General features: G+C 45.2%; 1 protein-coding gene across 3 annotated transcripts; it reads left to right on the top strand.

The window, feature by feature from the left end:
- The first annotated feature begins 16,316 nt into the window (after positions 1 to 16,316).
- On the top strand, positions 16,317 to 108,661 carry MSN (moesin). 3 transcript variants are annotated; one of them, XM_035113213.3, is made up of 13 exons: positions 16,317 to 16,420; positions 58,452 to 58,535; positions 88,934 to 89,029; positions 90,127 to 90,401; positions 92,393 to 92,476; positions 92,907 to 93,053; positions 94,789 to 94,885; positions 97,039 to 97,202; positions 99,201 to 99,331; positions 99,443 to 99,603; positions 102,072 to 102,164; positions 103,237 to 103,470; positions 105,116 to 108,661. In XM_035113213.3, the coding sequence occupies exons 1-13, from the start codon at positions 16,409 to 16,411 to the stop codon at positions 105,278 to 105,280; spliced, it is 1,743 nt and encodes a 580-aa protein (XP_034969104.1). In that variant the 5' UTR covers positions 16,317 to 16,408; the 3' UTR covers positions 105,281 to 108,661. The 3 variants fall into 3 exon arrangements, with proteins under 3 accessions (XP_034969104.1, XP_088520822.1, XP_088520823.1); XM_088664697.1 differs by lacking the exon at positions 16,317 to 16,420 and adding an exon at positions 17,637 to 18,046; XM_088664696.1 differs by having other exon boundaries at positions 99,201 to 99,603.
- Positions 108,662 to 109,103: the final 442 nt, after the last annotated feature.

Genomic DNA, 109,103 nt, shown 5'->3' with positions numbered 1-109,103 from the left:
AAAGGCGATTTGAACAAGAAAGTCTTCTCCTGCCAGTGGAAGGACAGCAAGGAGGGAGCCACTCTGGCTTCTCTAGCGAGGGAGTTCCAAAGTCTGGGAGCAGCCATTAAGAAGCTCCTCTAACGTAGCCCCAGCAAGCATGCCTGTGAGGGAGGCGGAACTGAGAGCAGGACCTCCCGAAAGAGCTCAAAACCAAGACAGGTTCATAGGAGGAAATACAGTGGAACCTTGGTTTATGAACACCTCGGTTTACGAATTTTTGGTTTACGAACGCTGCGGACCCATCTGGAACAGATTAATTCACTTTCCATTACTTTCAATGGGAAAGTTCACTTCAATTTATGAACGCTTCAGTTTATGAACAGACTTCCGGAACCAAATGTGTTCATAAACCGAGGTACCACTGTACGGCTTTCGGACAGCTTGCATCTGAGCCGTGTAAACTACAGCCTAAAATAACCCTGTTGGCCCCTTCAATAAGCCAATTTGGTCCACCATTCTATTCTCACAGTGGCCAACATGATCCCTATGAGTAGCCTGCAAGCAGGACCCAGGTGCAACAGCCCTCTTCCCAATTGCAAATTCCTGAGGGCAGACAATTCATGATGAAAACAAGGCTTGCAATTGGCACCAATCAGCTGATTCATGCCAACTGCAAAGCCTGCTAGGACCTGCTGTTCTATTGCCCAAGTCTGTTCTCTAGAATAGATCACTGATGTGCTCAGATGCCTGATTGTCCACTGGGCACTTTGCAGGGTGAGCCTGGAAGGGGCAGCTTGAAGGGTTTGACATCCCCATGTGGTTGCAATGATTCCCTCGAGTAACTTACATATTCCTTGGTCTTCAGGAGGTCGGAAAGATCTTGTAGCACTTTAATTTAGACTTGCTTCTTCCTACCCTTCTTTCCCACGACAACAGCAGTCAGTTTACGCTTTAGTTGGTCCTCACAGAATCCTTTGGGTGCACTGCCAGCGGTATGTGACACTGTAGAAAATGTTGAGATGCTGAGGGGAGAAAGGAATAGGGGGGGCTTTTAGGTTTTGTGTAAGCAACAGCTTCTCTCCTCTGTAAGAAAGGTTTGAAATGTCACATGACCTTTGCTGTTTTTATTTTATTACCTTCGCCTCATTGCATAGAACAGAGAAAACAACCAAAAACAGAAACACAAAGGAATATAAATAAAGAAAAATGGGAGCATATTGGTACCCACAAATTAATAATTCTGTCCTAAGACAAGCAAGCAAAACTACAAGGGTGGGGGAGTAAATTCCCAGTTGAAGTCGAAACAAAATAAAAAAATTCCTTCCAGCAGCACCTTAAAGACCAACTAAGTTTTTTATTTTGGTATGAGCTTTCTTGTGCATGCACACTTCTTCAGATACACTGAAATAGAAGTCCCCAGACGCTTATATGTAGAGAAAGGGTGGGTGGTCTGGGGACTTCTATTTCAGTGTATCTGAAGAAGTGTGCATGCACACGAAAGCTCATACCAAAATAAAAAACTTTGTTGGTTTTTAAGGTGCTGCTGGAAGGAATTTTTTTATTTTGTTTCGACTACGTCAGACCAACACGGCTACCTACCTGTAACTAGTTTTTGAAAGCAGATATCTTGCCAGAACCTGCAGCCACTTCTCCTTACTTCCTTGGTGGTAAGGTGGTGGGACGCCCACAGTGGCACTGGGGAGGTAAGGAGAAGTGGCCGTGGCTTCTGGTGAAATGTCGCGAGAGCCCTGCAAGATCTCACTGAAACCTAGAACCCATTGCCGCTTCTCCTCGCATTTATGGCGGAGGTGGGAGGGGGCGGTTACAGGGTGCCCATGGGATTCTGCCTCCTGAGGCAACTGCCCTCAATCCACCTCAAGGGTGGTCAGCCCTGCAGACAGCAGCCATCAAAGGACATGCCTTTGTAGTCAGCCAACACCATATAAGGAGTCAAGCCCATCTCTGGAATGTCCCACTTCACAAATTGAAGGTGGTGACTCACATGACTGAACATACCTACAAACAGAAATTTCCTCTGCACAGAAAACTGGTGTGTCTCTGGGAAAGCAATTCCCATTTTCCTACACTCTAGTTTTTAATATGCATGTTTAATGTGTGTGTCTGTGTAAAAGCACGTAAAAAAGCTTAAAGAGTTAACAAAAAACACACAATTAAAGTAAAAGGCTAGGTATGATTTTAAACATAGAATAAAATAAAAGCCTTTACTGTCATGGGTGTGATGAATCTTAAAATGGAGTAATATACAGTACTACTGTACATTACTGAATCAAATCCATTGATAAGCAGAGGGAGGAGACAGACTGCATTCTTCCATGTTGACATACACAGTAAGATCAAACCAGACCTCTGCAAATCTATCCTTTTTACGTTGTCCCCTGGAAAAGCCTAGATTGTTTTTCAGCTTTTCTAATAAAGCATGTTTCCAATATCTCCTTTTCTTTTGTAAAGGGAGAATCCCTCACCCCAAAAAGCTTCACCTGCCATCTGATGCAATGTCATTCAGAAAGAGGGTAGCCAGTTGGTCTGCTTGAACCAGTCAGGCTGCCTATCTTGCCACTTCAAATCACTCCATACATCAAAACAAATGGAAGACCCCCCCCTCATGTTATCATCCAGGGCTGTGGTTATCATTTTCTGTGTAGGGAATTGAAAACAAGGCATAAATCACATGCGCCAGGGAATCCTCAGCCCATGTTAAGAGAAAGAAGCAGTGGTGCATTTAGGAGAAATACCGGAAAGAGCTTCCTTTTCACTAGATCACGTGTAGCAGTCCTTGTGCTGGTTTCGCATTTCCTGTCTGCTTTGCACATAATTATGCCACAGAAGCAGACACTACTTAACTGGGCCTGAACATTAACCCACTTGTTTCAATGCCACCAAACACACCCTTTTCATTTGCAGATTGGTCACGCCTGCACAAGGCGAGTGTTTTGGGCCCTGCATATTCTGGCAAAAGAACCACCTTCATTGCTTCCCTGCTTTTGCACTGCAGTGCCCAAACTTTCCATGATCACACCCACAAGCAAATGTGTATACATGACAACCAGCAAAGAGGTCACTTCTGAACTCTCTGGATGTGAGAAAGGCAGATTTGGCATCACTGAGTTCTGTGTGGAAGGTGTTATTTCAAGTGTCTGAACCTGCTTTTTGTGGGATAACTAGACTTATATAAGGAATGTGCTAAAGTCTAATTAATGCATGACAGGGTTAAAACCAGAGAGGAAGGTGTCCTGCCAGGCTTTGTTCACCTTGAGAGGAAGGAGCTCAGCTACCGGTAGGTAATCAAGCCTTTGTTCTCTCCCCAGTCTACTAGATGAACTCAGCATGTGAAGAGAAGCCACATGGTTCACACAAGCCTAATTGTGTTCCTATACCAATAATCTAGGAATTTTCACTACCTATTGGCTAAGCCAAGTTTACTTTCTTTGTAACTTTTCTGCTTACATAAACTTCGGGATGCGCATGCAGCAAACCTGGAAGTATTTTACCGGGTTTCGCCAAGCAGTCCTCAGATTACAGAAACCACGGGATCCGACTGGATCTCCAGAATGGATCCCATCTGCAACCGGAGGTACCACTGATCCCAAACTTGGATCTTGGCATCCAGGAATTCTCTGTTTATAGCTATTTTTCATTGCACCAACACTTTTTCCTTCTCACTGCAAGCAAGCACTTAGAGGGGAAAGTATACCTTTGGGTGCTTTGTCCCCCCCCCCCACTTCCCCATCCTCTGTTTGGCTGCGGTCAGGGAACATCAACAGAGCAGAGTACAGTAATCACAGCCGATTATCCTCTGTTTGTTGACTCTCATTCAGTTCCAGCACCCTTCTGTTTGCTCTAGATTATGGCATAATCAAGAATGAATGATAATGTGGTAAAAGGACAATGCCCTGCCCTGGAGCACTCAGAAAAGCAATAAGAAACCCAGATATCTGCCAAGAATCCCAAAGGAGCCTGTTTGAGCTGCATATACGGTAGCAGTGTGACACTTATTTGTTTCATACCTTCATACAAAGTATTTTGCCAGCTTCATCAGGTTCACTAACTATGGCTGTTCCTTTTCTAAGTCCTTAAAGATTTATAGACAGAAGCTCTGAGATTTACAACAGCAAGCTCCTTTAATACCCTTCAGTACAGCTCATCAGGCCATGGAGATTTAAATTCATTTAAAGTAACTAGGTGTTCCCTTACCACTTCTTTTCCTATCTTGGGCTGCATCTCCCTCCTGGCATTGTATATTCTGTTATCACCGAGTTGGGCACTGCTTTCCTTTTGGGTGAAGACAGGGGTGAAGTATTATGCTTGTCTACAACAGTAATAAAGTGTTGCTGTTGGGGTAAAGTAGGTGTGGAGTAGTTCTGCCTTCTTTCTGTCATGCAGTGCTTTTTTTCTAGAAAAAGAGGTGTTGGACTCACCATGAACCTCAGGTGCCAGAACTGAATTATAGAAGAAAAGCCCTGTTCCCACCCAATAGCATTTCTCCATCTTCTCCACACAGAGGACATACCGTACTACTTGCTTGTTCTTCCTCTTGCTTTGAATATAGCCAAAGAAACCTTTATTATTTTTAACTGCCCTGTAAGCATGAGCTCCTTCTGAGCTTTGGCCCTGCAACTGTGGGAACTTGCATACTGTATATTCTTCCTTCATGATTTCCCCTTTCTTCCATTTCTTATACATGCCCTTCTTAAATCTTAGTTCATCTGTAAGCTTCTTATGACTTATGCAGCCCCACTAGTTTCTTTAGATGCCTCCCATCTAAAGCGGGCAGACTTGGGTAAATTGCTGCCCTCGCCCGTAAAATGGGAACAAATACTTGTTGGGAACGGGGCGCTTGACTGGCTTGAAACATGCTCCAGACTTACACCTATAGGACTGCTCTGCTTTACCACTTCTTCCCTGCACTCTTGGGTCTATTTTGAAGAGGAATGAATTAAATATGACAAAAGCACTCTGCACCATTAATGGTTTATTAGAAATGATAGATCATAATAAAAGGCGGAACTTCCTATCCCCCCTTTAGTTCACCCTGGGTTATTTCCAATCCTCTTTCTTGACTAAAGAAAATTAGTGCTGGCAGTAATCCATTTATCAAAAAATTCATGATGGAAATGATTGAAATCTGCCAGTTAGTTCCATTATGCAATTGGAAGTGATTGGTGCTGAGCCTCTAGGATGGCGTCTTAATCAGTAACTTTAGCTTGGCTGAATGAACATGGAAATAACTGTTGAGATTTGCAGATGCTTGAGGCTTGGACTTCATTTAAAAAAAAGAAAGTTCTCCAAAAGTCTTTCTGCCTATGGCTGAAAGTAGTTGGCCACTCCCGAGTTATTTTTAACTGTTCTAAAAATAGAAGCTGAAGTCTCCGTTGAAATGAACAAATTTTTGCAGGAAATGATGATGTGTGTCTGTAGGTAACAGTTAGTGACAGCAATATCAATTCACTGCAAATTTAACCACTTTGGAACAAAGTCTACTTTAATTTTAATTTTATTGTCTTTGGACCTTAAAATCCAGACTGGTTCAATAGCTGTGCTGAATCTCAGTGCAATCGCCTACAACACTTGTGCTACAGTTAGCCTGTTCCTATCGTTAGAAAGGTTTCCCTAATGATTGACCTAAACCTGGAAACAGAAAATAAACATAAACATACTTTAAAATAACATAAAGGACTCAGGTAGTGCCAATAGAGTGTTTGAACTGGATAGAGAAGATTCAAATCCCTGCCAAGACATAAAGTTCACTGGTTGATCTTGGGACAGACATTATCTTATTCTGCCCAACCTACATCACAGGGGTTGATGTGAGGATAATTTGGCAGGGCAGAGAACCATTGCATGTCTTACTGAATTCCTTGGAGTGAAGGTGGGGTAGGAATGGAATGAAGGGTCCATGTGAAGATTGGTTGTAACATTGCCTTAGGGTTGTTCCCGCTTTCCAGTGCCATAGCTACTGGGGGAGGGGGCTAGCTGGTTTTTTTGCCCCAGGTGAAACTTCCAGTGGTGCCATTGAGGCTCCCAGCCTCTCTCTCTCTCTCTCTCTCTCTCTCTCTCTCTCTCTCTCTCTCTCTCTCTCTCTCTCTCTCTCTGCAAATGTGTGTGTGCATGCACACCAAACTGGGTCTTTGACCCAGGTGAAATAAAGCATAGTTTCACCCCTGTTCCTTTCTTTTCCAACCCAGTTACTGTGCCTTTTAGTAGTTGAATGCCAGCCAGAAGAACATCAGGTGATGCTTCTTTCCCCAACAGGAGAAAATTAATTCCTGCCTGTTCAAGGAGCAGGAGCAAGGTTCCATTCTCCTCACTCCTGTACTCAAGTGTTTGTTTGTTTGTTTAGCTTCAGCTGCAACATGAGAAAGCATTTCCAATGCTTACAGGTTCTACAACTAAGCTACCAAACTTTTTATGGTTAAAGGTGAGTTGGTGTCGTCCAGTCATCTCTGGAGGGGCCCCTAATGGAATATATATTAATCTATTTTCAAAGACCTATGCCTTTAAAGGCCAATTGTTTGGGTTCCCAGGCAGTGTTATTTAATCTGTATTGCTTGCTTCAGAGATGTCACTCAGAGGGGGCCTCAGCAGACCAACAGCATTCCTGGTAAAAAGAAGCCCAGGTTTTTATTTTGCAGTTTGCAGGTAACTTGGTAGGACCTAGCCGACAGGCTCCTTTGGAACCTGCCCAAATAAATGCTTGATATCACAGGGGCTGTGCAGTAAGAGGAACTCACCACCCAGCAGAGCTGGGCTCACGGGAGTTCCTTCTTTGTGCATCAAGAGCTGGAGAGGGTGGAGCAGAACTGGGAAGTTTTGCTGCCAGAAATGCCTAGGTTTTCAGCTGTGACCCAAAGGGCACAAGCAGAGAATAGGATGTAAGAGACTGGTTCAAACACAAAGTTATTATGCTGTAAATTTTAATCTGGTGCATGAAAGCATTATCCCCAGTTGGTGAATGGGTGCAGAGGCAGGGGGGAATGTGGAGGGCAGAGGGAAGTGGAGTACAACAAATAGAGGCCATGGCAATTCTGTTTAATCTGTATATGAGGTTGAACATACATAAATGGAAATAAATATAAATACATTCAGGAATGTCAAGAAGATTTCCTGGGACCAGTACACTGTAAGTGAATTGGATCTCCTGCATTCCCGGTTCATGCAATCTATTGGCACGAGCTGCTGCTTATCTCTATACTATATTTGCACTAGTCTGTCATCACACTGTTTTCCTTGGCTATTTCCCAAGGTTCTAAGGCAGAGGTGGGGGAAGAATGAGGACTGGTGAGCTAGAAAAAGAAGGGAACTAATGTCTGTGGTAAATGACTTGAAGGGGTTAATGGGAATGTTGGGGAGACAACTGGGTGCCTGAGGTAAGCAGTTAGTTAGACAAACACGTGAGTTTTGTAGGCTTGGCAACAGAGTGAGCACATCTGGGCTGTCAAACTCCACTCCCCATTTTATCATATCCCAACTCTCCAAGCTAAACAAGGCAAACAAACCCATGGAGATAGGAAGTCAATAGCAGGCATCCCCAAACTGCGGCCCTCCAGATGTTTTGGGCTACAACTCCCATGATCCCTAGCTAACAGGACCAGTGGTCAGGGATGATGGGAATTGTAGTCCAAAACATCTGGAAGGCCGAAGTTTGGGGATGCCTGGTGATGACTTGTTACCTCAAGAGAGAGTGGAGTGCACCTCCAGGGGTGAAGTCAAACCACTAGAGAATCACAGCACCTGCTGTGGCTGCAGATAACTTATAACTGCAGCCCCCCCCCCAATTGTTATTGCTGAGTTAGCAGCACCAAAGTAACCTCTCTGGGGTGTAAGCCTGGGCAGTGTGTTTGTAGGTCCTGGGCATGGATATAGCCAGGGGGCAGGGCAGAGGGGGCAGCTGTTATCATACCAAATCAAGTAAAACAATAGAAATACTTAAATGACTAATCACGTTGGTTCTGCCCCCCTAACAAAAGTCCTCCCCCCCCAAGAAAAGATCCTGGCTACGCCCGTGGTCCTTGGCTGTCCAGATAATGAGACCCACCCCCCTCCCAGCCTCACTGATGTGGTCCAAAGGAAATGAAAGTAACACACTTGGCACCAGCTTGGCTGCAGGAGTTGTCAGAAATAGATGCACAAGACTCCACTCAACAGTCTTAGGGACTCCACTCCAGATTTGTTTAGGGCTTACTCCTTAGCTTTTTTTCCTCCTGAAGATATCCCTCAAGGCAGTAGGTATGGATATTTCCGAAAGGTTTATTCCTGAGATCATTATCATGAATGAGTGTAGCCACAAGGTAGTGGAGGTTTAGGATCACAGTTTTCTTTCTCCTAGATGGTCTACCTCGCCAGGTTGACAAGCCCAATCTGCCCTTCAGTTCCCTCTACAGCATGTGCAGCAACCACCATCTTGATCATTGGACCCACTCTTGGTCTTGTCCGCTCAATCCGTCAGAGCCTGTCTTTGCATACAGCGGATGTCCTTAATGCATCAAGGGTTTGAGACCTACTGGCTTACCCTCACCTGGTTTAGCCAGCCAGTCAACACCATTTCCTGGGGCGTGGCCAGTGTCACATGCTGAAAGCTTATAGGAGCCACAGGTGAGAGCTGAGTGCAGATTGGGGACCAAAAGTGGGCAAATTGCTCCTGAAAGATAACAACATTTCACCCACCAGACAGCGGCGTAGCTAGCCACCTGGCTGTCCGGGGCAGCAAACCTGAAGGCACCCCACGGGGGGGGGGGTGTCCATTGCACGCATGCATCACAATGCATGCATCATGACACACGATGCACGTGTCGCAATGCGCGACGCATGCATGTGCAGCTTGTGCTCTGGACGTGTCCCTCGATCCTATCATCTCCTGCAAGCCCTGGGCGAGAAGCATCAGGGCTTCTCCTCGATGGTGGTGGCCACGTCACGCGGCAGCAGTGGCCATCGGAGGTGGTCAGCCCCGCCCAGCCTGCCGCCCAGGGCGCCACACCCCGCCCCCATTACTACGCCACTGCCACCAGAGGTACTACCCTTCCCCTAATGCCCCATACACCTCATAATTGGGTGATGACCTGGGTGGTGAATATTACAGTATATCTGCTGAACAGAAGTCATGAAATGTGATCCTGACTCATTGGCCTCCTGTGTGTGAGTTGCAACATTTTCTTCTCTTTGTATTGATCAATGCATTCCAAACATTATAGTTCGATAAGAAAATAATAATGACCTATACAAACCTGTTCACACCCCCAAGACAGACTTACAGTATTTCACATGCAACTTTAAACAATGACCTTTTTAATCAGAAGATTTAAGCAGAAAACACATATTTGTCCTCCTTTTTCCTGTTCTTTCTAAGAATGTGCTTAAACATCTCCTTGGGGTTCTGGATCCCAAGAAGGCATCTAAGTGCATTCAATGGAATTTGTAAAAAAAAAAAATATCCCCCTTCAGATCTCTGCTCATGGTGCGACCACATTTGAAACACTGTGTTCAGTTCTGTTCACCTCACCTCAAAAAAGGATTTTGTACAGTTGGAAAAGGTTGAGAAAAGGGCAGCCAAACTGATCAAGTGGGTGGAACAACTCTCCTAGGAAGAAAGATTGCAGCATTTTGGACTAAAGGTGAGTAAGAGGCGACATGATAGGAGTTTACAGAATGATGCGTCTCATGGAGAAAAGTTTTTCTACCCTTCTCATAACACTAGAACTTGTGACATTCATTGAAGCTGAATGTTGGGAGATTCAGGACAGATAAATGAAAGCACTTCTTCACACAGCACATAGTTAAGCTACAGAACTCGGCCCCACAGGAGGCAGTGACAGCCCGCAATCCAGATGGTTTTAAAAGAGGATCAGATAAATTCACAGAGGATGATGCTATCCATGGCTACTAGCCATTATGGCTATGCTCTAGCCTCAATAGTTGGAGGCATCAATGTTTCTGGATGCCAGTTGTTGAAACCACAGGAAGAGAGTGTGGGCTCTTTTGCTCAGGTGCTGCTTGCAGGACTCCCCAAATGAGCATCTGGGCATCCTCAAATGGGCACTGTGAGAACAGGATGCTGGACTAGATGGGCCCCCTTTGGCCTGAGCCAACAGACTCTTTTTAGGTTTTCAAAATGGGAGTGTAAGGAATGCAGCAAGTGCATGCAAGGAGGTTAGAAGTGGGGCTAGCATATTATCTGAATAGGACTTGATTCTCTATGTGGCCAGGCTTCCTATAGAGTATGTTTTTGTAACACACATACACAAAATAAACTCGTTAACAGAATGTCACTTCAAAACCAAAGAAGACTCTGGTGCATTGGGATTATGAAATAAAAACTCAAGTATATAAAGTCATGCCAAGAATGCAGCTACCTTGGTGATTGATGCTTGGCAAACTCTGCCTCAGGAATTCTAGCACTCAATAGAGAGCTGGCCTAGTTGAGGAGTTGCTGAGTTAATGAGGCAACGCTAAACATAATGTTGCAGTTTTGGGGCAGGTCAGTGTGCAGGATGTGTTCTGAGTTACTTCCGATTCTTGGTGTCCTGTACCCAGCAAGGGTTAAAATCTGACGGAAGATTCTGTTGCTGAACTAGACAATTGTAAAATAATGCCACTTAAGTACGTACTTTCATTCGTATAACCAAAGAAGTTGCTATGGACAAATTCTTCTTCCTCCTCCTCTTCTTCTTTTTGTTTAATCTTTATTAGTTTTAAAAACAGACATAAACATAAACATAGAAGATCATTTACAGTGGAAACAAGAAAAAAATAAGGAAAAGAATGAAGGAAAAACAATAGAAATGAAATTAAGGAAGAAAGAAAAAGGTTATATTCAAAAAGAAAAAGAAACTCCATCTTCTCAAATAACAGTTAAATAAAAATTATGGATAAAAAAACTTCCAATCATTCTCATTATACTGTTTATGCTATCATTATTTTATTGCATAGCTTTCTATTATATCTTATTATTTTCATATAATAATAAATAATCTGTTACATTTTTTCTTACAGGTATCATTCAAGTTTTGCTAGTAAGATATTATTTGTACAATATAGTTTTAAATATCCCTTAAATATTCTCCATTCTTCATATACTTTCTGATTAGAAACTCCTCTAACTCTTCCCGTCAGTTTTGCTCTGGACAAATTCATGGAGAAGGAGAGGGCTATTGATGGCTGCTAGCCAGGATGACCGTACTGTACTCTGCCCCCACAGTTGGAGGCAGCAATGCTTCTGAATACAAGTTGCTAGAAACCACAGGGTGGGGGAGTGCTCTTGAAAGGTCCTGCTTTGGGGCTGTTCTCACAGTGGCCGAGCAGGTGCCCCTTTTGGGAAACCTGCAAGCAGGACCCCAATAACAAGCGCACTTCCCCCTCCTTTGGCTTTCAGCAACAGGTATTCAGAAACATAACTGCCTCTAAACATGTACCGTATTGCACATTGAATAGTAGTATGCAATGCCATTACCTGCAATGCAATCATGGTGTGGGGGGGAACAGGCTGTTAGATTGGCTATTGCACACACAAGTAGTTCATCCAGTAATCAGCCTGGATGGGGCTGATGAGAAGCTGCATGCTTCCAGGTTCCTTGCAGCGACATTAGAAGCCTCAAAAGAGAGTCTTCCATGACAGGAAGCAGAGGCAGGTATAAGACTTGTTCCATCTGCTTAAAGGAGGATAAGGAAATTGAAATGGAGGGGTAGGGTTGCATCACCTCCTGCCCCCATCCGATAGGAAGACAGGGAAGGGAACAGTTAGAATCATAGAACTGCAGAGTTGGAAGGGACACCCCCACCCCACCCGGGATCATCTAGTCCAGTTCCCTGCAATGCAAGTTGCCCTAAACCTCTGTGACACCAGGGTATTGTTGCATTGGATACAATGTAGAACATAGTCCCCTGGTTTTGGCAAAGAGGATACAGTTAGGAGTTAGCGCATGAAAACAGGGAGATAGTTCCCACAGGAAGGCTACGAGTCTGCTTTGAATGAACCTTGCATACAGGAACGAGTAAAACTGCTCCAGAGATACTTGATTATCCCCAAGGGATAGCTCACTTGGTAGAGCATGAGACTCTTAAAATCAGGATTGTGCCCCACAAAGAGCAAAATATTCCTGCATTGCAATTCGATGATTCTATAAAAGTGATTCTTGTCTAAAGTGAGCTTAAGAGAAGTGGCTCCCCCAAGGGGGGTTTGGAAGCATTTGTCTTCTTTCCTTCCCTTTGTCTCAGTTTGCTTTCCAGAAAGCTGAGGTGACTCGCTTAAAAATGTAGAATTTCTGAAGGTGTTCAAGCCATGAGAGAAACACTGGGAGGTTGTATTCCCCCCCCCCCCAAAAAATAAACAAATGGAAATATTGTGGGGGAAAGAAATACATGTAATACTGTAACTTGATTTTCTTATCAATTTTAAACTTCACTATTTTAAGAACATGAAATGCATAAGCTTTATCTTAGCACGTGACATTGTACTGTTCGCAATATTTATTAAATTTGAAATTAGGAATCATTGGCAGCACAGTCCTATAAGAGCCAGTACAGTGGTTAGAGTGTCAAACTAGAACCTGGGAGAGACTAGGATTTGAACCCCAACTCAGCCATGAAGCTCACTGAGTTGCTACCCCCCAGCCTGATGTACCTCTCAGGGTTATTGTGGGGACTAAATGAGGGTGGTAGAACTGTGTATGCTACATTGAATGTAAAAAGTGACACTTTGGGGGGGGGGAGTGGAAAACAAATGCAATAAATAAGTAACATGTCTGCTCAGCAGTTAAGTCCCATCAACTTCAATGAGAAATACCTATAAGACCACAGCCTTGCTGCAAGCAGACTATCCGGGAGCAATGGTCCTGCTGGCGGGCGACCTTAATGCTAGGTTAGGGCCGGATGACCCCAGTTTGGAAATTAAATACAGGTACAAAATCGGCTACCTAGCTGTCTCCGACCCAGAAACCTACCAACCTCCAAGGCAGTCAAAGGATCAACACTCAAACCACAGCCTTGGTTTCAGGCAAACAATAACTTCAAATATTCATTTGCAGCACCATAAGGTACCAAACATACCCTGGTTTTTGTCACTTGGGAAAATGGGGGTGGCAGTGGAACTGAGCTTTTTATTACTGCTTCTACTATTGTTATTATTATTTTAGAAAGGACACATATTTCAATAACATACAAGAAGAAAGACACTACAATACAAATGAATAAATTTGGGGGGGGATTGTTATGTTCACAACCCCAAAAAAGAATAACTGTTATTCGTATTGGGGGGTAGTAAACCCTCTCCCCAATTTAATTATTTTGTTACATATAACAATACAAATGTCTGAGAGATACAGAAGCACGCAAGCAAGAAAGCAAGAAGAAGAAAAGAATTATGCCAAGTATAGAGAGATACAAATAATACTAAGAATAATAATGAGATCATGATTCCATGAAATAGCAATGGAGCAGTCAGTCCTGGTGTACAGTCAAATCCAAATAAAAGGATACTTTGCAGGAACCTTCCAGTCACAAGTGAGCTCCCCCCCCCACCGCCCCTTTTAAATAGGTCTTCTCCATCAGCCTAGTCAGTTTGCACACTGCTTTTCCATAGGAAACCATGTTCTCCAAAGAGATAAATATCTAGGAAGAAGAGAGGAAGCAACACACACGCATGTGCGCACACACAAAAAAACCCTTCCCAGCAACTGCATAAGGCAACAGTGATATATGATAAATGGGAGGCGTAACATCTAGTTGTTTGGGGTGGAAATTCAGGACGTGAAGGGAAATGAGATGTCAGCATAGTGGGCTCACCCAGCACCATGAGCAAAAAAGGCCCCAAATGTAGGTGGGGCCTGATGCATGGGCGAAGTCATACACACATGACCAACTAAATAGGTCCCCCACCCTGCACCCCAGTAAGATTATTTAAGTTTTCGATTGACTGTATTACTGAAATGAGGTTCAGACTTCAGGAACCTGAAGAGTGGAGTCTAATATATTTGTTAGTGTTTAGTTTTTGTATTTGCTAGTTGTTTGTTTCTTTCTCCATCCCACGACCTCCACCCAGGGTGCACATGGGGAACACACTGACTGTCCCACCAATACTATGGGAGTCTCCCTCCCTACCGTCCTGCCCTAGATAATGTGTGTGTGCTCTGTGCTTCCCAATGGCATCTGGATGCCTGCTGGGGGTAAAGAATAACTGGGGGGAAATGAAATAATTTTTTCTTCTTCTTCCAGTAGCACCTTAGAGACCAACTAAGTTTGTCATTGGTTATTGGTATGAGCTTTTGTGTGCATGCACACTTCTTCAGATACACTGAAACAGAAGTCACCAGATCCCCACATATAGTGAGAGGGTGGGGGAGGGGGTGCCCCTCCCCACCCTCTCACTGTGTGTGGGGATCTGGTGACTTCTGTTTCAGTGTACAGTCATACCTCGGTTTAAGTACGCTTCGGTTTGAGTACTTTCAGTTTAAGTACTCCGCGGACCTGTCTGGAACGGATTAATCCACTTTCCATTTCTTTCAATGGGAAAGTTCGCTTCAGGTTAAGTATGCTTCAGGTTAAGTACGGACTTCCAGAACCAATTACACTCATACTTCGGGTTAAGTAAGCTTCAGGTTGAGTACTCCGCAGACCCGTCTGGAACGGATTAATCCACTTTCCATTACTTTCAAAGGGAAAGTTCGCTTCAGGTTAAGTACGCTTCAGGTTAAGTACAGACTTCCGGAACCAATTGTGTACTTAAACTGAGGTACCACTGTACTGTATCTGAAGAAGTGTGCATGCACATGAAAGCTCATACCAATGACAAACTTAGTTGGTCTGTAAGGTGCTACTGGAAGATTTTTTTTTTTTAAAAAAATTGTTTCGACTACACCAGACCAACATGGCTACCAACCTGTAAATAGAACTGGGGGGAAATGGGCCCTCGGTCTGATCCAACAGCCTGGCAATTATATATATATATATATATATATATATATATATATATATATATCCTAAAAAACTTTTCCATTTAAGTCATTGTGTGCATATATGTAACTGAAAAGCTAAAAAAGAAAACCCACCAGAAATGTAATAGTGGAAAGTATGCTAATTGTATAGATATATCATCCCCAGTATATCACTGCGCATGTGAAACCCACGCCTCAGGAAAAGAATGAAGTGGTGTTATAAACGAGCCATTTGTGTGTGGTTGATTGTGCCAGTAGATTACAGTGGTCCCCAAACTTTTTTCAGGTCCCTTGGTTTCATAAACGCAGCCCTCCCCACCCTGTGCCCCTACAATACCCGATAAAAAGCATTATTCAGAATAGTAGTTTGGATTACCCTCTAAGGAAGATAATAACACAATAAAAATTAAAAAACAGTAACAATTCATTAAACATTTATTCACAATCCAATCAAAAGTATTTAATTAATTCAGCAAAACGGTTTAGCTTGATCCAGTGATACTTGCTCTTCTAAGTCTGATGGTCATTTACACCTCCAGTATCCTCCCCTAAGTAATCCCACTGCCCCCCAGGGGGTGGTACCACTCACTTTGGGAACCATAGCTCGAGTCTAGGGGGAGACTACAGAAAGACAAGGGAAGCCGCCATTTCAAATCACAACTCAGCCATGAAGCACACTGCGCCAGCCTAACTTCCCCCTCAGGGGTGTTGGGAAGACAAATGGGAAAGGGGAGGGAAATGTTTATGTCACTCTGGTAGGAAAGGGGGGATATGAACTTAATACATGCTGTTCCATTCTTTGCAAAGAGCAAGGCATTTTCTTCAGTTTGAAGAAAAAGATGGAAGAAATATAAGGTAGTTTTCATAGAATGCTGTAAAAGTGAGAAACAGAATAATAAATTGTAGAGTTGGAAGGAACCTCAAGGGTCATCTAGTCCAACCCCCTGTAATGCAGGAATAGTGAAAGAATGTGTGTGTGTTGATATACCGTAGTAACAGGAAGCTGTCTGATCCCCTTTCGACGCCATCTAGGCCGGTGGCTATTAGCTCATCTTGTGGCAGGGAGTTCCAGAAGGGAACGAATTCTTTCCCGAAAGCGCTTAGGCGCTCGAGCGATAGCAAAGTGGGATAGAAAAATCCCCTCTCCGCCCTCCCGCTCCCCATCGCTCTTCCTTCTCCCGGGGGTGGGGTGGGGGTTGTTCTGCGGAAGGGGTGGGCGAAGAAGCCCCCGAGGGGACCCAATCCTCAGCTGCCAGCTTGCGGCCGGAGTCAGGACGCCAGGCTCGGGAGGGGCGGGGGCTCGGGAGCGACTGCCCCAAAGAAAGGCGGCGCACGCTCCGCGGGCCCACAGAGGTTGGCGGGCGGGGAGAACTGCCCAGTCAGTCGAGTCCGTTAGCAGAGGAAGCGCCCAGCAGCAGCAGCAGCAAGCAGCAGCGACAGCCGCCCTGCCCAGAGACTGAATCCCGCCGAGCCAGCCCGAAGGCACCATGCCCAAAACGGTACGGAGAGCCTGCCGGGAGAGGCTTGCGCCCTCCGCGGGGTGAATGGGAGGCTCCGCGCATTGCACTTCTCCCTCAACCCCGCTCTCGAACTGGGAGTCGACCCCTTTCGCTTCCCGCCGGAGGAGGGCTTCCCTTGCGCGCGTAAAGCCCCCTCTCCGCCTCACTCAGAAACGCTTTCCTACGCGCCACTGAGGCTTCTTTGCTTCACGTTCTCCGGGCCGCGGGGTGGAGTGGGGTGTGGGGAGGCGGCCGACAGTTCGAGCCCGGCTGACGGCGACGGGGCGGGGGATGACGGCAGCTCCCGGCCCTGCCACTTCCCTAGTCTCCCGGTTGGCGGCGGGTCTCTCCCGTCTCCTCCTTTCTCCGGGGCCCGCTGACCCGCCTAAGGCATTTGGGTCCTTCCCTCTCTCGCTCTCTCGCCTCTTCCTCGTGAATGGGCCACATTCATGGCAGGAAGGAGGAGGGAGGGTCTTTGTGAAGCGGGAGGACACGCGCCCCTGCCGGGAGCTTGGCTGACTGAGGGGGCGCGCGGGCGGCTCTCCAAAGCCAGTGAGCCTTCTCCAAGGGGCGTCAGTCGGGGCGCGCCTCTAGCCGCACGAGGAAGTCGTGTCCTCCCCCCTCCCTGGCAGGCCTACCCAGCCCACTCTTCTCGCACCCCCCTCATTCAGATGCGCGCCGGCCCACGCCCCGCTTCGGGCCTCGGGTTGGTATTTGTTGCTCTGCGCTTCTCAAGAGCCACTGAAAGTTCGGCGGTTGGGTCTTGTTTGTCACTTCCATCTCCCTCTCCCATGTGGCCGGAGATGTGTGGCCGTTTTTCCTCGGAGATCTCCTCTTAGCAGAAAGTGAGGCAAAATTCCCAGGAAACCCTCTTTGAGTAGAGAAGCTGGATGTGAATTCAGCTTTTGAGCAGGTCATGAACTGAACCACTTCACAACTTTCCACTCCTGTTTATTATTGAAATTTATTTGCTACCACCTATATGTGGCAGTCTGATTGATTCAGAATGCTACCGTAGATGCCTGGTTATGTGTTCTGTGAAACCCAAGGACTCTGAATGTACATTGCAACACACTGATGATGCCTTTGGGGTTATTTCGAACATTTTGTCACCCGCTCTGAGCCGTTGTTTCTGCAATGGGAGGGGGGGTATAAATATTTTCTGTAGTTATATATGCTTGTTTCATTTGGCGGGGGTTGGACAGGGCAGCATCCGTGAGCGGAAGGACAGGTTTGGTCACCCTGCAAAAGTACAGTGCTCCCATTTGCTCTGTAGGGATAGCTGGCGGAGCCAGGGGAGGTAACAATAAACGGTCCCCCCTCCCCCCAAAAAACAATTTGCAAAAGTCAAAGTGACCAGTCTCTGAGAGGACTAACTTGACCAGGAACTTTAGTTAGGACTGCAAACTTTTAAGCAGCAGAAAGTTTTTTTGATCAAAGGTATATAATATTACCGGGGGCATGCATCCTTATGAATACATGTTTTTCTGGGGGCTGGATGCAAAAGAAGATGGGGACTCCTTTCCTTTGTGTAAAGGGGGATGAGCATTCATTACAAGCTGCTCCTTCCCGGTGTGCTCTCATCTTTACAACCATCAAGGTTACAACTCTTCTCTTTTGATTCAGGTATTCAATGCAGAATTCCTGCTTTTATTTATCTCCTTACCTTACCTAAGGCTGCAATCCTTTGTATGCTTGCAGGGAAATGTGCCCCACTGAACTCAGAGGGTCTTTCTTGTGCGTATATGTACATAAGACACCACTCTGCAGTTTTCTGTGAAAATTACCCATGCTTAAGTCTCAACTAAATCAATGGAGCTGATGTTGCAATAGGTCTCACTCATTTCAGGGTAACTTAAGCATGCCTCACTTTCAAGGCTTGCACTACCCACTTATAATCTTGCATGAGGCTAATTTGCAAGGAGTTGTTCTCTTAGGGGCTATTGGGGGGGTGTTGGTATGCACAGCATTGCTGCAAGCTGTGGGTAATTGGCCTGGAAAGACCCTCCTCTGCCTCAGACCCGGAAGAGCCACTGCCACTGAGTCGTGAACAATACTGAGCTAAATGGACCAATGGCTTGACTCAGTTTGAGGCAGCTTCCTGTGTTCCGTTTTGCACTTACAAAGTGGTGTGTGTGTGTGTTCAGAAGTAATGAAGCTCCTGCTGCTTGCACTCAGTGGAGGCGGCTGGATAAATTAATGCAGTCGTGCAACTTTCCTTTGGCAATCGCCAGCAAGTAGTCATGCCCTCTGGTTGCTTTGCATCTTAGAAAGAATTGCATGAGAGTTTTAATCTCTTCCACTAAACACAAAAAACCCACAGGAAGATCCCACGCCCAGGATGTCTCTGCCTATGCCCTGGTCCTTCAATGGCACCAGCTCTCCAGGCAGAGGGCCATTCATATCTCACTGCAGGAAGCATAAAGCAATCTCTTTCTGCTTGGGCTTTCCCTGCTATAGTGAAACCCATCTACCGGTATGGGTAGGACAACCATTTTACTATTGGAGGGGATTTTGAGCATTGATAAGCATATACTCCTGAATGTGTTTCTCAATGACGTATCAGAAATTCTGTAACTATGAAAACTACATCAGCTGTCATAGATTTATAACAGTATAACCAGTTTAACAGACTTTGTGGCTAAAGTTAGGAACCACAAGAAGCTGCCTCATACTGAGTCCACATTGGTCCATCTTGTTCAGTACTGTCTACACTGACTGACAGCAAGGGCTCCCATCAGGAAGCAGATGCCAGGAGGGATTGAACATGAGACCTTCTGCATGCAAGGCAGATTCTCCACCACTGATCTCTGTTCTCTATGGGTCTTCCAGCTTTCTTGCAATTCATAGTTGGTTTCTCTCTTTGAGTTGCTACAGAGCCTTGTCTCAGCTTGACTCAAAAGTATTTCTTGGCTAAGGGAGGCTCTGTTGCCTTAAATGCTGAGCTTCTCAAGCCCATACTTGACTTCCTACTGAAAAAAGGAGGTTGTCTGTGGGGGAAGGCCCTCTTAATGTAAAAAAGGTGAGAGACTTTTGCAGGAAACACTTTTGCTTGCTGCTATTTAGTTTCCAATTAGAAAACTTCTGGAGCTAACAAAAAGTTAGAAATCCTAAAACAGTTTTTTTTAAAAAAGAGAGAGAGAGAGAGAGAGAGAGAGAAAGCATGCAGCATAGGGGAGAGTAAGATTTTTTATTTTTTTAGAAGGAAAATGTTCTATGCATATTTCTTTAAAGTACTGTAATGAATGAATTGTGAATCTGGCGCACCTGACTGTTGGGGAAGACCTGTTCGATTCTTTGATCTGCTGTTCCCTTGATTATACAATAGGTTCTTTAAAGGGGCTGATATTTGATACTTTCCATTTCTTTGATGGCATATAACCTTTGGAATGAGATTGGCTATACAGCTACTGTATTCTTTCCCCTTCCTTAAGTTAAAACATTTTGACATGCGAAAACCCACCCCAAAGAGAGAGAGAGAGAGAGAGAGAGAGAGAGAGAGAGAGAGAGAGAGAAAGCAGCTTCGTTCTTCCAACCCTTTTTCTACATGCTTTCTGAGCAATGAGTAATTTTTAGAACTTGCATCAGTCAGTAACTAGGAACACACACTGTAGGAATCATTGCTAAGACATCCAGTGGTTCAGATGAATGTTGTAAGGAGGTGTCACTTCCTGCCCCTCCACGCCCTGTCGCAACTCCTCTTCTTCCTTAGCCTTGGTGCTCCAGCTTAGGGGCAGCTTTGCAGCTCAGTTTTGTGTACAGTATTTGCAGATAATGAGTGTTAAGTAGCTGCATATGGAAGTTCCGAGGTGGAATCAGAAGCTAAATGCTCATGAATGTGGACATGCAGATTTGATTAAATATTTAGCCTTCTGGAATGAGTTAATGACCAGCTAGCCAGATTCCTCCTTTGGTGAGGATGTCTTAAGATTATACTTGAGATCATGTTTAGATAACAAATATGTGAGGTTACCTACTATGTATCTGGTAAACATCTGTATGCTATAATTGTTTGAGTAGGCTGTGGGATATGTTCTGGAAAAAGTCCTGGAAGCCTAGACTTAAGAATTGATGCTGGAATCTGGGACACAGAAATGCTTTTCTAGGCTTGCTGTTACATGTACAGTGGAACCTCGGTTTATGAACACCTCGGTTTATGAATTTTCAGTTCACGAACGGCGTGGACCCATCTGGAACGGATTAATTCACTTTCCATTACTGTACTTTAAATGGGAAAGTTCGCTTCAGTTTATGAACGCTTCAGTTTATGAACAGACTTCCGGAACCAATTACACCCATGCTTCATGTTAAGTTCGCTTCAGGTTGAGTACTCCGCGGACCCGTCTGGAACGGATTAATCCACTTTCCATTACTTTAAATGGGAAAGTTCGCTTCAGTTTTAGAACGCTTCAGTTTATGAACAGACTTCTGGAACCAATTGTGTTCATAAACCGAGGTACCACTGTAATGACTATGTGCTTATTGCATGGACTTTGGCTGGGGTGTTTGCAGCCTGCTGTTTCACTAGAATAACTATGATATAGATCTATTACAGTCGTACTTTGGATCCCGAATGCCTTGGTACTTGGACATTTTGACTCCTGAATTCCGCAAACCCAGAAGTGAGGGTTCCAGTTTGCGAAAGTTCTTTGGAACTCGAACGTCCGACAGGGTTTCCACAGCTTCCGATTGGCTGCAGGAGCTTCCTGCAGGCAATCAGAAGCTGTGCTTTGGTTTCCGAATGTTTTGGAAGTCAAACGGAATTCCGGAACGGATTCCGTTCGACTTCCAAGGTATGACTGTACATGTAAGGCAGTGCTGAGGGTTCAATTTTGCTTAAGAATGCAATAACACATTGCAAGTTCACCTACTCTAACATTATTTACAAATATCCTAGCAACTAACAGGCACTTTGGCTATCAGTGGCTATTAGTCATGATGGCTGTGTTCTGCCTCTATAGTCAGAGGCAGTGATGCTTCTGAATACGAGTTGACACAAACTCCAGGAGGGGAGAGTGCTTGGGTCCTGTTTGCCAGTTTCCCCTCTGGGTTAGCCACTGAGAGAACAGGACACTGAACTAGATGGGCCATTGGTTAGATCCAGCAGGCTCTCCTTATGTTCTTATGTGGTCCACCAAATACTATTTTGTCTACCCATTGTTTACATTGTTGATTTAAGCTGAACATGTTTGCTTTACAAGATGCCTTGGGTATGTGTGTGCATTGGTTTCAATAATAATAATAATAATAATAATAATAATAATAATAATAATACTGTAATTGGTTTATAATAATAATACTGTACTTGGTTTCAGTAATAATGATAATAATAATAATAATAATAATAATAATAATAATAATTTATTACTTATATCCCGTCCATTTGGCTGGGTTTCCCTAGCCACTCTGGGTGGCTTCCAACAGGAGATTAAAAATACATTAAAACATCAGTCATTAAAAACTTCCCTAAACAGGGCTGCCTTCAGCTGTCTTCTAAATGTCAGATAGTTGTTTATCTCTTTAACATCTGATGGGAGAGCATTCCACAGGGTGGGCGCCACTACCGAGAAGGCCCTCTGCAGCTTTGCTTCTTGTAGTGAGGGAACCGCCAGAAGGCCCTCGGCACTGGACCTCAGTGTCTGGGCAGAACGATGGGGGTGGAGATGCTTCTTCAGGTATACTGGGCCGAGGCCGTTTAGGGCTTTAAAGGTCAGCACCAACACTTTGAATTGTGCTCGGAACCACTTTAGCCTGCTTCAGACCCCAATCCAGTGCATTCAGTTTGCCTGACATGAGTGGCTGATGAGGGTTTCAGCGGAGGTGTGTGTGTGTGTGTGTGGCTTACTCAATGAAAGCATCACAATTGTGCAGATATGAAATCAGCTTCTGTGATGTTGATTCCTGGATGGCCTACTCAAACACAAAGTTGCAGATGTAGAATTGCATATTCTCATAAATTGTGATGTGTACCAGCCCTCCTAATTTCTAGAACAGCATTTCTCAAATTTTCTTTCACAGCCTCCCCAGTGCTCCCCTACTCCCTAGCCATGCTATATCCCAGGGATCGGCAAGGTTTCCAGCTGAGGGCTGGATTATTCCCATGGACAATAGTCTGTGGGCCAGACATACGCAGCACGATGCCAGAAATCGCGTCTGCGCATGCCCAGAAGCCAAAAATCGCTTCTGTGCATGCTCGGAAGCTGAAAATTGCGCCTGTGCAGAAGCGATTTTGGGTGTCTGGGCAGGTGCAGACTCTATTTCTGGTATCTGCATGTGTGCAGATGCCATTTCCGGCACCACTTGGCGAGTCACTGCGCCATGCTGGTTTAACACAGCACGTGGGGGACTTGCTAAGTGGGCCCCCGTGGGCCAGATCTGTCCCATGTACCAGAGATTGCCGATGCCTGCTATAGCCTTCTGGTTGGAGCAATGCCAGCACCAGCAGTGCCCCATATAGCAGGTCACCTGGCATTCCTGAAAATTTGACCAGCTTTGACTTTAAGAACAAAAGAACATAAGGGTCTTCTGGATCAGACCAATGGCCCATCTGATCCAGCATCCTGTTCTCACAGTGGCCAACCAGATGCTGTAAGGCCACAAGCATGATCCAAGCAAAAAAAGAGCTCTCCCCTCCTATGCTTTCCAGCAACTGGTATTCAGAAATGCTAGTGGCTCTCAACTGTGGAAGTAAGAGTTTAGTCATCACAGCTGGTAGCCATCAATAGCCCTCTCCCCCTCTTAATGCCTCTTTTAAAGCCATCTAGCTTGGTGGCCGTGGCACTGTGGTCTAAAGCACTGAGCCTCTTGGGCTTGTCAATCGGAAGGTTGGTGGCTGGAATCCGCACAATGAGGTGAGCTCCCATTGCTCTGTCCCAGCTTCTGCCAACCTAGCAGTTCAAAAGCACACCAGTGCAAGTAGATAAATAAGTACTGCTCTGGCGGGAAGGTAAACTGTCTCCATGCGCTCTGGCACTTGTCACAGCGTCCCATTTTGCCAGAAGCAGTTTAGTCATGCTGGCCACATGATCCAGAAAGCTGTCTGGACAAACGTCTGCTTGGCTTGAAAAGCGAAATGAGCACTACAACTCCATAGTTGCCTTTGACTGGACTTAACTGTCATGGAGTCCTTTACCTTTTACCTTTTTTTTTCTTAACCTGTGTGAGTGAGTTCCCTAGTTTAATTATGTGGTGTGTGTGTAAGTCCTTCAGAGCAGCAATTTTTTAGGAGAAAAGTTTGTGTGGCTTATAAATTCTTCAGCAGAAAAAAAATTCATATTTGATAGAATGGCTAGTTTTAGTACTGTAATTACTTTAACTATGTCATGTATTATTTTGTTTTTATGTATCTTGTTTTGTAATGACTTCAGCTAAACAAAAAAGCAATACTGTAAAGTTTTTTTTTGCTTGGTAAAGGTGGCTGGAAGACAATACAAGTGGGAGGAAAGGGAGTTCTCCTTCCTCTAAGGATTAGAGCAGTGTTTAATGAACCAAAGGGAGATAAAAGGTTCATTTTTAGAATAATGGAATGGGAGATAAAGAGACTCAAAGCTGTTATAGCAGGGAGAAGTAGCACCTGCAGCAAAGAAGAATGAAAGGGATGTGGATATATGTTTTAATCTGTTTATTGTTGATTTTGTGTTTTAAAATGTTTAGAGAGGTGTTTTATGGCTGTCTTTAACTGATAATTTTATTGTTTTATTCTATTTGTTAACACTTTGAGCAGTGTATAAACTGTATGAAATAGAACAGGTGCTTAGTGGGGGAATGGGGTAAAATATGTGAAAGGAGGGAGGGAGGGAGAAATGACAAGAGATGAGTGCTGTCAGTGGCATGTGTGTGTGTGTGTGTGTGTGTGTGTGTGTGTGTAAAAATATAAATTAAAGTGTCTTTTCTGCTCTCTCTTAAAAAACCTACAAGTACAGGAATCAGGCCAAAGGTCGCTTTACTGCTCCTTCCTCCAGTGGTAGCAAGTCAGGAGCTTCTGGGAAGCTGGCAAGCAGGGGTATGTAGCAGTGGCTCATGGTGGGGAGACAGGAACAGTGGTGTCCTCCCAGGACAGGGAGTGGCGACGGAGTGGTGAGGCTGGGGGAGCTCCATGTTGGTGGCACTGGCCCTGAAGGTACATGTGCAGCCCCAGCCCCAGACCTCATCACCACTTCCTTCATGAGCCACCACTGAAGGTGGGGAAGGAATATCCTTCAATGAATGAGAAGTCTCAGGCCTGCTTCCCCCTGCCTGTATGTAATATGCATGATGTGGACTGAAAGAAAGATTAAAGCTTTGGTGTGACACAGGTGTGACACTTTTCAATGAAGCCCATTGAAATAAAAGTATCTGTGCTGGTTAAACCACAGAGCCTAGGGCTTGCCGATCAGAAAGTCAGAGGTTCGAATCCCCGCGACAGGGTGAGCTCCCATTGCTCAGTCCCTGCTCCTGCCAACCTAACAGTTCGAAAGCACGTCAAAGTGCAAGTAGATAAATAGGTACCGCTCCGGCAGGAAGGTAAACGGCATTTCCGTGTGCTGCTCTGCTTCGCCAGAAGCGGCTTTGTCATGCTGGCCACATGACCTGGAAGCTGCACGCTGGGTCTCTTGGCCAATAATGCAAGATGAGCGTCACAACCCCAGAGTCGGTCACGACTGGACCTAATGGTCAGGAGTCCCTATACCTTTATCTGTGCTGGATTGTGGCCTTCCTCAGCTTGGTCCTCTTCAGAGGTTTTGGACTACAGCTCCCATCAATTCCAGCCAGCATGGCTTCTAGAAAGCCTTCTGCACAATGGGCTTTTAGGGTCTCCTTATGTACCTCTGTAAAATTGCCATGGGTGTTTTAAATTTAAACTTTTTACAAAATCTCATAATGCTGAGCAACACTTTCCAGAAAGAAACTGCACCTTTAATGGTGACTTTCTAGTAATATGATTATGGATAATGTTGTTCTATTGCTGTAAAACACCCAGAAGTGTCTGGTTTTTTTTTAAAAAAAACCAAGCAGCATTTAAATTTTATTAAATTAATAAGTGACTGATTATAGGTGACCTATGGAGACAGTGATCATTTTTCTGATACAAGAGATCAAGGCTTTTCTGCAGCTGTTGGGGGTGGGGCTGTTTACTGTACTTGGGATTTTCATCTTCCTGAGCTCTCCCCCCCTCAGACACAAGACAAGTTAAACTACCGTATTGGCCTGAATATAAGCCGCACCTTTAAAATGGGGGGGGGGTCAATACCCAAATATAAGCTTCTCCCTTAAAATTCCGCAGGCACTCACACCTGTTCCATTTTACCGTATGTCTGTTTCAGCAGCAATATCGTAAAAACCAGTTTTATTAAGGTCGCGAATATAAGCCGCACTTTAACTTTTCATGGTCGGAATTTGGAAAAAATGTGAGGCTTATATTCAGGCCAATACAGTATTCATGATGTTAGCAACATCTATGAACTTGTGGTTGGGATTCTTCCTTGTTAAAAAGTAGCACTCTGTGGGGTGGGGTGAGTAGGGGCTGATTACGGTAAGATTAAGATTGCGGAATGGGGAGGTGGGTTTTTCAGCAGGAAAATTGTGCATGTGAGGCTTTTCACCACCACTGACTGCATTCCATGGTCTGAATCCTTCCTTCTCTGCCTCCCCTCTACCAAAAAAACATACCTGCTGATTTTGGTTTTGGTTTTAAAGAAGGAGAAAGATGGATGGAATGAAGGGAAAAAGAAAGGAGGATGTTCCCAATCATAGGATTCAGAGACACATGAGCTTTCTACTGGGGTGGTGGCATTGTATAGGTAAAGGTACCCCTGACCGTTAGGTCTAGTCGCGGATGACTCTGAGGTTGTGGCGCTCATCTCGCTTTACTGGTCGAGGGAGCTGGCGTACAGCTTCCGGGTCACATGGCCAGCATGACTAATCCGCTTCTGGGGAACCAGAGAGCGTGCGGAAACGCCGTTTACCTTCCCGCTGTAGCGGTACCTATTTATCTACTTGCACTTTGACGTGCTTTTGAACTGCTAGGTTGGCAGGAGCTGGGACTGAGCAACGGGAGCTCACCCCGTCGCGGGGTTTTCGAACCGCCGACCTTCTGATCGGCAAGCCCTAGGCTCTGTGGTTTAGACCACAGTGCCACCCGTGTCCCCAGGTGGCATTGTAGTGTTATGAAATTAATGCAGTTCCAGCTAGCACACCCACAAGCTTTCAAACCGCCTGAGGGAGGCTTTCTTCATGAACCAGGTGAAGCAGCCAAGACCTGCTAAGCTCAGTGGACTAATTGTAAGTTTTGCATAGTTCCATCTCCTGCCAAAATGACACCTCAAAACATGAGATTTCATCAAGCATCTCCTAAACAAATGGAATAACTTTGTTGCCCACAGGTAGTGAGATCCCATCACTGATGGCATTGTTTTCACAGGGACATTGCAAATGGTTCCTTTCATATGCAAGCACAGCTCCATGGCCAGGGTCACCACACGCACATCTTAAGGAAGGTAAAAGGGAGAAATTGTTATTCCAGACAGGTTCTGGTGCTGTGGATTTGGATGTGGCTAAATCCAAGAGGGAAACCTAGTATTCCCTTCCATAGTTTGTGCTGATAATATATATATATATATATATATATATATATATATATATATATATATATATATGAATTTATATCCCACCTTTTTCTCCAAGTAGCTCAAGGCAGTGTATGTGGCTCTCATCTCCCTCCTCAGTTAATCCCCACAACAACCCTGTGAGGTTGGTTAGGCTGAGAAGCAGTGACTAGTCTAAAGTCACACCTGCTGGGCTTCATGGTTGAGTGGGGATTCGAACCCTGGACTCACCCACGTCCTACTCCAACACACTAACCACTGCAGCATACTGCCTCTGTGCTGTGACTTCGTGCTTCTTACACACACCATGTACATGTGGATAAAGTTAGTTATGAGTTTGAGGCTATGTGAGAGAGTGCAGACTTTATATGCCTGCATCTCAGCACCTGCAGTGTGTGCTTCCGTTGGCAGGAAATGCACGCTTTTCTGTCTCGAATGAAATCTAAACCCTAAGATTAAATCTTAGTCAATTGGTTTAACTGGGCACATAAGTGAACACAATAGTTCTCAAGTGAGCAGCCTCCTGCCTTTGTCTTTAGGCCATGCATACTTGTAGGGAGTGGCATTGCCTCCTGTGTGTGCAAGGGAGGCAAAGTCAAAATGCGCCTCCCCCCTTTAAAGGGATGCTTGCCACCTGCTCTTTCTTTCGTAAGTTTTGCAATAAAAAGTGACATATTTATCCGATTGCTCTGTTAAACACTGTGACTCCAGTAGCTCCTCAGATATGTTTGTGCAACCCTCCGTCTGAACTGCTTGTTGGAAGGGTCCCTTGCCACCATTCCTAAGGAGCCCCCTTGCTGGCTGTCCCTTCCCTGTAGGGGACTTTGCTTCTACACAGTGGGAGGCATACATTTTGGGGAGCCTTAAAGCTTAAACTGTTATAGGGGGCCCTTTGCAACCAGCAACAATAACCACTATTATCTTCTCGTGGGGTTGTTCCATGACAGATCACCACATATTTTTTTTCAACTACTACATCTCAGATTTCGATTAAAAATGCCAGTCACTGGTGTGAATCCCCCCCCCCCATGCCTTACAGTTTTTTAGTTATAGGGGGTGGTGAAAATTAGAGAAATGTTATATACGTGCATGATGGATTATAGAATGATGAAATAAAACATAGAAAAGACCACAGTCAATAAAACTGTTTATTTTAGACACCTATGAGAATACATACCACATGAAGCACATTTTACAAAATACATTCCTCCCCCCCCTCCGTTTTTCTAGCAACATATTCATGTACAGTTTTGTCATATGAGAGCTTCCTTGCAATGTCATTTTCTAGAGACAATACAGTATACATAAAGAATTCAAGTGTCCATCATGGTAGACTGAAATGTGTTCTGCTTCACAGTTTGTGATATGCATTGTCAAGTACAGCTTAGACACAGTAGTAAAATTGGGGAACATTTCAATTAGGTGTGGCTCACAAAAAAGCTGAAGAACCTCCTCTGCACATTGCATTTTTGATGGCCTGTTCTGGGGTGTTCTGTGGTGCGAATATTCTTTGAACTGATAACTCGTTTACTAATTTGCAGTCAATATAACCTTTGCAATATGGTATCATAAGCTTAATACTGTTCTCATCAATTTCAGAATCATTCCTGCCATCAGGTTACCGTAATCCTTTTGAATAACTGGCTTATCAAACAGTCATAGAATTTATATAGAACTTTTATCCTAAAATTGTCAGCTCCTCTGAAAGAATCAATACAACTTGTTCTATTTGAAAATTTCCTTGTAACAATGTGTTTGGGAAGCATCAGAACTTGGAAGTGATGGCTTCACACAAACCTTTTGCTTCTGATACTTAATGTGCAATCCTAACAACTGAACTTTCTCTGAGTTCTTTAACAGATGAAAGTAAATATGATAGCAGACAATAACCTTCAAATGCATCAAAACCAGGATTTTGTAATTTCTTACTTGTTTGGTGAAATGCTTCAGCACTTCTTCTCAAATGCCTCTCCTGGTATGCCCCGCGGAGGACCTTAAGATCCACAAACAACAATATTCTGGAGATCCCGAGCCATAAGGTGGCTAGATTGGCCTCTACTAGGGCCAAGGCCTTTTCAGTATTGGCCCCAACTTGGTGGAACGCTCTTTCACAGGAGACCAGGGCCCTGCGGGATTTGTCATCTTTCCGCAAGGCCTGCAAGACAGAGCTGTTCCTCCTGGCCTTTGGGTTGGAATTAGTCTGACCCCTGTGTTTTCCTCCCTCATGGCTTGGATTTCTGGATTACTTAAAATGAGGCTGCATTTTAAATTTTAATACTGTATTTTAATCTGTATTTTAATTAATTGCTTTTTATGTTTTATTGTAATTTTATTGGTGTGAGCCGCCCTGAGCCCGGTTTTGACTGGGGAGGGCGGGGTATAAATAAAAATTTATTATTATTATTATTAAAATAGCATATTCCAGTTTTGCCAGCTTATGGTATAAATTATTTGCATCTTGTTTACATTCAGGCTTCTCATCTGAGTCTTCAAAAATATGTTTGAGAGTTTGTAAAATGCCTGTACAGTATATCCATTTTTAATTGCCTGGACTGCTTCATAGTATGCAGACCATCTAGTTACAATTAAACTCTTTACAGAAAAATGTAGATTGCCCCATGTGTTAAAATCCTCCATCTTCATGAAAATCCCAAAAAGAAAACAAACAGCTCCCGCAAAATGCCAAAATAGTCACCAGCTTCAGGTACAGTAGACACTGCCTTCTTTTCAACAAGGTTAAGTGAATGGGCCATTGAACCAAGATATGAACAAGCCTTTTGCCCTGTGAGTGCAGCCCCTTTGCCCATCTGTTTTCATGAGCCAGTCAACAAGACAGCATGTTCCCATTAACTGTGGTTTTCCTGTGTTGTCCAAACTGAGAAACTGTGGTTAATAGCTTGAGAAGGAAGGGTGGGTTGTGAGAACCACCCAAAAAGTAAGCAAGCAAGCAAGCAAGCAAGCAAGCAAGCAAGCAAGCAAGCAAGCAAGCAAGCAAGCAAGCAAGCAAGCTTTAGTATAGTTCCATGGTTTGGCTGAAATGGGGACGTATCATAAATGGAAGAGTTCTTGGTTTGTTGGCTGGCTAACGAAAAGGGCTGGGCATGTGGCATGAGGGCAATAGGCTAGTTCTCTTGCCATTGCCCACTTTGCCACTGGCAGGAAGACTTACACTTTGAAGGGAGGACCAGCTGAGGGGGCTAGACAACTCCATCCCAGCTTGCTTCCTGCCATCTCGACTGCAGGATGTTGCTGCTATGTGTGGTGAGACATTTGGGCGGGAATCACTGTTGTTTTTTAAAAAGGAAACACTGTGTATCTCCCCCTTTTTATTTAGTTCCCACCTTGGCTTAGCCAAGAGATTCTCACCCAAGTGCTCCACTTCTGCCCCTCAACGCTGACCATCTAACTACATGCCCATTTACTGGTGTGATTGCTTTATGAGGATTGCAAATGTCTAGTCTGGTGGTAGGAGGCTGAGCTGTGAGCAAGAGATTTCTCAGTTCAAATTTATCTCTTGTCTTCTCTGCCATTAGTCAGGGGCGAAGCTTCATGCTCCACCACCGGGGGCGGAGAGGAGGTGCGCCCCCCCAGGGATGTGGCACGCGTACTGAGGGCAGGGTGGGGTGTGCGTTTTGGGAGTGAGCAGCCGTGATGGCACCCCTAGGATTGCGCCGCCCGGGGCCCCCCGCCCCTATCTTCCTATGCCCCTGCCATTAGTGTTACTGGCTGGAAAATAGTTCAGTTTCTAAAAATGATTTTTGTATTTGTGTATTTGTACCATTTGAAGGGACCCAGGTGGCGCTGTGGGTTAAACCACTGAGCCTAGGGCTTGCTGATCAGAAGGTCAGCGGTTCGAATCCCTGTGACGGGGTGAGCTCCCGTTGCTTGGTCCCAGCTCCTGCCAACCTAGCAGTTCGAAAGCACATCAAAATGCAAGTAGATAAATAGGAACCGCTACAGCAGGAATGTAAACGCCGTTTCCATGTGCTGCTCTGGTTTGCCAGAAGCAGCTTTGTCATGCTGGCCACATGACCTGGAAGCTATACGCCGGCTCCCTCGGCCAATAATGCGAGATGAGCGCGCAACCCCAGAGTCTGTCACGACTGGACCTAATGGTATTTGTACCATTAATGAATGCTGTTGAGTTCTCATGTTTCAAAATTCTTAAATAGCCCAGTAAAAGTTGATTTGCTCTTCAGAGCAAGCAATAAATAACAGAAAGAAATGGTGAGACACCAATACGGATCAAGACATCCTTATTTCTCAAACTGGCATGGGTGGTGGGTATTGAGAATCTAAGTCTGAAGCATAGGAAATAAAAGCACACCACATGACATAAAAATGTTTTGGCTCCTCCACACACACTCCCCCCCGAACAACACAGTTTATGTGCATTTTTTCCACAGTAGCCAAAATCCATAAGTTCTTATACCACACATCCAAATGCAGAATTTAAAGGTTTTCCATTTCTGGGCTATTGAAATCCTGGCTACAGCCAACATCCATGTCAAAAGTTCTTTAGTGAGACAAGCTTTCAAGTTGTCCACCCACATATTCAGTAATGACAATGGGGGAGGGGAGCCTGAACAGGTGATTTAATTACTTTAGTTACAGGTAGGTAGCCGTGTTGGTCTGAGTCGAAGCAAAATAGAAAAATTCCTTCAGTAGCACCTTAAAGACCAACTAAGTTTTTATTTTAGTATGAGCTTTCGTGTGCATGCACACTTCTTTAGATTAGGGTTGTATTCAGCCCTCATAAACAACATTCAGGCAGAAAAGTAAGCAAGCAAGCTAGCAAGTAAGCATTTCCCTGAAATGGCAGGGAAAATCCTTATGTATGGCAGCCCATCTCAGTGGTGTAGATTTTGGCAAATTTCTTTCTTTCTTTCTTTCTTTCTTTCTTTCTTTCTTTCTTTCTTTCTTCTTTCTTCTTTCTTCTTTCTTCTTTCTTCTTTCTTCTTTCTTCTTTCTTCTTTCTTTTTGAGATTTCGCTCAACAACTTTTCTGTCTGGATTTTTACTTTTTGAAATATGGGAACCCTACTTAAAGAGTACATGCTTTCATCTTTACCTCTCCCATCCTTTTATAAATGTTCCATTTCATCTTCCTTTTGTGTTTGTGTTGGGGTGGGGTGGGGTTCTTTGGGAGGTTTTGTGTGTGGAAATATAGGGCACTGGATGCTTCTGATTCAGAAATTTATGGGAAAACCACATTATTGCCCTAAAATGAACTCCCTCTTAAAGGCAAGTTGCTTTATCTCCGTCCCCTTAGCCTCCTATCTGGTATATGGGGGGTAATGCTGGCCAACCTTACAAGGTAGTGTTTGAGTGTGGGAAGCAAGACACCCTCTGCAAGTGATTTGCAAGTACCTAGCTTTTCGATACTGCTAGCATGGGAGACTGTCTGGGGCTGGTGATGAATCTTCTTCCTATGCACAGAGTCACCTACAAAGAGAAAAGGGCTGACTTCATGTGCTAAGTTGAGCATATGTGGGTGAACATGTAGCTTCTATTTCCAAAATGTTTATTTATTAATCTTTAACCCACTCTCCAGCTGGAAAGGCTCCTATAACAGCTTAGATACAATCAAATTAATAACAAGAGAGCCCCTGCTTGCAGGTCTGCAAGTTGTGCCACCACATGAAAGGAAAAAGGAACTGGGGGGGGAGGGGGGAACGTAGCTCAGACACAAAATCTTAAAAGTTAAATGGTAGTTCTCAGGCATCAGTTATCGAAACAGTTTCGGGAGTAAGTGGAGCTCACTGGAGCAGAACTGGTGGAATGGGTCTGCTTCCCATCTCTGTCATACTAGCAAGGCCAATCCTCTCTCAAAGGCAATATTTATTATACTCATCTATTTGTTGCATTTATATCCCAGTTTTACTCCGTGGAGCTCAATGTGGCATGCATGGTTCTCCCTCTCCCCATTTACTCCCCACAACATCCCTGTGAGGTAGGTTGGGCTTAGAGGCAGTGATGGGCCCAAGGTCACCCAGAGAGCTTCATGGTCAGGTGGGGATTTGATCCCTGGTCTCTCCCAGATCCTAGTCCGACACTCGAACCACTACACCACACTGACTCCCACACTGTCAACAGCTTTAAACTCATCATCTTCTCCAAGTTGAGCACTCCCACATATTAAGTGAGGGAACCTGCCCCACCGCACCCCACAGCTGTAAACCAGGTTGCTCTCCCTATTGGTTAATGTGGAACCAGGATACTGCACAAGTGATAATAATAGACTAGAGCTAGCGTGACTATTTGGGCTGTGACAATACAGTATATTGTTGCTTAAGAATCTATGACTGTGGATGGCAGAGCATAGCCATTGAGAGCCCTCTCCTCCATGAATTTGTCTAATCCTCTTTTAAAGCTATCTAGGTTGGTGGTTCTCACTGCTTCTTGTGGGAGTGAGTTCCATAGTTTAACTATGCACTGCTGTTGCAGCAGCCTTATCTTTATCCCGCTTCTCATGGCAGTTTTGGAAACCTAGGTAGGCAGTCCCTCTCCTGCCCAGTCATGCTCAATTGCTGCTGCCTTTCATTTGAATCTTGTCAGGTCCCACCTGGAAACGGAACTCTCTCACACAGAGGAATGCAATTAGGCCTGGTAAGGAGGGAAGCTTTTGCAGGAGCCCCCGCCATAGCTGGTCGGCCCCACCCTCTTGGCAGGAAATGAGGCAGAAGCTTTGAGGGGAAGTCCTGAGCTTCAGACGTGTCCCGTGAAACTGCACTGCTGTTTAGCTTGCAGTGGGCCTTTCTCTCCCCGTGTGTGTGCCTGGCAGGAAGGAGCAGCTCTTCAGCCAAAATTGTGTGCGCCCTTCAAAGTGCTCTGTCAGTTGGTTTGGACCTCAAGGTTTTTCTTCTCCTTTACTTTTATTTTTTGAACCCAACCCATTTGTGGCCTGAGCATCCCTTCCCCATGCTACAAATACATGGGCAGCTAGGAGACTCCCTCTGGCCAGTCTCCAGAACTCAGAGGAAACTGGTGACTAAACGCTTCCTCTGAATGACGTCGCCTCCTGGACCTTTCCCTGACTTTGTGCAAAAAAGGCCTTATTTGGCTGATTTGCTCTTTGCACAAGCCCTCCCTGCATATGCACAATAAAGTTCCTGTTATCGGGCATTGAATCATCACCCTTAAGGTCAGGGCACCAAGGCCTGCTTAGGAGAAGAAACTCTTTGAGATTCTCAAGACTTTGCTGCCCACTGCCAAGAACAGCAGGACTTCTGAATACATAAAAGAGCCCTGCTGTATCAGACTGAAGGCCCATCTAGTTGAGCATCCTGCTTCATTCATTGGCTAGTCAGGTATATGCAGAAAAGCATAGAGTCTCCCATAGTATCATTACAGAGAAGCTGGTTACAGGTAGGTAGCCGTGTTGGTCTGGGTCGAAGTAAAATAAAAAAAATCCTTCAGTAGCACCTTAAAGACCAACTAAGTTTTTATTTTGGTATGAGCTTTCGTATGCATGCACACTTCTTCAGATACACTGAAATAGGAGAAGCTGGTGTTAATGTGGGCTGGATGAGAGGTAACTGTTAGGTGGATTTGTAGCTGGTTGACCGACCGAACCCAAAGGATTCTCACTAATGGTTCCTCATCATCCTGGAAAAAAAGGACAAGTGGAATGCTGCAGGCTTATCTTTTGGGCCCATTGTCCAATGTCTTTATAAATGACTTGGAATAAGAAATTGAGGGGATGCCCATCCAATTTGCAGACGACAGCAAACCAGGAGGGGTAGCTGCAGAAGACAGAATCAGGATTCACTATGACCACGACAGATTTGAGAATTGGGCCCAAACTAACAAAATTAATTTCAATAGGGACAAATGTAAAGTTCTGCACTTAGGTTGTAAGAACCAGCTGCACAAATATAAGATGGGGGACACATGGCTTGCCAGCAGCACATGTGAAAAGGATCTAGGGGTCTTAGTAGCTCATAAGCTAGGGTGAAACAAAATAAAATAAAAATCCTTCCAGTAGCACCTTAGAGACCAACTAAGTTTGTCATTGGCTTTTGTGTGCAAACTTAATTGGTCTCTAAGGTGCTACTGGAAGGAATTTTTTTTTTCTGACTACATTAGACCAACACGGCTACCTACCTGTAACTAAAGCTAAGGTGAGTCAGGCATGTGATGCAGCAGCAAAAAAGGCCATAGCTGCCAAGTCTCCTGTTTTTCCCGGGAAACCCCCATTTTTAAAGCCGTTTCCCGCTGTCATCCCGAATGGCGAAATATCCCATAATTCCTCCGGATTTCTTCTGGTGCTGCTCTGCCCATGTCTGGGCACTGGAAATCGGGCAGCGCCAGCACCAGAAGTTGCTTCTACGCATGTCTGGACATGCGTAGAAGCGACTTCCGGTGCTGGCGCTGCTGATCCTGTATTTTTCTAACTGGGACTTGGCAGCTATGAAAAAGGCTAATACTGCTGCATCAACAGAAGTCTAGTGTCCTGATCAAGGAAAGTCATAGTTCTGCTGTATTCTGCCTTGGTCAGACCACACCTGGAGTTTTGTGCCCAGTTCTGAGCACTTCAATTTACGGTAAGAAGGATATTGACAAGCTGGAACGTGTGTAGGGGACTGACCAAGATTATCAAGGTTCTGGAAACCAAGCCTTATGATGAACGGTTGAGGCAGTTGGGTATGTTTAATGTGAAAAAGGGGAAACGGAGGAGAGGTTCCTGTATTGCAGTGGGGTTGGCTAGATGACCCTTAGGGTATCTTTCAACTCCACAATTCTATGAGTCTGTGGTTTTGTACTATTCTGAGCCATTGCTTGTCCTTATCATTACACCTATATTCTACTGTTGCTTTTGTTTCTGTCCTGTTAAGATATTGTCTGTTAAATTATTCTGTTTACCCTACAAATTTGGTAGTTGAAAGAATATAATCCTACTGAGAAATGACTAATCTGGGCAGGGGTCCCCAAACTAAGGGCCGGGGGCCAGATGTGGCCCATGTGAGCCAATTGTGTGGTCCCCAACGACCCCCGCTGCCGACCACTCTTATCGGCTCGCTCTTATCAGCACAGTGTGGTTGCCCATCTCCGGGGCGGCACAGCGCCAAAAATAGCTTGTGCGCATACGCGGGCCGGTGGGCGGGGGAACGCGCTCACATACGCACGTGCACAAGCTATTTCTGGTGCCACGCCGACCCGGAAGTGCACCAAAAACGATGTCTGCACATGCGCAGAAGCCATTTCCAGTGCCGTGCCGCACCAGAAAAAGCGAGTGTGCATGTGTATGGGAGCGTGTTTCCCCACCCTCCGGGCTGCTGCGCGATCAGCACCGGAGGAACCGGCCCGAAGCCAGGTAAGTTTGGGGATCCCTGAATCTGGGTATCTTTGCTTGTTTCCTGAGCTTGGCAGATTGTTTTGTGTGTATGGAACCCCTTCTTTTTACAGGACATGTAAATTAAATTTTGCCAGTGGCCAGATTACTTGTGCTGATCTTTGCATAAGGTATTAACAAGGGCCCTGGAAATAAGGACTTGTACCAGGGTCAAAAAAAGTTCTTAATGGGGAATCTCAAATTATGCCAACTTTTACTCGTGCCATAATCTATGGAAATAAACCATGTGAAGAGTTCATATCGGCACACACACCTTTGCAGTTATATCAGGTAGATCATACCTTCTTAATTTGAGTTTCAAACAAAATGTTCTAACCTGAAATCTAAACTGTCTAAGATGGCAGTATTTCTGTTTTCATGAAGCAAAAGATTTTGAAAATAACCCTTCTGAAGAGAACATATGTGTAATGTCAGGGAGCTAGCAAGGTCTCTGACCTGTGAACTGCTTTTAGTTTCCTCAAGGCTGCAGTCTGTCCTGTTATTCCCCCAATAAAGAGCCAGGCATTACAGCAAAGGTGGAAAACTTGCCTCAGTCAGTGGTAGAAGACCTCTTAAATTCTGTAAATATAATGCACCAGTCTCTGCAAATGGTTTAATGTAAGTGTATGACTTGTAAAGTAACATCCTTGATGGCTGCAGTCTCTGTATTGAATGAGGTTTAGCATTGCTGCTGTCCTTTACAGGACCTGCAGCTCCTGTTTTTTTTGTATGTGTGTGTTTCAAATTCCACAAACTGCCTTGTTGTGCAATAGATGCAGGTACTTAAAACCCTGTGGAAAAGCCTTCGTTGGTGGAGCACCCAGAGGTCCATAATTCTTCCAGACTGGCCAGTGGCTCTACAGGGTTTCATGTAGGCACCCCCCCCCCCCTGTTGTACCTGGAGATGCCATTGGCGATTGAACCTGGGACTTTCTGCATGCAAGGCAGGTGATCTACCAATGAGCCACAGCCTTTCTGCAATACCATGGCTCCATGGGAAGCTGAAATGGAAGCATAGCATAGAAGAGGTGTTTTCTAGCACGGGGGCTTGGCTGGCTGTAGTCATATGTGCTGATGCTCTGTGCCAGCTGCTGCTTGCCACAATGGAAATGTGACTTGCAAGTGTACCATGTTCAGCATCAATCACTTGGGCAAATCATTGCAAAGGAAACCACTGCAGTTGTTAACTGGAGGAAAGAGTGGATGGAGATTGATGTGTGCACGTGGTAGTTGCAGAAGCAGAAGATAATTTGGGGGTACGGGATAGGTACTGCAAACTCTCTTTTAATGGTGGGTGGGAATTGTAGTTTGTGTAAAGACTCCAGTCTTCTTAGGTGGAAAGCCAGAGTGACATGACTTAGAAGAGACCTTTTCTGGAGGTGCTGTACCCTGCACTTGTTGGGCAGTTAACTGCAACTACTGTGGATTTTCTATTCTCTACCTCCAATGAACGCTAATTCCTCCTGCATTGCATAGGAAGGTGTACAGCAGGCATCCCCAAACTACGGCCCTTCAGATGTTTTGGCCTACAACTCGCATGATCCCTCGCTAACAGGACTAGTGGTCAGGGATGATGGGAATTGTAGTTTGGGGATGCCTGGTGTAGACTCTTTTGGAGAAGCCTGTCCTCTACTGTACAGTAGTTCTCCTCTCACTGAGGAGCACCATATAAACTTCCAGAGTTCCTGAAAGCATTGTTCAGAAAGAGACAGAGAGAGACAAGAGAGACAGAATACTGAACTCTTTAACACATGAGCTAGAGCAGAGGTCAATCAACTTTTTCAGCCATGGGCTGGCCCACTGTCCCTCAGACCTTGTGGGGGGGCCGGACTATATTTTGAAAAAAATAATGAACGAATTCCTATGCCTCACAAATAGCCCAGAGATGCATTTTAAATAAAAGCACACATTCTACTCATGTAAAAACACCAGGCAGGCCCCACAAATAACCCAGAGATGCATTTTATATAAAAGGACATATTCTATTCATGTAAAAACACACTGATTCCCAGGCTGTCCGCAGGCTGGATTTAGAAGGCGATTGGGCTTGATCCGGCCCCCGGGCCTTAGGTTGCCTACCCCTGAGCTAGAGGAATAGAACACTTGTTGGGCAGACACACTCTCATTCGAGGCATTTGTCCCAACCGATAGTCTGAAGGTGGGTACAGTATCACCAGATGTAGCGAAATGCATATAACAATGTAAGCAAAAACACCACAAATGTAACACTGGCACACCCAAGCTATCTAGGTCTGCTAGCCAGGATGGCTATGCTCTGCCTCCAAAGTCAGAGGCAGCGATGCTTCTGAATACCAGTTGCAGAGAATCACAGGAGAGGAGAGGGTTCTTGTGCTCAGGTCCTACTTTGCATGGTTTCCCACTGTGGCCTCTGATTTGTCACACTGAGCAAGAGAATGCTGGACTTGGTTATTTGTGGGGCATAGGAGTCTTGGTAGACCACAAACTTGACATGAGTCAACAGTGTGATGCAGCAGCTAAAAAAGCCAATGCAATTCTGGGCTGCATCAATAGGAGTATAGCGTCTAGATCAAGGGAAGTAATAGTACCACTATATTCTGCTCTGGTCAGACCTCACCTGGAGTACCATGTCCAGTTCTGGGCACCAGAGTTCAAGAAGGATACTGACAAGCTGGAAAGTGTCCAGAGGAGGGCAACCAAAATGGTCAAAGGCCTGGAAACGATGCCTTATGAGGAACGGCTTAGGGAGCTGGGTATGTTTAGCCAGGAGAAGAGAAGGTTAAGAGGTGATATGATAGCCATGTTCAAAAATATAAAAGGATGTCATATAGAGGAGGGAGAAAGGTTGTTTTCTGCTGCTCCAGAGAAGCGGACATGGAGCAAAAGATTCAAACTACAAGAAAGAAGATTCCACCTAAACATTAGGAAGAACTTCCTGACAGTAAGAGCTGTTCGGCAGTGGAATTTACTGCCCAGGAGTGTGGTGGAGTCTCCTTCTTTGGAGGTCTTTAGGCGGAGGCTTGACAGGCATATGTCAAGAATGCTTTGATGGTGTTTACTGCTTGGCAGGGGTTGCACTGGATGGCCCTTGTGGTCTCTTCCAACTCTATGATTCTATGACTAGATGGGCCATTGGCTTGATCCAGCAAGGCTCTTCTTATGTCCTTACAAATAAACCAGTGGTTAAGATACTGTAGGAGATGGCTGAAATACGAGGGGCTGACATGCAGACTATTTCTGCAGCACTTGGAAACCACCTGGGGATGGTATAGTAAGGCCTGTGCTGCTGTTTTCTCCTGTGCTCCATAGACCAGGGGCAGAAGCAGCAGCCTTCCCTCCCCCCACCAATATTTTGGATTACAAACATTCCTGACCTTTGCTCACACTTGCTTGGGTGCCAGGGATTCTTTAGCTGTGATCCCTGCATTGCAGGGGGTTGGACTAGATGATCCTTTGGGGGGTTCCAACTCTACAATTCTATGATAGGAGCTGGGGACAAACACACATCTGGAGGGCAGCACATTGGCTACTCCCGGAGTGAAGCAACACATCCTCAAAATGAGGTATTTCTCCAGTGGTGCTGTACATCTTTTGTGTCCATCGTTTGGTTTCTGGCTCCCATTCATCTCCCATTCAGCAGTTGACCCAGTTCTAATACTGACTGTAATTACCCTTGGGGAGGCTCTCCCTGAAGGGAAAAGTTGCTGAGCCTCATGCAAGTTAACGCAGAATGCTGATGGTCAGATAAAATAATGTGTGCATGGGATCACCGTCTGGTGCATGGTACTTAATGCTCCCCCCCCCAAAAAACCTAGCTCCTTAAGTGGTGTGTTGCAGGTACTTCCCCAACCCGGTGCCCTCCAGTTTGGGGATGCCTGGTCTAGATATGCTGTAGAGATGAATCACCATCCAATCTCAGCTCCACTTACTCAAACTGCAGCCCATTTACCTTTCTTGGTGTAATAGTGGGGCATTAAGACTCAGCTGCTCCCTGCCTGCATCTTTCCTCTATCTACCCTGGGATTCCAGTTCTTGCTGCAGAGAACCCCTGGGAGCTGACTATTATACCCAACAAGGATGCAGGCCAAGAAACATCATGGCAAGGGGCTGGACTAGATGACCCTTGGGGTCCCTTCTCATATTACGATACTATGTTTCTGTGATCAGGCTTTTTGCTGCTATTATTTTCTCACCCAGAAGCAGCACCACTTCTGCTTCCGCTTCCTCTGGCATTGCTGTGCCCTCCTTCCCTCTCTTTCTGCTGTTTGCAGAGAGGATGCCATCTGCTGGCAGCTGACTTTTATGGGGCAGGTGGATCGGATGAAAGAGAATCTGGGGCCGCTCATTGCCCACCGGGAAGGGGGGAGTGGAGTTGCATGGCAGGTGGACCTATAGAACCCCAAAGCTGACCCTGTTTCAATGCACACACACACACACACAAAAATGAAGCACAGAGAAGGTACAACTCTCAGACATTTATGGTGTAGGGGGTCCTGTGAAGGTGTTAATTTTATTTATTAATTAAAATGGACATACCATTTGATTGTGTAAAGAAAAGATACGCCCCCACAAATACCCGGTAATAACCTCAGAGTGGTTTACTGAAAGAATAAAACAATGAAATTATCAGTAAAAGCAGTTAAAAACAACTGTATAAAACAGCAAAACAAAAACAAAAGATCAACGATAAGCTAAAAGCCAGATCTCAACATTCTGTATATTTTGATTGGCTTGCCTAAACATAAATAATTTTAGCAGGCATTGAAAAGAGTACTGTGAAGGCACTTGTCTGGTGTCAATAGGCAGGGAGTTCCGAAGTGTGGGTGCTGCCACACTGAAATATCTGTTTCGTAAGAAGGTGAAGGATCAGGCATATAACTTCTGGAGTTTCTGCTTGCAAGGTAGCAGAGAACTGCAGAGACCCAGCAAAAAAGATTAATCCAGATGTTCTCTTAATAAAATAAAAAACACCCTTGGAGGCTGCAGAACAGATTTAAGAGCCAGATTAAGTGGGTGACATCCTGCATAAGCCTTGCAAGTGCTCTTGAAAATTGGTGTGAGACACCCTCTGCATTTCTTTTTTTACCAAGTGTGTGTGTGGTCTCAGTGGAAGTGGTTTTCTAACAAAGCTGAACTTTGCTGAAAATGCAAACAGTAATCTGCCCCTTCAAACAGTCCTGATCTCTACAGCTTCTGTTGGTGCAAGTGACATTCTCTCCCTCCTCTTGTGAGCACTTGGAAAACCAGGTTCAAGTTTCCTAGTCTTCTTTTTCACCTGTGACCAGATGACGGGTTGAAGCAGAGCCTTGTAAATCATGTGTAAGCTTTTGTTTGCTGTGGACTTTACAAAAATACTGAGCTAATAAATCTCTCAAAGCCCCTGCTCTGCAGGATTAAGTTTCTAGAATTGGGTAAGGCTGCAACTGTGCAGTTATGTGACTTTGTGTTTCTGTAAATGCAGCTGAGAGGGGAAAGTGCCTCTCCTCCAAATTTCATATTTCTAAAAAGAACACTGAATAATATTATCCATTTCAAGTTGATGAATTAATCCAACCCAACCCCCTTACCCTGCACTTGATAGAAATATTTATTTGCACTTTCCCCTGCAATCCAGTTTGGTGCCTTCATGTCCCATGGGCAGCTGGTATTCTGGATCCATACCATGATCCCAAACAGTTTGCTGTGTAGTCCACAGGAACTGGGTGGTTTTTTTAAACATTGGTTTATTTCACAAAATAGTATACACTACTTGATTGTAAAAAAACAACAACAACCACACACACCCTCAAAGCAGTTTGAAAAAAAAAGATAAAACAATAATATTATCAAAAAGCAGAATCAGAAACAATAATTTAAGGTTTTCAAAAAGTTAAGGTAGTAATAAACTAAAAACAGACTAAAACTTTCATCCGATTTCTGAATATTTGGGTAGACTTGTCTAAAAAAAAAGTTTTTAGCAGGTGCCGAAAAGAGTGCAGTGAATATGGCTGCCCATCTTCAAAAGGCAGGGAGTTCCCAAGTGTAGTTGCTGTCTGTTGTTGTGAAATACCGGTAGTAAATTACCCCTTGACTCAAGTCTGTTAGGGTTTTGTGTGGTTTTGTTGTTGTTGTTTGTTGTTTGTTTGTTGTTGTTGTTGTTGTTGTTGTTGTTGTTGTTGTAAGCACTTTTAAACATTCTTCAGCTGAACCAAGGCTGTCAGGGTGGTTCAAAGATAAATTAGAAAGTATAGCAATCTGTGCCGTCCTCAGGCTTTCAGTCTAAAAGATAGGATACAAAAGGAAAATGGGAGTGGTGCGGAGAAGGGGAGAAAAGCAAACAGGCACCAATTCTCTGATCACCACCTTTTGTGCTTCTTTTGGAGGTGGGACACAGAGAAGGGCCTCCCCGACACCCATTGCCTTTCATAGCTTCTAATTAAAATCTAGGGTGAAAAGTCCTCAGTCTACTGCTGGGCTGTACCCTTAGTACTGGGGTGCCCAAACTTGTTTCAAAGAGGGCCAGATTTGATGAAGTGAACATGTGTGAGGGCCGACCAAAGTTGTTGAGCCAAGGGGCCGGATTAGGCCCCCAAAACGGACTTTGGACATGCGTGCCTTAGTAGGACCAATCAATATGTCACAAAATAGTGAGTCACCTTCTGAGTCCCCTGAAGACTTGGTGAGGCTGACTCTTAAGCAAATCAGCAGAAAGAGGGCAAGATCACAGGGAGATCATTGGCTTGATCTTCAAGATTAAGATCAGCATTTGGACTTGCCCTGAAAATGGAGATTACAGATTTATATTGGATTTGCCTCTGCTAGGTACTGCAAGCCTCAGGGTACACCGATGATTCTTGGGGAGCAGTTGGCCCTCATACTGGAAACAAAGACCAGTGGTTACTCAGAAACCAATATATCCATATTGTGTGCATGGGGGGGGGGGGGTTGGAGCCAAAATTTACAGCCTCCCAAAACATTTGCTTTTTAAGTTCCTCCATTGGCCACCCACCTAGCTTGGTAGAAAACAAATCCATTTGACACAACCACCATATTTTACCACATTCTCCCTCCCACCAGCTGAATCCCTTCCAGGCTAATGTTGATACCATATTTGCATGGAAATGCTCAAATAGCAAGCAGACAACAGAGCTGACTTTGACTTGATAAGCACTTGACTTTATTTTTAACTTTCCCTTTTTGGTCAGACTTCTGTGATGCAAGTCTGGAAAACAGGCATGTAGAATTTGGCACAAGGACCCCCTTTTTAAAGGAACCTTTGGCCACTGCCAGGAGGAGAACAGCCCACTCTTCCACCTTCCAAGTGGATTCATTGTCTTTTTGTTTTCATAGTGATTACTTAGGCAGCCTGCTTAGTATTTGGCTGGAGTTTTCCAACATATAACGTGGCTCTAGTCTTCCTCAAGAAAGCTCTCTTTGCAATGGGGTCTAGAACAGGGATCCCCAAACTAAGGCCCGGGGGCCGGATGCGGCCCAATCGCCTTCTAAATCTGGCCCGCAGACGGTCCGGGAATCAGCATGTTTTTACATGAGTAGAATGTGTCCTTGTGTCCTTTTATTTAAAATGCATCTCTGGGTTATTTGTGGGGCATAGGAATTCGTTCATATTTTTTTCCAACATATAGTCCGGCCCCCCACAAAGTCTGAGGGACAGTGGACCGGCCCCCTGCTGAAAAAGTTTGCTGACCCCTGGTCTAGAACACTAGGTCGATAGAGTGGAACGGACTCCCTCAGAAGGTGAAGAACTCTTTTTCATTGGAGGTTTTTAAGCAGATGTTGGATGACCACCTGTCAGGGATTATTTAGCTGTGATTCCTACATAGCTGGGGGTGGCTTAGATGACCCTCTGGGGACTCTTCCAAATCTACATTTCTATGATTCTATGACATGTCTCACTTTGTCTTTATGTCTCTACACTCAATATGTCAAGGGAGAAATTTACTCTTCTCTCAAATATGAACTGCACCATTTATAATTTCTCCTCACTCATGTGTTAGAAATGGCATCAGAGTTGGGGTTTGGTGGGGGGGGGGTATCACTCTTTTGCTTAATTTCTATCCTGTCCTCAACAAGGCCTTTAGGTGGGTACCAGTTTAAGAAGAACACAAATAATGCAAGATCCAGTTGCATCACCTGAAGATTCTGGCAGTCAGTAAGGGTAACCCTGCATAGTTGGCTTTCATAGAATCCTAAAATGGTAGAGTTGCAAGGTACCCCAAAATCATCTAGTCCAACCCCCTGTAATGCAGGAATAAAAACTTTGGTTGTGCAAAGTTGCTTTGCACTAGGGTCTGTACAGGCTAAAAGTTGGTTATGCAAAACACACCTGAGCTGTGGAATTCTCAACAACACAATGACTTTGGTTGTGTGCTTAGGTAGACCTCAAAAAGGACTGGGCAAATTCTCCTGCCATGTATTAACCAAGAGTGGCTCAGCAAAACCTTTTGTAGTCAGGGGCAGCATATATCTTAAGTGCCAGATGTAAGGCTAAATGAAAGGGTTATGGTCTTAATCAGGCATCCCCAAACTGCGGCCCTCCAGAGGTTTTGGCCTACAACTCCCATGATCCCTAGATAACAGGACCAGTGGTCAGGGATGATGGGGATTGTAGTCCAAAACATCTGGAGGGCCGAAGTTTGGGGATGCCTGGTCTAAGTTTTCAAGCGCATCCAGCTATATGTTGCTAGGAATTATCTGATCCAGAAAGTTGATGTTTAACAGTTATTGTAAAACATATAGCTGGTCTTGTTCAGAGAAAAAGCAACATAGGTGTGTCTTTTAACACCTAAGCATTTTAAAGTAGTTATTGGCCCTCTGCCTGAGGCTTTTCGAATAGCTTTCTGTGACCTGAAACCCTCAGACTTCTGAGAATCTCTGAACTGTGAAGGTGTGGAGCTTTGCTGCCAGCTCAGTTTCCTCTCTTTGCTCTGGAACTGGATTCACGGCAGGTACACCACTAGGTGATTTGCACATGAAGGGTGTGAACTGACATGAGGCCAGTCTTTTTTTCTCATGGTGTTACCATCACTTGATTGCTGCACATATGAACCTGGACTACCGTAGCTTGCGAAGTAATCTCACTGGTTCTGGGGCTGGGTGCATATGGTGGCAGATCAACTTTTGAGAGCCAGTGGTTCTAGAGTGTCAGACTGTGACTTGGGAGAGCAGGGTTCATACAGTCATACCTTGGTTTAAGAACGCCTCGGTTTGAGTATTTTCAGTTTAAGTACTTCCAGAACCAATTGTGTTTGTAAACCGAGGTACCACTGTATCCCCACATGGCCATGATGAAGGTCACCTTTCCATTACTTTCAATGGGAAATTTCGCTTCAGGATAAGTAAGCTTCAGGTTAAATACAGACTTCCGGAAACAATTACACTCATACCTCGGGTTAAGTACGCTTCAGGTTGAGGACCCGCCTGGAACGGATTAATGGGAAAGTTCACTTCAGGTTAAGTACGCTTCAGGTTAAGTACAGACTTTCAGAACCAATTGTGTTTGTAAACCGAGGTACCACTGTATCCCCACATGGCCATGATGAAGGTCACCTTGGGCCTAAAGTACCTAAACTACCTCACACTTATTTTGGGCCTGTCAGCCTAAACTACTTCACATGGTTGTTGTGAGGATTACAGGAGGAAGGGGGAAACCATGTATTCCACCTTGAGCTCCTTGGAGAAGAAGGTAGGGTATACAAAGAATATTTAAATAAGGTTGCATCCAGTGGTTTGAGTATTAGAATTAGGACTTGGGAGATCAGGGTTCAAATTCCCACCTGGCCATAAAGCTAACTGGGTGCCCTTGGGACAGTCACTGCCTCTCAGCCTATCCTACCTCACTGGGAAGTTGTGGGGATTAAATGAGGAGGGGGAAGAGAACTGTGCATGCCAGCTTGGAGGAAAACGTGGGATATTAATGCAAAAGAAGGAGGGGGGGGAGAGAACCACAGCTCGAAATCCTGCTTTGAGTAGAGTTAAAATAAAGAAGTAATAAGAAGCATGCCTTGCTCTGAAATTGGCCCCACCCCTAAACTTGCCTTTTATTTTTCCAGAGTAACATAGCTTACTCTGTCCCTTTTCCAGCATTGCTCATAGGAAACATTTAGGGCGTGTTCAGTAATCGCAGTAGGCAAAAGATGACTTCACTAAACTCCTGAAAGGTTAGATTTCTTAGACGCCCAGAATAGGCTGCTGTGCGGACATCTGCATGAGACCATTATGGGGCAGGAAGGCTGTATTATAAAACCAACTGAACGCTCAGAAGAGAACTCTTCTTCTCCTGAATGCCCCAAGGAGCTGTGAGCCACAGGTTTGCACACGGCAATCACCTTTGACTGCCTGTGCATGGCTAATGCAAGAAGTGCTGGGTAGTACTGGGAAGTCTGAAGTAGCCAAGGCTGGGTGCAGATAATTCCAGTGCAGTATTGAACCCTGTGCCACAGCATACCACTCTTTTCCAGGATGTACTTCCCATGCATTAAATGTCCCAAAATACAACATGGGGAATGTAGGAAGTATGTGATTTCAGGAGTGGTGTGGCAGAGCACTTTCTAGAAAACACAGCATCCTCCCCAGAGGGAAAGGGCAGCAGTTCCTTGTCTGCAGAGCTGTGGAGCTATGCACTCACACATGAGTCCCTCTTGCTGCTTTTTTCCCCCATGAGGATTTGGAACTTAAACATTAGAATGCTCTTGGAAACAGATTTCCCTGATCTAACCATTTCTGGCTAAAGATATATTTGGAATAGGTAGACCTCATAGTCTGGGCAGGCCTAGTGAGTAACAGTTCGTTGTTTCCGAGCAGTTTGCTTGCTGGGCAGTTACTCAACAAGAAGCAATGAGCAAGTCCAAGTTTTTGGCATGCCCCACCCAGGTTTCTGCTTTTAAAAAAATATGTGGTATTTTAAGCCTTACCCTATGAGCGATTTCACGACTGCATCTTTTTAAAAGTCAGCTTCTTTTTTATTTCCAGTTCATTTGCTTATTACATTTATATTCCACCTTTCTTCAAGGAACTCAAGGTGGTGTACATAGTTCTCCCCCTCTGCATTTTAACTATGCAACAACCTTGTGAGGTAGGCCTTCAGGTGCAAGCTCACCCGCAAGCTTCATGGCTGATCGGGGATTTGAACCCTGGTTTGTCAGGTCCCAGTCCAACATTTTAACCACAACACTACAGTGAAAGTGACCTGTTTGGTTATTTATTCATTTTTTTTCCAAAAAGAAAACTACAGTTACATGCTTCACCCTTCATCCCAGGACAGTTTGGGAACATAAGCACATAGGAAGGTCCCTTAAAGTGAATCACACCCCATTGGTCCAGCTACCTCAGCATTGTCCAGCAGTGGCTGTCTGGGGTTTCGGACAAGGACTCTCTCCCAGCCGAATCTGGAGATGCTGTTGGGAATTGAACCTGGGATATTCTGCATGCAAGGCAGATGCTCTACCTCTGAGATGTGGCCCTTTATGGCAAAGTTCAGTTCCCTGTAGCAGCTTTTCCCAACCAGGTGTTACAGCTGTGTTCTGTTATATTATGTTGGAAGTCACAATAAACGCAATACAATTAAAACATGCTCTTTATTTTGCTTTCAGTTTTTTAATGACCACCTCTTCAGCCAGAAGTTAGCTCACACTCCAGATGTAAATTTCAACTGGCAGACATATAACCCCTTCAGTTGTTATTTTTAGCAATCTTGAAGGTAATTGGAGAAAGGGAAGCTCTGCCGACCTTTGCCCTAAGGGCTAGCCTTGATGGCTGTTATGTGGTTTTGGGGCAAGATGAAAATTCTTCCTCTCCAAGTCACTCACCCCTATCAGGGTTCCACAAAACCTCTTGTCTCCCGACATGAAAAAGAGCTTGTTCAGAGCATCAGACGTTAATTCCTTGTTCACTCTATTTATCCAGAGTGAATTCAATAACCCAAGATTTACTGCTTGACTATCATTAATCCTCTCTGTCAATGAACTGTTGACAGAAGATGTTCAGCCCACCATCTTCTCCCCTGGAAGTCCCTCAAGCGGCCTTCAATTGGACGCCTTCCAGATTGATTGTACTACAACTTCAATCAGCTCCAACCAGTATGGTTTCCCAGAGTGGCTGGGGCAACCCAGTCAGGTGGACGGCATATAAGTAATTAAATCACTATTCTTATTCTTATTTGGAGGGTGGGCAAGAGTGTTGCTTCTGTGCTTGGGTTCTGCTTGCTCATTTCCCACAGGAATCTGGTTGGCCACTGTGATAACAGGATGCTGAACTACATGGGCCATTTGCCTGGTCCTGTAGGCTCATCTTAAGTTCTTATGTTCTACCATTTCTGTTTATTCTTGCACTTTATTTAAAACAAAAACAATGGGACAGTGAAAGCTTCTCTTTTATACAAAGGCAAAGAGTGGCAATTCTAAAAATGCATAAGTCTTGTGCTGGTGGATGAGGAAATGGAGATGATAGTGTTCGTATTGGGTTCCTTACTATTGCATCTTCTATAGATACCATTTTCACAGTTCGGATTCAGCTGTGCTATGGAACCACACATATAAACCGAATGTAGTGGAGGTGGTTTGGAATCAAGACCAGCCATGTCCTGTCTTTACTCTTTGAATTCGGAATTTATGCCACTTCGGGGCCAAGAACAGAGTATCCCAGGGGGGAGTCGCTTGTCAGTCTAAACCGCTGTTTTGTTTTGATTTTCTCTGAGCTAACCAAAATGTCACCATGACCAAATTGGCTTTTTGCAAACCATTCTTCTAAATGCCTGTTGTTGGTTTTTTTTTTTTAAAAAAAAATTAAATAAATAAATCCAAGCCCAAAGCATCTGTTATCTCTTGAAACAGCGACAGGAAAGCGAGGGGAGGGTGCTTGAAGGTTCTATTTGCGAGAAAGGAAATGGCAAAAATAGAGGAATTGGATCCTTGCACAAGTTCATGAATAAGTGTTTCAAAAAGCAGTGCCATAAATATATGAACTTGAGTGTCACTAGAGCACGCCCTTCGCTGGAACAGCTTTGCTGCGACTTCCTAGCCCTCATCACCAGAGCCTGCTTCCTAACACAAAGCAAAAACAATTATGATTGATATTTCCATGATCCAGACCCCGGTACTCAAATGTGCATCTTGAGATGCTTAGTGAACCTGGCTTGAGGTTTCTCAAGGTTGCGCATGTGCGCGTGTGTAAAGAGGGTATCTAGCTTTGGCTGGTGGGGGCCAAACTTATTTTGCAAGAGGGCCGCTATGGGGCATCTTCCTGTACACATGGTTGTCTCTTGTAAGTCACAGAGTATAATAGCCTTCCAGCCTACTGAAACAGGAAACAGAGGAAACACAGCATAGACAGCAAGTCAGACCTGGGCCACAGGAGGGAGACCCTCTTCTGCTGCTTCATATTGCTTGCTCGTATCTTAAGCATTACCGTATATTCCGGCATATAAGGCGACTGGGCGTATAAGACGACCCCCCAACTTTTCCAGTTAAAATATAGTGTTTGGGATATACTCGCCGTATAAGAAATACGACCCGGCGTATAAGACGACCCCCGACTTTTGAGAAGATTTTCCTGGGTTAAAAAGTAATCTTATACATAGGAATATACAGTACTTGGGAGGCTTTTAGCCACAGTAAAAGCAGAGGACACTGGGATGCTAAATTATGGTGTCAGGCGCAAATCTAATACCTGTGTGGTACCAGTGGTGGAGTTGTCTGGGGTCACAAGAGGGCAAAGAGCCATTAACTATTTCTGCAGCTGGGTCCCCTGTCTCCAGTGTCCTAGAGCCACCCAATCAGCAGGGATGGAGAGCTTTTTAGCCTCTCAGAAGCCTTCTCATGCTTTGTGCTGACCGGAGCCAATCAGAGTGAAAGGAGGTGAGTCAAACACAGAGGATGGGCTCCTAGGATACCTCTGGAGAAGGTGTGTGGAAGTTCACAGAGGAGGGGATGTTCTGTATGTTCCAAAGCTAAGCACTGAGGAACACTGAAAATGCAAGGCACTTCCATTTCAAGAGAATGGTGTGTGTTCTGTTGCATACAGTGGAACTTCAAGAAAAACACAGCCCTTAAAGAAGGCACTGCAGAAATTTGACAAATCATTTTCCATGTACATGCACAGAAAAGAGTAGACCTAGCTGAAAAGCAACACGTGGATATCTGCAATGGGCATTGCAGTGCATCCCAAATTACTATCAATATCTAACCATAAGATCTCCAGTAGTTTTTGGACTACAATTCCCATCATCCATGACCACTGGTCCTGCTAGCTAGGAATGATGGGAGTTGTAGTTCAAAAACAGCTGGAGACCCAAGTTTGGGAAGAGGAAGATTTTTAGTTGATTCCAGAAATGGACAATGTTGGAAAACCACACAGAAAGGGTGCTTTGTCTCTGTTAGTGGATCAGACAACCAAGAGAGTTTTCAAGGAGCTCTTTACAGCTTCTAAGTAAAAGTTTGAAAGCATCTCTGGCATGAACGCCCTTGAAAGCTCTCTACATCCTGAAGTGGCCTCTTATGTCCTTACCCTAGGATGTTCCGTTCTACTATAAAATCCTATTGCAATATTGGGATTATTTCCTTTTTTCAGGGCAAAGTGTCAGTCCTGTGGAGGAATTCTGGGACCGCCAAATAGAGTGGTCAGCTTCCACACTTCAGAATCATGGAACCGTGGACTTGGAAGAGGCCAAAGAGGCTCATCTAGTCCAACTCTTTTATTCCAAAGCTGCCTTATTCAGTGTCTTAATGGAAACTCCAGACACTTTGCTTGTGGAGCATTTAAAATATGCTCATAAGTTCAGTCCTACACATGTCTACTTGGAAGTAAAAACCCTACTTGGTTCAGTAGGATTCACTGCCAGGTAACTATATATAGGCTTGCAAATGAAATGTGGTTTGCAGCTGTTTACGGTAGTCAAGCCAAATTATTGGCAGCAATAGGCAGGAATGACTGAAAAAGGCTTGTGGGAAGGAAGTTTTAGATAGCCATGTAGGCAGCTGTGAAGCGCACCATTTAACATTTCTGCTTCCACCAACATTTCATGCTTTGCAACTGCTTCTGTGTTCCTGATGTTGGTGTGTAAAAACAAACAAACAAGTTCGCCAATCTTGACCTTTTTCTGAGTGAGGAGAGGCTTCTAGACAGGGGCCAACCAGATGCATCAAAGGGAAACCCGCAATCAGGAGCTGAGCACGAGAACCAGTTTCCCCTCCTGCGGTTTCCAGCAACTGGCAGTGGCAGCAGTGCGTGGCCCTCTCTGATAGCCCTCTCTGCCACTTCTACTGTAGGAACAGAGCTGGGGGACAGGGGACGGGACCATGGGCGTCATATCATGAGCTCGACTTCTTGGGATCTTTCCCAAGGCAGCCAAGTGGAGGGTTAAGCCTGTTCTCTGCTGGTTGCAATAGGGTTCTGCTCCGAATCTTGGGAGCACCTTCTAGCCGGTGTCCTGTTTCCTGATTAGCTTAGGGATCTGAAAAGCCCCCCTTTACAGGAGGTTTGATTTAATTAAACTGTAATCCCTTCAGCAATTGCAAGCACTTTCATATGACCCAGGGTTCCCCCGCCCTCTCTCTGTTGGCACATAAAGTACCAAAGGAGAGTTGCGGAGAAGGGCTGGCGATTGGAAAAGTGGGCAAATGCCTGTAAGTATTCCTGGAGCTCCCATTCTGGGTGGGGAGGGCATACCTCTCCTGCTCCTAGGAAGCCTGTGGGAGATCAGGCTGAAAGGTCTTGGGGAGCTGGGGGTGAAATCCTGTTGTTGCTCCATATATCGGATGGTGTGCAAGAAAATAATCCTGAAGGCTGCACCAGGTCACTGAGGGACTCTACAAAGTTCTGCTGGCTTGATGGATAACAGACTTTTCCCATGGAGGGGAGGCTTCTACCTAGCAGAATTTTGGTGTCCCTATAGCTTGTGTTCTATAGCAGGTGATCACACACTCATGTAGTTATTTGAAATTTGCTCTCCAGGTGTTGGATGTTAAGTTTTGCTGTAGTAGATAGCACTACTTTACATACGTACATACATACATACATACATACATACATACATACAGTGGTACCTCGGGTTACAAACGCTTCAGGTTACAAACACTTCAGGTTACAAACTCCGCTAACCCAGAAATAGAACCTCAGGTTAAGAACTTTGCTTCAGGATGAGAACAGAAATTGTGCTCTGGTGGTGCGGCGGCAGCAGGAGGCCCCATTAGCTAAAGTGGTGCTTCAAGTTAAGAAAAGAACAGACCTCCTGAACGAATTAAATTCTTAATTAATTAAGTACGTACTAAATTCTTAATTAAGTACGTACAGTACCACTGTACGTACATATATACATACGTACATACATACATACATACATACATACCGGTACATACATAGTGGGTATTCCCATACAACGGCCTGAATCAGTGGCAGGGGTGGTGTTGATTCAACCATTGGATCTAGTTTTTTGTTTCCAGTGACAGCCAGTTAAAAGTTCTCTTCTGAGAAGCTAGTGAGCAAAACAACAGTATAGACTCCTCCTCCCAGGTAGCTACAGCTAGAAGCATACTTTCTATGAGCTTGGAGGTCCTATCATGGCTAAATAGTTATTTACAGACTTTGTAGACTGAAGAGTCATCCAGACTTCCTTTTGCACCGGTGGCTTCCCAGGCACAGATGCATGACTTAAAGCTCAATGTCAAATGAGTGGGCTTTTTTTTTTTTTGTCCTCGAGAAAACCAGTGTTTTACCACTGAAGTGGAGCAAACAACAATCCATGGAAAATACAACTGCCAAAGAAAGAAAAAGCACACTCTGGAATGGAGGTTTTTAAAGCTTGGACCTGTGCCTAGAAATGTGGCACAAAAGGAAGTCTGGATGACCCCTTGGTCTTTGTTGCTTGAAGCCCCAGGAGGGGAGAGAGCTCTTGTGCTCAGATCTTGTTTGCTGGTTTCCTACAGGCATTTGTTTGGCCCCTGTGAGAAGAGAAGCCAAAGTCATGGGCCCTTGGCCTGATCCAGCAGGGCTTTTCTTACTTTCATATGATTTATTAATCTAAGCTGCATGCCGCCTTGAGCTCCTTGGAGGAAGAGGTGGGACATAAATTCAATAAACAAGACCCAGACTTGGCCATACACAGATCTGAACTGTCCATTGCAAAAGCATTTCTAGAACTATACCCCTCACCCTCTCCCACCCCCACCTTGCCCCACAGGAGGCATGAATGGCGGGGCAGCAGCTCACCAGTGGGCAACAAGAAGAATCTAGACTCCTTGCTCTTTGTTGTAACTGATGTCATAAGCCAGCAAGACAGTGTTCTTTGTTCCCACTCCTCAGGGTGTGTGTTCAGAGTTGTTTTGGCAGGCAAATAGTTGTTTGTTCCTCTCCCTGCCTCCAGAGTTGACAGCACTTTGAAAGAGAGATCGTTTTGCCCCTCTTGTCCCCGTCCCCCCGCCGCCGCCCGCTTCTGGTCAACAGATTTCTGCACACTTTGCATTGTTAGAAAAACCTCTTGAAAATATTTTGTCACCAATCTTGGAGAACCAGTGCCGCTACCTTCCCAATTTTCGTGGCTGGAACAGCTTAAAACATGTACTCCATCCTCTGCAGAATGACTGCACAGCGGTTTCAGTGCTTAGCTGTGAATTGTTGGTGTAGTGGTTAGAATGTCAGAATAGGGCCTGGGAGAGCCAGGGTTCAAATCCCCATTTGGTTATGAAGCTCATTGGGTGACTTGGGGCCAGTCACTCGCTCTTGGCCTAACCTACTTCACAGGGTTGCTGTGAGGATTAAATGAGGAGGGGGAGAACCATAGCTGTCAAGTTCTCCTTTTTTAAAGGGAAATTCCCTTATGCTGAATAGGCTTCCTCACGAGAAAAGGGAAAACTTGACAGCTATGGGGAGAACCATGTATGACACCTTGAGTTCCTTGGAGAAAAAGGGTGGGATGCAAATAAATGACATCAGGTAACAATACTCCTTCATAGCCATCTTTCTGTGTTAAAGTAAACTACAAAAGTGTTAAAACTACCAAAATAAAATGCCTGTTTCTTCCCTTTGAATATCTGTTGGTTCAGGCTCTTTTAGGCTTGCTTGTAACTTTTTTCTTTCTTTTTTTAAAGTTTCTTCTATTTTGAGGATAGTTCAGAAAATGGGAGAGAAATGTTTGCCTTTAAAAATTCAAATGTTAAAGCTTCTAGCCAGAGGCTTCCTATCCTATGGGAGACGATATGAAATGGTGAATGAACAATCAAACACATATACCAGGGTGCCAAAACTTTTTTCAGATTTGATGAAGAAGTGAACATGCGTGAGGGCCAGCCAAAGTTGTTGAGTTTTTTAAGGATTGAAATTGTGTTTTTTTAAAAAATATTTTTTATTAAAGGTTTCTTGAATTACAAAGGTGTGTGCAGTGTCTCTCATATTTTAACATGCATCATTTTTGCTTGTTGAGCTTTGCTTTTTTTTTTACAATTCTACCCCAAATTTATTGAGTCTTGATTGAATGCAGGGAGCATGCCCTGAAACTTTCAAAGGAACAGAGGTTCTGATTGCAGGTTCTGTTTCCATGGTGGTGCTTCTTGTTTGCACTGTGGATGGCCCAGCAGAACTCCTTAAGTGGGGTGGGGATTATAGAGAGGTAGCACAGATGTTTGGGAAGTTTGACAGTCCCACTCATTTGCAATCTCTAAACCGGGTGTGGCTAAGCTGTGCCCCCCCCCCAGTGTCGGCCATTAGCTCCCATCAGTCCCAGCCAGCAGAGCCAGTGGTCAGGGATGATGGGACTGGGAGTTGCAGTCCAGCAACAACTGGAAGGCCTGCACTAAAATTATTGTTGATTGCATTTGATGCGGCTTGTTGTTTTTACAGTGTGTTCTGGAATTTGCAGCAAGCATTAAAATACTTTGAATGCTGTCATTATAACTTTGTAAGGTAGGTCCCTATTGTGAAGGTCTGGATTGCTCAAAGCCACTTGATGGGTTTCTAGGAAAGTCTGTGATGCTCCTTAAGATATGTTGCAAATTCTTGCGGCAGGCTTGCAAAGTATCCCTTGCCAAAACAGTTGTGTCTTGCAATACTTTGAGCTGATTCTTAAATACTCTAAACCCCGGGATGCTTCTGTAGTGACACTGGGTTTTTTTATCTTAATATCTGCAGACACACATCAAGCATAAGCACATGAAACAATGGTTTGTTTTAACCATGTTTTGTTCAGTAAACCATGAGCCACCTAGCAGATAAGCAAACAATCCATGTCTTGTTTCTTAAAAGCTTACCTTGTTTCCCAGCAGCTCTTACCTCAAGCTTCTGTAGCTTGATGGGGGGGGTCAGATAGACCATAGTTGTGTAAGGCTGTTGGGTTTGGACATAATGCCAAACCATAGTTAGAACAAACCATAGTTCACAAGACAAAAAATATTTTCACCTCATATTGTGGTGTGTTGGTAGAAGGCCAAGCATGACTAATCTGTTGAGCTGGGCTTGCATGTTCAATCAAACCATAGGCTAAACCAACCGTGGTTTGTTAGTGTTGTGTATGAGGCAGGCTGTGTGCAAACATTTCTGCAGCATAGAATCATAGAATTGTAGAGTTGGAAGGGACCCCAAGGGTCATCTAGTTCATCCCCCATGTCAACTAAAGTATCCATGACAGATGGCCTTAAAAACCTCCAAGGAATGAGAGTCCACCACCTCTTGTAGGAATCTGTTCCACTGTCAAACAGCTTTTACTGCCGGAATGTTATTCCTGATGTTAGGTCAGAATCTCCATTCTTGTAATTTGAATCGATTGGTTCGGGTTCTACCCTCCAGAGCAGGAGAAAACAAGCTTGCTCCATCTTCCATATGATGACTTTTAGATATTTGAAGGTGTCTATTGTATCTCTTTTCAATCTCCTCTTTTCCAGGCTAAACATACCAAATCTACATGTCCATGTAATCGCTGGCAAATAAGCTGCTACCTAATTCAGAAAGGAAGCATCTCCAATTCAGGGGGTTTTTTTTGGCACATCTCTTTACCTTTGCTATGTGGTGATTGATCTCTGGCACAGCAGCCCATGACTGCTCCATCATTATCTAACAAGATTCTTGCTGCTTCTGGTGGGGCTGTAAGGTCTCTTTTACTGCCAAAGACTTGCAATGAGTGGAGAGTGAGCTCAACTGCAGAGGGGCAAGGCCTGTTTCTGCAAAGATGTTGGTGGGTCAAAGGCACCCAGGTGGTAAAGGAGTCTGGCTTTTGTTAAAAGTGCATGGATGTCTGTGCAGAGGAGCCTGGACAGGTGCCAAAGGCAGCTGAAGCTCCTTTTCTCAGGCTATGTCGATATTCAGACAAGAACTTAATGCCAACACAATCTTTTGTGTTGCTTGCCTGTGTGGGTGAAGAGTGGATAAGCAATCAATCTCATTCTGCTGAAAGCTCTTTGCTTCAACTCCTTCCAAGTATGTTGTGAGCTCATGTAACAGAGTTTGCTCAACTTGAATGACACAGGGCACTCTGCAAACAGAGTTCTCTCGGTGTTGATCTAAGGGAGGCATTTATATATTTCATGTGCTACTGTGGGTGTCGCAAAAGAGTCAGTGTTGAGAACCTCTTGGCTTTGACATTCTCATGGGTTCTTCAAGTAGCCTAGTTTAAGACAATGTTTCAGGCAGGAGGATAACTCTGACCTTGCCAGTTGGCTGACAAAAATGATAAAAACATCAAATAAGAGCTGGTTTGCAGAGAACCTCGGGATTGAAAGCCCTGTCTAAATTATACAGTTTATAGAAGTCTTCTAAAAATGAGTGGGCATGTCTCCTGTCAAACTTGTATTGGCAAGGCGTCCCACAGGGTGAGAACTGTCTATGTTAGTGTAGTCCACTGGTCTACAACTGGTGGGTTGGGACCCTCTAGAGCAGGCATCCCCAAACTTCGGCCCTCCAGATGTTTTGGACTACAATTCCCATCATCCCTGACACTGGTCCTCTTAGCTAGGGATCATGGGAGTTGTAGGCCAAAACATCTGGAGGGCCGCAGTTTGGGGATGCCTGCTCTAGAGGGTCATGGCCTGGTCCAAGATGGGTCACAACAGGAGAACTATCACCATGCACCTCTATGCACCTCTATGGGGAAAGCTTAAGAAATGGGCCTCCCCATGCATGTTTGGTGTAAAAGTGCACCCTGAGTCTGAAAAGGTTGGGGGCTGCTGGTGTTAGTGTACACTAGATCACTGAAAAACAACCTTGAGTTCATTCCCTTTAGAAAGAATAATGTTTCTGTCTTTGGGCACAAAGCACATTTTGCGTGAAGGCTCCACAAATGTAGGTTGCAAATAGTATTAACTTTGGTGTAGTCCTCTGTATTAATGTAACACTCCTACTGCTGACCTCTTTACAAATCCAACCATAGCTGCCGAGCCAACTTATTAATTGAGTGCCTGTGAAGAAACTGGCTAGTATAAAACAAACTTGCATGGGCAGGTGAAACTGAAAAGTCATTCCAGTATCTCACTGGACAGTAAGGCAAAAGGTAAAGAATCCCTGGACAGTTAAAGGCGACTATGGGGTGCAGCGCTTGTCTCGCTTTCAGGCCGAGGGAACTGGCGTTTGTCCACAGACAGCTTTCCTGCTCATGTGGCCAGCATGACTAAACCGCTTCTGGTACAACGGGACACTGTGACGGAAGCCAGCACATGGAAACGCCCGTTTACCTTCCCGCTGCAGTCAGTTATTCAGTAAAGGCTGTTTCAACTTTTAAGTGGGGAGGCAGAAAAAGGTCCCCCTTTCCTTCCACTCTGCAGTTTTAATCTGAAATCTTAGGCGCAGTACTGTTCCCAGAACTCAGAAACGGCATGCACTGATGAAATTCCTTGTCACAAAATGCGCCTAGAACAATGGGAGTTTTGAACATGTACTTTCATTGTAAGCCACTTTGATATGTTTTATGAAATAGCAGCCTATAAATATTTTATAGCAATCAATCAATTTTGGCTAATGCTGCTGGATGGGTGAATGGATTTTCTGTTATTTCTTTTTATTACATTTTCCATACATACGTTACAACATACATACATTTTCCTTACATACAGCAACCAACATCGGAAAGGAACATGCAACACCAAACATACATTACAACTAAAAATACATATGGATTTTCATGTGGCATCTGGATTCTAATTCTACCCTCCTATTTTATATTCCAGATTACAGTCCGAGTTACCACCATGGATGCTGAGCTGGAGTTTGCCATCCAGCCCAACACTACAGGAAAGCAGTTGTTCGACCAGGTAAGAAGACCAGCCATGTACGGACTGTATCATCTGAAGCATTTTTGTCTGTGTGGAATTGGATATCATCAAGCAATAAATAACAATGTGTGGAGCAGCCTTTGTTGTTAAGACCAGTAGGTGCAGCTAGCCACAGCAACCAAATATGCAAGGTAAATGAAAGATAGTAAAGGATAAAAGAAAGGACTCATTCACACAGCACATAGTCTACCTATGGAACTTGCTCCCCCAGGAGGCAGTGACGGCCTTAAACTTGGATAGCTTTAAAAGAGTATTGGACAGGTTCATGGAGGAAGAGAGGACTATGCCATGTTCCCTGTAGATGTTGTTGCGCTATAACTCCCATAATCGTAGGAAATGACTCTCCTGTCTGAAGCTGATGGGAGTTATTGTCCTAAACATCCGGAGGGCACCAGTTGGCAAAAGGCTGAGTTAGAGCCAACAAAGCTTTCTACCTTGGTGACAAACTCTCCTATCTGTTCTTAGATGTCTGTCCTGATGATTTCCTATAGATTGCATTAGAATGGGGTGTGACTTGCAATAAAGCCTTAAGTCTCCCCAGGGCTTATATTTCCTTCCATTAGACATTCTGGCATTGTGAGGAAATAGATTCATTGTGGTTAACCTACTCATAAAGCACTTACTACTCATAAAGGGACGCGGGTAGCGCTGTGGGTTAAACCACAGAGCCTAGGGCTTGCCGATCAGAAGGTCGGCGGTTCGCATCCTCGTGATGGGGTGAGCTCCCATTGCTTGGTCCCAGCTCCTGCCAATCTAGCAGTTCGAAAGCACGTCAAAGTGCAAGTAGATAAATAGGTACCACTCTGGTAGGAAGGTAAACAGCGTTTCCGTGTGCTGCTCTGGTTCACCAGAAGCGGCTTTGTCATGCTGGCCACATGATCCGGAAGCTGTACACCAGCTCCCTCGGCCAGTTAAGCGAGATGAGCGCCGCAACCCCAGAGTCGTCCGCGACTGGACCTAATCGCCACCTAATGGTTACCTTTAAAGCACTTTTATTATTTGGGGCTCATAGCGGTTTTAATTCTTGTACCCCAAGCCACACTCTCAAATGCTCATCCATTACAGTGCATTAATGCTCTATGTATGGTGTAATATTATTCCACCACGACTGCATCTGGTTTCTTCATATACAGTGGTGCCTCGCAAGACGAATTTAATTTGTTCTGCGAGTCAATTCGTTTTGCGAAAAATTCGTCTTGCGAATCACGGTTTCCCATATGCATTGAATGCATTGAAATTTCTTTTTTTGCCCATAGGAACATATTAATTAAATTTCAATGCATTCTTATAGGAAACCACGATTCACAAGATGAATTTTTTGCAAAATGAATTCGTCTTGCGAGTCACCATCAGATCGCAAGACGCATTCGTCTTGCGAAAAATTCGTCTTGCAGGGCATTTGTCTTGCGAGGTACCACTGTACTGACTCATGAAGCTGAATGTGCTACGAAATAAAAAGCAGAACAGTGTGTTGTTAGAGTGCGTGCCAACCTAGATGCGACTGTGGGTGGTGGGGTATGTTATTTATTTTACGTGCTGCTGCCTGTCATTGTACCTTAGCTTCCATGGGTCATGTAGTGGGAAGCAGTTGCAACAAAGTCCAATGATTGTCTTTTGGTCCACCCTTTTTTCCTATGGAGGTTTTGGCTGCTACCAGGTGAAAGTGTTTTCCTTTACTCTGGCTGTCTTTCACCGACCAAAAAACAGTGGATCTCAGGCTTTTGGGGGGCCGCTCCCCCTTGGTTCCATAAACTCACCCCCAGTGCCCCCTACCCTATAAAAAGCTTATTCAGAATAGCCGTTTGCATGACCCACTACGAATGATAATAAAATAACAAAATTCAAAACAGTAACGATTAATTGCACATTTGTTCAGAATCCAATTAAAATTTAGTTTTTAGTTTAGTTAATTCAACGAAGCCGATGAACTTGATCCAGTCGATATCAGCTCTTCAAAACCTGATAGTCTGGCTGGAGCCACCCAGTCAGATGGGCAGCGTATAAATAATAAATTATTATTTATTTATTTTACACCCCCACTGCCCCCTTCTGGCTGCCCCCTTGCCTCTTAGTGTCCCTCTAGGTAATCCTACTGCCCATGAGAGGGCACCAATTCCCTTCCACTTCTCTCTTATCAAAAGGGAGCCTGTATTGAAGGAGGCCCATCCTCTGCTTCCTCACATGCTCGACTTCCTTCCATAAACACACTCTCCCCCACCCCCCATTCACATGTGTGGGTCATCAAGTGATCAGCATTCATGAGCGTAACTTTCCCAAGTACTGTATATGGTTTGACTTGCCAAGTGTCAGGATATAAATATTCTAAGGTGTCCCAACTGAACAGAATTAACAAGTTCAAAAGAAGTCCACACAACAAATAACGAAAATTTAACACAATGTTTAACACAGAAGTGTTAAACAACACCAAAATTAGCAACAAAACATCAGATGGAACTCAAAACATGTCAAATGGACCCTGGCGAAGAGGATTGTTTTGACTTTTGTGCTAAGCAGGTTGGGGCTGACAAAATGGCCATAACTTCCTGGTCATGGAGGTGAAGGGGAGGGCAAGCCAGTCTTCCCGATTTGGGGGACTCCAAAGGTCTAGCCTGTAGAGCTGATGAAGGCATGGCTGTTCTGGGTCGGACTGATGGGAGTTGTATCCCAAAACCTTTAGGTTGGGGGAGGTGGTCCAAAAAGGAAGGATAGCACAGAACTATTGCTTTCCACAACCTTGCGTGTTCCTTCTCACTCCATCACCTGAACAACATCTTCATGAGAAAGTATGTACAGTATGGGGTCTTCCTGAATAAAAATGTTTGTCCTTGGTTTCTTTTCTTCCCATTCTTTTATGTCCTGTTTACAGACAGCTGTGGCAGTATGGCCTCCTCCCTAATATTTCCTCCTTGCATCTGTCAAAACAGAGTGTTGCTTTCACATAGAGGATTTCTACAATATAACCTGACTGTTTTGTTAGTATCCATTATAGCCTGCTGCAGCAAAAAAACAACAACCCAAAATCCTTACCGCTTTCCTCTCAAAGCAGGCACAAAACCCTTTCATGCAAAATGCATGCATTTCTTTTATGCTCTAGCCCAGCAGCAACCAAACCCTTTCGGGCCACTGCTCCCATGGTTCAATGCACTCACCCCCAGGGTTCCCTGCCCTACCCTACCTTATAAAAAGCCTGATTCAGAATTGTTGTTTGCACAACCCACTAAGGAAGATAGTAACACCATGAAAATTAAACAGTAAGAATTAAAAATCTTGTTAAAACTAGTTTAATTAATCCAACAAAACTGACAAACTTGATCCACTGATTCCAGCTTTTAAAAGTCTGATAGCCATTTACACTACCAGTGACCCCCTGCTGCCCTCTTGCCTCTTAACGCCCCCCCCAGTAAACCCACTACCCTCTAGGGGTCAGTACCACTCACTTTCAGTACCGCTGTGATAGATAGCACTCTAGATAGTGAAAGTTAAGTTGCAAACATGTTTTAATAGTTGTTGTATCAACAAATTTAGTATGGCCACTTGTTGAGGAAATAATGGATTGATTTTAACTCGGTTGCTTAAATGGCCCTTTTTATCTTTGGTGATCTAAATCATGATTTAAATTGCATTGGTTTTATATTCGTACACCTTGTCTACTGGGGATGAGATATACTAGTGTTTTGCAAGAAATAAGTTGGTTAACATCTTAAGGCTGACATGAGCACAAAGATACAGCCACAGCATGATCCACGCATGCTGTGACTGTGTGTATATGTGGATGTAGGTGTGGGTGTTTGTAATCTCTTGTCCCATTTTTGCTTCAGATTTCATTGCATCCTTCATTAGGAAAGAATTGAAAATAAGATTGCCATCTAGTCTAGCATCCTGCTCTCAAAGTGGCCAACCATCTAGAGCGTCTTCCTCACCTGTTGTTTCCAGCAACTGGTATTTCAGCAACTGGCATTGCTGCCTCCAACTGCGGAGGCAGAGCATAGCCATTCTGGCTAGTAGCCATCAATAGCCCTCTTCTCCATGAACTTGTCTCATCCTCTGTTAATGGCATCTAGGTTGGTGGTCATCACTGCCTCCTGTGGAAGTGAGTTCCACAGTTGAACTATGCACTGCGTGAGGAAGTCTTTTATCAGTCCTGAATCATCCAACCTTCGGCTTCACTGGATGTCCACGATTTCTAGTGTCACAAGGCCACATGATTTAGCTGGAAAAGGAAATAATGAGGGAGTTCTACTGTCCTAGAAATATCAGAGGCCAGGGATGCTCAAAAGTCAGTCTCACTGCTTTCCAACAACATTCAGCGCTATGTCAGAGATAAACTTCAAGCAGTTACCAGAGTCTTGAGGACATGAAGCACACATGTCTCTTGATGATAATAACAGGTTGTATAATGTGTCCTGACTGTTCACAGTGCTCCATACACAGTGTCAGCTGCTCCTAACTACTATCATGTACAAGTCAACCCCACATTGTGGACAGTGCAGGGACTGAACTCTGCTTAGCCACATTAAATTTAAGTCTATATTACCAGTGATTTGAGCAGGGCATTCCTTTAGCACTGCATCATGCATAGGGGTTCTAGGCACCCAGGGCTGACCTGAAGCTCTTGTTTTGCCTTGGCAGCGGGAGGGCTTGGATCACCACATGAGCAGGATCATAGAATCGTAGAACTGTAGAGTTTGAAGATAAACCAAGGGTCATCTAGTCCAACCCCCTGCAATGCAGGAATCTGTTGCCCAATGTGGGGCTCGAACCCATGACCCTGAGATTAAGAGCCTTATGCTCTACAGGCTGTACTACCCGCCCCCCCATCTCCCTAATTTAAAGAGTACCTTAAATTATTATTATTATTATTATTATTATTATTATTATTATTATTATTATTATTATTTTAAGACTATGTGTGCATCTTGCAAGCTTCAGATCAGGAGCAGCTGGCTTCAAATTTTTGCATAGACCCTGGGGGGGGGGTTGTCATGCCCTCCTCCCCTCTCCCAGTTGATCTCCATCTTCAGGGCTCAGTCGCAGGAGGAAGCTCAGAGGAAGAATCAATAGGGCCCAACCCTTTTACATCACCAGGGATCACCCCATGTCTCAGGTTTGGGCCAGGAAATCTCAGAGTCTGGGATGCGCCTGACCTGGCATCCCTACTCATGTAGCCACTACTGTATAGGTCTTGCGCAAAAGGGAGTTCACAATAGATTCTGCAGGGCAAACGCCCCAGGAGTCTTGGAGGCATTAGAGTTGGTGGGCTGACGATGTCTTATTTTTGGCTTCTGAGGTTGTCTTTCTGTAGGAAGGCTTATGAATCCAGGAAGTTGCTGCTACGCCAATGCCTTGATAAAAAATCTAATCTGCCTTTTTTTAAAAAAAAGAATCATTGCCCTGGAACTCGGCAACTGTCTCTGGACAATTGCAACGGGAGGAAGTTGATTTGCAAAGGAAATAACCCATTCAGCTCTGGCCACAATGAGAAATAAAACCGATTGTTCCATACTTTATTTTTGCTGCCTGACTGAATGTTCTGGCTTGTCCAGCCTGCCCTGTGGTAGAAGAAAAATAAAAACAGCTTGGCTAAGAGACCCTTCTCTCTCTCTCTCTCTCTCTCTCTCTCTCTCTCTCTCTCTCTCTCTCTCTCTCTCTCTCACAGAGCATTGTTGGAGCCTTGTTTTCGGTTCTGCAACTTTGCAAATGACGCAGTTGCATTGGGCTGTTAGCATAACGGAGGACTGGTGGCTGCCAGGCAATATAACTTTCTCTGCCCCCCCCCGTTTTGTATCAGGCTTAAGATGCTACTTAAGCCACTACCATGCCTGCCACTTCATACCCTAAATAATGGGGGTGGTGAAAGATGATGATGATCATTAATTTTTTTGCCCACACTTCATCAGCAGGGTTTACAACAATTAATTAAAAAACAACAACAGATTGCAATCACAGGAATAGGCAGGGTGGGCCTTGAAAACAACCACATCCCAGGTATCAAAAGTCAGAGTAAAGAGGTGTGCCTTAAGCATTTGCCAGAAGCTATATAGTCCCATCACCTCCTGGCAAATAGAAGGGGAAGAAATGGAGGCAGTGAGAGATTTCACCATCTTGGGCTCCTTGATCACTGCAGATGGTGACAGCAGTCACGAAATTAAAAGACGCCTGCTTCTTGGGAGAAAAGCAATGACAAACCTAGACAGCATCTTAAAAAGCAGAGACATCACCTTGCCGACAAAGGTCCGTATAGTTAAAGCTATGGTTTTCCCAGTAGTGATGTATGGAAGTGAGAGCTGGACCATCAAGAAGGCTGATCGCCGAAGAATTGATGCTTTTGAATTATGGTGCTGGAGGAGACTCTTGAGAGTCCCATGGACTGCAAGAAGATCAAACCTATCCATTCTTAAGGAAATCAGCCCTGAGTGCTCACTGGAAGGACAGATCGTGAAGCTGAGGCTCCAATACTTTGGCCACCTCATGAGAAGAGAAGAATCCTTGGAAAAGACCTTGATGTTGGGAAAGATGGAGGGCACTAGGAGAAGAGGACGACAGAGGACGAGATGGTTGGACAGTGTTCTCGAAGCTACGAACATGAGTTTGACCAAAAGGCGGGAGGCAGTGCAAGACAGGAGTGCCTGGCGTGCTATGGTCCATGGGGTCACGAAGAGTCGGACACGACTAAACGACTAAACAACAACAACAACAACATATAGTGAAAGTGTCAGATGCATCTCTGTGAGGAGGGAGTTCCACAACTTAGGGGCTGCCACAGAGAAGGCCCTTTCCTGGGCTGCTGCCACCTCAAAAGGACCAACAGGGTTCCCTTCTGTCTTAACACCCAGAGGGTCTGTAGGAAAGGCAGCAGTGTTTCAGATATTTGGGACCTGATTCAGTTAAGGCTTTGGACCCAGAGTTGGACTGGCAGTCAATGCACCTGCTTTAAATAGCAACTTTAGTTGCTGCCAGTATCCTGGCTGCTGCTTTGGGGGCCAGCTGATGGCCATTCTGCAAATCAGTAACTGTGCTTAAAATTTATTGGCCCTGATTCTCTTGTAAGTGCTTTCAATTCAATTCAATTTTATTCGACCAGCAGTCAGAAATAAACATTTATCCATACAAAATTTAAAGCATCAAGACCAGGGGTCTCCAAACTAAGGCCCGTGGGCTGGATGCGGCCCAGTCGCCTTCTCAATGCGGCCCGCGGACAGTCTGGGAATCAGCATGTTTTTACATGAGTAGAATGCGTCCTTTTATTTAAAATGCATCTCTGGGTTATTTGTGGGGCATAGGAATTCGTTCATATTTTTTTAAAAAAATACAGTCCAGCCCGGCACAAGGTCTGAGGGACAGCGGTCTGGCCCCCTGCTGAAAAAGTTTGCTGACCCCTGATCTAGACATTTAACATCTAAACATCTAAAAAACTTAAAACTGAAACCGACAATAAATTAGGCTATACATTTAGACCCATGTCGGCGCTGTCAATTTTAACCTTACGACGCTTAAGGGCCAAAAAAAAAAAAAGAAATTTGGCCACCAAGGAGGCTGTTGTTCCAGTAACATTATTCAGTAAAAACAAAACCTTTCTTTCTCTGGCTACAGGGCTAAGTTGGCATAGGAGTGGGTCTATACGTTTTTGTCTAAGGTCTGCATTAAAAGGGCAGGTCAAAAGAATATGTTCAGTTGACTCAACCACTCCCAGGGGACAATGACAAGTTCTCTGGTCATATGGGACTCTCCTGTACCTTCCCAACAAGACTGCCAATTCGAGGACATTTAATCTGGCAGCTGTGAGAAGTCTACAGTATAAGGGGCTGGTGTAATCTGATTCCCCAAGAACATCCCTGGTTTCACCAGGGCTATGTCCTCTTGTCTAGCAATGTCACTCAATCTTTGCGAGATCACAGCTCTGGCTTGGCTATATGTCATAAATTCCAGATAGAGGTGTGACAATCCGCAGACCTGCACTTCCTTTATGATCTCCTTTTCCCACAATGATTGGAAATCATCTCTCAATATCAAGGGTGCCATGCCCACCGGGTTAAAGCATAGCTTGAGCCATGGCCAGAGTATTGCCTTCAAGGCCACATACCTTGCCAGCTACCTCTAGTCTAGTCCAGCTACCTCTAGTCTCATGACCGCACCCGCTATGGAGGGAGGGATGCTAAGGATGGCTCTGAGAAATCATGATTGAATAGATTCCAATCTAAGAAAATCCCTACGGGCACCCAGAGAAATACCCACCAACAGTAGAGGAAGGACTTTCGTTTGAAACAGTCTCAAGGCAACTTTCACTGATTGAGCCTGATTCTTAGCATATAGAGGTCTAATCATCATGGCTGCTTTAGATGTGTTTGCAGTTACATAATCTCTATGAGCCAGAAAGGACCTATTTGATCGAATTACTTGTCCCAGATATTTGAAACAGTTAACCTGCTCCAATGTAGTACCATTCATCGACCATGAGGGCTTTTTAAATGCCTAAATAATAGTTGTAGTTGGCTTGTAATTTTGAAATGTTGATGCTGTATGGTGGGTTTGTTTCTGTTCCACACTGATAAGGCCTTAGGGAAGCGATAAGTAAACAATAGTGTTTCAAAGCAAATGACTTATCAAGAGTTAACAAGAGTGTTTCAAAGCAAACGACTTATTTTGAGGCCTGAAATACAGTGGAACCTTACGAACGCTTCAGGTAATGAGCTCCGCTAACCCGGAAGTAGGTGCTCCTGGTAGCGAACTTTGCCCCAGGATGTGAGCGGAAGTTGTGGCGTGGCGGCAGCGGGATGCCCCACTAGCGAAAGTGCGCCTCAGGTTAAGAATGGTTTCGGGTTAAGAACAGACCTCCGGAACGAATTAAGTTTGTAACCAGAGGTACCACTGTATATACTCAGTTTATACATCTATGTGCACTGTGTGTGTATGTGAATGAAACCCTAGAATTGCATTAAAAAAATAAAATAGGCCATGTTATTCTAATGAAGAGAATTTAAGGCAGTTTGTTTCAAATGGCTTTTGAATTGCAGCTGCTTATAGTGGTACCTGTTTACAAACGATCCAGTCCTGTTTACAAACGATCCAGTTTACGAACTCTGCAAAACCAGAAGTAAAGTTAGTGAACTTTACCTTGGTCTAAGAACAGAATCCGAAAGGTGGAAGGGCACTGGCAGCGGATGGCCTCATTAGGGAAAGCGTGCCTCAGTTTAAGAAAGGATTCAGTTTAGGAACGGACTTCCGGAACAGATTAAGTTCGTAAACCGAGGTACCACTGTATATATCTTCTCTCTTCAAACATAACTACAGGACGACCAACTTCTGTGTTCTTGAAGGGCTGCAATATTTTCCCAGTGCAGGGGCCAGAATCATGTGTTTTATATGGCTATCTTTATAGAGAAAAGGTAGGCCTCTGATTGTGGGCAGAGCATAGCCATTGAGAGCCCTCTCCTCCATGAATTTGTCTAATCCTCTTTTAAAGCTATCTAGGTTGGTGGTTCTCACTGCTTCTTGTGGGAGTGAGTTCCATAGTTTAACTATGCACTGCTGTCGCAGCAGCCTTATCTTTATCCTGCTTCTCATGGCAGTTTTGGAAACTTGGTAGGCAGTCCCTCTCCTGCCCAGTCATGCTCAATTGCTGCTGCCTTTCATTTGAATCTTGTCAGGTCCCACCTGGAAACGTAACTCTCTCACACAGAGGAATGCAATTAGGCCTGGTAAGGAGGGAAGCTTTTGCAGGAGCCCCCGCCATAGCTGGCCCAGCCCCACCCTCTTGGCAGGAAATGAGGCAGCAGCTTTGAGGGAAAGTCCTGAGCTTCAGACGTGTGCCGTGAAACTGCACTGCTGTTTAGCTTGCAGTGGGCCTTTCTCTCCCCGTGTGTGTGCCTGGCAGGAAGGAGCAGCTCTTCAGCCAAAATTGTGTGCGCCCTTCAAAGTGCTCTGTCAGTTGGTTTGGACTTCAAGGTTTTTCTTCTCCTTTACTTTTATTTTTTGAACCCAACCCATTTGTGGCCTGAGCATCCCTTCTCCATGCTGCAAATACATGGGCAGCTAGGAGACTCCCTCTGGCCAGTCTCCAGAACTCAGAGGAAACTGGTGACTAAACGCTTCCTCTGAATGACGTCGCCTCCTGGACCTTTCCAACTTCCAGCCCCTTCCATAATTTTATCCTGAAATATTTCCTTCTGTGGCTCTTACAGGAGCTTCAGTGAAGTGGATGAATGTTGGTTGTATCTGGTTTGTTGTGTAAAATTGTGGAGATTAGCCAGCTTTGCCTCTCAGATAGTGGTAGGTTTCACCTAGAGGTTTCACCTATCATTTGGAGGTATGAGAGGAGCAGTGTTTGTAATTTCCTAAAAGTTTTTGCTAGCACAAGCTGAGCAGTTCTCTGAACATCTGCGGGAAACAGCAGCAAATGGAAACTGAAATTATGACACAAGGTTTTCCTTGCTTTGAAACAGCTTATGTTTCCTCTTGAGTTTTGCAACCTTGCATGGCTGCAGATTGCTTCAAATTTAAGATGGTAGCCCTAGGGTGGATATAAAGGACGAGCCTGTACCTGTGTGTGTTGATACTGTATAGGCAAGCACGCACGCGCACACACACATGTTACAAGTTCTTTCTTCATCTTTGCAAAGACTAGGCAATTTTACAGAGACGTTCTGTCCCAGACAGTGCCTGTTACAACGCCTTCTCACCCCTTCCAAGCTCAGGTTAATTCATGGTGACATAAATTTTAAAAAACAAAACAAAGCAGTGGAGTTAGGTAAGTGAGTATGCTGAGTTCATTCTTATTTATTTCATTAAATTTATATACTACTTGACAAAAAAAATCCTCAAAACTCAGTATGGTTTACCAAAAGAATAAAGCTAAAAAAGCTAAATAAAATAAAATAAATTCAAACCTTCAGAACATAATCAAAATCTATGATAAGCTAAAAAACCAGGTTAAAAGTACATGTCAACATTCTACATGTCTGGATAGGCATGCCTGAACAGAAATGATTTCAGCAGGTGCCAAAAAGAATAGGGTGAAGAAACGCCTGATGTCAATAGGCAGGGAGTTCCAAAGTGTGGATGTTGCTGCTCTAAAAATACGTGCTTTGTTACTGCATGGTGAGCTAAATGGGCGATTGGCCTGATCCAGCAGGCTCTTAGGTTCTCATGGTCTGCCTTCATACAAGGAAGTTTCCAGAGTTCCTGATGTCTGAGGTAGTAATTCCAAATATGTTGCTGCCAATGACGACTAGCTTGGGGGTCAGTTCCTTGTGCTAGGAAGATCCTAATTATAATTGATGGGATTTCAATGGGGCTCATGCAAGAGGCCAACATTTGAAGCACTAAATGGCCTCAGCCCTCTATACCTGAAGAAGTGACTCTACCCCTGTCATTCAGCCCAGACACTGAGGTCCAGCTCCAAGGGTTTTCTGGAGGTTCCCTGACTCCGAGAAGTGAGGTTACAGGGAACCAGGCAGAAGGCCTTCTTCGTAGTTGCAGCTGCCCTCCCATTAGATGTCAAGGAGATGCAACCTTTAGATGACATCTGAAGGCAGCCTTGTATAGGGAAGTTTTTAATGTTTTATTACGTTTCTGTATATGCTGGAAGCCGCCCAGAGGGGCTGGGGCAACTCAGTCAGACGGACAGGGTACAAATCATAAAATTATTATCATTATGACCTCTGCATGGGCCAGCTCTGATCTCTCTTCTGCTTCTCTTATTGGCAGCCATAATCTTCCCTCCAGATATGGCCTCAGTCACCTTTACTCTTCTAATGTAAGGCTGCTTCTGGCTTCTACAAATGCTGGATTTGTATGGCTATATGGAATAAAAGTGCCCTATTGTGCTGGGGTGGAGGCTCTTATGGCTTCTCCTGAAGCAACACAGCCTCCTGAATTGCTGTTAGCCTTTCAGCGGGGAAACTGAAACAGAGGGCTGTAGGTGTGAGTGTGGCTGCCCCCATCCAGATGGAAGGAAAGGCTGCCTTGAGAACAGTGTGTCATTTTAGCCCTTTGGATCAGGCCATTTTCCTCCCACCTCACATAACAGTCACCCTCCAAGCATAATGCTGACGCAGTGATGGGCATTTTCTTTCATCCCAAATGCCAGAAGAAGCCTTTTTTCCTTCTGCGTCTATTCCGAATGACCTCCCCCACAAGTCAGAAATGTAGAACGAACCACATAATGATGCACTGCAGACTTGTGAGGAGTTTCATTAAAGGCCCCAAGTGTGGATTGAGAGAGGAAGGTCATAGAATTGTAGCGTTCGAAGGGACACCACAGCTCATCTAGCCCAATCCCCTACAATGCAGGAACCACAGCTAAATAATATCGGACTAAAGATACCTAGATTTAGTTGGGACACTTGCTTAGGGTGAGGTCCTCTTTGGCCCCACCAGATGATCTTCTAAGGAAGCCTGCAAGAGGATCAAGCCTCTACCTGGGGCAGCAGCCTCATAGTGCCAAGCAGGTTAAATCTGAAACAAGGACCACAGCTGTCATTGAGTCTAAGCTGAGGCAGCATGCTTGCAGAGCGGCACTCCCCACCTGCTGCCTTACCTGGTCTTTGCCAGCAGTGCTGCTGCCGCCACCAGTGGAACTTTTGTTCAACAGGGCAGGGCTGGTGGGTGGCTCACGTGCCCTATGACGGTTGCTGCTCTGAATTCTACTTGGGTCCAAGAGTAATACCCTAGTCCAGTTATGCATTATTCCTAGTAAGTAGGTTGTGGAAATAATTCCATTTCCGCCACCACACCAACTTGACTCCTGATTGCCTTCCTGTGCTCTTGAGAAAATGTGCCTCATCATTAGTACTATGACTGGTTCAATAAAGTAAAGCTCAAGTTGCAGAAATTGTGCTGTTCCTCACCCTGTGGCAGCTGCAATCATTTTAACTGTTCTGTTGGCTCCATGGGCCAGTCTACACTGCTTAAAATCTACGTGGTTAAATAGGCATGGTTTGGCATGTTCAGCTATAAGTAGTAGGCTCTAGATCAGTGGTTCCCAAAGTGGGTGGTAGAGGAGCGGTAGGATTAAGCTAATCAGTTTTGTTGAATTAAATAAACCCAATACTTTCAACTGGACTGTGAATAAATGTGCAATTTATTGTTACTGATTTGAATTTTATTGTGTTGTTATTTTCCTTTTTTTATAATGTATTTATTAAAGATTTTTCATAAAAAAGAAAAACATGTATATAAAAAAAGAAACAAAAATGACATACAGCAAAAGAAAAAAGAATACAAAAACACACAAGAATAAAAAAAATTACGAAAACAAATATTCGTATTTGATATCCTTATTACTAATCTAATCTGTTGACTTCCTCTCCCTCCTCCCGCTACGCTTCTTTACATATCTAGCTTAGTAAATTCTTAATCTTACATACTTCTAAATTTGCTTAAATATTATCATAATACCATATCCAGTGATTCTTAACAATTAAACTCTTAATCTATACTTTCGTCTTTATATTAATATCTCTATCTTCTAAGGTTGTTTATTCTAAAACCCTTTTGTAGTCTGCAACCTCCTTGTATCTCCCTCACTATCATTAAATCAGTCTATGATATGTTTGTTTTCCAGATAACTTTTGAATTTCTTCCAGTCTTCTTCCGCCGCTTCTTCGCTCCGATCCCGGAGTCTCCCCACCAGCTCAGACAGTTCCATAAATTCTATCAATTTCTTCTGCCATTCATCCACCGTTGGTAGTTCTTCATTTTTCCAATTCTTTGCCAATAATATTCTTGCTGCAGTTGTGGCATACAAAAAGAAAACAATATCTTTCTTGGGAATATCATCCCCTGTGATTCCAAGTAGAAAGGCCTCTGGTTTCTTAACAAATGTGCATTTCAGCACTTTTTTCAATTCATTATAAATCTTTTCCCAGAAGTCTCTCACTTGCGGGCATGTCCACCACATGTGGAAGAAAGTACCTTCCTGCTTCTTACATTTCCAGCACTTATTATCTTTTTTGTGATAAATCTTAGCTAACTTTACCGGCGTCAGATACCATCTGTACAGGTGTTGTTATTTTCCTTAGTGGGTGCCATTCTGAATAACAGTGTCTGATTGCTACTCACTATTAACAACCGACGGATTAGTAAACTTAGATCAAATTGTCTGATACCAGGGGCAGTGCAAAAGAAAATGCTGCCTCTCAAGCACCATGATAGTTACCACTGCTACAACCTTACTTGACAGGACTATGAGGACAATCCGAAGCAACCCTGTGTTACCCTTTTAGAGGAAGGGTGAGATAAAAAGGGAGCAGTTTTTTTATTGCATGTGTGTGAACCTGAAGATAATGGAAATTCCCCAACTGAGGCAGGAGTCCAACTTTTGGATATTGTATGACTAATGTCTATTTTGAGGCATGGCTTACTTAATTAGCACCTTAGAGATAGGCCAAGTTCCAGCCAGTCTCTGCTTTGGAATTCCATTCTTCACCATGAATGAAACAATTACATGGCATTTGAATTTTACTGAAGGTGATGGTCATGGATGTAAAATGACATGGAGGGGGAAAGCCCAAGCTAGGTTTTGAGGGATTTTCTTTTCTTTTTAGGAGAGTTATTTGCTTTCACCTTGGACAGCTAGGTGCAATGTTTTCTTTAGAGTGATTGCTGTTTGTTTTCTTGAGGGTTGTTTTTGTTGTCTTTTGCAGGGGGGTTAACTATCCCTCTCAAGTGAGAAGGTGGCTTTGACCCTGCCAACTTCATATCACAGAATTCCTGATTTCTCAAGATGGTCCCTATGGTCCTTTCAGTCAGGCCTAGGAAATATTAAGGGAACACACTGATATGGTGGGATGGGAGGGTGTGTGTGTGTGTGTGTGTGTGTGTGTGTGTGTGTGTATTGATGTATCTTGTGCTAAAATGGGGAGTATGTGAAAGCAATGCTGTAGCAAAGAGCTCACACAAATGAACATTCATTCATTTATATTACCCCCTTTCCTTTGTCTGTCATGGAGTCCAGAGTGGCACACATGAAGATGGTCTCCCATCCAGGCACTGACCAGACCCAAAACCTTGAACATGTGCTGTCAAGAACTTGTGGTTGGTTTGGTTTTTTTTCTTTTCTGAAAGGGAGCATATCCTATGTTCTTTATTAACTGTGTGGGTGTGTGAGTGATTCTATCACCAGCTCCAAGACCAATTAACCCCTAACTAAAACTGTGTCTGTGTAAAATGCCTTTTGGTGTGGAAACAGTCGTTCGTCTGGAAATACTCTTTTTGAAATCTGCCCTACCAATAGGATCTGAAGGGCATACTTGGCAGTATAAGGGTAGTTTAAGAAATGCAGGTCACCCCTGGTCCTCTTGAAAATTGTGGTATGTGGAACATTCTGGGCTACTCAGGGCAATAACAAGTGAAGTTAATGAGAGGTGATGCTAGATTTCCCATTTTCACTTTGCCAGGTGATCCTGTGAAAAATGGGCCGGCATGCCAAGACAACACTCCTTCGCTTTTCTCCAGCCATACTTTATTTTAATTATTTCTTAGCTGTTGTTCAAAATAAAAACTTCCCACAGCGACTCGCATCACTTAAAAAGCAATTTTAAAGCTATATAAAATATAATGCAGTGCCCTCACCACAGCAGTGGTGCACTACGAAGTTTCTGTGTAATCATAGCTGGGTGTTCCAAAACAGAACTAGCAAACGGACGCCACTCCACATCACCCAAATGAATGTTTTTAAAGCCTGCCTTGCACTGCTACAGCAAGGGGAGTGGTGAGGGTGCTGGGTGGGTGATACACCTCAGAAGAGAGAGGGGAGCCTGTGCAGTGTAATGGCTACGGTAGGAATGTTTGACTAGGACAGTGATGGCGAACCTATGACACGCGTGTCAGACATGACATGCAGAGCCCTCACTGCTGGCACGCGCCCCATCGGCCCATTCACGCTGCTGTTGGTTCCCCCCCCCCATTTGTTCTCCCACTCCTCCTACAGCTTGTCTCCGCTACAGCTTGTCTCCGCTGTTAAAACCCGGATCCTTTGTTGTTGTTGCTGCTGGTAGCCAGAGATTGGTTTTTAACCCTTTCTGTGCTGTTTTGTAACAGCGTTCGTTTTTCAACCCGTTCTCTGCTGGTTTTTTTGTCGCTTTGGCAGACTATGTCGGTGCTGTGTGTTAGTTCCAGCGAAGGTATTATTCGTCATTTATTTCTGTCCCCCCCCCAAAAAAAAGCGCAGCAGCTTTGGGGCATCCCCTCCAAAAAAGCAAAGCAACTTTTGCACCCCCCAAAAGAAACCTCCAAAACTTTGGTCATCAGCTCCCCCCAAAAAGCTCAACAACTCTGGGCACTTTGTGATAAATAAGGGTTTTTTGTTTTGGTTTGGTTTGGTTAAATCATTAGTTTTTGGTTTATTAAATACAGTTATATATTACAATTATACAATTTTGTTATTTAAACTATAAATATCGTGAAATTATGGTTTTTTCTGGAAGTGACACACCACCCGAGTTATGCTCAGTTTTTTGGCGAATTTTGACACACCAAGCTCAAAAGGTTGCCCATCACTGGGCTAGGACATGGGAGACCAGGGTTCGAATCCCCACTTTGCCTTGAAGCTCACTGGGTGACCTTGGGCCAGTCATTTGCTCTCAGACTAATCCACCTCACAGGGTTTTTGTGAGGATAAAACAGAGGGGGGAAAGTGTGTGTGCACCCCCTTGTGCTCCTTAGAGGAAAGGTGGGATATAAATGCAATAGATAATAACAACTAAATAAACTCAAGTATAGCCTATGAGAGTTAAAACGGCTGCCAGATATTTGCTGCTGCTACTGTGTGTTGCTTTGGGCCATCCCGTTTCCCTTATAATGGTTTGCCCCTGTGAAGACCCCTTTGCTGACGAATTCATATTGTGAGAAGGATGGTGTCTGGGTGCCCATATCTGGGGAGGAAGAATATTATTATTACCCAATTACATATTTTTACATCTATTCGTTGGGTTTTTTTTACTAAGGTAACTCAAATGGACCAGCACTATATAAGCAAATAAATGTTGACGAGCTGCCCTGCTAGCATAGGACAGGGTGAACTGCAAGAACCTGGTTTGCAGCTGAAAATTGTGTTCATAGATGGGCAGTGGTGTAGGGGAGAAGGGACCACCCCTTATTTCACAGCAGGGGAGATGACTGTCATAACCTGCAGTGTTTATTTGTAATATATTCATACCCTGCCTTTCCTCCAGAGAGGTAAAGGTGGCATGCATACTTCTCCTCCTTCCCATTTTATCTTCACAGCACCCTTGTGAGGTAGACTAGACTGAGAGAGGCAGCAACTGGATCAATGTCACAACCAGGAAGCTTCATGACCAAGTGGGGATTTAAACCCTGGTTCCTTCCAGGTCCTAGTCCTCATTTTATCCCTACAACACCCCTGTGAGGTAGGTTAGGCTGAGAGGCAGTGACTTGTGACCAAGGGCCACTTCATGAGTGGGAATTTGAACTCTAATCATCCACTGGTCATAGCCCAGCACTCTAACGACTGCACCACAGTGGCTCCCAATGTTCTACACGCCTAAATAAATAAATAAGCAAGCTTTTTATCAGAGAGGAACCCACAAAATTATCTTAAGCAGAAGGAAGTGGCCGGTTATATGAGCCTGCACAGCTGAGGGAAAGATTCTGGTGTCTCTTTAGCCAAAATAAACCAGCAAGCTTTTTGAGTCCACCAGAACTCTTCCATCAGGTGGGATGCTAATCAAGGGTGTGAGAAAAGAAAACTGCCTTGGCTCTGCAGCTATAATGCATACGTTGGTCGAAAATGCATTTCTCTTTAGTTGTGATTCCTGCACTGCAAGGGGGTTGGAGTGGATGACCCATGGGGTCCCTTTAAATTCTGTGGGGGTTGTCATGAAGAACAGTTACACTTCAGAATTCACTACAGCATTGTAGCGATCACTATCCACATGAAAGGTGGGTTTTGAGGAACTAGTTTGACAGGTCCATACGAGTTCTGCCTGCCTGCCTGCTCCTCTCCCACACTCATATAAATCAGGCCTGCCAATCCTTCAAAAGTATGAGAGGGCTGGATTCCCTATTTTGATTTCTTTCTTTCTTTTCTGTCCCACCTCTTCCTCCAAGAAGCTCAAGGTGGCGTAGATGGTTCCCTCCCCCTCTTCTCACTTATTCCCCACAACGAGGCTGTGCGTTAGGCCCAGAGTAATCCATTTGCCTTGGAAAAAAGCCTGTGTAATATGTGTGGGCTTTTGAGAGGGAGTGCAGTTAGGGAGGCTGATTTTGTTGCTCTGAGGCACTGTGTGATACCTGCCCCACCCCACCCCACCCACGGGGCAGTGGGGCTACCTCACAGGGTTGTTTGTGAGGATAAAATGGGGAGAAAGACAACCATGCACACCTCCTTGAGCTCCTTGGGGGAAATAAGTAGAGTTAGAAATGTAATTACAGTGGCGCCTCGACTTACGAATTCAATCCGTTCCGAAGGCACCTTCATAAGTTGGAAAATTCGTAAGTCGAAAAACGCCATTGGAAACGCGATTTCCCATAGGAATTCATTGAAAACGGAAAAATTCGTAAGTCGAAGCAACCCTATCTAAAAATTCGTGAGTCAAAAAATCCCTATCTAAAACGGCCGCGGTTTCCCCCCTGGATGTCGAGACATTCGTAAGCGCACGGCCATTACCCCCATTCGTAAGTCAAAAAATTCGCTTGTCGAGTCGTTCGTAAGTCAAGGTACCACTGTGTAAGGTGCTGTTAAGCAAGTTCCAGGACTTCAGAGATTGACCAGAAATGAAAGCCAGGCAGCGATATTCTTTTAACAAGAAAGTTTATATAGATTCAAGTTGTTTTGTACAAAGCAAGTTGGATGCATTTAGAAATGGAAAAAATGCATGCTGTGACCAAAAATTGATCCATCTTTTATACTCTTAGCACAAGCAAGGCCCAACCCCTCTTCCAACCCAGTAACCTCCCCCCAACCAATGGCTAGCAAGTTCTTATACTTCCTGATGCATATTCATTAAAGCTCAACCAATGAAAATTGGTGGTTGCCTTGTTTGGTTCCAAGCTGCCCTATCCACTAGATGGTGCTGCAGGCTTATTATTGAGAGAAACTTCCTGACACTTAACTAATTCCGATAACCACGGCCCCCTTCTTAGAAATGTACGCAAGAGAGTTAGTGGTCTTGACAGCTCATAACAGTGTGTCGCACCTGGAGTCCTGTGGTGGGCACATCCTGGAGAAGCGAGAACTAACTAGTTTTGTGGGGAGCTGAACATCCTGCTCTTTGCTTGCTTATCGTGGTTCATCTAAGTTTTGAGGCAAATGTCAGGGGATCATTTCTCATAAATAGCTTAAAGCTTGCAAAATACCCTAACCGCAGTAGCTTGCTGCCGTTTGCAAAATTCTATTTTTGATACTGCTGTTGCAAGCCGGAGAAAGAGAAATAGATTTTAGCTTTTAGCTTGCTTTTATAAAATGGCTTTTCTGGCTATATAAAATGGCTCTTGCCTGGTCTTTACAGTGTTCCAAGATAGGTCACTGGCTTTCACTCCTTCATTCCCCCCTTTTCATCACGAAATGCTAACCATTTATGGTTCTGCATCTTCGCTTGATGAACCTCTAGGTACCAGATCATAGAGAGCCAGGACACGAGTACGTGTAGCTGCATTAACTGAGCGGCTTACCATTCGGCGTACAATCTGAATAAGGCAAGGCACAATGCATGATAAGGCTAAGACAATAATAAAGAAAACCAATACAACGAGCAGAATCTCTTTTAACCATGACCACCCTGGGAGCCAGGAAGTAAGCCAACTCCATACACTGGGGAGCCCTTCACCATCTAGGCTAACTTTGTGGTACAGATCAGCCTGTTTTTTTATGTTTTGAACATCACCCTGCACCCGGGTGCTCTGGTTGTACACATTTGCTAACTTCCTAATCCTTCCAATATCGGTGACCACCCGCTGGTCCTGATTGATGTACACACAACAGGAAGAGTTAAGGAGGGCACATACCCCTCCCTGGCTGGCCAGTAGGTAGTCTAAAGCCATCCTGTTCTGCAGAGAGGTTGTGGCCATCTGTCTGACCTCTAGCTGAAGGGCCAGTAAGGCATCAGCCGTAGAGTTGGCCATCAAGGCCATCTGTTCTACCTCCCCCTGAAGGGTGGTTAAAGCATCAGCAGTGGAATTGGCGAAGAGTTCCAGCGATGCTGAGACATTGACCAGTGCTCGTTCTAGTTCAGCAACCCCAAGCCAGGGTAGGAAGGCTCTAACGCCTGAGTGGAATTTGGTTTTCCTGACCACCAGGGGGTTACCTGTATAGGGGTTCCTTGCTCTACGAAAGCGAGTGCGTTCTCTTCCTGGGAGGGTGTCGTGGATTGTGAGCCCCGGGGCCAGGGTACCCAAGGTGCAGGTTCCATACCAATTAGCAGGCAATGTCTTGTAAGCAGTGTGGTCACACAGCCAAAACCAGCCCTCTCTCTTCCCCGGAACCGACCAGGCAAACGTCCATGGGTTTGTTACCCATGGGTTAGTCGACCCTGTCACTGGGTCTATGGGGGGGGGTCTGGTGTAGTTGTGTAGACTGGTGCACCCCGAGTAGTTGCCCACAAATTTCCCTTCCGGGAGAGGATCTTGGGCATATGCATAGGTCCGTCTGGTCCATTCCGAGACGTACGAGAGGGGTGGAATCTCCCTATGGATGCAGGGGCCTCCCTCTTCGACCCTGTCAATACGCCAGATGTGGTGTTGGGGGACCACGTATCTGGTGTATCTGGTGCCCAGACGTTGGCGAGTGGCCATCAAATCATGAAACTGACTCTTGTTCATAAAAAGGGGAACTCCTATTAGTGGAATTCCCTGTCCTAGGTGCATAGGCACATGCACACATACCCAGCATTCTGACCGGTTCAGGGCTTTTGCTACAGCAGAGGTCAGATTCAGGAAGGTGTTCTCCCTCCACCCTGTGGCAGTCTGGGAGGTGAGAACAATCAGGAGGCAGGGTATGATCGGATTCCTCATCCTGATCAGAGGGATGTCTGATGCCCCAGAACAAATGGCTGTACCAGCAACACAGAAATAGCACAAACGAGGTAATACCACAACCCAGAGGGATGGGGGTCCACCAGGGCAAGGGCATGTGGGACTCTAACCTCCGGTCCTACTGGGGCGTGAACAGCGTCGACAAACGAATTGTTCCCACTTAATAAAGGGAAAAGTGACCATCCGTGGACACCACTGTTCGGCTCCCTCACTAAGTTGGGACTGATACACCGCAAAGCCTCGGTAGCTGTAGAGGTGGCAGTAAATTCTATACAGTTCAAATGCTGGACCTACTCTCCGGATGAGGATGAAGGGGCTATGAGCCCATCCCTGAGCCTCAGTGGCTCTGTAAACCAGCCACAAAGGAAGGCAGGGGTGTTGGAATAGGACGTAGCTATGGTGGCCACACCTTAAGCTTCCTGCGCAGAGGAAGACGCCCCTTCGGATCACTGGTCGGACAAACCACTTATAGCACTGCAGCTCCGACCAGTCCTCTTGGTAGGGGTCTGAGGGTGAAGGGCGCCTCTGCATAGGAGGAGGTCCCTGCCTCTAATTGCCTAGATACCACCGCCGGAGTCCAGCCTGGGCCTGAAGGTATGCAAGGTCCAGGATCTCCGCTATTTCGGGGCCGTCGGCATACCAGGGTCTGTACCAGGGTCTGGATTCTTCTGGAGCTAGGAGCCCTGTCTGTCTTCCTGCCGGACCCACTGGGTGGCGGTCACCTATGTGGCCCCTGACTAGGGCGTATGGGGGTTGAAACCCTGGGGTGGCCACTCTTATGCAGCCACAAGAATACCCTGCCACATCCAAGGGTATTAGGTGTGGAGTCACCAGGCCTACAAGCGCAGGTGTTGTTTTGGAATTCTGGGAGGTGCGAGCCACTACAACAGTCACAGGTGGAGCTGCCGGATTTACTGGCACCTGTTCAGCAATTTCAATGTGCACCTGATTCAAGCTCCCTCCCATGCAGCACCTGGACCAAGATTAGGGCCTGGTCTATTAAGTGGGGTTGGTACACAGCTCTACCCCCCGATGGACAGTTGGTTACCCCCCCACAACAGCAAGAGCGGTCCAGAACTCGATAGATTTCGACCGTCTCTGCAACTTCCCGCAGGAGCAACACCCACGCACGCTGGGCAGTGTTGTGGTAGAGGAGCCACAGTGGGGACGTGGGGTGTTTTACTACCTTAGCTGCGTTAGATCCCTGTTCCCAATAGCCAATGAGCACGCCGTCCCTCACCACCGGCAAGACAAACCAGTCGTAGCAGAGGTCAGCAGGCCAGTGAGGTTGGTATGGCCCGGTGGGGGCAGACCAATAGGACATAGAACAAATCAATACAGAATAGAGGAAAAGTAGAAAGAGGAAAAGTCCTTGTGCTGATCAGCCGCAGGATCTCGGTGCCCGTGGCCCAACGCTCTCCCGGTAGCGTCAGACACAGGGGTTCTTGGAGAGAGTCAGTTTCAGAGGGTCAGCCGGGTTGCCTTTGCAAGTCCAAACACCCTCTGACTTCTTCAGACGCGTGTGATGCACCCAGGGAATCACCTCGGCCACTTTCACCGCAGTTGGAGTGGAGAGAAGGACGGTATATGGGCCTCGCCACTTGGGGATGAGGGGATCGTGCTTCCACTCCTTCACCCAAACGCTGTCGCCCGGCTGGAACTGGTGGACCGGCTCAGCGAGACTGCACGGTGTACGCTCGAGGGAGTACCTGGAAAGAGAAGCAAAAACACGGGACAGGGATTGCACTTGTTCCTGGGTGATGTGATCTCCCACCCGGCCCAAACTTGCGGGGATGTCACGGACGAAAGGGGGTGGTCGGCCATACAAGAGTTCAAAGGGTGAGAGCTTTAGTCTCTTGGTTGGAGCACACCGGATGCGGAACAAGGCAATAGGTAAGACATCTGGCCAGGCTAGGCCTGTCTCCTGGGTCAGCTTAGCCAAATGGTTCTTCAGGGTGCGATTCATTCTCTCAGTTTTTCCCGAACTTTGAGGTCTGTAGGCTGTGTGTAGCTTCCAGTCTATCTGCAGCGCCTTGCACACTTCTTGCACCACCTTATCAATGAAGGCTGGGCCGTTGTCACTGCCAATACTCCGGGGGAGGCCAAATCTGGGAATGAGTTCATGTAGCAGTTTCTTGGTCACCTCCCGGGCTTTCTCAGTCCTGGTGGGATAAGCTTCTGCCCAGCCAGTCAGCGTGCAGACGAACACAAGCAAGTATTTGATTCCCCTTGCCTGGGGTAATTCAGTAAAGTCCACAATCAAGCTTTCCATAGGTGTGTAGCCCACGTGTTGCACGCCTGGTGGAGGTAGAAGGCCTTGCCTGGGGTTGTTTTTGGCACACAGGATGCACCTCTGGGAGATAGCAGCAGTCAGTTGGGATAAATTGGGGATGTAGAGTATTCTCCCAAGGTGTTCCCTAGCTGCCGGACCTCCGAAATGGGTGGACTCATGATGATTTTTCACAATGATGCTGGCAAGTTGGTGGGGCACAAAAACACGGTTGTCTGGTAGAAGGAACCATCCCTTCTGGACTCTGGCTCCTTCCTGGCGTGCCCACTGCTCTTCATCTGGGGTGTAATGTGGTTCCACATCGTCTGGAGTGAGGTCTGGTATGAGGGCTGCGGTGACCGCTGGTAGAGGTTTCAGAGCTGCTGCACGGGCGGCGGCGTCTGCCTTTCGGTTGCCTCTGGTGACCATGTCCCGTCCTCTCCCATGGCCTTTGCAATGCATCACAGCAATCTCCTCGGGGCCCCATACGGCTTCCAGTAGCGTCTCAACTTCAGGCCCATATTTCAGGGGTTGCCCGTGGGCCCCAATCAGGCCTCGTTCTTTCCACAGGGCTCCATGCGCATGCAGGGTCAAGAAGGCGTATTTGGAATCTGTGTAGATGTTAGCCTTGCATCCAGCTGCCAATTGCAGGGCCCTGGTCAGTCCAATCAGCTCGGCTTTCTGGGCAGAGGTACCAGGGGACAATGGTTCAGCTTCCACTACTTCCTCATTAGTTACCACCGCATATCCTGCCTTTCGGATGCCGTCTAGGATGAAGCTGCTGCCATCCGTGTAATACACTACATCGGGATTCTTCATTGGCTCATCCTTCAAATCTGGTCTGCTGGAGTAAACCTCATCCATCACTTGGAGGCAATCATGGTGCTCCGTGTCCTCGGTGTCAGGCAATGGCAGTAGAGTGGCCGGGTTAAGGGTGTTGACAACCCTTAAATGTATCCTGGGATTTTCACACAAAAGTCCTTGGTACTTGGCCATGCGAGGGTTGGTCAGCCAATAGTTCCCTTTATATTCCATGAGGGTGAGAACTGCATGGGGAACATTCACATACATCTCCTGGCCGAAGGTGAACTTATCGGCTTCTGCCACCAGGGTTGCTGTTGCAGCAACAGCTCGCAGACAGGGTGGCCAGCCTTTGGCCGTGGGATCCAGTTGTTTGGAGAGGTAGGCGACAGGGCGATTCCAACTTCCTAACTTCTGTGTTAATACTCCGGCAGCGACGCCGCTTTGTTCATGCACATAAAGTTGGAATGCTTTCCCGGGATTGGGCAGACCCAGGGCTGGGGCCGCCATCAGACATTGCTTAAGAGTTTCAAAAGCTGCTTGCTGGGCTGGTCCCCACTCGAAAGGGTCCCTTTCCCCGCCTCTGGTACTCTCGTTCAGGGGTTTTGCTAAGACACTGAAGCCTGGGATCCAGATTCTGCAAAAACCTGCCGCTCCGAGGAATCCCCGCAGCTGTTTTCTGGTGGTAGGTTCCTTCATGCAGCAAATAGCTTCCTTTCTTTCAGGTCGCAGTGACCTCTGCTGGTGTGACACATTAAAACCTAAATATTTGACTTCTTTTTGACACAATTGAGCCTTTTTCCGGGACACTTTGTAGCCAGCTTCCCACAGCAAGTGGAGAAGTTCCTCGGTACCCTCTGCGCAGGTCTCGTAGTCTACTGCCGCCAGGATTATATCATCAACGTACTGCAAGACAACCTTTTGGCCAGGTACTGAGGGGTACTTTGCTAAGTCCTGTGCCAATGCCGTTCCAAAAAGAGTGGGCGAGTTCTTAAAGCCTTGCGGAAGTCTCGTCCACGTAAGCTGTCCCTTCGTACCGGTCAGTGGGTCCTCCCACTGGAAGGCAAAGAGTGGCTGGCTTTGGGGAGCCAACCGACAACAGAAGAAGGCGTCCTTGAGGTCCAGCACGGTGAAGAAGGTAGCTTCAGGCGGGATGAGGCTTAGTAAAGTATATGGGTTGGGCACGTTGGGGTGGAGGGTCTCTGTGGCTTGGTTGACGACCCTCAAATCCTGTGCCGGACGATAGTCATTGGTCTGGGGCTTTTTGACCGGAAGTAAAGGGGTATTCCATTCAGATTGGCAAGGTTTGAGTAGCCCATAGTGGAGCAGGCGGTCTAGATGCTTCTGTATACCTTCCACTGCTTGGCGTGGTAGGGGATATTGTTTAACAGAGACGGGGGTTGCAAAAGGCTTCAATTTGACTATGATAGGTGGTATATTGATGGCTAATCCTGGGGGATTGTCCTCAGCCCAGACACCCGGTGGCGCTTGAAGATTTTTAGGGATCTGGTCATTGGGGACGGCTTGCTGGGTTTCGGTGGTTAAGGCTGCCAGAAGTTCCCATGAGTGCTCTCTGGGCACCGTGACCGACATTATGCCGCTTGCCTGTGGGGGCAACTTCAATTCTGGTCCTTTGGGGGTGAAGGTAATTTGAGCCTGTAGTTTGGAGAGGACATCTCTACCCAATAAGGGTACGGGACACTCAGGTATGTACAAGAACTGGTGGGTCAGGTGTCGCCCCCCGATCTGACAGTCCAAGGGTTGTAGAAAAGGTTTTCTTGAGTGGTTGCCAGTTGCTCCCACTATGCTCACTGTTCTGTGGCTTTCCCGTTGGAGGGGAGTGGTGACCACTGAATATTGAGCTCCGGTGTCTATCATAAAGTCCATGAGTCGGTTCCCTAATTTAATCTGGACCATGGGTTCCGATTGGGAACCTAAAAAGGCTTGCTGAGTGCCTACAAAGGAGGAACCCGGTCCGTCCTAGTCTTGGTATTCTCCCATGGCTGCCAGGCCCACAAGGTCTGTCCTGTCCGGTCCTCTGGCGTATCTTCCTTCCACTATTCTGCCACGGCGGTCTCGTCCTCTGTCTTCTCCCCTTCTTCCTGGCTGATTCTGGGGACATTCGGCCTTCCAGTGCCCTTCCCGCTTGCACACCGCACACTGGTTTCTTCCTAAGGCTTGACCTCTTCCGCCCCCTCGGCCACGGGTTTCTGAGTTGTTGCGGCGCACCTCCCGGGTCACTGGGGTGTGAGCCATTGCCGCGGCTATCACCGCTGCCTTTTCCTTCATCCACTGCTTTTTCTCTCTCTTCTCCACATCTCCCCTCTGTTCAAACACCTTTTGGGCAATGGCCATGATTTGGGATCTAGACATGCCTTGGAACCCGGCCTGTTTCTGGATCTTTGTTCTGATGTCCTTTGCACACTGTCCTATGAAGGAGGCGTTCACCATTAACTCATGTGCAGCGTCTTCAGGGTCGAAAGGGGTCCAAATTCTATAGGCTTCCATCAGGCGCTCAAGAAAATCACCGGGACTTTCATCTGGTTTCTGTGTTACAGTCGAGACTTTAGACAAGTCTGTTGGTTTTCTAGCTGCCCTACGAACGCCATGCAGGAGAATTTCTCGGTAGGTTGTCAGGGCAGTGCGCTGGTCTGGGACATTTGGGTCCCAATGTGGGTCGGTCAGGGGATAGCGGCCAGGCCAGTCCCGTTCGGCCACCTGTTGATCTTTTAGATGTTCACATGCCTGTGAATTAATTCGTCTCCTCTCCTCTGAAGTAAAAAGGGTGCTCAGCAGCTGCTGACAGTCTGGCCAGGTAGGTTCATGGGCTGCAAATATGGAGGACAGCAAGTCCACCATTGCCTGGGGTTTCTCAGCAAATGCAGGGGTGTGGGTCTTCCAATTCATCAAATCGGTGGTGGTGAAGGGGACGTACTGGAGGGTGAATGTCCTACGTGGAGGGTCAACTTGTGCACCGCCTTGTCCTCCCTGAACTGCAGGGGGTGCCGGTGGTGGATTGTCCCAGACTACGCGAAGGGGTGTCAGGACTGCTGCTCCTGCCTCTGCGGTGGACCTGGACCGCTTTATGTAGTCCCCCAATGCCTTATTTCGCCCGTTGCGATAAGCCTCTTCAGCCTTCCGATACATGGTGGTGGAGGACCGGCACCTACTCATTTTCTCCCTCAATTCTTTAAGATTGGGGTATAATTCCTCCAGAACCTGTTCAGTAGGCTCTGTCCCTTTGCTTTCTGGGCTGGCTGAGGGCACCCCGCCTCCTGCTTCGGCTCCTGGGGCCACATATTGGGGCAGCGGTGGAGCGTTGGGGACATGGGGTGCTTGTCCCTGGTCTCCCAGTGGGGCCACCACGGCACTTGGAACATATGGGGGTGGAGCGAGGACTTCTGCCTCTGGTCCCTGGTAGATGGGCTTCTTAAGACATTTTCCTACTTGTCCTCCTCTAATTTCATTCCCGAGGGCCATGACCTTGCATTGGTCAGTCTTGCATTTCTTCAGCCAAGGGGGGTCTTCTATTATGACGTTCAGCCAACTGTCCACAAACGGTATCTGATCGGGATGACCTCCCTTGTCCTTGATGATGTTGGCCCACAAACGTCCGACCAGGTACCTATCAAAACTCCCCTCTGAGGGCCACCCGGTGCCTTGCGTTGGCCAGTCTAATTCACACAAGTTCCGTACGCGTTCTGGTGTCATTTCTATGCCATAGTCACCGGAGAAGCCCTTATCGAAGTTGTTCAGCATGCATTGAAGGGGGGTCATTGGACCCTTTGAGCCTCCCCCTCCCATATTTAGTATGGCCCTGTGCAGCGTTCACACACTCAAGCACTCACAGACTCAGTTCGCAACTTTCCCTGCCCAGACGCGGTCGCCCGGCTGAGAACCGAGGTACTGGTTGCTACTACCCCAGGGGAATGCCCTGGGGTTGTCAAGCACACATGCACACCAAAGGTGCCTCTTTTGCTGGACGCTGCACCACACTCTAACCTCCCGGTTCCCCCCCTTTCTCTTTCTTCCTTTTTCCTAAGCGTGGGTGCTTGTCAGGGGGACAATCCTTCCCCTGTTACCACCAACACGCTGGAGATGTGATCAGGATCTCCCTTCTCCTTAATTAAAAGGAGGTCTTCCTATTCCCCCTTAGGGCTTGTTTTACTCACCCCCCAGCCGGCTGGTTTCTGTCCTGTCCTCTCAACCTCGGTTCTTCAATCCGTTGCCTCTTTGGTGCAGGGCGCAGGGGGTCCAAGTGCCGTCCGCTCTCCTCCGAAGAAAGGTTTTCGGTGCGCGCTGGAGTAGCTGGTTAGCCGGTTGGCTGCCGCCCCGCCCTGCCCATAAAGGGCAAGGGAGCTGCCTTCTGGTCTTATTAAGGACTTAAGGTCCTTTTGATCCGAGTCACCTGGGGCACCAGAAATGTAAGGTGCTGTTAAGCAAGTTCCAGGACTTCAGAGATTGACCAGAAATGAAAGCCAGGCAGCGATATTCTTTTAACAAGAAAGTTTATATAGATTCAAGTTGTTTTGTACAAAGCAAGTTGGATGCATTTAGAAATGGAAAAAATGCATGCTGTGACCAAAAATTGATCCATCTTTTATACTCTTAGCACAAGCAAGGCCCAACCCCTCTTCCAACCCAGTAACCTCCCCCCAACCAATGGCTAGCAAGTTCTTATACTTCCTGATGCATATTCATTAAAGCTCAACCAATGAAAATTGGTGGTTGCCTTGTTTGGTTCCAAGCTGCCCTATCCACTAGATGGTGCTGCAGGCTTATTATTGAGAGAAACTTCCTGACACTTAACTAATTCCGATAACCACGGCCCCCTTCTTAGAAATGTACGCAAGAGAGTTAGTGGTCTTGACAGCTCATAACAGTGTGTCGCACCTGGAGTCCTGTGGTGGGCACATCCTGGAGAAGCGAGAACTAACTAGTTTTGTGGGGAGCTGAACATCCTGCTCTTTGCTTGCTTATCGTGGTTCATCTAAGTTTTGAGGCAAATGTCAGGGGATCATTTCTCATAAATAGCTTAAAGCTTGCAAAATACCCTAACCGCAGTAGCTTGCTGCCGTTTGCAAAATTCTATTTTTGATACTGCTGTTGCAAGCCGGAGAAAGAGAAATAGATTTTAGCTTTTAGCTTGCTTTTATAAAATGGCTTTTCTGGCTATATAAAATGGCTCTTGCCTGGTCTTTACAGTGTTCCAAGATAGGTCACTGGCTTTCACTCCTTCAACTGTAGTAAGTAAAAGTCTTGGCATAAGAACTGTTAAAAAACAATTTAGACCAGTGGTGTCCAAACTTTTTTCAAAGGGGGCCAGTTTTGATGAAGTGAAGGGCTGTGAGGGCCAACCAAAGTTGTTGAGGTTTTTTTTAGGATTGAAGTTGTTGAGGTTTTTTAAGGATTTTACCCCAGGAAATAAACTGCCACAGGGGCCGGATTAAACCAACCGGCGGGCCAAATTAGGCCCCTGAAACGGACTTTGGACATGCCTGACTTAGACCATATTGGATTGTGTAAAATATAACAGAAGGTGTCGTCTTCCCCCCAAGGTTTGCTTCTTACAAGAGGATTTTAGGGCCTCTTAACATCAGTTGAAAAACAGGCCCTAGACATTCAAGCTGATGAGGCAGTTGCATTTTTCTTGGTTTTCTTGCAGTCCTATGAATTCTTGGCCTCAATGCTGTTAGCTCTAATGTGCCTTACTCCTAAGAATAAAACAGGCTGTTAGCCTCTATAAACGCACCATAACTTGAATGATATGCGAGTTTTGTGCTTTAAGATAGCAGCATTTTATAAGGCTTGTCATTTCCCTTGTCCCCTCAATATTTGTCTGTCAGACTTTGAAGAGTCTGGCATCACTGAATCAAGTTCATAAGTTTTGTTGTTAAACTAAACAGTTTAAATTGGATTTCAAATAAATGTGCAATTCATTGTTACTGTTTTGAATTTTATTGTGTTGTTAATGGTCTGTGCAAGCCGCTATTCTGAATAATGTTTCTAATAGGGTAGGGGGCACTGAGGATGAGCTTATGGAACCGGGGGGGGGGGGAGATGGGCAATAGTGTTTCTGGAGCAAGGGGGGAAGCAAAAGTTAAAACGTTTGTTTAAAATCTTCACCGCTGGATCTTAATGTGGGGTTTCACTGGTAAGCACTTTCTTTCCCTCCTTTGTTGAACTTCCCCCTGTTTTTATGCCACTGGGTGTTCCTGGAGATATGTTAACACCTTTCCTAGGCCACATTTGACCCCCAAATACAACCACCTGTAACTTTTGCATAAAAAGTACCTTTCTCTTTGGTTTTCCCAAACAGGTTGTGAAAACAATAGGCCTGAGAGAGGTTTGGTTCTTTGGACTCCAGTACCAGGATACCAAGGGTTTCTCTACATGGCTGAAACTCAACAAAAAGGTACTTACTGATGTGGGCATATGTCATCCTTTGTTTTATTGCCTGCGTTTTAATAGATTTCTTTTTTTATATTGTTTTAAATATATTAGAGCTTTTTAAACTGTCGCGCTACATATATATATATATATATATATATATTTCTGCATTTTATCAGAGTCATTTTAATTCATGTAAGCTGCCTTGAATCCCAGTCTGAGGAAAGGGGAGATATAAATAAATATAATTATAGACATACCTGTTTGCTTGCTGCCTCACCCACAAAAAGACAGGGTCCCACTTTTTTGAGCAGCGGCAGTTTATTTTCTTTTTCTTTTTTAGTGTTTCTCCAGAGCAGTAGGAGAAACCCCAGCAAATAAAAAAATAAAAAAATTCAGGTTGCGCCAATAAATTGCCTGCCTTAACTTAACAGGAGTTGCACTCTCAGGATAAATACCCCTGAACCCTGACTTTATTAGGAAGAAAAGTTCTGGGTATATTCTATTTGTAAAAAATGTGTTTTTAATGATTTTCAGTTACAAGTAAATTAGATATAAAAAAGAAGAAAAGAAAAAGTAATATCTACAATAACAACAGCTGGTCAGAGTACAAAGCCACCATATACACAAAAGTGGTTGTTCATTGAATGTACAATAGTTGGATGAAAGTGACGTTCTACAAATGTTCTCATGGGGGGAGGGGATTATCTAGGGGGCACTGGAGTTGATAATCTAAGACTCCTGCTAAGTGACTTTAAATCAGACATTTGGGAAACTGTTATCACCCAATGCATTAAGAATTTGCTTAACAGTTAAGTAGTTACTAAATCTGGTGTCTAAGACTATTGCAAAATTACTACCAGAGACTGAAAGCTAGTGTCGCCAGATCAAGTTAATCAATTTTGTTGAATTAATTAAACTAAACAGTTTTGATGGATTCTGATTAATGTGTGGTGAATCATTACTGTTTTGAAACACGGTATTGTCTCATTTAAACCACTATTCTGAATAACACTTTTTATGGGGTGGGCACTGGGCTTGGGTCTATGGTCCGTGTGTATGTGTGTGGCCTGAAAAGCTTTGGGAACCACTGATCTAGAGCTTGTTACCATTTCTCTGCAGGTAACAGCGCAGGATGTCCGCAAGGAGAGCCCGCTGCTTTTCAAATTCCGTGCCAAATTCTACCCAGAGGATGTGGCAGAGGAGCTGATCCAGGACATAACCCAGCGCCTGTTCTTCCTCCAAGTGAAGGAGGGCATCCTGAACGATGACATCTACTGTCCCCCAGAAACTGCCGTCCTGCTGGCTTCCTATGCTGTCCAGTCCAAATATGGTGACTTCAACAAGGAGGTGCACAACCCTGGTTACCTTACTGGCGACAAACTGCTTCCTCTAAGGTAAGTCAGATTTGACACCTGTTTCTAGCCTTATGGGAAGTGTGCTACTTCCTTGTGACTTTCACTGTTCATATTCTTCCAGTGGATCTAAATGGTAGTAAAAAAAAGGTGCAGTTTGGTAACTTCCGTAAGAGTGACTGATGATCTCAGTGTAAAGACAACCAGCTGCTAGGCTAAGAGTGACTCAGTCCTGCCTGCTCCCCACAAGATGTTCGTAAGTTGCTCCAGCTAGGGATAGACCTATCTGTCTATCTCCGGTCTATGCCTCATTCATGTTGTTACACATAATTGCCTTCTGTAGTCACCTTTCTATTTGTGTGGAAACAGAAAATGCTCATTTAAATGAAGGAAAGGGCTACAGGTGGCTGTTAGCCACATATTTTATGCTCTTCCTCCAGTTCTAGGCAGCAGTGCTTCTGAATACCAGGTGCTGGAAACCACAGGAGGGGAGGATGTGGTACTTGTGCTTAGGTCTTGCTTTCCCTTGGGGGCTTCTGGTTAGCCACTGGACTAGATGGGCCTTTGGCCTGATACAGCAGGCTCCTCTTACATTCTTAAATCTGGGGGGGGGAGGCATAAGAAGAGTCCTGCTGGATCAGTCCAAAGGCCCATTTCAGCCAGGGTACTGTTTACTACAGTCACCAGATGTTGCTAGGAAGCACACAAGCAATACACGATGGCAACAGCCCTCTTCTGCTCATGTTCCTTAACAAGATATTCAGAGGCACACCACCTCCTACAATGGAGGCAGGGCACAGCCAAACACTAGTGTACTAGCTGAACATTTCTCAGTCATTGCTAAGAGTTCCCCACTCTCACCACTCTGCCCTAGAGTCTGGGTTTCTCTAATTTGTGCTGCAGTGTGGCAGAGCTAATGAAAATCAGGGAAATTCCTGCTTGGGTAGAATTCTCTTCCCAAGCCTTGCTGGCAAAAAAACAAGAGAGATTGGGAAATACAGAAGCAGCTGGAAAAGATAGCTTAGCACCTTCTCATCCAGACCCCAAAGCTTCCTGCAAGGTTGAAGAAGCACTCCCTCTCCATCCAATCATTGAGCAGGCATAGGAGGTTCAAGAGAAGGACTTGCCCCGCTTGCTCACAAAACTGCCTGTCAGCACTGACTTTGGACTCTCATGGAATAGCAGCACTGTGGCGTTGCCACATTCAAGCACAACAACCACACTCTCCCCTCCTGTGGTTTCCAGCAGCCAGGATTCACAAGCATCGCTGCCTCCAACTGTGGAGGCAAAGCATAGCTATCATGGCTTAGTAGCCCTCATTAACCTTATTCCTATCCACTAATTTGCCCAGTCCTCTTTTAAAGCCATCTAGATTGGTGGCCATTACTGCCTCCTGTGGGAGTGTGTTCCATAATTTCTCTGTACTGCTTGAAGAGAAGCCCTTTCTTTTACATGTACTGCATCTTCCAACATTCATCTTCATTGGATGTCTGTGAATTTTCTCTCTCCACTTTCTCCATGTCATGCATACTTTTATAAACATGTGTCATGTCGCCTCTTACTTGGCTTTTTCTCTGAACTGAAAAATCCCAGACATTGCAATATTTCTTCAAAGGGGAGTCACTCCATCCCCTTGATCATTTTAGTTGCCCTATTCCGAACCCTTTGCTACTCTGCATTATCCTTTTTGAGACAAGGAGACCAAAAGTGTACATGTACACAATATTCAAAATGTGGGGCTGTCAGATGATTGACAGATGACCAGGCCCCACCGACATGTGAATTTGGCCCTTATCTCCTAGGGGAGATGAGGATCTGGCTGACTGACTGCATCCAGTTCCCCACCTTTGTATTAGGTAGAAGCACCAGAGAACAACTCTCAGACCACTGATTGAGCTTAGGGGACTACAATTTCCTCTATACAGATAGAGGAAGTTTGAAAAATAATTTCCCCACAAGCTTCCTTTGCCACAGTTTTACATGTATGGAAGCTGCTTATCTCCTGATGTGTTTTGCTGTTCTTTGCTTCCTAGGGTTTTGGAGCAGCACAAACTTAACAAGGATCAGTGGGAGGAAAGGATCCAGGTGTGGCATGAAGAACATCGAGGAATGCTCAGGTAAGGCTGAAATTATAGCAATACAGTACTTGGTTTGCATTGTATAAGAGCATCTTTTGTTCATAATATAGCTTCATCTTTAAATATTCAAAGTGCCTCACACAAGTCAATGCAGTAATGATTTGACAAAGAATTGCTAACCTGTAGCTTTCCCGTCGCCACCCAATGATGATTACAAAATCCATCACTTGTAACCCTTGAGACTGTGCTGAGTGGGACTGGGTGGGGTGTGAAAACTTCTGGAAGGGGTGCTGTGGATATAGGCAATTTGCTACCTCTTTGTAGTTTAAAAATATGCTTGGAGCCTTGGTTGGAAAAAACCACCATTGTATTTACAGGAGGTCAGAAGTGTTGTGTTTTGAACCACTTTTAAACTCTGCCGAGCTTTGCAAAGATTGTATTAAAAATCCATTCTCTTGTGTACTTTTAGAGAAGATGCCATATTGGAATATCTGAAAATTGCACAAGATCTGGAGATGTATGGTGTGAACTACTTCAGTATTAAGAACAAGAAGGGCTCAGAACTTTGGTTGGGAGTTGATGCCCTTGGACTCAACATTTATGAGCACAATGACAGGTAACAAGACTGCCCTTCAAACTTGCATGGTGACAGGGAGGGGAGAGGGCCATCTGTTGCATCAGGCAAAGGTACATCTAAGTCCAGCAACCTTCTTCTAGCATTTGCCAGGTGGCTACCTAGATGTTTTCAGGAAGCTCACACAAAACCATTACAGCAACAGTTCTTTCATGTCAGTCCCCAACTTGTGCAGTTCATATCCTCTTTATCTATGACAGCTAAAAGCTTTTACTAAATCCGTCATAGGGGACTAGATGCCAAGCCTTACTCTCCTAGGGAGAGTCTTTATTTAGTTGGGAGAGATAATGTGGTGTGATATTTATATCCCAATCTGATGGGTGGGTGTTTATTTCCCAGATATTTTATTTGGGATTGTAACCTGAGATTGGGTATGGGAAGGCTTGAATCCCAAGCCCCATCCATTCTAGATAGCGTGACATGGGGCCGGAGACTATTTATTGTGCTTATTTAGAACATTTGTACCCCACTCTTCAGGCAGTGTACCTCACTCATGGCTCTGAGAATGGCTTACATGCCATTGATTTAACAAGGCAGTCCCCTCCCACAGACTGGAAAGAGCAAGGTGGAAATCTCACATACCGTTTCTTAAGTAATTGTTCCTATAATGACCAGCCTACACAGTTCAGCGGTAGGAGGAGGTGCTTGTTGGAACTGGGCTTTCAGCAAAGCTGATGGAGTGAGCCACCTTCTTTCTATCTCCCACTGAAGCAGCCTGAGGGAATGGCTGCCCCCAGATAGCAGTTGAGGAGAGAGGAGGCCTGATGGGCTCATCTGCGACAACAGAGTTGGTGATGAGAGTTGTAGTTAAGCAACATCTGGGCTTTCTTGAGCCTTAGAGATACTCAGTGATTATGTGATTACTCAGTGATTACTCAGCTTTTATACTCCCAATTCAATTGATCCTTTAAATTTTAGGAAGTATTTTTATCAGGTTACATAGGGCAAGTGATCCCAGAAAGAAGTGGGAGTTTATTTTCTGTAGTAGTTTACATACTTGAGTCTTCCTGTGGTGCCCAGTGTGACCCACATCTGGACTGGTGCTTCTTTGGGAATTACTGATCTATGCACTCCTGACCTCATGTGCCCAAATATTTCCTCTGGGCACTGATTTTAATTAACAAAGTATTAACAAAGCAGGTAATTGCAGGGACCACCTCCAAACCTTGTGGACCAAACTGGTGCAAACTTCTATTGGGTGTCCCCTTTCTGCAAAGTAACATGAAATGCACTGTGTAAAGTGGCCAGTAGCACATCTACCAAAGCATCCAGTCATTAATAAGTGTTTTAATTAATAATTTTGTGTGTATAGGCAACAGTTCCTCAGTAAGTGTCTTTATATAAGTTGGAAATCACATGGAATGGGTCTGCACTCACCTAATAGCCTGAGTTACATTTAAGATTGTGTATATTTTCTCCAGGATCCAAATCCTGTACCCTTTTGAGGCCTGAGATTTAGTATGTTGCTTTGGGCAATTTGGACAAGCCACTGTCCAAGCCACTTACATTTCATTCGGTGCAAATCTTACATAAGTTCAGTGTATCTGGTTTTGTAAATTCTGAGCAACATTACCTCCCTCTTTTATGGACTTTCTCAGTGGCCTCAATGATGGAAAACCATTCGTGCCACATCAGTGTAGTCAGGTTGTTTAACTGCCAAAGTATTCAAATGGGCTCAGCTTTTGAAACATTAAATCCCTTCTTTCATCTTTTTCAGGTTAACACCAAAAATCGGATTCCCTTGGAGTGAGATTAGAAACATTTCATTCAATGATAAGAAGTTTGTTATCAAGCCCATTGACAAGAAAGCCCCAGTAAGATTTCATTTGTAGTTTAAAATATTTTTGTTAATAATCTATTCAAATATTTAATTGAAAATCAGTAATTTGGGGTTGTTCTATTTTGCTCTATCTACATAACCAAAAAAAGCCAGTTGGTTATGATGGGAAATCCCCTGGGACAAAATGAACATTAAGACTTTTACAAACTAGTGACTCCCAGTTTGTTTGTTTTTACTGTGCTCAAACTGGCTAGGACTGGTAGTAGCTGTAGTCTAAAACGTCTGGAGCTCACCAGATTGTGGAGGGCTGCAATAAACCTCACACAACTGGGTATACAGCTGGTTTGATGGGCACTCTAAGGAATGAAGAGCTTTTCAAACAGTCATTTGTGTGAAGAGTTTTCCACTTGGTGGTTTACTGATAGAACATAAAAGCCCATTGTGGTTAGTCAAGTGTCGTCTTCTCCCAAAGATGAGGTAAATTTATCGGGTGTTTGAAACAAAAGCTATAGAGAAGTTGTACATTTGTTTTCATCTGCGGGGGTGAGTGAGCAGCGAACCTTCAAACTCTGTTCAATTCAGTACCATTGAATTCAGGACTCTCTAGATTAACTGATCATCTGGTTCCTGGACATCTGCTTTGTTTTTCTGGGTCAACAATTGTGCCAAAAAAGGTCTTCCCTTCATTTTCATGAGAGCAGTTTTCCTGCGGTGAGACAGCTCACTTTGGAAGAGGTGAACCTTGCTGTGTGTCAGTAGCAGCAATATCGCTGCAAAGATGAATGGTTCCTGGCACTTGAATACCTTGTCTGGATGCACAGAATTCTTCCAAAGCCTTTTTTTCTTTATGGGGGTGTATGATTTGATTTGATTTGATTTGATGGGATCCCTTGTTTATAGCTTCAGCATATCCAGGGTTTGCATACAGAGCTACCTCCCCATTTTCTTCAACAAGTAGTTGATTGGTGGAATTCGTTTCTTTTTTAAAAAATTATTTATTACTAAGAAATCAAAAGTGCAGTTCCAGGATATTACTTCATACCATATGCAAAGCAAGCAGTAGGTAATAAGAGAAAGAAATAGCAAGAGGCACCATTAAAACAAAGACATCCATATTTCCTAAGCTGGTGTGACTAGTGAGTGTTGCACATATAAGTCCCAAGTATAGGAAATAAAGTCCTACCAGATGACATAAAAGCATTCTGGATTTCCCCCCCCCCCCCAGGGAGCATACATTTTGTGTGTAATTTGTTTTCTGCAGTAGACAATGCCAAAATATTGAGGCTTTGGGACTGAAGCCTTTGACTGAAGTTCTGGGGTCTCTCTGCTGCAGAGTTGAACATGAACTCTCTTATCAGATGGGGCGTCTGTTCCTCTTCGGGATTTTGTCTTAGTAAAAAAGAAAAATGAGTTGTTCAATACTTCTGGATTGGGTTGGGGCATGTCTTTTGAAGACCTCAGAAGTGGGAGATGCTGGTTTGTGGCCTGCCTCTTTGACAAGGCGAGTTTCAGAGAACTCAGCTTTCCCATTCTAATTCTGCTGCACTGGCTGTTTGCTCCCAAACCCAGTTCAAAGTGCTTACTGGTGACTTTTAGATTCTAAGGCTATGTGTGTCACCATTCTTTCTACCTGCCATAGAAGCCTTGCGCTGCATCCCCTCTTTTTCAGAGGCAAGGATTGTGCCTGGGATTTTCTGCCTGGGGCACCAATAGTGCAGGATGGGGGGGGGGGGGTTGATGGTGGTTCCTGTTGATTAGTGAAAAGTTCACTTACTGCTGCTACTTCAATTTGATAACATTTTAATTGTTGTGCTTTTCTTTTTCCAATGATGGGATATTTTATTTTGTTAATGTTTTGTTTTTAGGCAACACTCAAAGCTGGTTGTGTGTACATTTCAGCAGAAACACAGTGTAGACATGCTTCACTAATACTCGTGTGAGGTTTATTTAAAGGCCATTTTTGAGATTATAATTCCTAGCCAGCTTTCCAGCTTCCTGACTCATTGAAGCTAAGGGTTGCTGAACAGCCTTTTTGCTCTTTTTGCTCTTTTTGCATGGGGGGAAATTGCTTAATTAATTGGATGGTTTTTTGCATGTACTTGAGGCATTAGCTACTACTGGAGAAGAAAAGTAAGTGACCCAGGTGCATCTATGATTCATTCTTTATTTTCAAACCTTCTTTCAAAGGACTTTGTATTCTATGCCCCACGGCTAAGGATTAACAAGCGTATTCTGGCTCTTTGCATGGGGAACCATGAGCTCTACATGCGTCGACGTAAGCCAGACACAATCGAGGTGCAGCAGATGAAGGCTCAAGCCCGGGAGGAGAAGCATCAAAAACAGATGGAGAGGTGTGTTCAACTGAATGCAAACGCCTTTGAACAGAGTGCCAAAAGCTGACATAACTGGTTCCCGAACGCTGGTGCACAGTGTCTTAGTCATGGCCATCTTCTGTAGGAAAACTTGTGGCGGGATTGGAGTTTAGTGATTGGGGTGGGGTATGTGTTCTTTCCACAGGCAAATCCTGCAGCTGGAATATAGTAGAAGAGGTCTACGCCCCCTGGAAACCACAAGGGATGGTGGAAGCGCTCAGATCCTGCTTGTGGGTTCCTATTGGGGCTTCTGGTTAGCCACTATGAGAACAGGATGCTGGACTAGATGGGTACTCTTTGGTCTGATCCAGCAGTCTCTTCTTAATTTCACATTGGTATGGAGAAACTCTGGCTCTCTGGATGCTGTTGGACTCTTGACTCCCACTGCATGCAAAGTGTATGGTTTTTCTGTGTACAGTGGTACCTCGGGTTACAAACTTAATTTGTTCCAGAGGTCTGTTCTTAACCCGAAACTGTTCTTAACCTGAGGCACACTGTCGCTAATGGGGCCTCCCACTGCCGCTGGCGCGCGATTTCCATTCTCATCCTGGGGCAAAGTTTACAACCTGGAGCAACTACTTCCGGGTTAGCAGAGTTTGTAACCCTGAGGTACCACTGTAATGGGTCTATTCCACGGGTCACCAGCCTATGGCTTGGGGGCTGGATAAGGCCCAAGGGACTCATTTATCCGGCCGCAACGACACCTGCCGCCGCCCGCTCTTAGCGGCGTGGTACGGCGCGGGGACCCACTTCTGGGTCGGAGGAGCACCGGAAATAGCTTGTGCACATGTGCACGGGTTTCCTCTGACCCGGAAGTGCGCCGGAAATAGCGTGTGCGTGCGCTCCCCCGCCCTCCGGTCTGCCATGCAATCATCGTTGGAGATACCGACCCGAGGCAAGGAAAGCTTTGGAAACCCCTGGTCTATCCCATAACATAGGTGAACAGCATTTCCCTGTAGCTGCAGGGAGAAGGATGTAGCAGTGGGAGAAAGCTCCTGCTGATAGGTCAAATAGGCCCAGCATGGGCCACAATTCAGCTTAAAAGTCTTTTTTCCCCACACTGCGCTTGTTTGCCTTATATTTGATACCTGGTGTGGGGCAAGTAGAGAGGCAGCTGCAAAGGAACATTTGGAAGCCTTAAAATGCTACGGATTGTTCCTTGGCAAGCATGCCTTGCTGTCTGTGTTCATCAGCTGATTGGCAGTCACAGCAGGCCCTGGTGGGATTGGCTGTGCTTTGGAGCTCCAAGTTGGGGATTCCATTGTGCAGCCAAACGGTGGTGCTTAACTCCTAAGCCCAAATATTTGTTGGCATTGGATGCAAAGGATGCTGCTTTGCAGGTGCAGCTCAAGCTACATCTGCAAAGGAAGAATGTTACTTTGGGTCACCTGGTGTTGTTGTGACGTCGGTGATTGACAGCTGGGTGGCCCTGCCCACTTGTAAAATAACCTGCAGGGGTGGGGGAAAGCTCAGGAACCAGCCCACTGGCTGGATCCTGCCCCACTCCTGTTCTGATGGAGGCTTATTTGTTTATTTATTTTTAAAAATGGGCATATTGCTATATCACATATATCAAAGTGGTTTGCAGCAATAAAAACATAAAACTATACAACTAAAACCATTAAAATATTTTTTTTAAAAAACCGAAACACCAATTAACCACTGTGGGAGCATGTATTCTTAATTACCGGCATAGGCCTGGCAGTAGAGAAAAGTTTTCGGCAAGCATTAAAATGTTGGCACAGAAGGTGCCCGCTTGAGCAAACAAGTGCAGCGTTAGCATTAAAAGTTTGAGAAATTACTTTTCTTTTAATTTACACTAAAAAACAAAATATCCGTTGCTGATGACCGAAAGACTTCTGATGCAAGAGGAGAATGCCCCAATTAAGAGTATTGTTGCACAAAAGAGAACTGGAAATCTGTCAGCCCGGTGGGGGTTGAACTTTGTGTTATCCTTCACATTTCCTCCCTGCCTAGAGCCCTGCTAGAGAATGAGAAGAAGAAGAGGGAGCTGGCGGAGAAGGAGAAGGAAAAGATTGAACGCGAGAAGGAAGAGCTGATGGAACGGCTCAGACAGATTGAAGAGCAGACAAAGAAAGCTCAGCTAGGTAGGGGAAGCTTCTGGTGCCCACCTTGCAGGTGGTGGGTAGGGGAGCTTGGTGCTGATTTACAGAGTTGGTGGGCAAGCTGTCGACCTATCTCTTGCTCTCTTTCTTTAGAACTGGAAGAACAGACCCGCAAGGCACTAGAGTTGGAGCAAGAAAGGAAGCGAGCTCAGGAAGAAGCGGAGAAGCTGGCGAAGGAGCGACAGGAAGCTGAGGAGGCAAAAGAAGCCTTGCTGAAGGCCTCTAATGACCAGAAGAAGACCCAGGAGCAGCTGGTAGGCTGGCTCTCCAAAAGCGCCGCCCACGTTGGCCACTGAGGGAACACGATGCTGGATGGGGAGGGCCTAGTGGTCTCATCTAGCAGCCAGACCCTTCTGGGGTTCGTAGGAAGTCATTGCATTTATGGAATCGTATAGAATTGTAGAGTTGGAAAGGGACCCAAAGGGGTAATCTAGTTCAACCCCCTACAATAGCAGCTTAGTTATTTTATTTCGTAAGGTTTATATACCACATTGACTGTAAAAAAAAAAAGCAAACTCAAAGTGGTTTACAAAAAGAAGAAAATGATAAAAGTTATCAGTGAAACCAATTACTTAAAACATTTAAAAAAATGTAAAATCAGTGATAAACCAAAAACAGATAAAAAATATGTCTGTGTTTTACCTATCTGGGTAGGTTTGTCCAATCAAAAATGGTTTTTAGAGATATCGAAAAGAGTGCAGTGAAGGCACCTTGTGTCAATAGGCAGGGAGTTCCAAAGTTGCATGTTGTATGCTGCTCTTCCACTTAAATGACCCCAAAGTGGCTCACAACACCCTAGAGAAACATGCATATTGATACAACTGCCCATTATCAGTTCATTTCAATACATAATGCAGAAGTCCAAATAAATAAACTATTGATAATGCTGACACATTTTAAATTCCAATGTAGAATAGGTGCTGTTGTTCATCACACCAACAGGAATTATTTATGCTAGAATATAAAAATTAGATCTGCTAAGCCTTTCCAGGGTGGTCAAGTATTAATAAATAATCTAACCAGCAGCTGTGTCCTCATAAAAGCAGGAAATGGCCGCCATTTGTACTGAGCTAGAGTTGCCATTAGTCCAACAACCTGCTGACTCTAACCCTGGAGGGTGGTGGGATTCCGAGGGGGGGTGTTTAGAGGCAAGGGGGGAAGGATGCTGGATGTGTGAATCAAACTTTGGAAAGTTGGCACCACTGGATAAGTCCATCAGTTTTGTTGAATCAGTTTAACTAAATAGTTTTAACTGGATTCTATGTGTAATTTTATTACTGCTTTGAATTTTACTGTGTTATGATCTTCCTTAGTGGGTCATGAAAACCACTATTCTCAATACAGTGGTGCCTCGCTAGACAAATTTAATTTGTTCCACGGGTCTTTTCTTATAACGAAAAATTCGTCTAGCAAATCCCATGGGAATGCATTGAATTTTTTAAAATCTATTTTTTGCCCATAGGAACGCATTAATTGAATTTCAATGCATTCCTATGGGAAACCGCGATTCGCTAGATGAATTTTTCATAAAACGAATTCGTCTAGCGAGGCAACCTCCGCTCGAAAAATCCTTTCGTTAAGCGGAAATTTCGTTAAGCAGGGCATTCGTTAAGCGAGGCACCACTGTAATGTTTTTTATGGGGAGAGCAGGGGAAGTGGGTGGTGGGGCGAAGAGGTCTAGGAACCATTGATCTAGAGCAGGGGTCTCCAAGCTTTCCTTGCCTCGGGCCATTGTCTCCAGTGACTATAGCACGGAGGGCAGGGAGCGTGCGCAAGCGCTATTTCTGGTGCACATTCAGGCCGGAGGAGGCGCATGTGCACAAGCGATTTCCAGTGGTCCTCTGACCTGGAATAATGATAATAATAATAATAATAATAATAATAATAATAATAATAATAATAATATAATTTATCATTTATACCCCGCCCATCTGGCTGGGTTTCCCCAGCCAATCTGGGCGGCTTCCAACCGAATATTAAAAACAGTACAGCATCAAACATTAAAAACTTCCCTAAACAGGGCCTCCTTCAGTTGTCTTCTAAAAGTAAAATAGTTGCTTATTGCCTTGACATCTGCTGGGAGGGCGTTCCACAGGGCGGGTGCCACTACCAAGAAGGCCCTCTATCTGGTTCCCTGTAACCTCACTTCTCGCAATGAGGGAACCGCCAGAAGGCCCTCGGAGCTGGATCTCAGTGTTTGGGCTGAATGATGGGGGTGGAGACGCTCCTTCAGGTATACAGGACCTAGGCCGTTTAGGGCTTTAAAGGTCAGTACCAGCACTTTGAATTGTGCTTGGAAACATACTGGGTCCCTGTGCCGTGCTGGTAAGAGTGGTGGTGGGGGTCACTGCAGGCCAGATAAATGAGTCCCTCAGGCCTTATCCAGCCCCCAGGCTGTAGGTTGGTAACCCCTGATCTAGAGCCAACCAGGCTCCACTGCAGCCTTAAAATGGTTTAATACGCATTCCCTCCCCAAAGCAGACCTGGGAACTGTAGTTCTCCTAGGGTGGTATGTGTGTTTACCAGGGTTCTTCTCTTGAAGAACCATCTGATTTTTGTACTCTGTTTTCTTAGCTGCATCCCAAGATCACAGCAGGGGTGTGAAAAGTACACTTTATACCTTACAGCTGAGGAAGGGCTAGATTGGGGAGTAGTGGAGCAATGTAGCATTTTAGGAGCCTGGCTGCCTACTTCACTTGTGATCTTCTGTTAATTCCTGCAGTCGTCTGAAATGATGGAACTCACCAATAGGATCTTGCAGCTGGAACTAGCTCGGCAGAAGAAGGAGAGCGAGGCTGTGCAGTGGCAGCAGAAAGTGAGTGGGGCGCCTTGGTCCCGTCTTGAAACGAGTCTTTTCCTTCCTCTCCTATGCCTGGGAGTGACTATCCCATTTCCCCTTGTCCCAGTGATGGGGAAAAGTAAAGACACCCCATTTGCACAGAGAGGCAGGGGATCCTGCCCACAAGGCATGTTTTCCACCTTCCACAATGTCAGTGTTGCAGCAAATGTGCATTTAACTTGTGTAAAAGAGACATGGCCCTCTCCAGTACACGCATGCATGATCATCTGATGCATGACTTGTCTGATCTGATTTTTTTTTATTAATTTATTTGTTGCATTTATATACTATTGTTTCCTCCAAAGAAGAAAAGCTGGGGTATGTGGTTCTCCCCTCCTGATTTTATCCTCACAAACAACCCTATGATGTAGGTTAGACTTGAGGGGCAGTGACTGGCGCAAGGTCACCCAGTGGGCTTCTTGGCTGACTGGGGATTCAAACCTTAGTCTCCCAGTTCATAGCCCAGCACTTTAACCATTACACCACACTGGCTTTCTCAGATGCACCAGGAGGATATGGAATTAATGTAGAATCTCTTGAGTGGTGCTAGAATTATGATTTGTCAGAATTCGACAAAAATGAGAACAACCTTCTTGAGAGAATGCTAAATTAAAACCTTGGACATAGTGTGCAATGCTAAGCTTACGTATATGGTGAGAACTGGAGAGGGCAGACCACAAGATAATGTATTCCTTGAGAAACTGAGTCTTTATATATAAGGACGGGGTGGTGCTGTGGTCTAAACCACTGAACGTCTTGGGCTTGCTGATCAGAAGGTCGGCTGTTCGAATCTGCACAACAGAGTGAGCTCCCGTTGCTCTGCCCCAGTTTCTGCTAAGCTAGCAGTTTGAAAGCACACCAGTGCAAGTAAATAAATAGGTACCACTGTGGCTGGAAGGTTAATGGCGTTTCCGTGTGCTCTGGCTTCCATCATGGTGTTTCGTTGTGCCAGAAGCAGCTTAGTTGTGCTGGCCACATGACCCGGAAAGCTGTCTGTGGACAAACGTCAGTTCCACTAACCCATTGGTGGGTTAATATCCTCCCTCAGGCCCAGATGGTCCAGGAAGACCTAGAGAAGACTAAAGAGGAGTTGAAGTCAGCCATGGTCACCCAGCATGTTCCAGAACCAATGCAGTCTGAGAATGAACATGATGACGAGCAGGATGAAAATGCCGCTGAGGCCAGCGCAGAGCTGAGGGCACACGCCTCTGCCAAGGACCGGAGTGAGGAGCAACGGACTACGGAGGCAGAGAAGAATGAGCGGGTCCAGAAGCACTTGAAGGTAATGTGGGGCCAACGCTACTTTGAGAGGGAGTGTGGCTGGTGGGCGGGGTGTGGGGCTGAGACCCTGGGTATTACTGTATGTGGCACTTGTAACAGTGCCAGTTACACAGAATGAAGTAAGTGGTTGAGTGGCCATAAAGAGGGCAAGGCCATTTCCCAGGTAACCTGGTCCCAGGTAACCTGGTCCCAGGTTGTTAAGGGCTTGATCCACCTATATAGGTGGTACAAGAGTAGCATAGCTAATACCATGATGTCTTTCCCATAAACCTTGGTGGTAAAAGATGCCTCATCAGCATACTTGGTTCCCCCATCCTGGCAGCCCAGTGGATTGGGGCAGGAAGTTTGAACAACCATAATATCTCATCATAACATGGATTTTTATTTGTTGGGACATTGTGGGAAACAGGAAGAAAAATGTCCCAGGCTTCTGTTTTTGGCAGGAGGCTATATGTCTCTTGTAACATCCAGTGCTTGCACTTAAGTTCCCACTTTGTTCCCAGCAGTAAATATTTTCAGATGGCTTTCACAATAAAGTTAATAAAAGGGCCAGGTGGAAATGTATCTGTCTCTTTGGCCAGCTGGATTCTACACCCTCTTCTGGCAAAATGCTATTTTGGGCTCTGTCACAACAGAACTGAAGGATCCAGTCCCCATTGTACAGAGACACCTGCAGTTTATCTTGGCTTCTTTCTAACAAAATATTTTCACCCTGCACTTCAATAAAACATTGAGGGTGGCTTCCAGCTAAATAATACCGGTAATAATAATACAGTAAAATGAATTGAGATGAGAGTTTCAGTGTGGGACTGAAACAGTAGCCCTTACAAAATTCTGTGTAAACATTGGAGCTGTGGGTGAGAGTTTCAGACGTTCGAAGTATCAGAACTCTGAGTGCTATTATTGCCTCTTTACCTGCCTAAGAACATTCGGGGCAGAGCCCACCTGGCCCAGCATCCTTCCCCTGTTGGGATTTACTGACCCCATATAGATGCTTCTGAATACCAGTTGCTGGGAGCCAGAGGAGAAGAGAGCTATGTATTTTTATTGGATTTCTATTTCCTACAAGGAGCTCATACATGGTCCCTCCTCCCATTTTATTCTCACAACAACCCTGTGAGGTGAGTTAGGCTGGGAGACAATGACTGTCCCAAAATTTCAGGCTTGGAAAAAGAAGCTCTGTGTTCTTCTGCTTGGGTCGTCCTTGCAAATTTTCCACAGGCATCTGGTTGGCCACGATGAGAGCATGATTCTGGATCAGATTGACCATTGCCCCCATCCAGCAGACTCTTGTTATGTTCTTAGGTTGGCACAGGCATGCCACTTGATTCCTCCACTGTTGGATTGGCGAATGGCCTCTACTGAGAAGCATTCCCCTCTGGGGCTCTTTGCCCTCAGGAATCTGGGATTCCATTTGCACCAAACAGCGCAACACGTTTGATTAAAACATATGAATGTTTTGATCTATTTTTTCATTTACTGCTGATTTTATCTTTTGGATGTTGCTTTTTATGGCTTTTACTATAATTTTATTGTGTACTGCTTGAGGCATTTTACAATCAAGCCATGTATAAATTCTATGAAATAAAACAAGCAAATAACATTTTTAAACTGGTCTTTCCCCTCTTCACGTTTTGCACCTGCAGGCTCTCACGTCCGAGCTGGCCAATGCCCGCGACGAAACAAAGAAGACTGCCAATGATATGATCCATGCCGAGAACCAGAGGTTGGGCCGTGACAAATACAAGACCCTCCGCCAGATCCGGCAGGGCAACACCAAGCAACGCATTGATGAGTTTGAGTCCATGTAATCATTCGTGAGCCTTCTGCTGCCTCCCCTGCACTCTTCCTCCCTCCCCCACCACCTTTTTTCTGTGTTTAACTGCATTGTGCTGGAACCACTACAGAAGAGTCACCACAGTCTGTCTGAGAGTTGGGTGCAGAGGCTGCCAGCCAACATAGGGTGAAAAAGGATTAGTCAGCTGTGCCTTAAAAATAATAATAATATATATATATTTTTATGGTGATGCCCCATTTTCTTTGTTCAACCTGGGTTGAAGAGAGAAATCTGTTCCATGCAGCTTTATGAAACATCTGTGCTGGTCCTGTGACCCCCCAATTTGTGGCACCAGCAAGGACCCATCCCTGTCACTAGTCTCTCTAGCCAATGTTTGAAGAGACTGGTGTGTTGGGGTATCTTTACTTTTTAACCTGTCTAGTTTTGATAATTAAAAAAGGAAGAAGTTCGGAAGGAAAAGTTCCTGAAACAAAATTTGACTTTCTTGTGCCTTACACACACACACACACACACACACACACACACACACACACACATGAAAGACCAAAGCTTTTCATGATTCCCAGAGGTTTAGCAGACCAAACGGATCCCCCTGATCTTTTTATCATTTTGTACATGCCACTGCCTAAGCAGTTGAAAGAGGCAGGATTCCATAATTGTTGTGATCTGAGTATACAGTGGTACCTCTACTTACGAATAACTCTACTTACGAATGTTTCTACTTACGAATGGAGCTCCGTCCGCCATCTTGGATGCGGTTTAGATAGGATTTTTTCTACTTACGAATTTTTAGAGAGGGTTGCTTCGACTTACGAATTTTTTCTCCCAATGCATTCCTATAGCATTTGACTTAAAATTTTTTTTTACTTACAAATGTGTGTTTGGAACGCATTAAATTTGTAAGTAGAGGTACCACTGTATTTTGTTTTCCCCTCTTCAAATGTTGCCATATCCAATTACGTGTGTTGCTGGCCTCCAAACTTTGCTGGCCACCAATTCCCACCAGTTTCCAGAGATTGCAGACTTCAACAGCATCTAGAGGGCTCCAGGTTCCCCAACCTTGTCCAATAAGGAGACAGTGTTTGAGTTTGGGAGCAGCAACATACTTGGTCCCATTCATATTGACCAGCAAAGTCCGACTTAAGTGTTCAGAAGAGGATGTGCATCAGCCATAAACCCCCGAGAGCAAGACAGATGTGGGGAAACATTGCAGCTGGCCCTTTCAAGGGAGGTCTGCAGCACACACAGCACACATTAACAGTGCCTTGTGACACCCTTTTCCACAGGTGTCAAGTTTTTATAAAGATTCTTCATGCTTACCTGCGACCAAATGCAGAAATAGCACCCTGTCTTCCTCACATCACCAGCCACTTGCATAGTCACAAAACCTGCCTTTGATTTTAAGAAAAAGCTTCTGTCTCTGGTGCCTTGGTTGTAGGAATGCAGCAGAACTTGTCCCCAAATCTCTTTCTCCTCCTCCTCCTCTTCCTCCTCCTCCTCCTCTTCTTCTTCGCCTTGGAGTGCCTTTTGCTTTTCGGAATTTGTAAAGAAGTTTTATGCAGCTTTGCTTTCAGGATGTTGTTCCTATTTGCCTCCTAAGTCCAGACAGAACCTTCCAGTGCTACTTTGTCCACCAGTTTTTTGGCAGGGCTTCCCTTTTTTCCAAGAGAGTTTGTTACCTCACTTTTACCTGTGCCATCACCGCATCAGGTACAGCTGAGGACTGCCTGTCTCCCCACCCCCAACCCCCAGTCTAAGAAGCTTCTTTTTCAAAGGAGTTTTGTTTGCAGAGAAGCTGTCCTGCTCTTCTGCACCTCTAAACTCCTGAACTTCATAATTTCTTCTGATCTTCTCCGTCCGCCCCTTTCCTCCCAAAGTGTGTTAATACCAACAGTGCCACTAGAAACAGGAAAGTTGTGTGGAGAGAGTGGAACAAAGACAGGAGCTGCACTTCAGGGGTGGAGATCCTGTGGGCTCTCCAAGGACAATGGGAGTTGTCATCCAGCAACATCTAGAGGGGCACAGGCTCCCCATCCCTGCTCTGATTCGCACCAGTGAGGGCAGTGAAAAAGCTCCCATAGCTGTCCCAAAGCCTTCTCAGTCTGCTTTGGGCAGCTTGGTGTTGGCAGCCCTAGTTGCATGGAGGCAAGACTCCCTCGGCTTGCAAAATAGCAGAGTCTAAATGCTGTCTGTAAGTTTGTTATGCACCCCTTTTCTCCATTCACCCTTTAAATATATATATATATAGTGCCTTTAGGAAGTGAGGGTGAGAACTGCCAGCTCCTCCTCCTCCTCCTGAAAATATGCAACCTCATTACTTAGAACACTTTAAAGCAAGCGCGCGCGCGCACACACACACACACACACACACAGAGCAGTTGAACTTGTCATAACTGATTTACCCTTAAACTGAAGAACCTGTGATCCCTCATCACTTTTAATCACCTTTTAAAATGTTTTGTGCTCCAAACTTGTAATTTTGCAGTTTTCTTCCACATTTCTTCCACATTGCAGTTTTCTTCCACATTTCTTCCAATTTGCTAGTTTTCTAGCACAGTTTGGTTCAGAGAACTATATCCTCACAAGAGAAATCAGCACAGAGCCTCCCAAGTCTGTGCTGAACTAATGAAGTAGTTAAAGCATCTCTGCATCGCCCTGGTTGGGTCATGGAGCTCTGTTGACCCCTTCCACCGGCACAGTTGCTTTTCCTCTTGCCCTGTCACTTCTAGAAAAGGAGCAAGCCAACCTATGCCAAGAAGCCTTAACTCCCCATGTAGATGGTTCAGCTCTCCCCTGATCCTACCAGTATTATGTTATTCCAGTGGTATCTAATGGTATTGATTTCATTCTCTTTTTTTCTAGCTGTGCACGATTAGAAAATATTAATCTTGGAAATGTGGAGGGGGAGGGGGAAATGTCCCTCTTCTCCATGGACAAATGTATACTGTATTGTAAAGAGATTGATATTTTGCAGGAAATTAATGTAAGAAGCATTCAGTATTACCATGAGATTTTTAGACACTTTTTTAATTATTTGTTGGGATTCATGGAGGTTTTCCCTCCTCCACTCCCCCCCAACTTGTTTACTTGCTATTACTTTGGATATATCCTATCTTGGGGGAGAGGGGGTTACCCTATTAAGCATTTTTTTGTGTCTGGCTTTATATTTGTGTTTTGGATTTTTTAATTTTTTTGGCTGTAAATTATGTCTACCTTTTTACATGTTTTGTTAAAACACCAGTTTTCCCAGGTGGGGTTGTACGGTTGATCTATGTCACTGTGGGGCATGCCAGCCATGTTGATCCTTGCCACTCAGATGCCTTGCCTACAAAGGGGTTTTGTTAAAGTCCACAGCCTGTTCTCTTCAGTGCCAATAAAATTTAGGTCAATTGAACCCTTGGTGTGTGTTTGTGTGTCTGCATTATTCTGGTGGTGGTTGAATTTGGAGGTCCAGTTAGGGACCTGTACACACACATGATTCTGAGAATTTGATCTTTCAGTGTAGAATCATAGAACTGCAGAGTTGAAAGTGGGCCCAAAGTGTCATCTAGTCCAAGCCCCTGCAACTCAAGAATCCTAGCTAAAGAACCCCTGACAGATGGCCTCCAACCTCTGCTTAGAAACCTCTAAGGAAGGAAGGAGAGCCCACCACCTTCCGAGGGAGTCCATTCCACTCTCAAACAGCTCTTACTGCCAGAAATTTCTTCCTAAGGTTTTAGTCGAAATTTCCCTTGTAACTTGAATCCATTGTAGATGGAAGCTGCCCGTGTACTGGGGTCAGCAGAGGAGTAGGGGCAAGATGAGCCTAGAATTGGGATGGGAATACAGCCTGTTGA

This window comes from Zootoca vivipara, chromosome Z2 (genome assembly GCF_965207765.1).
Source record: "Zootoca vivipara chromosome Z2, rZooViv2.hap1.1, whole genome shotgun sequence".
Classification (NCBI taxonomy): domain Eukaryota; kingdom Metazoa; phylum Chordata; class Lepidosauria; order Squamata; family Lacertidae; genus Zootoca; species Zootoca vivipara.
The sequence above is the reverse complement of the archived record's forward strand: the minus strand, read 5'-3'. Positions and strand labels throughout refer to the sequence as shown.

Coding starts and splice junctions, on each gene's coding strand:
- MSN (XM_088664696.1), top strand. Junction 94,886..97,038: donor CCATTGACAAGAAAGCCCCA/GTAAGATTTCAT, acceptor CTTCTTTCAAAG/GACTTTGTATTCTATGCCCC. Junction 102,165..103,236: donor CTGTGCAGTGGCAGCAGAAA/GTGAGTGGGGCG, acceptor ATCCTCCCTCAG/GCCCAGATGGTCCAGGAAGA.